Here is a 136,129-nt window from a genome sequence, read left to right as displayed (position 1 = left end):
CTCGTTCTGTGTTTTTCAAACAAGGTGTTCACCATTCTGTCTTGGAGACTTGGAGACCATTCAGTCTTGGAGACTTGGAGACCATTCAGTCTTGGAGACTTGGAGACCATTCAGTCTTGGAGACTTGGAGACCATTCAGTCTTGGAGACTTGGAGACCATTCAGTCTTGGAGACTTGGAGACCATTCAGTCTTGGAGACTTGGAGACCATTCAGTCTTGGAGACTTGGAGACCATTCTGTCTTGTACCATGCAAACTACTTTGACACTTCAGGATGTTTCTCAATGATGTTACAGTACCTTTCTGAATAAAAGTTAGATGAATACATAACTCCCCTAATACCCACTCCCCTCTTCTCAAACAACCTTCACTGAGTGTACAAAACATTAAGAACACCTGCTCTTTCCATGACATAGACTGACCAGGTGAATCCAGGTGAAAGCTATATTCTCTTATTGATGTCACTTGTTAAATCCACTTCAGTCAGTGCAGATGAAAGGGAGGAGACAGGTTAAAGAAGGATTTTTAAGCCTTGAGACAATTGAGACATGGATTGTGTATGTGTGCCATTCAGAGGATGAATGGACAAGACAAAATATTTAAGTGCCTTTGAACGGGGTATGGTAGTAGGTGCCAGGCGCACCGGTTTGAGTGTGTCAAGAACTGCATAGCTGCTGGGTTTTTCACGCTCAACAGTTTCCTGTGTGTATCAAGAATGATCCACCACCCAAAGGACATCCAGTCAACTTGACAAAACTGTGGTAAGCATTGGATCTCTGTGGAACGCTTCGACACCTTGTAGAGATTATGCCCCGACGAATTGAGGCTGTTCTGAGGGCAAAAGGGGATGTGCAACTCAATATTAGGAAGGTGTTCTTAATGTTTTGTTCACTCAGTGTATACAGTGCATTCGGAAAGTATTCAGACACCTTGACTTTTTCACCATTCTATTACGTTACAGCTTTATTCAAAAATGGATCAAATTGTTTTTTTCCCTGATCAATCTACGCACAATACACCATAATGACAAAGCATAAACTGGTTTTTCGTAATTTTTGCAAATGTATTAAAATTAAAAACAGAAATATTACATTTACACAAGTATTTAGATCCTTAACTCAGTACTTTGTTGAAGCACCTTTGGCAGAGATTACAGCCTTGAGTCTTCTTGGGTATGACGCTACAAGCTTGGCACACCTGTATTTGGGGAGTTTCTCCCATTTGTCTCTGCAGATCCTCTCAAGCTCTGTCCGGTTGGACGGGGAGCGTCGCTGCATAGCTATTTTCAGGTCTCTCCAGAGATGTTCGATCGGGTTCAAGTCCGGGCTCTGGCTGGGCCACTCAAGGACATTCAGAGACTTGTCCTGAAGCCACTCCTGCGTTGCCTTGGCTGTGTGCTTAGGGTTGTAGTCCTGTTGGAAGGTGAACCTTAGCTCCAGTCTGAGGTCCTGAGCGCTCTGGAGCAGGTTTTCATCAAAGATCTCTCTGTACTTTGCTCCGTTCATCTTTCCCTGAATCCTGACTAGTCTCCCAGTCCCTGCCGCTGAAAAACATCGCCACAGCATGATGCTGCCACCACCATGCTTCACCATAGGGATGGTGCCAGGTTTCCTCCAGACATGACACTTGGCATTCAGGCCAAAGAGTTCAATCTTGGATTCATCAGAACAGAAAATCTTGTTTCTCATGGTCTGAGAATCCTTTAGGTGCCTTTTGGCAAACTCCAAGCGGGCTGTCGTGCCTTTCACTGAGGAGTGGCTTCCGTCTGGCCACTCTACCATAAAGGCCTGATTGGTGGAGTGCTACAGAGATGGTTGTCCTTCTGGAAGGTTCTCCCATCTCCACAGACGAACTCTGGAGCTCTGTCAGAGTGACCATCGGGTTCTTGGTCACCTCCCTGACCAAGGCCCTTCTCCCCTGATTGCTCAGTTTGCCGGGCGGCCAGCTCAAGGAAGCGTCTTGGTGGTTCCAACCTTCTTCTATTTAAGAATGATGGAAGCCACTATGTTCTTAGGGACCTTCAATGCTGCAGACATTTTTTGGTAACCCCTTCGCCAGATCTGTGCCTCGACACAATCCTGTCTCGGGGATCTACGGACAATCCCTTTGATCTCATGGCTTGGTTTTTGCTCTAACGTGCACTGTCAACTGTGGGACCTTATATAGAAAGGTGTGTGCCTTTCCAAATCATGTCCAATCAATTAAATGTATCAAGTTGTAGAAACATCTCAAGGATGATCAATGGAAACAGGATGCACCAGAGCTCAATTTCGAGTCTCATAGCAAAGGGTCTGAATACTTATGTAAATAAGGTATTTTGTATTTTTATTTTTTATAAATTTGCAAAAAATGTTAAAAACGTGTTTTTGCTTTGTCATTATGGGGTATTGTGTGTAGATTGTTGAGGGAAAAATGTAGTTTAATCAATTTTAGAATATGAATATGAAATATTAATTAATATGAATAGAATAAGGTTGTAAGTTAACAAAGTGTGGAGAAAGTCAAGGGGTCTGAATACTTTCCAATGTTATTATTATGCACTGTATACAGTGAGGTGTTATTATTATGCACTGTATACAGAGAGGTGTTATTATTATGCACTGTATACAGTGAGGTGTTATTATTATGCACTGTATAAAGTGAGGTGTTATTATTATGCACTGTATACAGTGAGGTGTTATTATTATGCACTGTATACAGTGAGGTGTTATTATTATGCACTGTATACAGTGAGGTGTTATTATTATGCACTGTATACAGTGAGGTGTACACCATTATGCACTGTATACAGTGAGGTGTACACCATTATTTCAAGGAGACTTGCAAATTAAAGCACAGTCCAAATTTCTACCTTTTCAACCCTATAAAACAGCTTATTGTTTATCAATGACATACAGCACCTGGCTGAATAAAGGTTAGATGATTAAATTCACATCACTCTCCTCATCTCAATCCCCTCTGTTGTTCCTCTTGACATTGTAGTCTTTTACCTAATGCTGCTTCACAACTGCTGTGTGTGTGTGTGTGTGTGTGTGTGTGTGTGTGTGTGTGTGTGTGTGTGTGTGTGTGTGTGTGTGTGTGTGTGTGTGTGTGTGTGTGTGTGTGTGTGTGTGTGTGTGTGTGTGTGTGTGTGTGTGTGTGTGTGTGTGTGTGTGTGTGTGTGTTGTCTGTCGGCGGGCAACCGCAGGGTGCATGTGATGGGTGTAGTGCAGTAGTGCCTAGGTAGAGGTAAGTTACATGCCCGGTTACCGAGAGCTTGCAAACTCTCGCTTACAGCTCACTGTCGCCGGCAAGCCCTTGTGGTGAATTGTGGAGCAGCTTCATGCACAAGTCTCCCCTTGCCGGTACAAAGCCTCTACATGACCAAGACTCCTGTCAGGCCTCCTCGTGGTGGCACACGTTAACTGGTTGTCTTGAAACTCCAGGCTAACCGGCATTGGATTTCGGAGCAGCAGTGGGCCCCAGAGATGCGTCTGTACAGGTCCACCTCTGTGTGGACACGACCTGGCGGCAATCAACCACTTCCCCGCTGCCTTGTGGGTTAGTCTGGTACGGCAAAGGCTAGGGGAGCTCACCCTCAGAGAAAAGCAGCGTGCTGGCGGCACGCGGTAGGCGGATGCCGACAGACTGGGGACCCGGTAGCCTCCTGCAGCTGTGGAAGATACTGGTCATCCTGGGTTTCCCCCCTTGCCACTGGAATCTACCTTCCTACAGTGAAGCAGTGTTGTTGGGGATTGTGCACCCTCAGCGGCACTTTAAATAACTTCCATTGCGCAGGTATCCACTTCTGACCTCGGTGAAGCCATCAACCGGAAACCGGACTAAAGTCTGACGGTGTTGTAGTGTCTGGTGACAGGGGCAGGAATGAATGGCACCGGGAGCCCTTAATCAGACCGCTGCACGCCAGCGGCACAGGACTATTATGGTCGCCAGCAGTTGGGACTTGAGTGGCAGCTGCTCTCGGCAGACCCCTGTGTGACTCAGCAGCCCTATTTAGGAGCCAAACTGCTCACCCCAGCTGGGGAGAGGCCTAGAAAAGGTGACCTAAAAATTGCACACTCACCCCTTCCTGGATAGGTTACCACACATATTGTGAGTTCCACTCAGCGGTCAAAAAAATGGCAAAGAAAATAATTCCCCTGAAACTGGCGACATGGAACATCAGAACTGTGACGATAATAGCTTTGATTGCAGCAGAACTATGGCGCTACACCATTGACATTGCTGCCCTGAGTGAGACCAGGTTCCTGGATGAAAGCTCCCTGAAAGAGGAGGGAGAAGGTTACACCTTCTTCTGAAAAGGTTACCCTCCAGGTGGACAACATCAGCACGGTGTGGGACTGGCAATTAAGAACAGCATTTTTACCCAGCCTCACCGAAACACCTGTCGGCATAAGTGAAAGAATCATGTCTCTCCGTATCCCCCTAGCCAACATCACAGAGGAACTGCTGCCAGAGTCACAATGCGGCTTCAGAAAGAACAGGAGTACGGTCAACATGATATTCATGGCACAACAACTCCAGGAAAACTGCTGTGAACAACATCACGTTTCATGGCCTTTGTCGACCTCTCCAAGGCCTTCGACACTGTGAGCAGGGAACTACTATGGAGCTTTCTACTAAAATGTGTCTGTCCAGACACATTTGTCAACATCCTTTGCCAGTTCCATGATGGGATGATGGCTCAGATGGCCATAGGTGGGCAGGAGTCAGCATTTGTAGTAAGCATCAGTGTGAGACAGGGGTGTGTGCTGGCACCTGTACTCTTTAATATCTTCCTCCTATGTGTCACCCAGCTTCCCCACAAGGAACTTGAGGACAGCAGCGGGGTTGCGGTGGACTTCAGGCTGGATGGAAACCTATTCAACATCAGGAGGCTCCAAGCAACCACCGAGGTTTCGACGGAGCGTGTTCTTGAGCTGCAGTATTCTGATGACTGTGCTCTTGTGGCCCACACTCCGGAAGACATTCAGTCCGTCCTTGTAATGGCTGTGAGGGTCTATAGCAGAACGGGACTGTCTATCAACACCACCAAGACAGAGGTGGTCTGACAAAGGAGATCCAGCCCTCCACATACCATGCCTATCTTCACCATTGAACACAAATCACTGGCAATAGTCCCGTCATTCAAATACCTGGGCAGTATCCTCTTGGAGGACTGCAGCATCGACCTCGAAAATGCAAAACAGGACCAAGCAAGCATCAGCTGCTTTCGGGAAACTCAGACGCAGGGTCTTCCAAAACAGGGATCTCCACCTCCACACCAAAGAAAGAAGATCCTGTATGGCCAGCTGCACCTTGGCCAGTGGTCTGCTGGGGGACGCTACAAGGACGTTGCTGAAGAATTGCAACATCAAACCCAAAGACCTGGAGGACGCTGCAGCCGACAGTTCTACCTGGCGGCAGCTCTGCCAGAGCGGTGTACAGAGGTGGGATGTGGAGAGGAGCACAAAGAATTACCTCGGAGACATGCAACCATGCCTGCCCCCGCCAACACAGACTGCACATGCCCCATCTGCAATAAAGTTTGTGGATCTCGGATTGGACTCTACAGTCACCAAAGAATTCACCGTTAACTCAGAAGTGGAAGTATATTAAATAATTGTCAATTCACCTCAATACAGCTCTATATTTATAAACGTTTAGTGCAGGGCTCATTATATAATAGTATTTTACTCCAAATCGGCATGTTTTCATAACACACATTAAACAATGATTCAACAGCTACCTTGAAGAATGTTAAAGTACAGAAAAAGGAGCCGAAGGAGTCCTGAGAACAGCCTGGCTTGACCCCCCCCCCCCCCCCCCCCCACACACACACACACACACACACACACACACACACACACACACACACACACACACACACACACACACACACACAGACACACGGTGTAACCAGTCAGAGTTATCAGGCGTCGTTATTGTTGTGCTCTACACGGGTCACCATGTTGGTCACCAGTCTCTCTAGCTGCTCTCCCCTCAGCTGGCCTGTCTATAGGACCTCCTCATGGTTGGCCTTCTCCAGGCTGTCGTAGTCCATCACAGCCTGGTTGGTGATCAGGGACAGGGCGAACACACGCATCCCACAGTGACGCGCTACAATCACCTCGTGCACCGTGCTCATACCTAGAACAAGGAGGAAGGGGAGGACAAAAGCACTAACCAACAATGCACTAACCGACAATGTGATTCAAATGTTGCATTGTCAATAATTCTGCATGAAATGCTGCAAGAGTAAACTATAAGAACAATGGAGAGCTTGCAAAAGTATTGTTATGGCAGTGGGAGAAGTTTAGAAGTTCAGATTGTTGCTAGAGTAGAAAACGATTGTAGTAGTGCTAAGGTGTTGTGATAACTCTGTGTAGCTGCTCCAGGACTCACCCACAGCGTCAGCCCCCAGTCTGTTCATCATACGACACTCAGCGATGGTTTCGAACGAGGGCCCTCCCAGGACGCAGTACACTCCCTCTCTCAGGAAGTCACCAAAGCCAAGCTCCGCCCCCACACATTGTGCCAGCTGCAGAAGTTCCCTATCATAAGCATCAGACATGGAGGGGAACCGAACCCCGAATCTAGGAGGAGGAGAAGGTAGTAACTCAACCAAACCCGTTTTGAGTCCCTGAGAAAGCACTTGTGGAAAAAGGGTGCACGCCCAAAAATACATTGCCTAATAATTACATCTGTATAATTCAAGTAAAACTTGTATTTTTGGCAGTCCGCACCCTTTTTAATATGCATTCTGTAATCACTATATTGTACGCCCCTAACCGTTGCCTATATCATTTACATAACCACACACCTCTCATCATTGGGTCCTGCCAGTGGGTTGTTCCCAGCGAACCCAGGCATGTTGATGTGGTCTTTGATGATCATGACGTCCCCAACCTTGTAGTCCTGATTGAGACCTCCAGCTGCATGATGACCGTCTCCACACCTTGAAAATCCACATGGGCATTGTGACCTGCAATATTTGTCAATTTCAATTGTAAATAAAGTATTTTACATATGAAGATTAGCTGACGCCGTGGCATCAGCTAATGGGGATCCTAATAACATTCAAATGCACAGCCAGACATACTGTGAAATCATTTACGTCATTTAGCAGACGCTCTTATCCAGAGCAACTTACAGTTAGTGAGTGCATACATTATTATTATTATTTTATTTGGTTTTATATTTTTTCTTTTTCTTGTTTATTTATAGTTTTTTATTTTATTATATTTTTACATACTGGCCCCCCCGTGGGAATTGAACCCACAACCCTGGCATTGCAAACACCATGCTCTACCAACTGAGCTACATCCCTGCCTGCCATTCCCTACCCTGGACGACGCTGGGCCAATTGTGCGCCATCCCATGGGTCTCCCGGTCACAGCCGGCTACAGAGACAGAGCCTGGATACGAACCAGGATCTCTAGTGGCACAGCTAGCACTGTGATGCAGTGCCTTAGACCACTGCGCCACTCGGGAGAATAATACAATGCGAAGAGTTCAGGTAGGCCTCTGCACTTCAGCAAACAAAAGAAAATCCTAGGTAGGACAACAACGATGTTGCATTTTACTTTATGGGTTAGTTATGTGGGCTTCTTCTAACCCATTGCTTTCTACTACAGATAATAATAATATTAGGGTATATCTACATTAAAAACAAGTCTGTCAGATTTCCAGTCATTCCAATTAATTGAATACCCTTGTTCGTCAAGAAAAGGACTTGGAACTATGAAAATATAGATTAGCCAAATTGTTCTACCTGAGTATAACCCAAAAACGAAGGATTAGTATCCTACTCTGTTGTTTATGATTCGGTTGTCATGCGAGGACTGATTGGGCTCATTGCTTCGAGTTGAATAAAACAATGCAGCTCTCATGGAATAGTATGCTTTGAGCACAACCGAAAAGTGCTATTTGCATGTGGAAAATGAAGGCCATGTTCTGGACTTGTTATAGGCCTATTGTTTTATGTTTTTGTTGGTGACACTTTGATAGAGAATTTGGGACTAAAGGTTCCATCTGTAAAAACAAATTTACAGCAATTTTTTGATTGTATTCTTTTGAATATAACAACATGAATTGGTAGAGAACATTGAACAGAACAAGTCTGTCAATAACTAAATTTTGACAAAAATGCAGATAGAACCTTATAGTCCCAAGCTCTCGATCATTTGCAGCTGGTTTAGTCTATCAAAAGTGCGCGAATTTGACCATGTGTCCGTTAGGGCTTTGGATTTTTGGGAGGGGAATCAGCACAAATTAGATTGAGCAATAAAAGCCCCACTTGTGGTCTTCTTAAATTAAACTGTTTTTTGACAATATGGAGCACAATACCATGGAGAAGTTTAGAAGGTAGGAACTCCCTCAAACTTTCATTCCATAGGCTGGATCCAAAGATCCGCACTATGCTTTTAGCCGTACCCTTATCCTACTCCTCCTCTGTTCCTCTGGTGATGTAGAGGTGAATCCAGGCCCTGCAGTACCTAGCTCCACTCCTATTCCCCAGGCGCTCTCTTTTGATGACTTCTGTAACCGTAATAGCCTTGGCTTCATGCATGTTAACATTAGAAGCCTCCTCCCTAAGTTTGTTTTGTTCACTGCTTTAGCACACTCTGCCAACCCGGATGTTTTAGCCGTGTCTGAATCCTGGCTTAGAAAGACCACCAAAAATTCTGACATTTTCATCCCCAACTACAAGATTTTCAGACAAGATAGAACGGCCAAAGGGGGCGGTGTTGCAATCTATTGCAAAGATTGCCTGCAGAGTTCTGTTTTACTATCCAGGTCTGTTCCCAAACAATTTGAACTTCTACTTTTAAAAATCCACCTCTCTAAAAACAAGTCTCTCACCGTTGCCGCCTGCTATAGACCACCCTCTGCCCCCAGCTGTGCTCTGGACACTATATGTGAACTGATTGCCCCCCATCTATCTTCAGAGCTCGTGCTGCTAGGCGACCTAAATTTTAACATGCTTAACACCCCAGCCACCCTACAATCTAAGCTTGATGCCCTCAATCTCACACAAATTATCAATGAACCTACCAGGTACCACCCCAATTCCGTAAACACGGGTACCCTCATAGATATCATCCTAACAAACTTGCCCTCCAAATACACCTCTGCTGTTTTCAACCAAGATCTCAGCGATCACTGCCTCATTGCCTCATCCGTAATGGGTCAGCGGTCAAACGACCTCCACTCATCACTGTCAAACGCTCCCTGAAACACTTCAGCGAGCAGGCCTTTCTTTTTTTTGAATATTTTATTTTTGCATTTTCCAATTAACAACATTCAAGACAAACGTGAAAAGATATTAGACAACAATAGGACAAAGTGACAGTAACAGATGAGCGTAACAAAAAGTAAAAATCAAACAAATTATAATTATATATACAAACAAACATACAATAAAAAAAGATTATAATGAGACATTGGATCATATGGTCACCTGCCGTAGGTTACATATTATACATTACATGTGAAACATTATATAAGGATAATATAGAGATTCATTCAATGTGATGTGGGGGGAGATTCTCCATATAGCCAATAAAAGGTTGCCAAATTCTGTAAAATGTATTTAACTTATTCCTCAAGCGGTAAGTGATTTTCTCCAGTGGGATACAACTATTAACTTCTGATAGCCACATTGCAACTGGCAGGGGGGAATCCAATTTCCATTTCAAGGCAATACATTTCTTGGCAATCGCTAGCAATATTTCTGTTAGCTTTATAGTATGGCTTTGCCTAAGATTGGTGTTAGTAAAGTTGCCCAGTAGACAGACCTCCGGGTCTAAAGGGAATGCAACCCCATGAATTGAGGATATGGTATCGCATACCCCCTGCCAGAAACCGTGTAGTTTTGAACACTGCCAAGTGGAATGGAGGAATGTTCCTTCATCTGAGCCACATCTAAAACATAGGGAGGAGATATCAGTGTTGAACTTGTGCAGTCTAGATGGCGTGATATAGAGCTGATGGAGGAAATTAAACTGGATCAGTCTGTATCTGGAGTTCAGTGTGGATGTGACACCATTCCTGCATAGGTCACTCCATAGACCCTCATCAAGATCAATACCCAGATCTTTTTCCCATCTAAGTCGGGGTTTATCTAGCCCGGTCAGTGTTAGTCCTGACATAAGAGCATCGTAAACACGGGAAATGGTCTTGAACAGTGGTTGGTCTGCGTGGCAGAGTTGTTCAATAGGTGACATCTTAGGTAGGTTCCATTGTCCCTTGAGAGACACCCTAATAAAGTTTCGTAGTTGTAGGTAGCTAAAGAAGTCCCTGTTAGGCAAGTGGTATTTCTGTTTCAGCTGATCAAAAGACATAAGAACTCCCTCCTCGTAACAATGTTCCAGAAGAGTGATCCCCTTATCAGACCATGGTCTAAAGTTACTATTCTGGAAAAACATAGGAATCAATCTATTGTTCCATAAAGGGGTTTTAGGGGAAAGGAATCCCCCTCGTCCGAACAGCTCTTGCAGTTTGCACCATGCCAGGACAGAATGTATGATTAAAGGGTTGTCTGTGATGGTTTTAATAGATTTTCTGTCCCATTTGTAAAACAATTCTGCCCCAGTGTCATCGTTTACCTCAAGCTTTTCAATGTTCAACCATGAGGGAGAGGGACCCTTATCAAACCTCTGAGCCAGAAACCTCGACTGTGCTGCCCAGTAGTACATTCTAAAATTGGGGAGGTTTAAGCCTCCTTGACTGTAATCCAGGGTCAGTTTATCCAGGCCAACCCTAGGGGTTTTGCCGTGCCAGATAAACCGTCTGGTCATCTTGTCGAGAGAGGAAAAGAATGCTGCGGGGACAGGGATAGGGAGAGATTGAAACAGATATAGAAATCTGGGCAGGACATTCATTTTAATTACATTGATTCTACCCAGTAGAGTGAGAGGTAAGTCCATCCATTTACAAAGGTCACCCTCCACCTTTTGTAACAAACTGGCCAGATTGAGTTTATAGAGGTTGTTCAGGTTACCATCCACCATTATGCCCAAATATGTGAAGCCCATAGGCGACCATCTAAAAGGAAACTTGTGCTTGATGGTATGATGGTCAAAGACAGACAACGGTAAGATTTCGCTTTTATCTAAATTGACCTTATATCCAGAGAAAGAACTATAACACTGTAGCAGGATCTGCAAGTGAGAGAGGGAGTGTTCTGGGTTTGTTAGAAATAAGATAAGGTCGTCCGCAAAGAGTGATAATTTATGGGTATGGGGGCCCACCTCAAAGCCATGTATGTCAGGGCACGTTCTAATAGCCTCAGCCAACGGTTCGATGGCGAGGGCAAAGAGGTGGGGGCTAATTGGGCAACCTTGTCTGTTCCCCCTATAGAGAGGGAAAGAGGAGGAAGTAATCCCGTTGGTAGCAATCCTAGCTTTAGGAGATTTGTAGAGTGATTTTATCAAATTTACAAACACGGTGCCTAAACCAAACTTTTCCAAGACGCGAAAGAGGTATGGCCATTCAACCCTATCAAAGGCCTTTTCAGCATCGAGGGAGACTGCGACACTAGGTATTTTGTTTTTGTTAGCAAGGTGAATTATATCAAAGAACCTTCTGAGATTATTGGAGGACAATCTATTAATTATGAAGCCAGTCTGATCTGGGTTGACCAACAGGGGAAGACATGACTCCTGTCTCTTAGATAGCATCTTGGTGACCAGCTTACAATCTGTGTTAAGGAGAGAGATTGGTCTATATGAGGCGCACTTTAGTGGATTTTTCCCTTTCTTGTGGATTACAGTAATCACTGCTTGAGAGAAAGACTCTGGAAAGTAGTTGTCTTCCCTGGCTTTTTTAAGTACCTCCATAAGGTAGGGGACCAACAGCTCCCTAAATTCTTTATAGAACTCTGGAGGGAAGCCATCCTCCCCAGGAGATTTATTAGAAGGTAAGGATTTAATGGCCTCCAACAATTCAGGAACTGAGAAGTGTTCACTCAGGCGCTCGCTGTCTTCCCCTGACAGGCATGGGAGGTTGAGAGAGGAGAGAAAGGAGTCGATCTCTGATAGATCATCGCTTGATTGGGAAGTGTAGAGGTCTTCATAGTATTTCTTAAAAGTATTATTAATTTCAGTAGGGTCGAAAGATATCTCATTAGTAAGAGTTTCTATAGCATTAATTGTCCTCTTACTTTCCTCTGCTTTCAGTTGCCATGCCAATACTTTGTGAGCTTTCTCTCCAAGCTCGTAATAACGCTGTTTTGATTTAGTGATGGCCCTCTCAGCTTGATATGTGTTCAGAATATTATATTTCAGTTTTTTATTTACCAAAAGCCTGTATAGATCTTTAGTCGGGCCTCTTTGGTAGGTTTTCTCTAGCTCTGAGATTTCAGATTCAAGGGCACTCAGTTCCGCACCGTGTTTTCTCTTCAGCCCTTTAGTATAGGAAATGATCTGTCCCCTCAGATAGGCCTTCAATGTGTCCCAAAGAATGAAACTGTCAGGAGCGGAGGGTTTGTTTGTCAAAGTGAAAATATTGATCTGCTCTTTGATGAATGCACAAAATTCAGGTTGCTTTAGGAGTGTAGAATTTAGTCTCCATCTATATGCTCCATTTACCTTGGTAGGAATGGAGATTGATAATACCAGGGGAGAATGGTCACTAAGCAATCTGGGGAGATACTCAACATCTAACACTCTATGAAACAGTTGTGTCGATATTAAAAAGTTATCTATGCGTGTGTGTGTCTTATGTGGGTGTGAATAAAAAGAGTAGTCCCTATCCTGTGGGTGCAACTGTCTCCAGATGTCTAGTAAATTGAGATCTTTCATGAATGACATGGTGAGTTTGCCGGCTTTGGTAAGAAGTGAGGGTTTATCAGAGGACCTATCAAGAACTGTATCTAAACAAAAATTAAAATCTCCTCCAACCAGTAACCATCCTGGTGGTGCTTGAGCAACCTGAAGGAAGACATTCTGAATAAACATATGGTCATCGAAGTTAGGAGCATAGATATTCAATAGGGTCCAAGACTCTGAAAACATATGCCCCTGCACCAAAACAAACCTGCCAGAGGGATCAGAGATGGTGTTGTTGACGCAGAAGGGGATGTGTCTACTTATCAAAATTGCAGTTCCTCTTGCTTTGGAGTTAAAAGAGGACGCAAAAACTTGTCCTACCCATTCCCTCTTCAATTTCTTGTGTTCACTGGCTGTGAGATGTGTTTCTTGTAAAAACACAATGTCAGCCTTTAATTTCTTAAGGTATGTATAGACTCTCTTCCTTTTAATCGGGCTGTTAAGACCTTTTACGTTGAATGTGACATAAAAAGAAAGACCTTTGTTACCGTCCTGAATTTCCCGGAGGAGAGTAGCCAGCATGTCTGGAACTGTCGTTTGAGTTATGAGGGCTAATGCTAATCTTGCTAGCGTTATCGTTATCTTGGGAATCAACGACGTTTTGGTCGTTCTTCTTGCCTCTCGGTCGGCGGTCCATGGCTCTTTGGGAAGTTAAGTACTTGACAATTTATCAGCCGATGTTAGAATATTGTTTCAACGTTGTTATTTAGGTAATAATAGAATAACTTTGAAGAGCTCGGTTTGTCAACGTCTGCTCAGCTCCGCGGCATCACGTCCACCCCGCGAGCAGGCCTTTCTAATCGACCTGGCCGAGGTATCCTGGAAGGATATTGATCGCATCCCGTCAGTAGAGGATGCCTGGACATTTTTTAAAAATGCCTTCCTCACCATCTTGAATAAGCATGCCCCATTCAAGAAATTTAGAACCAGGAACAGATATAGCCCTTGGTTCTCTCCTGACCTGACTGCCCTTAACCAACAGAAAAACATCCTATGGCGTTCTGCATTAGCATCGAACAGCCCCCGTGATATGCAACTTTTCAGGGAAGCTAGAAACCAGTATACACAGGCAGTTAGAAAAGCCAAGGCTAGCTTTTTCAAGCAGAAATTTGCTTCCTGCAACACAAATTCAAAAAAGTTCTGGGACACTGTAAAGTCCATGGAGAATAAGAACACCTCCTCCCAGCTTCCAACTGCTCTGAAGATAGGAAACACTGTCACCACCGACAAATCCACTATAATTGAGAATTTCAATAAGCATTTTTCTACGGCTGGCCATGCTTTCCACCTGGCTACCCCTACCCCGGACAACAGCACTGCCCTCCCCTCTGCTACTCGCCCAAGCCTTCCCCATTTCTCTTTCTCCCAAATACAGTCAGCTGATGTTCTAAAAGAGCTGCAAAATCTGGACCCTTACAAATCAGCCGGGCTAGATAATCTGGACCCTTTCTTTCTAAAACTATCTGCTGAAATTGTTGCCACCCCTATTACTAGCCTTTTCAACCTCTCTTTCGTGTCGTCTGAGATTCCCAAAGATTGGAAAGCAGCTGCGGTTATCCCCCTCTTCAAAGGGGGGGACACTCTTGACCCTAACAGCTACAGACCTATATCTATCCTACCCTGCCTTTCTAAGGTCTTCGAAAGCCAAGTCAACAAACAGATTACCGACCATTTCGAATCCCACCATACCTTCTCCGCTATGCAATCTGGTTTCAGAGCTGGTCATGGGTGCACCTCAGCCACGCTCAAGGTCATAAACGATATCTTAACCGCCATCGATAGGAAACAATACTGTGCAGCCGTATTCATTGACCTGGCCAAGGCTTTTGACTCTGTCAATCACCACATCCTCATCGGCAGACTCGACAGCCTTGGTTTCTCTAATGATTGCCTCGCCTGGTTCACCAACTACTTCTCTGATCGAGTTCAGTGTGTCAAATCGGAGGGTCTGTTGTCCGGGCCTCTGGCAGTCTCCATGGGGGTGCCACAGGGTTCAATTCTTGGACCGACTCTCTTCTCTGTATACATCAATGATGTCGCTCTTGCTGCTGGTGATTCTCTGATCCACCTCTACGCAGACGACACTATTCTGTATACTTCTGGCCCTTCTTTTGACACTGTGTTAACAACCCTCCAGGCGAGCTTCAATGCCATACAACTCTCCTTCCGTGGCCTCCAAAATGACAGACCTCTACATGCTTTGTAAGTAGGAAAACCTGCAAAATCGGCAGTGTATCAAATACTTGTTCTCCCCACTGTATATATACATACATTTTTACAACTTTTTGCACCTTTTATTTCAATTTTATTTTTATATATTTTATATATTCTCCTCCCTGGTAACCTCTGAGAATACATAATGTTGAAGAGGCGCCTGAGATTGAAGAATGAGTTTCTGTTCGGGATAAAGCCGGTCTGGTCCGAATGGACCAATTTGCCAATTAAAGTGCTAAGCCTGTTAGCCAGGGTTTTTGCTAAAATCTTTTGGTCTGTATTAAGGAGGGATATTTGGTCTGTATGACCCTACCTCTTCCGGATCTTTACCCTTCTTATGTATAACTGTAATGAATACCTCATCCAAAGTAGATGGGAGAGCTCCATCCTCCTTGGCCTGAACCAACATTTTGTGCAGGTAGGGAGAGAGCATGTTGCTGAATGTTTTATAGAATTCACCAGGGTATCCATCTGGGCCCGGGGTCTTGCCACTCTTTAGAGTTTTAATTGTTTCTCGAATTTCTCCAAGAGATATTTCCTTATTCAGGAAGTTAGAATCTTCCTGGTTCAGGGCAGGAAGATTACAGTCCTCCAAAAAGTTTTGCATAATTAAGGGGTTAGGATCTGCTTTAGATGTATATAGAGTCTCATAAAACTGACGGAATCTGTCATTGATGTCTTTGGGGGAAGAGAGTAATTCCCCAGATGCAGATTTAACTTTGTGAATCATTCGGTCACTCACATTTTTTCGAAGTTGTCTGGCGAGTAATTTGTGTGGTTTGTCACCAAACTCAAAATATTTTTGCTTGGCGTAGAGAAAAGATTTAGCAATTTTAGCTGAGAGAATCTGATTATATTCAAATTTTAAAGAGGTAATTTTTTTTATGTTTCTCCATAGATGGATGTCTAGCATTCTCCCTATCCAGTAAGTGAATTTGTCCCTCCAGTTCTACCAATTTTCCCCTGTTTTGCCTACTCCTGGCAGTCTGATAGGAGATGATACAGCCTCTCAAATAAGCCTTAAGTGTTTCCCACAGTAATGCTGGGGAAGTCTCTGTGTTGTCGTTGGTATCAAAGAAAAATGTAATTTGGTCTTTAAGATGTTCACAGAATGTTGGTTCTGTGAGGAGCTGAGGATTTAACCTCCAGACCCTCTCGTTTGGTACGATGTCACCCAATCTCAGGGAGAAGGTGAGTGGACTGTGGTCCGAGATTATAATATCATGATACTTCATTACAGGTATAGGGGAGTAATTTAGCATCAACCAAAAAGTAGTCAATTCGAGTATAAACATTGTGAACATGAGAGTAAAAGGAGTATTCCCTACCCGTAGGGTTAGTGATCCTCCATATATCAAATAAGTTAGAATTCTTTATGTAGGTATTCAAGAATTCACTTGAATAGGAGGTGGGGGTTCGCCGGGTAGAGGATCTGTCCAAGTATTGGTCTAGCACACAGTTAAGGTCCCCTCCAATGACCAGGTTAGTGTGGGAGACATCTGGGATCAGGGCAAGGACTCTTTTGAAAAAAGAGGGGTTATCAATGTTTGGCCCATAGATATTTAGTAGAGTTACAGAAGTAGAGTGGATCTCTCCTATTACGATCACATGACGACCCTCTTTATCCGCAATAGTGGTTTTATGTAGAAAGGGAATTCCTTTCCGTACCAGAATCGCTGTGCCTCTCGTTTTGGCAGAGAAGTTAGAGTGATACACTTGCCCCACCCACCTACATTTAAGTCTGCTATGAGAATAATTTTTCAGATGGGTTTCTTGCAAAAATATAATATCAGACGAGAGTGCTTTCAAGTGGGCTAGGACCTTGCCTCTCTTAATTGGTTCGTTTAAACCCTTGACATTCCAGGAAGTGAATGTGAGCCCCGCCCCCCTCTCATTTGTAGTATAACATGTAACTCAATAAAAAGGTAAGAAAGCGCACCGAACCATCACGATCAGCATATGTAGCAGCTACACCCGAGCAGTATCCAGCCAGCCCCTCCCCCCCTGCAAGCACCTTTACTTCCCACCTTGTTCCCCTACTTTCCCCACTATTTACCCCCCTGATCAACCCACCTTTAACAGGCATACACAAATAGGAGAGAAAAAATTTGAACAATTAAAATAATAAACACATTGTCTGGCCGATGCCAAAAAAGCACGGCGCGACCTCGAACAAGAGGTAAAACAAAAATAAAATCCCAACTATACGTTCACCTCTCACTATCCTAGAACTTCTACTAACATATGAACTGAGGAGGCTCCCGCGAATAAAGTGTTCAATTAGCATCTAATAAACCTAAAGAGAATAAGTTGCAACTTAAACATATTGCGCACTTAAGCGTCATCTTGGGTCAATCCCTGAGATAAGCCAGATATAGCAGCACAAGATTATATTGCTAAGCACTGCCGGTCTAAACATGAACCATCAGCAACCGACATAGACAGCAGTACATTTACATATTGTGGGTTAGATCGGAAACAAGAATTTTTCTAAATTAAACGTACCCCCCAGTCAGAAAATAAATAAATAAAAAGGTTATATGTATATATATATATATATACACATACACACACATATACACATACACACATACATACATACACACGTACATACACACACACCCATCCCCAAAAAATACATATTAAAAAAATTATATACATATACACACACACACACACACCCATACATATATACATATGCATATATACACATACATACACATACATACACAAACATTCATGCCCCAGAGTAATAATCTACACTAATTTAAAATATACACATACATAATAGTAAAATGCTAAGAGAAAATAATTATAAAGTATAAATAATAATTATATGCACGCACACCTACACAGACACTACAGAGGGCTGGTGGGGATCTAATCGGGAGAGCAGCCCTCGGCTAAAACAAAGGCAGAACGGCACAAAACATCAACTTGCTATCCAGGTGTCTGTGTCTGCCCCTTCCCAACCATCACCCCCAGTCCCCTGCAAAACAATAAATAAATGGTATTGTAATAACAATAAATGTAAGAATTGAAAAATAAATAACGAAACAAAACAAAAAATGGGGGAATATAAGTATATTCATCCGAAAGTGTCAATGATCAAACCTGGAAGGCATCCCAAATAGGCATCGCTCTGAACACAGCCAGAATGAAAGTGACTTTAACTGAGAGCTCAGACCGCCCTCCACAGCATCTTACATGTTCGGTAGCCCTTGTTGAGACCGTTCAATACGGTTTCACCCGTTATGGTATAGTATGGATTCGATTCCAAGAGCAGACCCTAACACACAATGACAAGGCACTCTAACCTGTACGGGGGATTGGCGTATGTTCCCGGATAAACTTCTCTGCGTCCAAAACCGAGGAGAGCCAAATCTTCTCACCGGAAGGCGGGGTAATTCTTAGTCTTGCAGGGAAGAGCAAGGCTGGGCGAAGATGGAGTTTGTAGAGTTTGGTCATGACATCTCTGTAGCCGCCGCGGTGCTTTGCCACATCGGGCGCATAATCATCATATACACGGAAGGGGTGCCCTTTATGTAACAGGTTGCTCCTCATTCGGGCCTCGCGCAGGATAAGATCCTTGGTCTTGAAACTGTGACAACAGATGATTACTGGGCGAGGACGTTGGCCCGGTCCAGGCACTGGGACAAGGGCGCGATGTACACGGTCCAGCTGGGGGTCCGAAGCCAAAACATCCGATCCCATTGCATCCTTCAATAGCTTGGCGAAGAAGTCGGTGGGGCGAGAGCCCGCCTCAACCCCCTCTGAAGAAGTCGTTGGGGCGAGAGCCCGCCTCAACCCCCTCTGAAGAAGTCGGTGGGGCGAGAGCCCGCCTCAACCCCCTCTGAAGAAGTCGTTGGGGCGAGAGCCCGCCTCCACCCCCTCTGAAGAAGTCGTTGGGGCGAGAGCCCGCCTCAACCCCCTCTGAAGAAGTCGGTGGGGCGAGAGCCCGCCTCAACCCCCTCTGCCAGACCAACAACGCGAAGGTTATTACGTCTGGAACGGCCCTCCAGGTCGACCACTTTCACAGAAAGCCTCTGCACCCTATCCTGCAGTGACGAGCATAGCTTCTCTAACTCGTCGATCCTACCAGCGTTGAATTCAGAAGCCCTCTCAAGGTCCACACCAACACAACCCTTTCTTTTTCCTCTCTCCCCCTAACTCTCTCAGGCAGGGACATTAACATGGATGTGAATCGTATCCTTGGTTACCGTCACTTCTGTAACAAGCTGTGGAATGCTGTGAAGTTTGCCATGAGGACGCTGGGAGACAACTTTGTTCCTTCAGAGAAAGCCCAGGTGACATCTCTACCTAGGCCTATTCATTGTGTGTGTATACTGCAGTGTCATGCCCATGTAAATTAAGGAAAATAAAGTTGCTTTGAGAAAATGCTCTTAATTTGTTAGAGTGAAAACAGGTCTTTGTATGATATGGTATTTAGGTTTATATCTCTGTAAAATGTCCAATTCTCCTCCTGTGTGGGGAGGAGAGTGTGTCAGACCGGTGGATTCTGTCCCGTCTGTGTACTGCTGTGGGTCTGTGTAATGCAGGGTTCCAGGCCTACGACTTCCCAGCTATCACCACAGCCATTTACAACTTCTGGCTCTATGAGCTCCATGTATCAGCCTGTATCTAATGTCTCTCCAGTAGTGTCTGTGGTAACGTGACAGTGACACCACAGCTCCATGTATCAGCCTGTATCTAATGTCTCTCCAGTAGTGTCTGTGGTAACGTGACAGTGTCACCACAGCTCCATGTATCAGCCTGTATCTAATGTCTCTCCAGTAGTGTCTGTGGTAACGTGACAGTGTCACCACAGCTCCATGTATCAGCCTGTATCTAATGTCTCTCCAGTAGTGCCTGTGGTAACGTGACAGCCTGTATCTAATGTCTCTCCAGTAGTGTCTGTGGTAACGTGACAGCCTGTATCTAATGTCTCTCCAGTAGTGTCTGTGGTAACGTGACAGTGACACCACAGCTCCATGTATCAGCCTGTATCTAATGTCTCTCCAGTAGTGTCTGTGGTAACGTGACAGTGACACCACAGCTCCATGTATCAGCCTGTATCTAATGTCTCTCCAGTAGTGTCTGTGGTAACGTGACAGTGACACCACAGCTCCATGTATCAGCCTGTATCTAATGTCTCTCTCCAGTAGTGTCTGTGGTAACGTGACAGTGTCACCACAGCTCCATGTATCAGCCTGTATCTAATGTCTCTCCAGTAGTGTCTGTGGTAACGTGACAGTGACACCACAGCTCCATGTATCAGCCTGTATCTAATGTCTCTCCAGTAGTGTCTGTGGTAACGTGACAGTGTCACCACAGCTCCATGTATCAGCCTGTATCTAATGTCTCTCCAGTAGTGCCTGTGGTAACGTGACAGTGACACCACAGCTCCATGTATCAGCCTGTATCTAATGTCTCTCCAGTAGTGTCTGTGGTAACGTGACAGTGTCACCACAGCTCCATGTATCAGCCTGTATCTAATGTCTCTCCAGTAGTGTCTGTGGTAACGTGACAGTGACACCACAGCTCCATGTATCAGCCTGTATCTAATGTCTCTCCAGTAGTGTCTGTGGTAACGTGACAGTGACACCACAGCTCCATGTATCAGCCTGTATCTAATGTCTCTCTCCAGTAGTGTCTGTGGTAACGTGACAGTGACACCACAGCTCCATGTATCAGCCTGTATCTAATGTCTCTCCAGTAGTGTCTGTGGTAACGTGACAGTGACACCACAGGGTGCTTATGACAGTCTGCCCTGCAGACTTGAGTTGTGGGTTGTTGTAGGTGATAGTTCAGAGGAGCTTGTGTGCAATCCATGTCACTGAGGCATTCACTACAGTGCTCTCGGAGTTACGTAACGTTGTGTGCCATGAGAACCCGAGCTACTCAAACTAAACAGTCCTAGAAGGTCAATACAACATCTGGAGCATGGGGTAGGTGGGTTGGGGTTATAATAATCAATGTGATTGTATGGACACAATTTTGGTTGTTGGTTTTCTTTCTGACAGTATTGGGATGGTAACGGTCAAAGTGAAGAACTGTGGTCATATGAATCCCAGGCAGGTGGGTGTATTCATGCGAGAAAGGTCAAGTGTCTTTCCATCTTTGCACACTGTACTCTGCTTGTGTTATCAGACACACCCTATCTTGAGATAATCCCCTTCATCTTTTTGACAAGACTTTGAAAATAGTTTATGGTGCCATTCCAAATCAGGTACTGCACAATCTTCAAACTGTCAATCATCCACTCACTCACCTTGACCCACATACCATAGAACACTTATACATGTACCGCACACCGATTGTGCGATAGCGGTCTTCTTGGATGCAACTCACTTGCATCCTGTGAGGTAAACATGTTGTACCGGTGTATTTCACATTCTGTATAATAACTCCAGTAAACATTGACTTTTGTCCAATCTTTATTGCATTATAAAAAACAAAGCGCTGCTGATAAACAGAACTTTAACTTGCAAATGAACCCCCCCCACCCCCCCAAAAATACTAAAATAATTTATGATACAATAAAACCAAAATATATACAACTAAATCTATATATAGTTGCTTCCAAGAGAGCAAACAAATTATCAGGTTTCAGACCTGTTTGAGGTAGAGTACAGTAAGTATAACAGTAAGTCATGCTTTTAACAAAACATAACAGAATGAGTTAAGGCATGAGGTTCCACAATAACAGTAAGTCATGCTTTTAACAAAACATAACAGAATGAGTTAAGGCATGAGGTTCCACAATAACAGTAAGTCATGCTTTTAACAAAACATAACAGAATGAGTTAAGGCATGAGGTTCCACAATAACAGTAAGTCATGCTTTTAACAAAACATAACAGAATGAGTTAAGGCATGAGGTTCCACAATAACAGTAAGTCACGCTGTTAACAAAACATAACAGAATGAGTTAAGGCATGAGGTTCCACAATAACAGTAAGTCATGCTTTTAACAAAACATAACAGAATGAGTTAAGGCATGAGGTTCCACAATAACAGTAAGTCATGCTTTTAACAAAACATAACAGAATGAGTTAAGGCATGAGGTTCCACAATAACAGTAAGTCATGCTTTTAACAAAACATAACAGAATGAGTTAAGGCATGAGGTTTTTCAACAAATCACCAACAAAGATAAAACATGATTGAAGCTAAAACCATTCGAATGAATTATCCTTTTATGTATGCCGTCATGTCCTTTCAAATAAATATATAAAAGTCAGGTAACTAATAGCTAGCTAGACAACGTAAACTACAACAAAAAAAATCAACTTCCGGCAAAAACCACGTGAAAAAAAAGCCATGTGAAATAATCTGTGACGCCGTTAAATGTCAACTCTTATTTTATTTCAGGGGTATGAGAAAGGGAAGAACACGTTTTCGTGACTTGATAAATTCCAACGAAATGAAACCGAGATAAACTAACGTTCAAATGTTAATGGTCACATGGTTAGCAGATGTTATTGGTCACATGGTTAGCAGATGTTATTGGTCACATGGTTAGCAGATGTTATTGGTCACATGGTTAGCAGATGTTATTGATCACATGGTTAGCAGATGTTATTGGTCACATGGTTAGCAGATATTAATGGTCACATGGTTAACAGATGTTATTGGTCACATGGTTAGCAGATGTTAATGGTCACATGGTTAGCAGATGTTATTGGTCACATGGTTAGCATATGTTATTGGTCACATGGTTAGCAGATGTTAATGGTCACATGGTTAGCAGATGTTATTGGTCACATGGTTAGCAGATAAGGTTAATCCTTCGAGCCGGATTTGAACCAGCGACCTAAGGATTTCAGCATTTTGCATTCTACAGTCCTCCGCTCTACCAACTGAGCTATCGAAGGGACATGATGAAATTATTGGAGCAAAAGGTACATGTTTGAACCGTAGCATTGAGTTAAATCTTTTTTACCAGATGTTGATCAACGTTGACCATTCAGCCATGGGAATGATGGGAAATAATCTGTCTGTAAACAATTTTGGGGAAAATTACTTCAGGGTGCTAGGTGTTCTGAATTCTTCTTTACTATTTGGTGAGTTAACTTGGATTCTTTCTTAATTAGGAAACTGGAAATGCACGTTTTATTCTCTATTGGGGAATGTGCGAACAACAGGCAAATGTATATCTTTTAGGCGCATTTATGAGGTAGGAAAAGGGTCCTCCTCAAGCCGGATTTCAGCATTTAGTGTTCTACGGTCCTTTGCTCTACCAACTGAGCTATCGAATGTGGAGAATTGTGGATAAACTTGAATTGTTTTTAATTCTTCTGTATGATTGGATTCGTACACCTAGACTATTCTTTAAGGAAACTGGAAATGCACATTTTATTCTCTATAGGGGGAACAACAGGCAAAAATATTTTTGGGGGCGCATTGATGAGGCAGAAAAAGGGTCCTCCTTCGAGCCGGATTTGAACCAGCGACCTAAGGATATTAGCATTCAGTATTCTACAGTCCTCCGCTCTACCAACTGAGCTATCGAAGGGACATGATGAAATTATTGGAGCAAAAGGTACATGTTTGAACCGTAGCATTGAGTTAAATCTTTTTTACCAGATGTTGATCAACGTTGACCATTCAGCCATGGGAATGATGGGAAATAATCTGTCTGTAAACAATTTTGGGGCAAAATTACGTCAGGGAACTAGGTGTTCTGAATTCTTCTTTACTATTTGGTGAGTTAACTTGGATTCTTTCTTAATTAGGAAACTGGAAATGCACGTTTTATTCTCTATTGGGGAATGTGCGAACAACAGGCAAATGTATATCTTTTAGGCGCATTTATGAGGTAGGAAAAGGGTCCTCCTCAAGCCGGATTTCAGCATTTAGTGTTCTACGGTCCTTTGCTCTACCAACTGAGCTATCGAATGTGGAGAATTGTGGATAAACTTGAATTGTTTTTAATTCTTCTGTATGATTGGATTCGTACACCTAGACTATTCTTTAACCTTTCTAACCCCGGCATTCCGCTAGCGGAACTCCTCCCACATTCCACTGAAAAGGCAGAGCGCAAAATTCAAAAGATATTTTTTTAGAAATATTTAACTTTCACACATTAACAAGTCCAATACAGCTAATGAAAGATACACATCTTGTGAATCCAGCCAACATGTCCGATTTTTTTAATGTTTTACAGGGAAAACACAATATATATTTATGTTAGCTCACCAACAAATAGAAAAAAGCACAGACATTTTTCACAGCACAGGTAGCAAAATCAAAATCAACCAAACTAACCTAGAACAAACCAAAGAAACCAAGAAACAACTTAATCAGATGACAGTCTTATAACATGTTATACAATAAATCTATGTTTTGTTCGAAAAATGTGCATATTTCAGGTATAAATCATAGTTTACATTGCGGCTACAATCAGAAATTGCACCGAAAGCAGCCAGAATAATTACAGACACCAACGTGACATACCGAAATACTCATCATAAAACATTTCTGAAAAATACATGGTGTATAGCAAATTAAAGACAAAGATCTTGTGAATACAGCCAATATTTCAGATTTTCTAAGTGTTTTACAGCGAAAACACAATATAGCATTATATTAGCTTACTACAATAGCCTACCACACTACCGCATTCATTCATCAAGGCACGTTAGCGATAGCAATAGGCACGTTAGCGTTAGCGAATAAACCAGCAAAAGATATTACATTTCACTAACCTTCATAAACCTTCCTCAGATGACAGTCCTGTAACATCAGGTTATACATACACTTATGTTTTGTTCGAAAATGTGCATATTTAGAGCTGAAATCCGTGGTTATACAACGTAGCATAACGTAGCATAACGTGCTAACGTAGCATCTTTTTCCCAGAATGTGCAGATATTTCTATTAGACTCTCACCTATTCTGACCAAATAGCTATTCATAAACATTACAAAAAAAGACATGTTGTATAGGAAACGATAGATCCATTAGTTCTTAATGCAATCGCAGTGTTAGAATTCTAAAAATATCTTCATTACGACATAAGACTTAGTTATGGTAAGGGAATAACCAAAACCTGAGCGCAAAGCTACTAGTACACAGTTCGACAGATATATGAAATAGCATCACAAAATGGTTCCTACTTTTGCTGATCTTCTATCAGAATGTTGTACAAGGGGTCCTTTGTCCAGAACGTCGTTGTTTTGGATTCAGAACGTCCTCTTTCCCTCTTGAATTAGCAAGCACACTGGTCATGCAGCGCTAAGCTCTCCAACGTCAACAAAGTCGAACAACGCAACACGCCGAACGTCCCGAATAAAGTTAAATAATCTAATGAAACTATATTGAAAAAACATACTTTAGGATGATATTGTAACATGTATCAAATAAATTCAAAGTCGGAGCTCATATTCGACCATAACGACAGGTTTCCAGTAGGCAAAATAACAGGTCCCCCCACGCGCCTTGCAGACAACAGAAAATGGGGGACACGTTGTTCCAAGATGGTTAATTCAACGTCAGACAGAGATAATCAACTAATTTTTCCTCTCACTTCCTCTTGACATCCGGGTGAAGGCGTATGACGTGCACGTATAGTCATACGTATCATGCCCATTTATAGGCAGTCACTTGAATAGAAGATAGATTTCAGACTTTCCACTTCCTGGTCACAAAGTGTGCTGCCAAAAGAGTTCTGTTTTACCCACAGACAAAATTCAAACGGTTTTAGAAACTAGAGAGTGTTTTCTATCCAATAGTAATAATAATATGCATATTGTACGAGCAAGAATTGAGTACGAGGCCGTTTAAATTGGATACGATTTTCCCCAAAAGTGAAAACAGCACCCCCTGTCCTCATCAGGTTAACCTTTCTAACCCCGGCGTTCCGCTAGCGGAACTCCTCCCACATTCCACTGAAAAGGCAGAGCGCGAAATTCAAAATATATTGTTTTAGAAATATTTAACTTTCACACATTAACAAGTCCAATACAGCTAATGAAAGATACACATCTTGTGAATCCAGCCAACATGTCCGATTTTTTAAATGTTTTACAGGGAAAACACAATATATATTTATGTTAGCTCACCAACAAATAGAAAAAAGCACAGACATTTTTCACAGCACAGGTAGCAAAATCAAAATCAACCAAACTAACCTAGAACAAACCAAAGAAACCAAGAAACAACTTAATCAGATGACAGTCTTATAACATGTTATACAATAAATCTATGTTTTGTTCGAAAAATGTGCATATTTCAGGTATAAATCATAGTTTACATTGCGGCTACAATCAGAAATTGCACCGAAAGCAGCCAGAATAATTACAGACACCAACGTGACATACCGAAATACTCATCATAAAACATTTCTGAAAAATACATGGTGTATAGCAAATTAAAGACAAAGATCTTGTGAATACAGCCAATATTTCAGATTTTCTAAGTGTTTTACAGCGAAAACACAATATAGCATTATATTAGCTTACTACAATAGCCTACCACACTACCGCATTCATTCATCAAGGCACGTTAGCGATAGCGAATAAACCAGCAAAAGATATTAAATTTCACTAACCTTCATAAACCTTCCTCAGATGACAGTCCTGTAACATCAGGTTATACATACACTTATGTTTTGTTCGAAAATGTGCATATTTAGAGCTGAAATCCGTGGTTATACAACGTAGCATAACGTAGCATAACGTGCTAACGTAGCATCTTTTTCCCAGAATGTGCAGATATTTCTATTAGACTCTCACCTATTCTGACCAAATAGCTATTCATAAACATTACAAAAAAATACATGTTGTATAGGAAACGATAGATCCATTAGTTCTTAATGCAATCGCAGTGTTAGAATTCTAAAAATATCTTCATTACGACATAAGACTTAGTTATGGTAAGGGAATAACCAAAACCTGAGCGCAAAGCTACTAGTACACAGTTCGACAGATATATGAAATAGCATCACAAAATGGTTCCTACTTTTGCTGATCTTCTATCAGAATGTTGTACAAGGGGTCCTTTGTCCAGAACGTCGTTGTTTTGGATTCAGAACGTCCTCTTTCCCTCTTGAATTAGCAAGCACACTGGCCATGCAGCGCTAAGCTCTCCAACGTCAACAAAGTCGAACAACGCAACAAGCCGAACGTCCCGAATAAAGTTAAATAATCTAATGAAACTATATTGAAAAAACATACTTTAGGATGATATTGTAACATGTATCAAATAAATTCAAAGCCGGAGCTCATATTCGACCATAACGACAGGTTTCCAGTAGGCAATAACAGGTCCCCCCACGCGCCTTGCAGACAACAGAAAATGGGGGACACGTTGTTCCAAGATGGTTAATTCAACGTCAGACAGAGATAATCAACTCATTTTTCCTCTCACTTCCTCTTGACATCCGGGTGAAGGCGTATGACGTGCACGTATAGTCATACGTATCATGCCCATTTATAGGCAGTCACTTGAATAGAAGATAGATTTCAGACTGCTGCCAAAAGAGTTCTGTTTTACCCACAGACAAAATTCAAACGGTTTTAGAAACTAGAGAGTGTTTTCTATCCAATAGTAATAATAATATGCATATTGTACGAGCAAGAATTGAGTACGAGGCCGTTTAAATTGGATACGATTTTCCCCAAAAGTGAAAACAGCACCCCCTGTCCTCATCAGGTTAAGGAAACTGGAAATGCACATTTTATTCTCTATAGGGGGAACAACCGGCAAAAATATTTTTGAGGGCGCATTGATGAGGCAGAAAAAGGTTAATCCTTCGAGACGGATTTGAACCAGAGACCTAAGGATTTCAGCATTTAGTATTCTACAGTCCTCCGCTCTACCAACTGAGCTATCGAAAGGATATGATTAAATTGTTGGAGCAAAAGGTACATGTTTGAACCGTAGCATTGAGTTAAATCTTTTCTACCAGATGTTGATCAACGTTGACCATTCAGCCATGGGAATGATGGGAAATAATCTGTCTGTAAACAATTTTGGGGAAAATTACTTCAGGGAACTAGGTGTTCTGAATTCTTCTTTACTATTTGGTGAGTTAACTTGGATTCTTTCTTAACCTTTTACTGCCTCAGAAACCCGGATCCGGGAGCACCCCCCACCCCCCACACACTGATTAGCATAGATAGCATAGCTTCAGAAGTAGATAGTAGCATCTAAATATCATTAAATCACAAGTCCAAGACACCAGATGAAAGATACAGATCTTGTGAATAAAGCCACCATTTCAGATTTTTAAAATGTTTTACAGGGAAGACAAAATATGTAAATCTATTAGCTAAACACGTTAGCAAAATACACCACTATTCTAACTCCATCAGTTTCTTACTCCTTCAGGTGCTATCACCAATTCGGCTCAACTAAGATATTGATAGCCAATAACCTATAAAAAAAACCATCAGATGACAGTCTGATAACATATTCATGGTATAGGATAGTTTTTGTTAGAAAAAAGTGCATATTTCAGGTAGAAATCACAGTTTACAATTGCACCGACCATCACAAATCCACTAGAATTACTAGATAGAGCAACGTGTATGACCAATTTACTCATCATAAAACATTTCATAAGAATAGACAAAGCATAGCAATGGAAAGACCCAGATCTTGTGATTCCAGACAATATTTCAGATTTTCTAAGCGTTTTACAGCGAAAACACAATAAATCGATAAGTTAGCATACCACATGTGAAAACGTTACCAGAGCATCGATTCCAGGCAAAGAGCGCTATAACGTAATCACCGCCAAAAGATATTAATTTTTTCACTAACCTTCTCAGAATTCTTCCGATGACACTCCTGTAACATCATTTTACAACATACATATACAGTTTGTTCGAAAAGGTGCATATTTAGCCATACAAAACCGTGGTTACACAATGAAAATACTAGGAAATCAAGCCTCAATATGTCTGACGTCATCTATCAGAGTGATCTAGTTTAATTAAAAGCTAATCATATACTTGACTAAAAAATACAGGGTTGACAGGAATCGAAAGACAAATTAGTTCTTAATGCAACCGCTGATTTACATTTTTAAAATTATCCTTACTTTTCAATACAGGGTTGGCCAAGTGAAGCTATACCAAACAAAATGGCGATGTATGCGTTTAAAATATTTCGACAGAAACACGGTTTATCATATTAAATATTGCTTACTTTGAGCTGATCTTCCATCATATTCTTGGGCAATGTATCCTTTCTATGTTATAAACGTCTTTTGGTCGATAGATGTCCTCTGTCCTTCGAAATGTCCACTAACAACGACCGAGACCGCGAAACGTTCCCAAAGCTAGAAAGTGCACGACAAATAAATTCCTCAGAATCGCACTAAACGGATATAAATTGCTATAAAACGGTTAAAATTCACTACCTTATGATGTTTTTAACAACTATAACGACTGAAAACATGACCGGAGAAATACTGCTGGTTAGAAAACGATTTGGAACGATGCAGGTCCGATGGCCTTCACGCTTGAGGCGCACGTTGAGAAAGAGGGGTCTCTGTACATTTTTGTCATTTATAATGGCTGTGAACGTCCCATAGAGTTCATTGAAAACGTGATGACGTACAGACACCCAGAGGAAGACGTAGGTAGTGTCGGTTTCTTCATAGCATTCACTGTGGCCTTATAAACAGACCCCAGATCAGAGGTAAAAATTTCTGAAATCTGAACCCTGTCATGAAAAGTGCTGTAGAAATTGTTCTGTACCACTCAGAGACAAAATTTCAACTCCTATAGAAACTATAGACTGTTTTCTATCCAATAATAACAATAATATGCATATTGTACGATCAAGAATTGAGTACGAGGCAGTTTAATTTGGAAATGTAAAAAAAAAAATAATGCTAACAGCTCCCCCTATTGACAAAAGGTTAATTAGGAACCTGGAAATGCACGTTTTATTCTCTATTGGGGAATGTGCGAACAACAGGCAAATGTATATCTTTTAGGCGCATTTATGAGTTAGGAAAAGGGTCCTCCTCAAGCCGGATTTCAGCATTTAGTGTTCTACGGTCCTTTGCTCTACCAACTGAGCTATCGAATGTGGAGAATTGTGGATAAACTTGAATTGTTTTTAATTCTTCTGTATGATTGGATTCGTACACCTAGACTATTCTTTAAGGAAACTGGAAATGCACATTTTATTCTCTATAGGGGGAACAACCGGCAAAAGTATTTTTGAGGGGGCATTGATGAGGCAGAAAAAGGTTAATCCTTCGAGCCGGATTTGAACCAGCGACCTAAGGATTTCAGCATTTAGCATTCTACAGTCCTCCGCTCTACCAACTGAGCTATCGAAGGGACATGATGAAATTTTGGAGCAAAAGGTACATGTTTGAACCGTAGCATTGAGTTAAATCTTTTTTACCAGATGTTGGTCAACGTTGACCATTCAGCCATGGGAATGATGGGAAATAATCTGTCTGTAAACAATTTTGGGGGAAATTACTTCAGGGAACTAGGTGTTCTGAATTCTTCTTTACTATTTGGTGAGTTAACTTGGATTCTTTCTTAATTAGGAAACTGGAAATGCACGTTTTATTCTCTATTGGGGAATGTGCGAACAACAGGCAAATGTATATCTTTTAGGCGCATTTATGAGGTAGGAAAAGGGTCGTCCTCAAGCCGGATTTCAGCATTTAGTGTTCTACGGTCCTTTGCTCTACCAACTGAGCTATCGAATGTGGAGAATTTTGGATAAACTTGAATTGTTTTTAATTCTTCTGTATGATTGGATTCGTACACCTAGACTATTCTTTAAGGAAACTGGAAATGCACATTTTATTCTCTATAGGGGGAACAACCGGCAAAAGTATTTTTGAGGGGGCATTGATGAGGCAGAAAAAGGTTAAACCTTCGAGCCGGATTTGAACCAGCGACCTAAGGATTTCAGCATTTAGCATTCTACAGTCCTCCGCTCTACCAACTGAGCTATCGAAGGGACATGATGAAATTTTGGAGCAAAAGGTACATGTTTGAACCGTAGCATTGAGTTAAATCTTTTTTACCAGATGTTGGTCAACGTTGACCATTCAGCCATGGGAATGATGGGAAATAATCTGTCTGTAAACAATTTTGGGGAAAATACTTCAGGGAACTAGGTGTTCTGAATTCTTCTTTACTATTTGGTGAGTTAACTTGGATTCTTTCTTAATTAGGAAACTGGAAATGCACGTTTTATTCTCTATTGGGGAATGTGCGAACAACAGGCAAATGTATATCTTTTAGGCGCATTTATGAGGTAGGAAAAGGGTCGTCCTCAAGCCGGATTTCAGCATTTAGTGTTCTACGGTCCTTTGCTCTACCAACTGAGCTATCGAATGTGGAGAATTGTGGATAAACTTGAATTGTTTTTAATTCTTCTGTATGATTGGATTCATACACCTAGACTATTGTTTAAGGAAACTGGAAATGCACATTTTATTCTCTATAGGGGAACAACCGGCAAAAACATTTTTGAGGGCGCATTGATGAGGCAGAAAAAGGTTAATCCTTCGAGCCGGATTTGAACCAGCAACCTAAGGATTTCAGCATTTAGCATTCTACAGTCCTCCGCTCTAGCAACTGAGCTATCGAAGGGACATGATGAAATTATTGGAGCAAAAGGTACATGTTTGAACCGTAGCATTGAGTTAAATCTTTTTTACCAGATGTTGATCAACGTTGACCATTCAGCCATGGGAATGATGGGAAATAATCTGTCTGTAAACAATTTTGGGGAAAATTACTTCAGGGAACTAGGTGTTCTGAATTCTTCTTTACTATTTGGTGAGTTAACTTGGATTCTTTCTTAATTAGGAAACTGGAAATGCACGTTTTATTCTCTATTGGGGAATGTGCGAACAACAGGCAAATGTATATCTTTTAGGCGCATTTATGAGGTAGGAAAAGGGTCCTCCTCAAGCCGGATTTCAGCATTTAGTGTTCTACGGTCCTTTGCTCTACCAACTGAGCTATCGAATGTGGAGAATTGTGGATAAACTTGAATTGTTTTTAATTCTTCTGTATGATTGGATTCGTACACCTAGACTATTCTTTAAGGAAACTGGAAATGCACATTTTATTCTCTATAGGGGAACAACCGGCAAAAACATTTTTGAGGGGGCATTGATGAGGCAGAAAAAGGTTAATCCTTCGAGCCGGATTTGAACCAGCGACCTAAGGATTTCAGCATTTAGCATTCTACAGTCCTCCGCTCTACCAACTGAGCTATCGAAGGGACATGATGAAATTATTGGAGCAAAAGGTACATGTTTGAACCGTAGCATTGAGTTAAATCTATTTTACCAGATGTTGGTCAACGTTGACCATTCAGCCATGGGAATGATGGGAAATAATCTGTCTGTAAACAATTTTGGGGGAAATTACTTCAGGGAACTAGGTGTTCTGAATTCTTCTTTACTATTTGGTGAGTTAACTTGGATTCTTTCTTAATTAGGAACCTGGAAATGCACGTTTTATTCTCTATTGGGGAATGTGCGAACAACAGGCAAATGTATATCTTTTAGGCGCATTTATGAGGTAGGAAAAGGGTCCTCCTCAAGCCGGATTTCAGCATTTAGTGTTCTACGGTCCTTTGCTCTACCAACTGAGCTATCGAATGTGGAGAATTTTGGATAAACTTGAATTGTTTTTAATTCTTCTGTATGATTGGATTCGTACACCTAGACTATTCTTTAAGGAAACTGGAAATGCACATTTTATTCTCTATAGGGGGAACAACCGGCAAAAGTATTTTTGAGGGGGCATTGATGAGGCAGAAAAAGGTTAAACCTTCGAGCCGGATTTGAACCAGCGACCTAAGGATTTCAGCATTTAGCATTCTACAGTCCTCCGCTCTACCAACTGAGCTATCGAATGGACATGATGAAATTTTGGAGCAAAAGGTACATGTTTGAACCGTAGCATTGAGTTAAATCTTTTTTACCAGATGTTGGTCAACGTTGACCATTCAGCCATGGGAATGATGGGAAATAATCTGTCTGTAAACAATTTTGGGGAAAATACTTCAGGGAACTAGGTGTTCTGAATTCTTCTTTACTATTTGGTGAGTTAACTTGGATTCTTTCTTAATTAGGAAACTGGAAATGCACGTTTTATTCTCTATTGGGGAATGTGCGAACAACAGGCAAATGTATATCTTTTAGGCGCATTTATGAGGTAGGAAAAGGGTCCTCCTCAAGCCGGATTTCAGCATTTAGTGTTCTACGGTCCTTTGCTCTACCAACTGAGCTATCGAATGTGGAGAATTGTGGATAAACTTGAATTGTTTTTAATTCTTCTGTATGATTGGATTCATACACCTAGACTATTCTTTAAGGAAACTGGAAATGCACATTTTATTCTCTATAGGGGAACAACCGGCAAAAACATTTTTGAGGGCGCATTGATGAGGCAGAAAAAGGTAAATCCTTCGAGCCGGATTTGAACCAGCAACCTAAGGATTTCAGCATTTAGCATTCTACAGTCCTCCGCTCTACCAACTGAGCTATCGAATGGACATGATGAAATTTTGGAGCAAAAGGTACATGTTTGAACCGTAGCATTGAGTTAAATCTTTTTTACCAGATGTTGGTCAACGTTGACCATTCAGCCATGGGAATGATGGGAAATAATCTGTCTGTAAACAATTTTGGGGAAAATACTTCAGGGAACTAGGTGTTCTGAATTCTTCTTTACTATTTGGTGAGTTAACTTGGATTCTTTCTTAATTAGGAACCTGGAAATGCACGTTTTATTCTCTATTGGGGAATGTGCGAACAACAGGCAAATGTATATCTTTTAGGCGCATTTATGAGGTAGGAAAAGGGTCCTCCTCAAGCCGGATTTCAGCATTTAGTGTTCTACGGTCCTTTGCTCTACCAACTGAGCTATCGAATGTGGAGAATTGTGGATAAACTTGAATTGTTTTTAATTCTTCTGTATGATTGGATTCGTACACCTAGACTATTCTTTAACCTGTTATGGCTGCAAGGGAAATTATTGAGTAGCCAGAAAAAAGGTGCCCATTTCAAACGGCCTCGTACTCAATTCTTGCTCGTACAATATGCATATTATTTATTACCTTTGGATATAAAACACCTTCTAGTTTCTAAAACAGGTTTAATTATTTCTCTAAGTGAAACATAACTCTTTTTACAGCCCATTTTCTGGAAAAAGAGAAATTTCCAAGAAGCTATGTCTCTCTTCAAGATACTCTCTATAAAAGGCCTTGGCACTTGGGACTGTACAAACACGTCACACATCTTCCCCTGGTTGTCATGCGGAAGTGAGAGAAAAAAGGACTTGATTATCTCTGTCAGGGACTGAAAGGAACCTCTTTGAGTGATAAGTGCGCACTTTATATTTTTTTCTGGGCGCGAAGTAGGAACTGGACTGCGCTCCTGGAAAACACTCGTTATAGGTGAATATGACCTCCAGCTTCGATTTTCTTTGATACATGTCACAAAATCATCCTAAAGTATGTTTTTTCAATATACTTTAATTATATTATTGAAATTTATTCTGGACTTTAGACGTGATGCGACGCAAGAATTTTGTCAAGACGGAGAGGTTAGCACGGCATGGCCAGTGTGTCATGCTAATTCAACAGGGACATCGTTCGTTCTAGGTCCAAATGAACACGGTTCTGAACAAAGGACCCTTTGGAGAACATTCTGATGGAAAATCAACAAAGATAAGGACCCAATTTGGGATGCTTTTTCATATATCTGTCGAACTGTGCTATCGCTAGCGTTTGACTAGAATCAATGCTGCTGTGTGTTAGCTATTGTAGTAAGCTAATATAACGATATATTGTGTTTTCGCTGTAAAACACTTCAGAAATCGGAAATATTGTCTGTATTCACAAGATCTTTCTCTTTCATTAGCTATCCACCATATATTTTTCTGAAATCTTTTCTGATGTGAAATTAGAAGTTGACGTTGGTGTCTGTTTTCTCTGGCTACTGCCGTGCGATATCTGACTGTAGCTATGATGGTGGCTAAGATGGTAGCAGTAATGTAAAACTGATTTATAGCTAAAATATTCAACTTTTTCGAACAAAACATAGATTTATTGTGTAACATGTTATAGGACTGTCATCTGAGGGAGTTTTTTCTAGGTTATTTAGGTTAGTTCTAGGTTAGTTAGGTTGGCTTTGCATGCTAGCTGCATGCTAGCTGCATGCTACCGGTGCTGTGAAAAATATCTGTCTCTCTTTTTGTATTTGGTGGTGAGCTAACATGAATATATGTGGTGTTTTAGCTGTAAAACATTTAAAGAATCTGAAATATTGTCTGTATTCACAAGATCTTTGTCTTTCATTAGCTATCCACCATATATTTCTCTGAAATGTTTTCTGATGTGTAATAAGGTAGTTGAAGTTGGTGTCTGTATTTTCTCTGGCTACTCCCGTGCGATTTCTTACTGTAGCTATGATGGTAGCAGTAATGTAAAACTGATTTATAGCTAAAATATGCATTTTTTTTGAACAAAACATAGATTTATTGTGTAACATGTTATAGGACTGTCATCTGAGGTAGTTTTTTCTAGGTTATTTAGGTTGGTTTTAGGTTAGTTAGGTTGGCTTGTGCATGCTACTTCATCCTACTTGTGCTGTGAAAAATGTCTGTCTTTTTTATTTGGTGGTGAGCTAACATAAATATATGTGGTGTTTTCTCTGTAAAACATTTAAAAAATCGGACATGTTGGCTGGATTGACAAGATGTTTATCTTTCAAATGCTGTATTGGACTTGTTAATGTGTGAAAGTTAAATATTTTACAAAAATAGATTTTGAATTTCGCGCCCTGCACTTGCAGTGGCTGTTGTCATATTGATCCCGATGTCGGGCTTGCAGCCTGAAGAAGTTAAGGAAACTGGAAATGCACATTTTATTCTCTATAGGGGAACAACCGGCAAAAACATTTTTGAGGGCGCATTGATGAGGCAGAAAAAGGTAAATCCTTCGAGCCGGATTTGAACCAGCAACCTAAGGATTTCAGCATTTAGCATTCTACAGTCCTCCGCTCTAGCAACTGAGCTATCGAAGGGACATGATGAAATTTTGGAGCAAAAGGTACATGTTTGAACCGTAGCATTGAGTTAAATCTTTTTTACCAGATGTTGATCAACGTTGACCATTCAGCCATGGGAATGATGGGAAATAATCTGTCTGTAAACAATTTTGGGGAAAATTACTTCAGGGAACTAGGTGTTCTGAATTCTTCTTTACTATTTGGTGAGTTAACTTGGATTCTTTCTTAATTAGGAACCTGGAAATGCACGTTTTATTCTCTATTGGGGAATGTGCGAACAACAGGCAAATGTATATCTTTTAGGCGCATTTATGAGGTAGGAAAAGGGTCCTCCTCAAGCCGGATTTCAGCATTTAGTGTTCTACGGTCCTTTGCTCTACCAACTGAGCTATCGAATGTGGAGAATTTTGGATAAACTTGAATTGTTTTTAATTCTTCTGTATGATTGGATTCGTACACCTAGACTATTCTTTAAGGAAACTGGAAATGCACATTTTATTCTCTATAGGGGGAACAACCGGCAAAAGTATTTTTGAGGGCGCATTGATGAGGCAGAAAAAGGTAAATCCTTCGAGCCTGATTTGAACCAGCGACCTAAGGATTTCAGCATTTAGCATTCTACAGTCCTCCGCTCTACCAACTGAGCTATCGAATGGACATGATGAAATTTTGGAGCAAAAGGTACATGTTTGAACCGTAGCATTGAGTTAAATCTTTTTTACCAGATGTTGGTCAACGTTGACCATTCAGCCATGGGAATGATGGGAAATAATCTGTCTGTAAACAATTTTGGGGAAAATACTTCAGGGAACTAGGTGTTCTGAATTCTTCTTTACTATTTGGTGAGTTAACTTGGATTCTTTCTTAATTAGGAAACTGGAAATGCACGTTTTATTCTCTATTGGGGAATGTGCGAACAACAGGCAAATGTATATCTTTTAGGCGCATTTATGAGGTAGGAAAAGGGTCCTCCTCAAGCCGGATTTCAGCATTTAGTGTTCTACGGTCCTTTGCTCTACCAACTGAGCTATCGAATGTGGAGAATTGTGGATAAACTTGAATTGTTTTTAATTCTTCTGTATGATTGGATTCATACACCTAGACTATTCTTTAAGGAAACTGGAAATGCACATTTTATTCTCTATAGGGGAACAACCGGCAAAAACATTTTTGAGGGGGCATTGATGAGGCAGAAAAAGGTTAAACCTTCGAGCCGGATTTGAACCAGCAACCTAAGGATTTCAGCATTTAGCATTCTACAGTCCTCCGCTCTACCAACTGAGCTATCGAAGGGACATGATGAAATTATTGGAGCAAAAGGTACATGTTTGAACCGTAGCATTGAGTTAAATCTTTTTTACCAGATGTTGATCAACGTTGACCATTCAGCCATGGGAATGATGGGAAATAATCTGTCTGTAAACAATTTTGGGGAAAATTACTTCAGGGAACTAGGTGTTCTGAATTCTTCTTTACTATTTGGTGAGTTAACTTGGATTCTTTCTTAATTAGGAAACTGGAAATGCACGTTTTATTCTCTATTGGGGAATGTGCGAACAACAGGCAAATGTATATCTTTTAGGCGCATTTATTAGGTAGGAAAAGGGTCCTCCTCAAGCCGGATTTCAGCATTTAGTGTTCTACGGTCCTTTGCTCTACCAACTGAGCTATCGAATGTGGAGAATTGTGGATAAACTTGAATTGTTTTTAATTCTTCTGTATGATTGGATTCGTACACCTAGACTATTCTTTAAGGAAACTGGAAATGCACATTTTATTCTCTATAGGGGGAACAACCGGCAAAAGTATTTTTGAGGGGGCATTGATGAGGCAGAAAAAGGTTAAACCTTCGAGCCGGATTTGAACCAGCGACCTAAGGATTTCAGCATTTAGCATTCTACAGTCCTCCGCTCTACCAACTGAGCTATCGAAGGGACATGATGAAATTATTGGAGCAAAAGGTACATGTTTGAACCGTAGCATTGAGTTAAATCTTTTTTACCAGATGTTGATCAACGTTGACCATTCAGCCATGGGAATGATGGGAAATAATCTGTCTGTAAACAATTTTGGGGAAAATTACTTCAGGGAACTAGGTGTTCTGAATTCTTCTTTACTATTTGGTGAGTTAACTTGGATTCTTTCTTAATTAGGAAACTGGAAATGCACGTTTTATTCTCTATTGGGGAATGTGCGAACAACAGGCAAATGTATATCTTTTAGGCGCATTTATGAGGTAGGAAAAGGGTCCTCCTCAAGCCGGATTTCAGCATTTAGTGTTCTACGGTCCTTTGCTCTACCAACTGAGCTATCGAATGTGGAGAATTGTGGATAAACTTGAATTGTTTTTAATTCTTCTGTATGATTGGATTCGTACACCTAGACTATTCTTTAAGGAAACTGGAAATGCACATTTTATTCTCTATAGGGGGAACAACCGGCAAAAATATTTTTGAGGGCGCATTGATGAGGCAGAAAAAGGTTAATCCTTCGAGCTGGATTTGAACCAGCGAGCAAAGGATTCAGGATTTAGCAAACTACAGTCACCCACTCTATCAACTGACCTATCGAAGGGACATGATGAAATTATTTGAGCAAAAGGTACATGTTTGAACCGTAGCATTGAGTTAAATATTTTTTACCAGATGTTGATCAACGTTGACCATTCAGCCATGGGAATGATGGGAAATAATCTGTCTGTAAACAATTTTGGGGAAAATTACTTCAGGGAACTAGGTGTTCTGAATTCTTCTTTACTATTTGGTGAGTTAACTTGGATTCTTTCTTAATTAGGAAACTGGAAATGCACGTTTTATTCTCTATTGGGGGATGTGCGAACAACAGGCAAAAATATTTTGGGGGGCGCATTGATGAGGCAGAAAGAGAGGTCCTCCTTCGAGCCGGATTAGAACAAGCGACCTAAGGATATCAGCATTCAGCATTCTACAGTCCTCCGCTCTACCAACTTAGCTATCGAAGGGGTTGGATCCATTGCTTCTTCCTTGCTGAGCGGCCTTTCAGGTTATGTTGATATAGGACTCGTTTGACTGTGGATATAGATACTTTTGTACCTGTTTCCTCCAGCATCTTCACAAGGTCCTTTGCTGTTGATCTGGGATTGATTTGTACGTTTCGCACCAAAGTACGTTCATCTCTAGGAGAAAGAACGCGTCTCCTTCCTGAGCTGTATGACGGCTGCGTGGTCCCATGGTGTTTATACTTGCGTACTATTGTTTGTACAGATGAACGTGGTACCTTCCGGCGTTTGGAAATTGCTCCCAAGGATGAACCAGACTTGTGGAGGTCTACAATTTTTTTCTGAGGTCTTGGCTGAATTCTTTTGATTTTCCCATGATGTCAGGCAAAGAGGCACTGAGTTTGAAAGTAGGCCATGAAATAAATCTACAGGTACACCTCCAATTGACTCAAATGATGTCAATTAGCCTATCAGAAGCTTCTAAAGCCATGACATCATTTTCGGGATATTTCCAAGCTGTTTAAAGGCACAGCCAACTTAGTGTATGTCAACTTCTGACCCACTAGATTTGTGATACAGTGAATTATAAGTGAAATAATCTGTCTGTAAACAATTTTTGGAAAAATGACTTCAGGGAACTAGGTGTTCTGAATTCTTTTTTACTATTTTGTGAGTTAACTTGGATTCTTTCTTAATTAGGAAACTGGAAATGCACGTTTTATTCTCTATTGGGGAATGTGCGAACAACAGGCAAATGTATATCTTTTAGGCGCATTTATGAGGTAGGAAAAGAGTCCTCCTCAAGCCGGATTTCAGCATTTAGTGTCCTACGGTCCTTTGCTCTACCAACTGAGCTATCGAATGTGGAGAATTTGGGATAAACTTGAATTGTTTTTAATTCTTCTGTATGATTGGATTCGTACACCTAGACTATTCTTTAAGGAAACTGGAAATGCACATTTTATTCTCTATAGGGGTATGTGCGAACAAACGGCAAAAATATTTTTGTGGGCGCATTGATGAGGCAGAAAAAGGGTCCTTCTTCGAGCCGGATTTGAATCAGCGACCTAAGGATTTCAGCATTTAGCATTCTACAGTCCTCCGCTCTACCAACTGAGCTATCGAAGGGACATGATGAAATTATTGGAGCAAAAGGTACATGTTTGAACCGTAGCATTGAGTTAAATCTTTTTTACCAGATGTTGATCAACGTTGACCATTCAGCCATGGGAATGATGGGAAATAATCTGTCTGTAAACAATTTTGGGGAAAATTACTTCAGGGAACTAGGTGTTCTGAATTCTTCTTTACTATTTGGTGAGTTAACTTGGATTCTTTCTTAATTAGGAAACTGGAAATGCACGTTTTATTCTCTATAGGGGGAACAACCGGCAAAAATATTTTTGGGGGCGCATTGATGAGGCAGAAAAAGGGTCCTCCTTCGAGCCGGATTTGAACCAGCGACCTAAGTATATCAGCATTCAGCATTCTACAGTCCTCCGCTCTACCAACTGAGCTATCGAAGGGGTTGGATCCGTAGCTTCTTCCTTGCTGAGCGGCCTTTCAGGTTATGTTGATATAGGACTCGTTTGACTGTGGATATAGATACTTTTGTACCTGTTTCCTCCAGCATCTTCACAAGGTCCTTTGCTGTTGTTCTGGGATTGATTTGCACTTTTCGCACCAAAGTACGTTCATCTCTAGGAGACCGAACGCATCTCCTTCCTGAGCGGTATGACGGCTGCGTGGTCCCATGGTGTTTATACTTGCGTACTATTGTTTGTACAGATGAACGTGGTACCTTCCGGCGTTTGGAAATTGCTCCCAAGGATGAACCAGACTTGTGGAAGTCTACAATTTATTTCTGAGGTCTTGGCTGAATTCTTTTGATTTTCCCATGATGTCAAGCAAAGAGGCACTGAGTTTAAAAGTATGCCATGAAATAAATCTACAGGTACACCTCCAATTGACTCAAATGATGTCAATTAGCCTATCAGAAGCTTCTAAAGCCATGACATCATTTTCGGGATATTTCCAAGCTGTTTAAAGGCACAGCCAACTTAGTGTATGTCAACTTCTGACCCACTAGATTTGTGATACAGTGAATTATAAGTGAAATAATCTGTCTGTAAACAATTTTTGGAAAAATGACTTCAGGGAACTAGGTGTTCTGAATTCTTCTTTACTATTTTGTGAGTTAACTAATAACTACTTAACTAACTAACTAATTAATTAACACCATGGGACCACGCAGCCGTTATACAGCTCAGGAAGGAGACGCATTCTGTCTCCTAGAGATGAACGTACTTTGGTGCGAAAAGTGCAAATCAATCCCAGAACAACAGCAAAGGACCTTGTGAAGATGCTGGAGGAAACAGGTACAAAAGCACAAAAGCATCTTAGTTGTTTAGCCTGTTATGGCTGCAAGCCCAACGCCGGTACACCTATGACAACATCCAGCTCAAGTGCAGGGCGCGAAATTCAAAATCTATTTTTTTTTAATATTTAACTTTCACACATTAACAAGTCCAATACAGCATTTGAAAGATAAACATCTTGTGAATCCAGCCAACATGTCCGATTTTATAAAATGTTTTACAGAGAAAACACCACATATATTTATGTTAGTTCACCACCAAATAAAAAAGAGGACAGACATTTTTCACAGCACAAGTAGGATGCAGGTAGCATGCACAAAGCCAACCTAACTAACCTAGAACCAACCTAAATAACCTAGAAAAAACTCCCTCAGATGACAGTCCTATAACATGTTACACAATAAATCTATGTTTTGTTCAAAAAATTTGCATATTTTAGCTATAAATCAGTTTTACATTACTGCTACCATCATAGCTACAGTCAGAAATCGCACGGGAGTAGCCAGAGTAAATACAGACACCAACGTCAACTAACTAATTACACATCAGAAAACATTTCAGAAAAATATATGGTGGATAGCAAATGAAAGACAAAGATCTTGTGAATACAGCCAATATTTCCGATTTTTAAAATGTTTTACAGCGAAAACACCACGTATATTTATGTTAGCTCACCACCAAATACAAAAGACAGACAGACATTTTTCACAGCAACGGTAGCATGCAGGTAGCATGCACAAAGCCAACCTAACTAACCTAGAACCAACCTAAATAACCTAGAAAAAACTCCCTCAGATGACAGTCCTATAACATGTTACACAATAAATCTATGTTTTGTTCGAAAAATGTGCATATTTGAGCTATAAATCAGTTTTACATTACTGCTACCATCATAGCTACAATCATAGCTACAGTCAGAAATCGCACGGGAGTAGCCAGAGTAAATACAGACACCAACGTCAACTACCTAATTACTCATCATAAAACATTTCAGAAAAATATATGGTGGATAGCTAATGAAAGACAAAGATCTTGTGAATACAGCCAATATTTCCGATTTTTGAAGTGTTTTACAGCGAAAACACAATATATCGTTATATTAGCTTACTACAATAGCTAACACACAGCAGCATTGATTCAGGTCAAACGGTAGCGATAGCACAGTTCGACAGATATATGAAATAGCATCCCAAATTGGGTCCTTATCTTTGTTGATCTTCCATCAGAATGTTCTCCAAGGGGTCCTTTGTTCAGAACCGTCTTTGTTTGGATCCAGAACGAACTATTTCCCTCTTGAATTAGCAAGCACACTGGCCGTGCGGCGCTAACCTCTCCTTCTTGAACAAATTCTTGCAACGCATCACGTCAAAAGTCCAGAATAAATTTCAATAATATAATTAAACTATATTGAAAAAACATACTTTAGGATGATATTGTGACATGTATCAAATAAAATCGAAGCCGGAGATCATATTCACCTATAACGACGGTTTTCCAGGAGGCGATTCCAGGTCCAACTTCGCGCCCTCGAAAAAAAATAAATGGCGGACCTCTCACTCCAAGAGGTTGTATTCAATCCCAGAACGAGATAATCAAGTCATTTCTGCTCTCACTTCCGCATGACACCCAGGGGAAGGTGTATGACGTGTTTTTACAGTCCCAAGTGACATGCCCTTTTATAGACAAGCTCTTGAAGAGAGACCTCGCTTTTGGAAATCTCACTTCCGGATAGGAAAAGGGCTGTAAAAAGAGTTCTGTTTCAATTAGAGAAATAATTCAAACGGTTTTAGAAACTAGAGAGTGTTTTCTATCCAATAGTAATAATAATATGCATATTGTACGAGCAAGAATTGAGTACGAGGCCGTTTGAAAATGGGCACCTCTTTCCAGTTACTCAATACGCCCCCTGCAGCCATAACAAGTTAAATTAGCTTTAGCACAACTCCCACTTTCCAGAATGTTGACATTCTAAGAAGGAAATAGAAAAGTCATCTGTTTTTGTAACCTGAAGAACATGGGTTCAATCCTTGTTTGACGTTTATGGAAGATAGATGATATTATGGAAATGTACTTTCATTAGAAAAGGTCAATTGTAATTGATATGGCCACTGCGACCTGTATGCTCTAGTCGGCTGGCCCTCGCTACATATTCGTCAGGCCATTTGCACACACTGTATATAGACTTTCTTTTTTTTCTTCTATTGTGTTATTGACTGTACGATTGTTTATTCCATGTGTAACTCTGTGTTGTTGTTTGTGTTGCGCTGCTTTGCTTTATCTTGGCCAGGTCGCAGATGTAAATGAGAACTTGTTCTCCACTAGCTTACCTGGTTAAATTAAGGTGAAGTTTAAAAAAATACATTTTCCAGAAAGGGGATGTAGCTCAGTGGTAGAGCGCATGCTTCGCATGTATGAGGTCCTGGGTTCAATCCCCAGCTTCTCCATTTTAAATTGTTGCATTGACCCAACTCCTACAGAATGTTGAAGTTCTAAGCAGGAAACAGAGATGTGCTAAATAATTTGTTTTTGTAATCTGAAGAATATGCGTTCTATCCCTGTTTGTACATTTATAGAACAGAAGTGGCATGTTTGCCAACTTTTATGGCATCATTTTCAAAAACTGAAGTTCATGTGTTCGATCCCTGTCCGTGCCTGTATTAAGAATTGCTGCTATCATTTCATTGTAGTTTCAATGGAGTGGTGTATATAAAAAGTACATTGTATTAATATTGCTTTTTATCTGCAAATGAAATGGGATGAAAGCTCAGAGGGGGAGTGCATGCTATTTATGTATGAGGTCCTCGGTTCAATCCCAAGATTCTCCACTGAGATTATTTGTGTGCCAAATTCACATTTACACAACTACTACTTTCCAGAATGTTGATAAATATCTTGCTGCATAGAGTGGCATGGTGGCCAAGTGGTAAGGCGTCGGTCTCGTCAACAGGAGATCAAGGTGTCAATCCCTATCTGTGCTTTTATGAAAGACATGTGATACCATGGAAATGTACGCTTCACTTGGTGAAGTTTTTATAAAAAGCATGTGTGTCACTAATGCAAGACAGCCGCTATTGAATAGAAGCAAATGAATTACTTAAAAATCATACAATGGGATTTTCTGGAATTTTGTTTTAGATTACGTCTCTCACAGTTGAAGTGTACCTATGATAAAAAATTAAAGACCTCTACATGCTTTGTAAGTAGGAAAACATGTAAAATCAGCAGTGTATCAAATACTTGTTCTCCCCACTGTATATGTGCCCTCTGTTCCCTCAGTTTTTGTCAGTTATTGTTCCCATGTCCGTTGGTGGTGTGAGTACCTATGCGTTGGTGCAGCTGTTATATACTGTATATATATATTGTGTATTACGTGTATCGTCCGTGGCATTAAACAAGGTTTACCCTCACTCTATTGTTTGGGTACAGCCCAGTTTTTTTTGTATACGTGTTTGTTTTGAGTGTTTTAAAAAACCCTATTGTGTATTCCCGCGCTTGTCTCCAAAATCCTTTATACCAGCGTGACAGTATTCTAATGAGGAACATAAAGACTGTGTTCTACTGTAGAATATAAAGACTATGTTCTACTGTAGAATATAAAGACTGTTCTACTGTAGAATATAAAGACTGTGTTCTACTGTAGAATATAAAGACTGTTCTACTGTAGAATATAAAGACTGTTCTACTGTAGAATATAAAGACTGTTCTACTGTAGAATATAAAGACTGTTCTACTGTAGAATATAAAGACTGTGTTCTACTGTAGAATATAAAGACTGTTCTACTGTAGAATATAAAGACTGTTCTACTGTAGAATATAAAGACTGTTCTACTGTAGAATATAAAGACTGTGTTCTACTGTAGAATATAAAGAATGTGTTCTACTGTAGAATATAAAGACTGTTCTACTGTAGAATATAAAGACTATGTTCTACTGTAGAATATAAAGACTGTGTTCTACTGTAGAATATAAAGACTGTGTTCTACTGTAGAATGTAAAGACTGTGTTCTACGCTAGAATATAAGACTGTGTTCTACTGTATAATATAAAGACTGTGCTCTGCAGTAGAATATAAAGAGGGGACCATAAAGTGCATTACAATGACATTGTGCTCGTGCATGGACTCGTGCTGCTAACATGGGGCTTGAGCTACTGCGCATGTTAGAGCGCAGATGCACAAACACGCAACTCTGACATACACAGTCTCCCTCCCTGCTTCTCTCACACACACTCTCCCTCTCCCTGACTCTCTCCCTGACTCTCTCTCACTCTCTCTCCCTGACTCTCTCACTCTCTCTCCCTGCCTCTCTCTCACACTCTCTCACACTCTCTATCTCTGCCTCTCTCACACACTCTCTCTCTGCCTCTCTCACACACACTCTCTCTCCCTGCCTCTCTCTCACACACACTCTCTATCCCTCATTTTCACAAACTCCCTCACTTTCTCTCACTCACGTACGCTCCCTCCTACCCACCCTCTTTCCTCCCTACCTCCCTCTCTACCACCCTCTCTCCCTCCCTCCATCTCTCTTCTGACAGATATATCGTCATTGTGCGGGCAGGCGGAAGGAGCTGGGTTGAACTTGAGAACGGCACACGAGAGGAGACGGAGGAAAGGACATGATGCTGCTGCATTAACCGACATCGTTGTTAAAACATCGCAGCAACCAGCGTAGCAACCAGCGTGTCAAGGTAAGATAAACAGCTCTCTCTTCATTCTGCAGTAACTCTCATTATGACATGCTATCTCTTCCTCTTTCCCTCTCTCTTTCAATCTCTCCTCTCTACCTCCATCTTTCCCTCTCTCCCTCCATCTCTCCCTCTTTCTCTCTCTCCATCTCTCCTCTCTGTCTACCTCTCCATCTCTGTCTCTTTCTCTCTATCTGTCAGTCTCTCTCCCTTGGTGTCTCTCTCGGTCTGTCTGTCTGTCTGTCAGCTGTTGTATTGTGATGAGTCAGGACAATATGACTGAGAAAGGTTGGTAGACATAATCAGTATTTGTGTAATGCCAGAATAATGTGTGTGTGTGTGTGTGTGTGTGTGTGTGTGTGTGTGTGTGTGTGTGTGTGTGTGTGTGTGTGTGTGTGTGTGTGTGTTAGATGTTAGACTATTCTGTTTATATATAATGTGTATAATGTTGGACTATTCTGTTTATATATAATGTGTATAATGTTGGACTATTCTGTTTATATATAATGTGTATAATGTTGGACTATTCTGTTTATATATAATGTGTATAATGTTAGACTATTCTGTTTATATATAATGTGTGTTAGATGTTGGACTATTCTGTTTATATATAATGTGTATAATGTTGGACTATTCTGTTTATATATAATGTGTGTTAGATGTTGGACTATTCTGTTTATATATAATGTGTATAATGTTGGACTATTCTGTTTATATATAATGTGTATAATGTTGGACTATTCTGTTTATATATAATGTGTATAATGTTGGACTATTCTGTTTATATATAATGTGTATAATGTTGGACTATTCTGTTTATATATAATATGTACCCGCAAAACACCAGTCTCAACGTCAACAGTAAAGAGGCGACTCCGGGATGCTGGCCTTCTAGGCAGAGTTGCGAAGGAAAATCCATATCTCAGACTGGCCAATAAAAAGAAAAGATTAAGATGGACAAAAAATCTCTCCTCTCTCTCTCCCTCTTTCTCTACCTCCATCTCTCCTCTCTCTCTGCCTCCATCTCTCCCTCTTTCTCTACCTCCATCTCTCCTCTCTCTCTGAATCTCCATCTCTGTCCCTTTCTCCCTGAGTCGCCTCTTCACTGTTGACATTGAGACTGGTGTTTTGCGGGGTACTATTTAATGAAGCTGCCAAACATTTCTAAGTGACCCCAAACTTTTTGAGCGGTAGTGTATACTAATACAATTGGTCAGAGAAAGATATTTTGTTTAACAAATATTACATTTTCTGAAAAGCTTTGTGGCCGTTATCCTCACCTTGCGAGGATAACGGCGCATAGTATTTTTCTAAAATGTTGTATAAGATCGGATAACACATTGAGAGGGATCTTAGACTATTCCTCCATACACTCTTAAGGTGCTAACTACAACCTAAAAGGGTTCTTCGGCAGCCTCCATAGGAGAACCCTTTGAAGAACCCTTTTTGGTTCCAGGTAGAACCCTTCACACAAAACATGTGGTTTTATTTGAAGAGGGCATAAGCACAGACAAAGGATCTGGAAAGATTTTGTATGGAGGAATGGTATAAGATCCCCCCCAATGTGTTCTCCAATCAGATTCTGTATGGAGGAATGGTATAAGATCCCCCCCAATGTGTTCGCCAGTCAGATTCTGTATGGAGGAATGGTATAAGATCCCACCCAATGTGTTCGCCAGTCAGATTCTGTATGGAGGAATGGTATAAGATCCCTCCCAATGTGTTCTCCAGATCAGATTCTGTATGGAGGAATGGTATAAGATCCCACCCAATGTGTTCTCCAGATCAGATTCTGTATGGAGGAATGGTATAAGATCCCAACCAATGTGTTCTCCAGATCAGATTCTGTATGGAGGAATGGTATAAGATCCCAACCAATGTGTTCGCCAATCAGATTCAGAACAGGGCTGATAATGTTGGATTCCACTGTATATCTAAATGTTTATCAACGATGAACAGGGCTGATAATGTTGGATCCCACTCTATATCTAAATGTTTATCAACGATGAACAGGGCTGATAATGTTGGATCCCACTGTATATCTAAATGTTTATCAACGATGAACAGGGCTGATAATGTTGGATCCCACTGTATATCTAAATGTTTATCATGGATGAACAGGGCTGATAATGTTGGATCCCACTGTATATCTAAATGTTTATCAACGATGAACAGGGCTGATAATGTTGGATCCCACTGTATATCTAAATGTTTATCAACGATGAACAGGGCTGATAATGTTGGATCCCACTGTATATCTAAATGTTTATCAACGATGAACAGGGCTGATAATCATTTTGACCCTTATCTTCTTGAGAGAAAAAAATTATGATTACTTATTAAACAAAATCTCTGTCTGAACATTTGTATTAGAATAAAATAATTGTAAAAACAATATAGCTCAGTATTTGTTTTATTTATTTTATACAGTCTTTTTGCTCATATTTATCAAGGATGTCAATAATGTTGGACCCCACTGTATATCTAAATGTTTATCTTTCCAACAGAATGGAGCTGATGATAATTATCCTCCTGCTAACTCTAGCCCAGTCTGCAGAGAGTGGAGGAAAACCTGCTAAGAAAGTCAAAAAGGGAAAGCAAGTCATATGTCCTTCGTAAGTCCTTCTCAGCGTTTATTTTTCACCTGCGCCGAATACAACAGGTGTAGACCTTACAGTGAAATGCTTACTTACAGGCTCTATCCAATAGTGCGAAATAAAAGGTGTGTGTGGTGTGTGTGTGTGTGTAAGTAAAGAAATAAAACAACAGTAAAAATACATTTGAAAATAACAGTAGCAAGGCTATATACAGACACCGGTTAGTCAAGCTTATTGAGGTAGTATGTACATGTAGGTATGGTTAAAGTGACTATGCATATATGATGAACAGAAAGTAGCAGCAGCGTAAAAGAGGGGTTGGGGGGGCACCATTTGGTTACCTGTTCAGGAGTCTTATGGCTTGGGGGTAAAAACTGTTGAGAAGCCTTTTTGTCCTAGACTGGCACTCCGGTACCGCTTGCCATGCGGTAGTAGAGAGAACAGTCTATGACTGGAGTGGCTGGGGTCTTTGACAATTTTTAGGGCCTTCCTCTGACACCGCCTGGTGTAGAGGTTCTAGATGGCAGGCAGCTTTGCCCAAGTGATGTACTGGGCCGAGCAATTGCCGTACCAGGCAGTGATGCAACCGGTCAGGATGCTCTCGATGTTGCAGCTGTAGAACCTTTTGAGGATCTCAGGACCCATGCCAAATCCTTTTAGTTTCCTGAGGGGGAATAGGCTTTGTCGGGCCCTCTTCACGACTGTCTTGGTGTGTTTGGAACATTCTAGTTTGTTGGTGATGTGGACACCAAGGAACTTGAAGCTCTCAACCTGCTCCACTACAGCCCCGTCGATGAGAATGGGGGCGTGCTCGGTGCTCCAATTCCTGTAGTCCACAATCATCTCCTTAGTCTTGGTTACGTTGAGGGAGAGGTTGTTATTCTGGCACCACACGGCCATGTCTCTGACCTCCTCCCTATAGGCTGTCTCGTTGTTGTCAGGTCTCTGACCTCCTCCCTATACGCTGTCTCGTCGTTGTCAGGTCTCTGACCTCCTCCCTATACGCTGTCTCGTCGTTGTCTGTGATCAGGCCTACCACTGTTGTGTCGTCAGCAAACTTAATGATGGTGTTGGAGTCGTGCCTGGCCATGCTGTCGTGGGTGAACAGGGAGTACAGGAGGGGACTGAGCACGCACCCCTGGGGAGCTCCAGTGTTGAGGATCAGTGTGGCAGATGTGTTGTTACCTACCCTCACCACCTGGGGGCGGCCCGTCAGGAAGTCCAGGATCCAGTTTGAGGGAGGTGTTTAGTCCCAGGTTCCTTAGCTTAGTGATGAGCTTTGAGGGTACTATGGTGTTGAACGCTGAGCTGTAGTCAACGAATAGCATTCTCACATAGGTGTTCCTTTTGTCCAGGTGGGAAAGGGCAGTGTGGAGTGCAATAGCGATTGCATCATCTGTGGATCTGTTTGGGCGGTATGCAAATTAGAGTGGGTCTAGGGTTTCTGGGATAATGGTGTTGATGTGAGCCAATACCAGCCTTTCAAAGTACTTCATGGCTACTGACGTGAGTGCTACGGGTCTGTAGTCATTTAGGCAGGTTGCCTTTGTGTTCTTGGGCACAGGGACTATGGTGGTCTGCTTGAAGTATGGTATTACAGACTCAATCAGGGACATGTTGAAAATGTCAGTGAAGACACCTGGCAGTTGGTCAGCACATGCCCGGAGCACACGTCCTGATAATCCGTCTGGCCCCGCAGCCCTGTGTATGTTGACCTGTTTAAAGGTCTTACTCACGTCGGCTACGGAGAGCGTGATCACACAGTCGTCCGGAACAGCTGATGCTCTCATGCATGCCTCAGTGTTGCTTGCCTCGAAGCGAGCATAGAAGTGATTTAACTCGTCATTCCGTGAAACATAGGATATTACAGTTTTTGATGTCCCGTTGGTAGGATATTCGTGATCGTACCTCGTCTAGTTTATTATCCAATGATTGCACGTTGTGAGTAATATTGACGGTAACGGCAGCTTTCCTACTCGCCTTCTGTGGGTCCTGACGAGGCATCCGGCTCTTCGTCCTCTGTACCTGCGTCGCTTCCTGTTGCGAATAACTGGGATGTTGACCCTGCTGGGTGTTTGGAGAATATCATGTGAGTCTTGCTTGTTGTTGAAAAAATCTTTGTCTAATCCGAGGTGAGTGATCGCTGTCCTGATATCCAGAAGCTCTTTTCTGCCGTAAGATACAGTTGCAGAAACATTATGTACAAAATAAGTTACAAATAACGCGAATAAAACCACATAATGGCACAATTGGTTGGGCACCCGTAAAACTGCTGCCATTTCTTCTGGCGCCATTTTAGTAGTAGTAGCAGTAGTTTAATTAGTAGTAGTAGTGGTAGTGGTAGTAGCAGTAGTTTAATTAGTAGTAGTAGTAGTGGTAGTGGTAGTAGTAGTAGTAATAGGATTAGTATTAGTAGTAGCAGTAGTTTAATTAGTAGTAGTAGTAGTAAAAATAGTGGTGGTGGTAGAAGTAGTAGTAGTAGCGGTAGTAGTGGTAGTGGTAGTAGTAGTAGTAGTAGTATTAGTATTAGTATTAGTAGTAGCGGTTGTAGTGGTAGTGGTAGTAGTATTAGTATTAGTATTAGTAGTAGCAGTAGTTTAATTAGTAGTAGTAGTAAAAATGGTGGTGGTGGTAGAAGTAGTAGTAGTAGCGGTGATAGTGGTAGTGGTAGTAGTAGTAGTAGTAGTAGTTGTAATAGTATTAGTAGTAGCAGTAGTATTAAAAATAGTGGCGGTGTTGATGGTGGTGGTAGTAGTAGTAGTAGTAGTAGTAGTAGTAGTAGTAGTGATAGTAGCAGTAGTATTAAAAATAGTGGCGGTGTTGATGGTGGTAGTAGTAGTAGTAGTAGTAGTAGTAGTAGTAGTAGTGATAGTAGCAGTAGTATTAAAAATAGTGGCGGTGTTGATGGTGGTGGTAGTAGTAATAGTAGTAGTAGTAGTAGTAGTAGTAGTAGTAGTAGTAGTAGTAGTAGTAGTAAAAATACTGACAGTGTTTAGTAGTAGTCGTAGCGGTTGTAGTAGTAATAGTAGTAGTATTAGTAGTAGTAGTAAAATAGTGTCAGTAGTAGTGTTCTACACCTGCATTGCTTGCTGTTTGGGGTTTTAGGCTGGGTGTCTGTACAGCACTTCGAGATATTAGCTGATGTACGAAGGGCTATATAAAATAAACTTGATTTGATTAGTAGTAGTAGTAGTAGTAGTAGTAAAATAGTGGCGGCAGTAGTAGCAGTAGTAGTATTAAAAATAAATAGTGGCGGTATTGGTAGTAGCAGTAGTAGTAGTAGCAGTAGTAGTAGTAGCAGTAGTAGTAGTAACGGTAGTAGCAGTAGCAGTAGTAGTAGCAGTAGCAGTAGTAGCAGTAGTAGTAGCAGGAGTGGTAGTAGTAGTAGTAGTAGTAGAGGTAGTAAAAATAGTGGTGGTATTGGTAGTAGTAGTAGTAGTAGCAGTAGTGGTATCAGTAGTTGTAGTAGCAGTAGAGGTAGTAAAAATAGTGGTGGTATTGGTAGTAGCAGAAGTAGTAGCAGTAGCAGTAGTAGTAGTAGCAGTAGTAGTAGTACTAGAGGTAGTAGTAGTATCAGTAGCAGGAGTAGTAGCAGTAGTAGTAGTAGCAGCAGTAGTAGTAGTAGTAACAGTAGTAGTAGCAGCAGTAGTAGTCATAGTTCTAGTAGTAGTAGTAGTAGTAGAATTAGTAGAAGTAGTAGTAGTAGCAGTAGTAGTAGTAGCAGCAGTAGTAGTAGTAGTAGTAGTAGAATTAGTAGAAGCAGCAGTAGTAGTAGCAGCAGTAGTAGTAGTAGTAGTAACAGTAGTAGTAGCAGTAGCAGTAGTAGCAGTAGTAGTAGCACTAGAGGTAGTAGTAGTAGTAGCAGCAGTAGTAGTAGTAGTAGTAACAGTAGTAGTAGCAGTAGTAGTAGTAGCAGCAGTAGTAGTCATAGTTCTAGTAGTAGTAGTAGTAGTAGAATTAGTAGAAGTAGTAGTAGTAGCAGTAGTAGTAGTAGTAGTCATAGTTCTAGTTCTAGTAGTAGTAGTAGAATTAGTAGAAGTAGTAGTAGTAGCAGTAGTAGTAGTAGCAGCAGTAGTAGTAGTAGTAGTAACAGTAGTAGTAGTAGTAACAGTAGTAGTAGCAGCAGTAGTAGTAGTAGTAGTAACAGTAGTAGTAGAAGCAGCAGTAGTAGTAGTAGTAGTAACAGTAGTAGTAGTAGTAACAGTAGTAGTAGCAGCAGTAGTAGTAGTAGTAGTAACAGTAGTAGTGGCAGCAGTAGTAGTCATAGTTCGAGTAGTAGTAGTAGTAGTAGAATTAGTAGTAGTAGTAGTAGCAGTAGTAGTAGTAGCAGCAGTAGTAGTAGTAGTAGTAACAGTAGTAGTAGCAGCAGTAGTAGTCATAGTTCTAGTAGTAGTAGTAGTAGTAGAATTAGTAGAAGTAGTAGTAGTAGCAGTAAGTGTATTATGTGTTTGTGTTACAGACAGCTGTCTCCAGAGGAGATTGCTCAGGTACCAGCCAACTCCACCAGCAACATCCTCAACAGGCTGATGGTGACATATGACTCTCGGATACGACCCAACTTTAAAGGTTAGTTACATATATGCAACCAACTCAATGGCCTTGTGGTGGAGTGTCCGCCCTGGGATTGAACACCGAACAAACAAGCCTAACACCACACACAACCCTAACCCAACTTTAAACACACAGCCCTAACCAACGTTAATGGTTAGTAGCAACTATACAAACACACACAACACTAACCCCATGACTCTATTGAACTGTTATACAGTAACAACCCATGACTCTATTGAACTGTTATACAGTAACAACTCTAACCCCATGACTCTATTGAACTGTTATACAGTAACAACTCTAACCCATGACTCTATTGAACTGTTATACAGTAACAACTCTAACCCATGACTCTATTGAACTGTTATACAGTAACAACTCTAACCCCATGACTCTATTGAACTGTTATACAGTAACAACTCTAACCCATGACTCTATTGAACTGTTATACAGTAACAACTCTAACCCATGACTCTATTGAACTGTTATACAGTAACAACTCTAACCCCATGACTCTATTGAACTGTTATACAGTAACAACTCTAACCCCATGACTCTATTGAACTGTTATACAGTAACAACCCATGACTCTATTGAACTGTTATACAGTAACAACTCTAACCCCATGACTCTATTGAACTGTTATACAGTAACAACTCTAACCCCATGACTCTATTGAACTGTTATACAGTAACAACTCTAACCCATGACTCTATTGAACTGTTATACAGTAACAACTCTAACCCCATGACTCTATTGAACTGTTATACAGTAACAACTCTAACCCCATGACTCTATTGAACTGTTATACAGTAACAACCTATGACTCTATTGAACTGTTATACAGTAACAACCCATGACTCTATTGAACTGTTATACAGTAACAACTCTAACCCCATGACTCTATTGAACTGTTATACAGTAACAACTCTAACACATGACTCTATTGAACTGTTATACAGTAACAACTCTAACACATGACTCTATTGAACTGTTATACAGTAACAACTCTAACCCCATGACTCTATTGAACTGTTATACAGTAACAACTCTAACCCCATGACTCTATTGAACTGTTATACAGTAACAACTCTAACCCCATGACTCTATTGAACTGTTATACAGTAACAACTCTAACCCCATGACTCTATTGAACTGTTATACAGTAACAACTCTAACCCCATGACTCTATTGAACTCTTATACAGTAACAACTCTAACCCCATGACTCTATTGAACTGTTATACAGTAACAACTCTAACCCATGACTCTATTGAACTGTTATACAGTAACAACTCTAACCCCATGACTCTATTGAACTGTTATACAGTAACAACTCTAACACATGACTCTATTGAACTGTTATACAGTAACAACTCTAACCCCATGACTCTATTGAACTGTTATACAGTAACAACTCTAACCCCATGACTCTATTGAACTGTTATACAGTAACAACTCTAACCCATGACTCTATTGAACTGTTATACAGTAACAACTCTAACCCCATGACTCTATTGAACTGTTATACAGTAACAACTCTAACCCATGACTCTATTGAACTGTTATACAGTAACAACTCTAACCCCATGACTCTATTGAACTGTTATACAGGAACAACTCTAACCCATGACTCTATTGAACTGTTATACAGTAACAACTCTAACCCCATGACTCTATTGAACTGTTATACAGTAACAACTCTAACCCATGACTCTATTGAACTGTTATACAGTAACAACTCTAACCCCATGACTCTATTGAACTGTTATACAGTAACAACTCTAACCCATGACTCTATTGAACTGTTATACAGTAACAACTCTAACCCCATGACTCTATTGAACTGTTATACAGTAACAACTCTAACCCATGACTCTATTGAACTGTTATACAGTAACACCTCTAACCCCATGACTCTATTGAACTGTTATACAGTAACAACTCTAACCCATGACTCTATTGAACTGTTATACAGTAACAACTCTAACCCATGACTCTATTGAACTGTTATACAGTAACAACTCTAACCCATGACTCTATTGAACTGTTATACAGTAACAACTCTAACCCTGTGACTCTATTGAACTGTTATACAGTAACACCTCTAACCCCGTGACTCTATTGAACTGTTATACAGTAACAACTCTAACCCCATGACTCTATTGAACTGTTATACAGTAACAACTCTAACCCATGACTCTATTGAACTCTTATACAGTAACAACTCTAACCCCATGACTCTATTGAACTCTTATACAGTAACAACTCTAACCCCATGACTCTATTGAACTGTTATACAGTAACAACTCTAACCCCATGACTCTATTGAACTGTTATACAGTAACAACTCTAACCCCATGACTCTATTGAACTGTTATACAGTAACAACTCTAACCCCATGACTCTATTGAACTGTTATACAGTAACAACTCTAACCCCATGACTCTATTGAACTGTTATACAGTAACAACTCTAACCCATGACTCTGTTATACAGTAACACCTCTAACCCCATGACTCTATTGAACTGTTATACAGTAACAACTCTAACCCATGACTCTATTGAACTGTTATACAGTAACAACTCTAACCCCATGACTCTATTGAACTGTTATACAGTAACACCTCTAACCCCATGACTCTATTGAACTGTTATACAGTAACAACTCTAACCCATGACTCTATTGAACTGTTATACAGTAACAACTCTAACCCATGACTCTATTGAACTGTTATACAGTAACAACTCTAACCCCATGACTCTATTGAACTGTTATACAGTAACACCTCTAACCCCATGACTCTATTGAACTGTTATACAGTAACACCTCTAACCCCATGACTCTATTGAACTGTTATACAGTAACACCTCTAACCCCATGACTCTATTGAACTGTTATACAGTAACACCTCTAACCCCATGACTCTATTGAACTGTTATACAGTAACAACTCTAACCCATGACTCTATTGAACTGTTATACAGTAACAACTCTAACCCCATGACTCTATTGAACTGTTATACAGTAACACCTCTAACCCCATGACTCTATTGAACTGTTATACAGTAACAACTCTAACCCCATGACTCTATTGAACTGTTATACAGTAACAACTCTAACCCATGACTCTATTGAACTGTTATACAGTAACAACTCTAACCCCATGACTCTATTGAACTGTTATACAGTAACAACTCTAACCCATGACTCTATTGAACTGTTATACAGTAACAACTCTAACCCATGACTCTATTGAACTGTTATACAGTAACAACTCTAACCCCATGACTCTATTGAACTGTTATACAGTAACAACTCTAACCCATGACTCTATTGAACTGTTATACAGTAACAACTCTAACCCATGACTCTATTGAACTGTTATACAGTAACACCTCTAACCCCATGACTCTATTGAACTGTTATACAGTAACAACTCTAACCCATGACTCTATTGAACTGTTATACAGTAACAACTCTAACCCATGACTCTATTGAACTGTTATACAGTAACACCTCTAACCCCGTGACTCTATTGAACTGTTATACAGTAACAACTCTAACCCATGACTCTATTGAACTGTTATACAGTAACAACTCTAACCCATGACTCTATTGAACTCTTATACAGTAACAACTCTAACCCCATGACTCTATTGAACTCTTATACAGTAACAACTCTAACCCCATGACTCTATTGAACTGTTATACAGTAACAACTCTAACCCCATGACTCTATTGAACTGTTATACAGTAACAACTCTAACCCCATGACTCTATTGAACTGGTATACAGTAACAACTCTAACCCATGACTCTATTGAACTGTTATACAGTAACAACTCTAACACATGACTCTATTGAACTGTTATACAGTAACAACTCTAACCCCATGACTCTATTGAACTGTTATACAGTAACAACTCTAACCCCATGACTCTATTGAACTGTTATACAGTAACACCTCTAACCCCATGACTCTATTGAACTGTTATACAGTAACAACTCTAACCCCATGACTCTATTGAACTGTTATACAGTAACAACTCTAACCCCATGACTCTATTGAACTGTTATACAGTAACAACTCTAACCCCATGACTCTATTGAACTGTTATACAGTAACAACTCTAACCCCATGACTCTATTGAACTGTTATACAGTAACAACTCTAACCCCATGACTCTATTGAACTGTTATACAGTAACAACTCTAACCCCATGACTCTATTGAACTGTTATACAGTAACAACTCTAACCCATGACTCTATTGAACTGTTATACAGTAACAACTCTAACCCCATGACTCTATTGAACTGTTATACAGTAACAACTCTAACCCATGACTCTATTGAACTGTTATACAGTAACAACTCTAACCCCATGACTCTATTGAACTGTTATACAGTAACAACTCTAACCCCATGACGCTATTGAACTGTTATACAGTAACAACTCTAACCCCATGACTCTATTGAACTGTTATACAGTAACAACTCTAACCCATGACTCTATTGAACTGTTATACAGTAACAACTCTAACCCATGACTCTATTGAACTGTTATACAGTAACAACTCTAACCCCATGACTCTATTGAACTGGTATACAGTAACAGTTCAATAGAGGAGAAGAGGGAAGAGGAGAAGATGAGAGAGTAGTAGGAGAGGGGGAGGAGAAGAGAGAAGCGGAGGAAAAGATAGAAGAGGATGAGAAGAGAGGAGAGGAGGAGAAGAGAGAATAGGTAGAGAGGAGGAGGAGAGTGGAGATGAGAGAAAAGGAGGAGGATAAGAGAGAAGAGGAGAGAAGAGAGAGGTGGAGGAGGATAGGGGGAGGAGAAGAGGGAGGAGAAGAGATAAGAGGAGGAGAAGAGATAAGAGGAGAAGAGGGAGAAGAGGAGGAGAAGAGAGAAGCAGAGGAGAAGAGAGAAGCAGAGGAGAAGAGAGAAGCAGAGGAGAAGATTGAAGCAGAGGAGAAGAGAGAAGAGGAGGTGGAGAGAAGGGGACAGAAGAGAGAAGAGGAAGAGAGGAGGAGACGAAGAAGAGAAGAGAGGAGAAGAGAGAAGAGGAGGATAGGGGGAGGAGAAGGGAGAAGCGGAGGAGAGGAGGTGGAGGAGAAGGTGATAGAATATGAGGAGAGGAGGGGACAGAAGAGGAGGAGAGGAGACAAAGAGAGGAGGAGAAGAGAGAAGATGTGGAGAGGAGGAGGAGAAGAGGAGGAGAGACGAGGAGAAGAGAGGAGGAGGAGAATAGAGGAGAGGAGAGATGAGGAGGAGAGGAGCAGAAGAAGTGGAGGAGAGGGGGAGGAGAAGAGGAAAGAGAGGAGGAGAAGAGGTGGAGAAGAGAGAGGGGGAGTAGAAGAGGAGAAGAGGAGGGACAAGGAGAAGAGGAGGAGAGGGGGAGGAGAAGAGGGAAGAGAGGAGGAGAAGAGAGAGGGGGAGGAGGAGAGGAGAGACGAGGATAAGAGGAGATGGGGAGGAGAAGAGGGAAGAGAGAGGAGGAGGAGAGAGGGAGCAAGAAGAGAGAAGAGGAGGAGAAGAGAGGAGAGAAGGAGAAGAGAGAAGAGGAGTAGAAGAGAGGAGAGAAGGAGAAGAGGTGGAGAGGAGGAGAAGAGGGAAGAGAGGAGGGGAGGAGAAGAGGAGGAGAAGAGAGAAGAGGGGAGAAGAGGAGGAGAATGGAGTGGAGGAGGAGAGAAGAGGAGGAGAGAAGGAGGAGAAAGGAGAAGAGAGGAGGAGAAGAGGAGAGGGGGAGAGGAGGATGACAGAAGGAGTCCGTTTGGTTAATAAGCTGAAAGTGCTGCAAGCCTGTGTGTGTGAGAGAGGCACGGCCATATGCTGCTAATCAGGTTGAGCGTAGCGGAATGATCACATGACTGTCAAGACCACAGAAATGCCAAACACACACGCACACACGCACACACGAATTAAACTGGCATGGGGGTGTTTATGTTGACTCTGTGTGTGTGTGTGTGTGTGTGTGTGTGTGTGTGTGTGTGTGTGTGTGTGTGGTGTGTGTGTGTGTGTGTGTTCCAGGTGTTCCGGTGGAAGACAAGATTAATATGTTCATCAACAGTTTTGGCTCCATCCAGGAAACCAACATGGTGAGTTACTAATGCTAAAACCTCTGCATGCTAACAATGCTAACAACATTCCAACGTTATCAGCATTAGCCTGTATGCTATAAACAGTAGCCTGTATGCTATTAACATTAGTCTGTAAACCATCAACATTAGCCTGTATGCTACCACCATTAGCCTGTATGCTATAAACATTAGCCTGTATGCTATTAAAATTAGTCTGTAAACCATCAACATTAGCCTGTATGCTACCACCATTAGCCTGTATGCTACCACCATTAGCCTGTATGCTATAAACAGTAGCCTGTATGCTATTAACATTAGTCTGTAAACCATCAACATTAGCCTGTATGCTACCACCATTAGCCTGTATGCTACCACCATTAGCCTGTATGCTACCACCATTAGCCTGTATGCTACCACCATTAGCCTGTATGCTATAAACAGTAGCCTGTATGCAATTAACATTAGTCTGTAAACCATCAACATTAGCCTGTATGCTACCACCATTAGCCTGTATGCTATAAACAGTAGCCTGTATGCTATTTACATTAGTCTGTAAACCATCAACATTAGATTGTATGCTATCAGCATTAGCCTGTATGCTACCACCATTAGACTGTATGCTATCAGCATTAGCCTGTATGCTGCCCTAAGCTCTCTCCTGGCCCCTTACACTAAGTCTGAATGTGTCCTGCTAGGTGACCTAAACTGGGACATTAAACCACCTGACCAAGTCCTAAAGCAATGGGACTCCCTAAATCCTTCTCAGATTATTACCAATCCCACAAGGTACGACTCCAAACAGCCAGAAAAGGCTTCTCTCCTCGATCCTCAGAAATAATCCGGATAGGTATCAGCCTGTGTAACGGTTTTCCTCCTCCTCTTCATCCGAAGAGGAGGAGCAGGGATTGAACCAAGGCGCAGCGTTTTGAAATGACATGATATTTTATTAAACAAAAACAGACGAAGACGAAAACGAACTATACTTGATAACTAACAAAACAACAAACGATGTAGACAGACCTGAACGACGAACTTACATAATACACGAAGAACTCACGAACAGGAACAGACTACAAAAACCGAGACAGTCCCGTATGGTGCGACAAACACTGACACAGAAGACAACCACCCACAAACAAACAGTGTGAAAACACCTACCTTAATATGGCTCTCAATCAGAGGAAATGAAAACCACCTGCCTCTAATTGAGAGCCATATCAGGTCACCCTTAAACCAACATAGAAACAGAAAACATAGACTGCCCACCCAAACTCACGTCCTGACCAGCTAACACATACACAAACTAACAGAAAACAGGTCAGGAACGTGACAGCCTGGTGTTTTCTGTCAAGTCCTTAGTGATCATCGCCAAGCATATCTCTGACCTTTTTGACCTGTCTCTCCTCTCTGGGGAGGTTCCCATTGCTTGGAAGGCAGCCATGTTGCCTCCTTTATTTAAAGGGGGAGATCAAGCTGATCCTAACTGTTATAGGCCTATTTCTATTTTTGCCCTGTTTATCTAAAGTGTTGTAAAAACTTATCAATAATCAACTGACTGGCTGTCTTGACGTCTATAGTATTCTCTCTGGTATGTATCTGGTTTCCACTCAGGTTAATATATAATAATCAACTGACTGGCTGTCTTGACGTCTATAGTATTCTCTCTGGTATGTATCTGGTTTCCACTCAGGTTAATATATAATAATCAACTGACTGGCTGTCTTGACGTCTATAGTATTCTCTCTGGTATGTATCTGGTTTCCGCTCAGGTTAATATATAATAATCAACTGACTGGCTGTCTTGACGTCTATAGTATTCTCTCTGGTATGTATCTGGTTTCCGCTCAGGTTAATATATAATAATCAACTGACTGGCTGTCTTGACGTCTATAGTATTCTCTCTGGTATGTATCTGGTTTCCGCTCAGGTTAATATATAATAATCAACTGACTGGCTGTCTTGACGTCTATAGTATTCTCTCTGGTATGTATCTGGTTTCCGCTCAGGTTAATATATAATAATCAACTGACTGGCTGTCTTGACGTCTATAGTATTCTCTCTGGTATGTATCTGGTTTCCGCTCAGGTTAATATATAATAATCAACTGACTGGCTGTCTTGACGTCTATAGTATTCTCTCTGGTATGTATCTGGTTTCTGCTCAGGTTAATATATAATAATCAACTGACTGGCTGTCTTGACGTCTATAGTATTCTCTCTGGTATGTATCTGGTTTCTGCTCAGGTTAATATATAATAATCAACTGACTGGCTGTCTTGACGTCTATAGTATTCTCTCTGGTATGTATCTGGTTTCTGCTCAGGTTAATATATAATAATCAACTGACTGGCTGTCTTGACGTCTATAGTATTCTCTCTTGTATGTATCTGGTTTCTGCTCAGGTTAATATATAATAATCAACTGACTGGCTGTCTTGACGTCTATAGTATTCTCTCTGGTATGTATCTGGTTTCCGCTCAGGTTAATATATAATAATCAACTGACTGGCTGTCTTGACGTCTATAGTATTCTCTCTGGTATGTATCTGGTTTCCGCTCAGGTTAATATATAATAATCAACTGACTGGCTGTCTTGACGTCTATAGTATTCTCTCTGGTATGTATCTGGTTTCCACTCAGGTTAATATATAATAATCAACTGACTGGCTGTCTTGACGTCTATAGTATTCTCTCTGGTATGTATCTGGTTTCCACTCAGGTTAATATATAATAATCAACTGACTGGCTGTCTTGACGTCTATAGTATTCTCTCTGGTATGTATCTGGTTTCCACTCAGGTTAATATATAATAATCAACTGACTGGCTGTCTTGACGTCTATAGTATTCTCTCTGGTATGTATCTGGTTTCCACTCAGGTTAATATATAATAATCAACTGACTGGCTGTCTTGACGTCTATAGTATTCTCTCTGGTATGTATCTGGTTTCCGCTCAGGTTAATATATAATAATCAACTGACTGGCTGTCTTGACGTCTATAGTATTCTCTCTGGTATGTATCTGGTTTCCGCTCAGGTTAATATATAATAATCAACTGACTGGCTGTCTTGACGTCTATAGTATTCTCTCTGGTATGTATCTGGTTTCCGCTCAGGTTAATATATAATAATCAACTGACTGGCTGTCTTGACGTCTATAGTATTCTCTCTGGTATGTATCTGGTTTCCGCTCAGGTTAATATATAATAATCAACTGACTGGCTGTCTTGACGTCTATAGTATTCTCTCTGGTATGTATCTGGTTTCCGCTCAGGTTAATATATAATAATCAACTGACTGGCTGTCTTGACGTCTATAGTATTCTCTCTGGTATGTATCTGGTTTCCGCTCAGGTTAATATATAATAATCAACTGACTGGCTGTCTTGACGTCTATAGTATTCTCTCTGGTATGTATCTGGTTTCCGCTCAGGTTAATATATAATAATCAACTGACTGGCTGTCTTGACGTCTATAGTATTCTCTCTGGTATGTATCTGGTTTCTGCTCAGGTTAATATATAATAATCAACTGACTGGCTGTCTTGACGTCTATAGTATTCTCTCTGGTATGTATCTGGTTTCTGCTCAGGTTAATATATAATAATCAACTGACTGGCTGTCTTGACGTCTATAGTATTCTCTCTGGCATGTATCTGGTTTCTGCTCAGGTTAATATATAATAATCAACTGACTGGCTGTCTTGACGTCTATAGTATTCTCTCTGGTATGTATCTGGTTTCCGCTCAGGTTAATATATAATAATCAACTGACTGGCTGTCTTGACGTCTATAGTATTCTCTCTGGTATGTATCTGGTTTCCGCTCAGGTTAATATATAATAATCAACTGACTGGCTGTCTTGACGTCTATAGTATTCTCTCTGGTATGTATCTGGTTTCCACTCAGGTTAATATATAATAATCAACTGACTGGCTGTCTTGACGTCTATAGTATTCTCTCTGGTATGTATCTGGTTTCCACTCAGGTTAATATATAATAATCAACTGACTGGCTGTCTTGACGTCTATAGTATTCTCTCTGGTATGTATCTGGTTTCCACTCAGGTTAATATATAATAATCAACTGACTGGCTGTCTTGACGTCTATAGTATTCTCTCTGGTATGTATCTGGTTTCTGCTCAGGTTAATATATAATAATCAACTGACTGGCTGTCTTGACGTCTATAGTATTCTCTCTGGTATGTATCTGGTTTCCACTCAGGTTAATATATAATAATCAACTGACTGGCTGTCTTGACGTCTATAGTATTCTCTCTGGTATGTATCTGGTTTCTGCTCAGGTTATTATATAATAATCAACTGACTGGCTGTCTTGACGTCTATAGTATTCTCTCTGGTATGTATCTGGTTTCCACTCAGGTTAATATATAATAATCAACTGACTGGCTGTCTTGACGTCTATAGTATTCTCTCTGGTATGTATCTGGTTTCTGCTCAGGTTAATATATAATAATCAACTGACTGGCTGTCTTGACGTCTATAGTATTCTCTCTGGTATGTATCTGGTTTCCGCTCAGGTTAATATATAATAATCAACTGACTGGCTGTCTTGACGTCTATAGTATTCTCTCTGGTATGTATCTGGTTTCCATTTAGGTTATGGACGTGTCACTGCAACCTAAAAGGTCCTCTATGATGTCACACTTGCCCTTGATTCTAAGCAATGTTGTGGTGTTTTATTGACATGGCCAAAGCTATTGATACGGTAGACCATTCTATTCTTGTGGGCCGGCTAAGGAGTATTGGTGTCTCTGAGTGCTGCAGAGATGGTTGTCCTTCTGGAAGATTCTCCCATCTCCACAGAGGAACTCAGGAGCTCTGTCAGAGTGACCATCGGGTTCTTGGTCACCTCCCTGTACAAGGCCCTTCTACCCTGATTGCTCAGTTTAGCCCTGCGTCCAGCTCTAGGAAGAACCTTGGTGGTTCCAAACTTCTTCCATTTAAACAATGATGGAGGCCACTGTGTTCTTAAGGACCTTTAATGTTGCAGAAATGTTTTGGTACCCTTCCCCAGATCTGTGCATCGACACAGTCCTGTCTTGCAGCTCTATAGACATTTCCTTCGACCTCATGGCTTGGTTTTTGCTCTGACATGTACTGTCAACTGTGGGACCTTATATAGACAGGTGTGTGCCTTTCCAAATCATGTCCAATCAATTGAATTGACCACAGGTGGACTCCAATCAAGTTGTAGAAACATCTCAAGGATGATTAATGGAAACAGAATGCACCTGAACTCAATTTCTAGTCTCATAGCAAAATGGTCTGAATATTTCCTATATGTAAATAAGGTGTTTTTTTCCATATTTACTTTGTCATTACGGGGTATCACTCTGACAGAGCTCCTGAGTTCCTCTGTCCCTCACGACGCCAGGTCAGCGGAGTCAATCACCACCTTCCGGAGACACCTGAAACCCCACCTCTTTAAGGAATACCTAGGATAGGATAAAGTAATCCTTCTAACCCCCCCCCCCCTCCCCCTTAAAAGAGTTAGATGCACTATTGTAAAGTGGTTGTTCCACTGGATATCATAAGGTGAATGCACCAATTTGTAAGTCGCTCTGGATAAGAGCGTCTGCTAAATGACTTAAATGTAAATGTAAATGTATCATGTGTAGATTGATCTTTGTCATTACGGGGTATCATGTGTAGATTGATCTTTGTCATTACGGGGTATCATGTGTAGATTGATCTTTGTCATTATGGGGTAGGGTGTGTAGATTGATGATTTTATTATTTAATTCTACTCGTGCGTTGCTTTACCATGCAGTGATACAAATGGAATTACGCACACAGACCCCAACTAGCTTTTAGCTTTTAGCTAGTTGAAAAGCAAAGCACATGTGCGTCGAATAGGAAAACATGCAGGCTAGACATCCGTCAAAGCGTACATCAGATGGACATAGGGCATGGAGTTGGTGGATTGAGACAGATATCTCTAGCTTAAACAGAAAGATTTGGGTGGGGGGGATTTCATTATTATGCTAATTAGATTTCCATGGGGGAACGAATGTTGACTCTAGGGGTTTAATTGACTTTGTACTCACAAACGATTGATTGTTGCTAGGACTACCGTGTGAACATCTTCCTGCGTCAGCGGTGGAACGACCCGAGGCTGAAGCTCCCGGCCGACTTCAAAGGAGAAGCGCTGACGGTGGACCCCAAGATATTCCAGTGTCTGTGGAAACCAGACCTGTTCTTCGCCAACGAGAAACATGCCAACTTCCATGACGTCACGCAAGACAACATCCTGTTATTTATCTTCAGGAATGGAGACATTCTCATCAGCATGAGGTCTGTCTGTCTGTCTGTCTGTCTGTCTGTCTGTCTGTCTGTCTGTCTGTCTGTCTGTCTGTCTGTCTGTCTGTCTGTCTGTCTGTCTGTCTGTCTGTCTGTCTGTCTGTCTGTCTGTCTGTCTGTCTGTCTGTCTGTCTGTCTGTGTCCGTCTGCCCGTCTGCCCGTCTGTCTGTCTGTCTGTCTGTCTGCTAGTGATGGGCAGTTTGACTCTTTTAACTGACTGAGATCTTATCAACTCGTCCAGTCAAAATTTAGACTGATTTAGTTAATTTGATTCAGTAATGCCCAGAGCAGAACCCCCTACCGGCAAACGATGAACTAAAAACTCTTAGTCTTATGAGGGCTTATGTCATTTGTGACTGAGACTTGTGTGCTTCCAACATTATACATTTGTGATTGCTAGGCATACAAATACAATTATTTATTTATAGCTTTGAAACGAGGTCTAGATGCGGCCAGACTTGTTTATGAACGACTCTTGGTGGAATACTTGATTGTCACGAGGAAGATAAGCACAATATTGTTCGAACTGCAGTAGTCCCCCAAACGTTTCGAGTGTTGAGAAGAGACATACTTGATTGCTGCGAGGAAGATGAGCACAATATCATTCGAACTGCAGTAGTCCCCCAAACGTTTTGAGTTTGAGTGTTGAGCAGAGGCATGTGTTGGTTCTACAAAGCTGTGTCCATTGATAACATTCAATAATCAATGAATTGCACTAACTCTTACATTAGGTTATCAATTCAAAACATGTATTTTTCTTCTCCATGCAATTATCTATTTTTCTGCACGCACATGATAGACAGCTAGTGGTTCGAGCAATGAAGGACTAAAATGACTGAGTGACTTGGAAAAACGAATCATGACTCTCAAGTCAGTAAAAATAGTAATTTAAAAAGAATGAATAGTTCGCAAACTGCACATCACTACCGCCTGCCTGTCTGACTGTCTGCCTGCCTGCCTTTCTGCCTGTCTGTCTGACTGTCTGCCTGCCTGCCTGCCTGCCTGCCTGCCTGTCTGACTGTCTGCCTGCCTGCCTGCCTTTCTGTCTGTCTGTCAGGGTAGGTGCCTATGTGTGCCCAGTGATTGTCTGTTGTGTGTTCAGGTTGTCAGTGACTGTCTGTTGTGTGTTCAGGTTGTCAGTGACTGTCTGTTGTGTGTTCAGGTTGTCAGTGACTGTCTGTTGTGTGTTCAGGTTGTCAGTGACTGTCTGTTGTGTGTTCAGGTTGTCAGTGACTGTCTGTTGTGTGTTCAGGTTGTCAGTGACCCTGTCCTGCCCTCTGGACCTCACTCTGTTCCCCATGGACACACAGCTCTGCAAGATGCAACTGGAGAGCTGTACGTAGAACCTCTCTCTAACACACAGAGACACAATATTCATATACACTGAGTGTACAAAACATTAAGAACACCTGCTGTTTCCATGACATAGACTGACCAGGTGCATCCAGGTGAAAGCTATCATCCCTTATTGATGTCACTTGTTAAATCCACTTCTATCAGTGTAGATGAAGGGGAGGAGACAGGTTAATGAAGGATTTTTAAGCCTTGGGACAATTGAGACATGGATTGTGTATGTGTGCCATTCAGAGGGTGAATGGCCAAAACCAAATATTTAAGTGCCTTTGAACGGGGTGTGGTAGTAGGTACCAGACGCACCGGTTTGTGTCAAGAACTGCAAAGCTGCTGGGTTTTTCACGCTCAACAGTTTCCTGTGTGTATCAAGAATGGTCCACCACCCAAAGGACATTCTGCCAACTTGACACAACTGTGGGAAGCGTTGGAGTCAACATGGGCCACCATCCCTCGTGGAACACTTTCGACACTATGTAGAGTCCATGCCCTGACGAATTGAGGCTGTTCTGAGGGCAAAAGGGTGAAGGTGCAACTCAATATTAGGTAAGGCTTTCTTAATGTCTTGTACACTCAGTGTATACAGAGATCCACACTCTATATATATCACAGGAGGTTGGAGTCACCTTAATTGGGGAGAACGGGCTCTTGGTAATGACTGGAGCGGAATCAGTGGAATGGTATCAAATACATCAAACACATTGGTTTCCAGGGTTTCCAGGTGTTTTTATATAGTGTTGTTATTGTAGTTGGCTACACCACCAGTGATATATATTTATATAGTGTTGTTATTGTAGTTGGCTGCATCACCAGGGATATATATTTATATAGTGTTGTTATTGTAGTTGGCTGCACCACCAGGGATATATATTTATATAGTGTTGTTATTGTAGTTGGCTGCACCACCAGGGATATATATTTATATAGTGTTGTTATTGTAGTTGGCTGCACCACCAGGGATATATATTTATATAGTGTTGTTATTGTAGTTGGCTGCACCACCAGTGATATATATTTATATAGTGTTGTTATTGTAGTTGGCTGCACCACCAGGGATATATATTTATATAGTGTTGTTATTGTAGTTGGCTGCACCACCAGGGATATATATTTATATAGTGTTGTTATTGTAGTTGGCTGCACCACCAGGGATATATATTTATATAGTGTTGTTATTGTAGTTGGCTGCACCACCAGGGATATATATTTATATAGTGTTGTTATTGTAGTTGGCTGCACCACCAGGGATATATATTTATATAGTGTTGTTATTGTAGTTGTCTACACCACCAGTGATATATATTTATATAGTGTTGTTATTGTAGTTGGCTGCACCACCAGGGATATATATTTATATAGTGTTGTTATTGTAGTTGGCTGCACCACCAGGGATATATATTTATATAGTGTTGTTATTGTAGTTGTCTACACCACCAGTGATATATATTTATATAGTGTTGTTATTGTAGTTGGCTGCACCACCAGGGATATATATTTATATAGTGTTGTTATTGTAGTTGGCTGCACCACCAGTGATATATATTTATATAGTGTTGTTATTGTAGTTGGCTGCACCACCAGTGATATATATTTATATAGTGTTGTTATTGTAGTTGGCTGCACCACCAGGGATATATATTTATATAGTGTTGTTATTGTAGTTGGCTGCACCACCAGTGATATATATTTATATAGTGTTGTTATTGTAGTTGGCTGCACCACCAGGGATATATATTTATATAGTGTTGTTATTGTAGTTGGCTGCACCACCAGTGATATATATTTATATAGTGTTGTTATTGTAGTTGGCTGCACCACCAGTGATATATATTTATATAGTGTTGTTATTGTAGTTGGCTGCACCACCAGGGATATATATTTATATAGTGTTGTTATTGTAGTTGTCTACACCACCAGGGATATATATTTATATAGTGTTGTTATTGTAGTTGGCTGCACCACCAGTGATATATATTTATATAGTGTTGTTATTGTAGTTGGCTGCACCACCAGGGATATATATTTATATAGTGTTATTATTGTAGTTGGTTGCACCACCAGTGATATATATTTATATAGTGTTGTTATTGTAGTTGGCTGCACCACCAGGGATATATATTTATATAGTGTTGTTATTGTAGTTGGCTGCACCACCAGGGATATATATTTATATAGTGTTGTTATTGTAGTTGGCTGCACCACCAGGGATATATATTTATATAGTGTTGTTATTGTTGTTGGCTGCACCACCAGTGATATATATTTATATAGTGTTGTTATTGTAGTTGGCTGCACCACCAGTGATATATATTTATATAGTGTTGTTATTGTAGTTGGCTGCACCACCAGTGATATATATTTATATAGTGTTGTTATTGTAGTTGGCTGCACCACCAGTGATATATATTTATATAGTGTTGTTATTGTAGTTGGCTGCACCACCAGTGATATATATTTATATAGTGTTGTTATTGTAGTTGGCTGCACCACCAGGGATATATATTTATATAGTGTTGTTATTGTAGTTGGCTGCACCACCAGTGATATATATTTATATAGTGTTGTTATTGTAGTTGGCTGCACCACCAGTGATATATATTTATATAGTGTTGTTATTGTAGTTGGCTGCACCACCAGTGATATATATTTATATAGTGTTGTTATTGTAGTTGGCTGCACCACCAGGGATATATATTTATATAGTGTTGTTATTGTAGTTGTCTACACCACCAGGGATATATATTTATATAGTGTTGTTATTGTAGTTGGCTGCACCACCAGTGATATATATTTATATAGTGTTGTTATTGTAGTTGGCTGCACCACCAGGGATATATATTTATATAGTGTTGTTATTGTAGTTGTCTACACCACCAGTGATATATATTTATATAGTGTTGTTATTGTAGTTGGCTGCACCACCAGGGATATATATTTATATAGTGTTGTTATTGTAGTTGGCTGCACCACCAGGGATATATATTTATATAGTGTTGTTATTGTAGTTGGCTGCACCACCAGTGATATATATTTATATAGTGTTGTTATTGTAGTTGGCTGCACCACCAGGGATATATATTTATATAGTGTTGTTATTGTAGTTGGCTGCACCACCAGGGATATATATTTATATAGTGTTGTTATTGTAGTTGGCTGCACCACCAGGGATATATATTTATATAGTGTTGTTATTGTAGTTGGCTGCACCACCAGTGATATATATTTATATAGTGTTGTTATTGTAGTTGGCTGCACCACCAGTGATATATATTTATATAGTGTTGTTATTGTAGTTGGCTGCACCACCAGTGATATATATTTATATAGTGTTGTTATTGTAGTTGGCTGCACCACCAGTGATATATATTTATATAGTGTTGTTATTGTAGTTGTCTACACCACCAGTGATATATATTTATATAGTGTTGTTATTGTAGTTGGCTGCACCACCAGTGATATATATTTATATAGTGTTGTTATTGTAGTTGGCTGCACCACCAGGGATATATATTTATATAGTGTTGTTATTGTAGTTGGCTGCACCACCAGGGATATATATTTATATAGTGTTGTTATTGTAGTTGGCTGCACCACCAGGGATATATATTTATATAGTGTTGTTATTGTAGTTGTCTGCACCACCAGGGATATATATTTATATAGTGTTGTTATTGTAGTTGGCTGCACCACCAGTGATATATATTTATATAGTGTTGTTATTGTAGTTGTCTACACCACCAGTGATATATATTTATATAGTGTTGTTATTGTAGTTGGCTGCACCACCAGGGATATATATTTATATAGTGTTGTTATTGTAGTTGGCTGCACCACCAGTGATATATATTTATATAGTGTTGTTATTGTAGTTGGCTGCACCACCAGGGATATATATTTATATAGTGTTGTTATTGTAGTTGGCTGCACCACCAGTGATATATATTTATATAGTGTTGTTATTGTAGTTGGCTGCATCACCAGTGATATATATTTATATAGTGTTGTTATTGTAGTTGGCTGCACCACCAGGGATATATATTTATATAGTGTTGTTATTGTAGTTGGCTGCACCACCAGTGATATATATTTATATAGTGTGTTATTGTAGTTGGCTGCACCACCAGGGATATATATTTATATAGTGTTGTTATTGTAGTTGGCTGCACCACCAGTGATATATATTTATATAGTGTTGTTATTGTAGTTGTCTACACCACCAGGGATATATATTTATATAGTGTTGTTATTGTAGTTGGCTGCACCACCAGGGATATATATTTATATAGTGTTGTTATTGTAGTTGGCTGCACCACCAGGGATATATATTTATATAGTGTTGTTATTGTAGTTGGCTGCACCACCAGGGATATATATTTATATAGTGTTGTTATTGTAGTTGGCTGCACCACCAGTGATATATATTTATATAGTGTTGTTATTGTAGTTGGCTGCACCACCAGGGATATATATTTATATAGTGTTGTTATTGTAGTTGGCTGCACCACCAGGGATATATATTTATATAGTGTTGTTATTGTAGTTGGCTGCACCACCAGTGATATATATTTATATAGTGTTGTTATTGTAGTTGGCTGCACCACCAGTGATATATATTTATATAGTGTTGTTATTGTAGTTGGCTGCACCACCAGTGATATATATTTATATAGTGTTGTTATTGTAGTTGGCTGCACCACCAGTGATATATATTTATATAGTGTTGTTATTGTAGTTGGCTGCACCACCAGTGATATATATTTATATAGTGTTGTTATTGTAGTTGGCTGCACCACCAGTGATATATATTTATATAGTGTTGTTATTGTAGTTGGCTGCACCACCAGTGATATATATTTATATAGTGTTGTTATTGTAGTTGGCTGCACCACCAGGGATATATATTTATATAGTGTTGTTATTGTAGTTGGCTGCACCACCAGTGATATATATTTATATAGTGTTGTTATTGTAGTTGGCTGCACCACCAGTGATATATATTTATATAGTGTTGTTATTGTAGTTGGCTGCACCACCAGTGATATATATTTATATAGTGTTGTTATTGTAGTTGGCTGCACCACCAGTGATATATATTTATATAGTGTTGTTATTGTAGTTGGCTGCACCACCAGTGATATATATTTATATAGTGTTGTTATTGTAGTTGGCTGCACCACCAGGGATATATATTTATATAGTGTTGTTATTGTAGTTGGCTGCACCACCAGGGATATATATTTATATAGTGTTGTTATTGTTGTTGGCTGCACCACCAGGGATATATATTTATATAGTGTTGTTATTGTAGTTGGCTGCACCACCAGGGATATATATTTATATAGTGTTGTTATTGTAGTTGGCTGCACCACCAGGGATATATATTTATATAGTGTTGTTATTGTAGTTGGCTGCACCACCAGTGATATATATTTATATAGTGTTGTTATTGTAGTTGGCTGCACCACCAGTGATATATATTTATATAGTGTTGTTATTGTAGTTGGCTGCACCACCAGTGATATATATTTATATAGTGTTGTTATTGTAGTTGGCTGCACCACCAGGGATATATATTTATATAGTGTTGTTATTGTAGTTGGCTGCACCACCAGTGATATATATTTATATAGTGTTGTTATTGTTGTTGGCTGCACCACCAGGGATATATATTTATATAGTGTTGTTATTGTAGTTGGCTGCACCACCAGGGATATATATTTATATAGTGTTGTTATTGTAGTTGGCTGCACCACCAGGGATATATATTTATATAGTGTTGTTATTGTAGTTGGTTGCACCACCAGGGATATATATTTATATAGTGTTGTTATTGTAGTTGGCTGCACCACCAGGGATATATATTTATATAGTGTTGTTATTGTAGTTGGCTGCACCACCAGGGATATATATTTATATAGTGTTGTTATTGTAGTTGGCTGCACCACCAGTGATATATATTTATATAGTGTTGTTATTGTAGTTGGCTGCACCACCAGTGATATATATTTATATAGTGTTGTTATTGTAGTTGGCTACACCACCAGGGATATATATTTATATAGTGTTGTTATTGTAGTTGGCTGCACCACCAGGGATATATATTTATATAGTGTTGTTATTGTAGTTGGCTGCACCACCAGGGATATATATTTATATAGTGTTGTTATTGTAGTTGGCTGCACCACCAGGGATATATATATTTATATAGTGTTGTTATTGTAGTTGGCTACACCACCAGTGATATATATTTATATAGTGTTGTTATTGTAGTTGGCTGCACCACCAGTGATATATATTTATATAGTGTTGTTATTGTAGTTGGCTGCACCACCAGGGATATATATTTATATAGTGTTGTTATTGTAGTTGGCTGCACCACCAGGGATATATATTTATATAGTGTTGTTATTGTAGTTGGCTGCACCACCAGGGATATATATTTATATAGTGTTGTTATTGTAGTTGGCTGCACCACCAGGGATATATATTTATATAGTGTTGTTATTGTAGTTGGCTGCACCACCAGGGATATATATTTATATAGTGTTGTTATTGTAGTTGGCTGCACCACCAGGGATATATATTTATATAGTGTTGTTATTGTAGTTGGCTGCACCACCAGGGATATATATTTATATAGTGTTGTTATTGTTGTTGGCTGCACCACCAGTGATATATATTTATATAGTGTTGTTATTGTAGTTGGCTACACCACCAGTGATATATATTTATATAGTGTTGTTATTGTAGTTGGCTGCACCACCAGGGATATATATTTATATAGTGTTGTTATTGTAGTTGGCTGCACCACCAGTGATATATATTTATATAGTGTTGTTATTGTAGTTGGCTACACCACCAGTGATATATATTTATATAGTGTTGTTATTGTAGTTGGCTGCACCACCAGGGATATATATTTATATAGTGTTGTTATTGTAGTTGGCTGCACCACCAGGGATATATATTTATATAGTGTTGTTATTGTAGTTGGCTGCACCACCAGGGATATATATTTATATAGTGTTGTTATTGTAGTTGGCTGCACCACCAGGGATATATATTTATATAGTGTTGTTATTGTAGTTGGCTGCACCACCAGGGATATATATTTATATAGTGTTGTTATTGTAGTTGGCTGCACCACCAGGGATATATATTTATATAGTGTTGTTATTGTAGTTGGCTGCACCACCAGGGATATATATTTATATAGTGTTGTTATTGTAGTTGGCTGCACCACCAGTGATATATATTTATATAGTGTTGTTATTGTAGTTGTCTGCACCACCAGGGATATATATTTATATAGTGTTGTTATTGTAGTTGGCTGCACCACCAGGGATATATATTTATATAGTGTTGTTATTGTAGTTGGCTGCACCACCAGTGATATATATTTATATAGTGTTGTTATTGTAGTTGGCTGCACCACCAGTGATATATATATTTATATAGTGTTGTTATTGTAGTTGGCTACACCACCAGTGATATATATATTTATATAGTGTTGTTATTGTAGTTGGCTGCACCACCAGTGATATATATATTTATATAGTGTTGTTATTGTAGTTGGCTACACCACCAGTGATATATATATTTATATAGTGTTGTTATTGTAGTTGGCTGCACCACCAGGGATATATATTTATATAGTGTTGTTATTGTAGTTGGCTGCACCACCAGTGATATATATTTATATAGTGTTGTTATTGTAGTTGGCTGCACCACCAGTGATATATATTTATATAGTGTTGTTATTGTAGTTGGCTGCACCACCAGGGATATATATTTATATAGTGTTGTTATTGTAGTTGGCTGCACCACCAGGGATATATATTTATATAGTGTTGTTATTGTAGTTGGCTGCACCACCAGTGATATATATTTTTGGTTGGGAATCATTAATGGACAGCAATGTTCAAACCTTGTCTCTGATTTAAGTATTCAACCCCTTTGTTATTGCAAGCCTAAATCATTTTGGGAGTGGTGAGAGTAACCGATGTGAAATGGCTAGCTAGTTAGCAGTGGTGCGCGCTAATAGCGTTTCAATCGGTGACGTCACTCGCTCTGAGACCTTGAATAAGTTGTTCCCCTTGCTCTGCAAGGGCCGTGGCTTTTGTGGAGCGATGGGTAACGATGCTTCGTGGGTGTCAGTTGTCGATGTGTGCAGAGGGTCCCTGGTTCGAGCCCGGAGAGGGACGGAAGCTAAACTGTTACACTGAGTCTCCCTGCCTGATTGGCTGAAACATTCCATGGTCTCTCTTAGCAGGAGGTCACGCAGCACCAGGAGGAGAGACTCTTTCCTTAGGGAATTGAATATTGTTCCGTTATTGATGGATACATCGTTTGTCCAACCGGGAAAGGTGGGTCATTGTTCAGGGCATAATGTTCCCTACACAATGATACAAAACATGACATGTTCTCCTTGAAATACAGAGAAGTTATTCAGAGAATGCACAATATCATTTCAAATGTCTACAGCACACAATGATCACAGCATGCATCAGTGCACTTCTTGCCTCACAGCCTTATGTAATGATTTCTCCCAAACAGCAGGGTTTTTGGTGTCCTTTTAGAGCAGGGCGAGCCATTTGGCGGGCCCCTGCTGTTACGGTGCCATCCTGTCCTGGACAGAATGTTTGAAGTGGATGTTCTGCCGTTTAATGGCCCTCTGGAGCGTTATGTTGTGATCTGGAGTAGGTTGGGAAAGGGGGAGTGGCTGGGTTGTGTCATGTCTTTTCATCTCTACTGTTGTCATGCCGATGGGCGAGTAGATCTGTATTGGTATGGTCTTCCAACTGCAAGGCCTTTGGAATTGGCCTGGTCTTTCGTCAGCACCACATCCATACATTGGCATAAACATTTGTGTAATTGTCCCACTGAAAAATATGACTTTATCCCAGTAAGCGGTTTTCAGACGACTACGGTGGTTTGTCCTCTAACTTCTTACCTCGGCTCCTTTCATATTTCTGAAAACTCCCCTGATGACAAGCATACCCACAACTCCCCAGTCCCTGATGACAAGCATACCCATAACTCCCCAGTCCCTGATGACAAGCATACCCATAACTCCCCAGTCCCTGATGACAAGCATACCCATAACTCCCCAGTCCCTGATGACAAGCATACCCACAACTCCCCAGTCCCTGATGACAAGCATACCCATAACTCCCCAGTCCCTGATGACAAGCATACCCACAACTCCCCAGTCCCCGATGACAAGCATACCCATAACTCCCCAGTCCCTGATGACAAGCATACCCATAACTCCCCAGTCCCTGATGACAAGCATACCCATAACTCCCCAGTCCCTGATGACAAGCATACCCATAACTCCCCAGTCCCTGATGACAAGCATACCCATAACTCCCCAGTCCCTGATGACAAGCATACCCATAACTCCCCAGTCCCTGATGACAAGCATACCCATAACTCCCCAGTCCCTGATGACAAGCATACCCATAACTCCCCAGTCCCTGATGACAAGCATACCCATAACTCCCCAGTCCCTGATGACAAGCATACCCACAACTCCCCAGTCCCTGATGACAAGCATACCCACAACTCCCCAGTTCCTGATGACAAGCATACCCATAACTCCCCAGTCCCTGATGACAAGCATACCCATAACTCCCCAGTCCCTGATGACAAGCATACCCACAACTCGCCAGTCCCTGATGACAAGCATACCCATAACTCCCCAGTCCCTGATGACAAGCATACCCATAACTCCCCTGATGACAAGCATACCCACAACTCCCCAGTCTACGATGACAAGCATACCCATAACTCCCCAGTCTACGATGACAAGCATACCCATAACTCCCCAGTCTATGATGACAAGCATACCCATAACTCACCAGTCCCTGATGACAAGCATACCCATAACTCCCCAGTCCCCGATGACAAGCATACCCACAACTCCCCAGTCCCTGATGAGAAGCATACCCATAACTCCCCAGTCCCTGATGACAAGCATACCCATAACTCCCCAGTCCCTGATGACAAGCATACCCATAACTCCCCAGTCCCTGATGACAAGCATACCCATAACTCCCCAGTCTACGATGACAAGCATACCCATAACTCCCCAGTCTATGATGACAAGCATACCCATAACTCACCAGTCCCTGATGACAAGCATACCCATAACTCCCCAGTCCCCGATGACAAGCATACCCACAACTCCCCAGTCCCCGATGAGAAGCATACCCATAACTCCCCAGTCCCTGATGACAAGCATACCCATAACTCCCCAGTCCCTGATGACAAGCATACCCACAACTCCCCAGATTCTGATGACAAGCATACCCACAACTCCCCAGTCCCTGATGACAAGCATACCCATAACTCCCCAGTCCCTGATGACAAGCATACCCATAACTCCCCAGTCCCTGATGACAAGCATACCCATAACTCCCCAGTCCCTGATGACAAGCATACCCACAACTCCCCAGTCCCTGATGACAAGCATAGCCACATCTCCCCAGTCCCTGATGACAAGCATACCCATAACTCCCCAGTCCCCGATGACAAGTATACCAATAACTCCCCAGTCCCTGATGACAAGCATACCCATAACTCCCCAGTCCCTGATGACAAGCATACCCATAACTCCCCAGTCCCTGATGACAAGCATACCCACAACTCCCCAGTCCCTGATGACAAGCATACCCATAACTCCCCAGTCCCTGATGACAAGCATACCCATAACTCCCCAGTCCCTGATGACAAGCATACCCACAACTCCCCAGTCCCTGATGACAAGCATACCCACAACTCCCCAGTCCCTGATGACAAGCATACCCACAACTCCCCAGTCCCCGATGACAAGCATACCCATAACTCCCCAGTCCCTGATGACAAGCATACCCATAACTCCCCAGTCCCTGATGACAAGCATACCCATATCTCCCCAGTCCCTGATGACAAGCATACCCATAACTCCCCTGATGACAAGCATACCCATAACTCCCCAGTCCCTGATGACAAGCGTACCCACAACTCCCCAGTCCCTGATGACAAGCATACCCATAACTCCCCAGTCCCTGATGACAAGCATACCCATAACTCCCCAGTCCCTGATGACAAGCATACCCATAACTCCCCAGTCCCTGATGACAAGCATACCCATAACTCCCCAGTCCCTGATGACAAGCATACCCATAACTCCCCAGTCCCTGATGACAAGCATACCCATAACTCCCCAGTCCCTGATGACAAGCATACCCATAACTCCCCAGTCCCTGATGACAAGCATACCCATAACTCCCCAGTCCCTGATGACAAGCAAACCCACAACTCCCCAGTCCCTGATGACAAGCATACCCATAACTCCCCAGTCCCTGATGACAAGCATACCCATAACTCCCCAGTCCCTGATGACAAGCATACCCATAACTCCCCTGATGACAAGCATACCCATAACTCCCCAGTCCCTGATGACAAGCATACCCACAAATCCCCAGTCCCTGATGACAAGCATACCCACAACTCCCCAGTCCCTGATGACAAGCATACCCACAACTCCCCAGTCCCTGATGACAAGCATACCCATAACTCCCCTGATGACAAGCATACCCATAACTCCCCAGTCCCTGATGACAAGCATACCCATAACTCCCCAGTCCCTGATGACAAGCATACCCATAACTCCCCAGTCCCTGATGACAAGCATACCCACAACTCCCCAGTCCCTGATGACAAGCATACCCATAACTCCCCAGTCCCTGATGACAAGCATACCCATAACTCCCCAGTCCCTGATGACAAGCATACCCATAACTCCCCTGATGACAAGCATACCCGTAACTCCCCAGTCCCTGATGACAAGCATACCCACAACTCCCCAGTCCCTGATGACAAGCATACCCATAACTCCCCAGTCCCTGATGACAAGCATACCCACAACTCCCCAGTCCCTGATGACAAGCATACCCATAACTCCCCAGTCCCTGATGACAAGCATACCCATAACTCCCCAGTCCCTGATGACAAGCATACCCACAACTCCCCAGTCCCTGATGACAAGCATACCCATAACTCCCCAGTCCCTGATGACAAGCATACCCACAACTCCCCAGTCCCTGATGACAAGCATACCCATAACTCCCCAGTCCCTGATGACAAGCATACCCATAACTCCCCAGTCCCTGATGACAAGCATACCCATAACTCCCCTGATGACAAGCATACCCATAACTCCCCAGTCCCTGATGACAAGCATACCCACAACTCCCCAGTCCCTGATGACAAGCATACCCATAACTCCCCAGTCCCTGATGACAAGCATACCCATAACTCCCCAGTCCCTGATGACAAGCATACCCATAACTCCCCAGTCCCTGATGACAAGCATACCCATAACTCCCCAGTCTATGATGACAAGCATACCCATAACTCCCCAGTCCCTGATGACAAGCATACCCATAACTCCCCAGTCCCTGATGACAAGCATACCCATAACTCCCCAGTCCCTGATGACAAGCATACCCATAACTCCCCAGTCTACGATGACAAGCATACCCATAACTCCCCAGTCTATGATGACAAGCATACCCATAACTCCCCAGTCCCTGATGACAAGCATACCCATAACTCCCCAGTCCCCGATGACAAGCATACCCACAACTCCCCAGTCCCTGATGAGAAGCATACCCATAACTCCCCAGTCCCTGATGACAAGCATACCCATAACTCCCCAGTCCCTGATGACAAGCACACCCACAACTCCCCAGTCCCTGATGACAAGCATACCCACAACTCCCCAGTCCCTGATGACAAGCATACCCATAACTCCCCAGTCCCTGATGACAAGCATACCCATAACTCCCCAGTCCCTGATGACAAGCATACCCATAACTCCCCAGTCCCTGATGACAAGCATACCCACAACTCCCCAGTCCCTGATGACAAGCATAGCCACATCTCCCCAGTCCCTGATGACAAGCATACCCATAACTCCCCAGTCCCTGATGACAAGTATACCAATAACTCCCCAGTCCCTGATGACAAGCATACCCATAACTCCCCAGTCCCTGATGACAAGCATACCCATAACTCCCCAGTCCCTGATGACAAGCATACCCACAACTCCCCAGTCCCTGATGACAAGCATACCCATAACTCCCCAGTCCCTGATGACAAGCATACCCATAACTCCCCAGTCCCTGATGACAAGCATACCCACAACTCCCCAGTCCCTGATGACAAGCATACCCACAACTCCCCAGTCCCCGATGACAAGCATACCCATAACTCCCCAGTCCCTGATGACAAGCATACCCATAACTCCCCAGTCCCTGATGACAAGCATACCCATAACTCCCCAGTCCCTGATGACAAGCATACCCATAACTCCCCTGATGACAAGCATACCCATAACTCCCCAGTCCCTGATGACAAGCATACCCACAACTCCCCAGTCCCTGATGACAAGCATACCCATAACTCCCCAGTCCCTGATGACAAGCATACCCATAACTCCCCAGTCCCTGATGACAAGCATACCCATAACTCCCCAGTCCCTGATGACAAGCATACCCATAACTCCCCAGTCCCTGATGACAAGCATACCCATAACTCCCCAGTCCCTGATGACAAGCATACCCATAACTCCCCAGTCCCTGATGACAAGCATACCCATAACTCCCCAGTCCCTGATGACAAGCATACCCACAACTCCCCAGTCCCTGATGACAAGCATACCCATAACTCCCCAGTCCCTGATGACAAGCATACCCATAACTCCCCAGTCCCTGATGACAAGCATACCCATAACTCCCCTGATGACAAGCATACCCATAACTCCCCAGTCCCTGATGACAAGCATACCCACAACTCCCCAGTCCCTGATGACAAGCATACCCACAACTCCCCAGTCCCTGATGACAAGCATACCCACAACTCCCCAGTCCCTGATGACAAGCATACCCATAACTCCCCTGATGACAAGCATACCCATAACTCCCCAGTCCCTGATGACAAGCATACCCATAACTCCCCAGTCCCTGATGACAAGCATACCCATAACTCCCCAGTCCCTGATGACAAGCATACCCACAACTCCCCAGTCCCTGATGACAAGCATACCCATAACTCCCCAGTCCCTGATGACAAGCATACCCATAACTCCCCAGTCCCTGATGACAAGCATACCCATAACTCCCCTGATGACAAGCATACCCATAACTCCCCAGTCCCTGATGACAAGCATACCCACAACTCCCCAGTCCCTGATGACAAGCATACCCATAACTCCCCAGTCCCTGATGACAAGCATACCCACAACTCCCCAGTCCCTGATGACAAGCATACCCATACCTCCCCAGTCCCTGATGACAAGCATACCCATAACTCCCCAGTCCCTGATGACAAGCATACCCATAACTCCCCAGTCCCTGATGACAAGCATACCCATAACTCCCCTGATGACAAGCATACCCATAACTCCCCAGTCCCTGATGACAAGCATACCCACAACTCCCCAGTCCCTGATGACAAGCATACCCACAACTCCCCAGTCCCTGATGACAAGCATACCCACAACTCCCCAGTCCCTGATGACAAGCATACCCATAACTCCCCAGTCCCTGATGACAAGCATACCCATAACTCCCCAGTCCCTGATGACAAGCATACCCATAACTCCCCAGTCCCTGATGACAAGCATACCCATAACTCCCCTGATGACAAGCATACCCATAACTCCCCAGTCCCTGATGACAAGCATACCCACAACTCCCCAGTCCCTGATGACAAGCATACCCACAACTCCCCAGTCCCTGATGACAAGCATACCCACAACTCCCCAGTCCCTGATGACAAGCATACCCATAACTCCCCTGATGACAAGCATACCCATAACTCCCCAGTCCCTGATGACAAGCATACCCATAACTCCCCAGTCCCTGATGACAAGCATACCCATAACTCCCCAGTCCCTGATGACAAGCATACCCATAACTCCCCAGTCCCTGATGACAAGCATACCCATAACTCCCCAGTCCCTGATGACAAGCATACCCATAACTCCCCAGTCCCTGATGACAAGCATACCCATAACTCCCCAGTCCCTGATGACAAGCATACCCGTAACTCCCCAGTCCCTGATGACAAGCATACCCATAACTCCCCAGTCCCTGATGACAAGCATACCCATAACTCCCCTGATGACAAGCATACCCATAACTCACCAGTCCCTGATGACAAGCATACCCACAACTCCCCAGTCCCTGATGACAAGCATACCCATAACTCCCCAGTCCCTGATGACAAGCATACCCATAACTCCCCAGTCCCTGATGACAAGCATACCCATAACTCCCCAGTCCCTGATGACAAGCATAACCATAACTCCCCAGTCCCTGATGACAAGCATACCCATAACTCCCCAGTCCCTGATGACAAGCATACCCATAACTCCCCAGTCCCTGATGACAAGCATAGCCATAATATAATGCCACAATACTAATATACATCTTTATGCCAAAGACACACCAGAATGGCTTTCCAATAGGTGTTGAGTGTTCCTGGGTGGTCCAGTCTCAGTCCTGACTTAAATTTGCTTGAAAATCAGAGACAAGGTTTGAATAATGTATCCAATCCATGTCTCAAGGTTTATAAACCCTTCTTTAACCTGTCTCCTCTACTTCATCTACACTGATTGAAGTGGATTTAAGAGGTAACATCAATAATGGATCATAGCTTTCACCTGGATTCTTCTTGTCAGTCTATGTTGTTGAAAGAGCAGGTGTTCCTAATGTTTTGTACACTCAGTGTGTGTGTGTGTATCTACTGTACCGGTCAAAAGTTTGGACACGCCTACTCATTCCAGGGTTTTTCTTTATTTTTACTATTTTATACATTGTAGAATAATAGGGAAGACATCAACACTATGAAATAACACATATGGAATCATGTAGTAACCAAAACAATGCTAAACAAATCTAAATATATTTTATATTTGAGATTCTTCAAAGTAGCCACCCTTTGCCCTTTGCCAGGGGTGAACAGGCAGTGACTCGAGTGGTTGTTGTCCTTGATGATCTTTTTGACCTTCCTGTGACATTGGGTGCTGTAGGTGTCCTGGAGGGCAGGTAGTTTGACCTCGGTGATGCGTTGTGCAGACCGCACCACCCTCTGGAGAGTTCTGCTGTTGTGGGCGGTGCAGTTGCCGTACCAGGCAGTGATGCAGCCTGACAGGATGCTCTCGATTGTGCATCTGTAAAAATTTGAGGGTTTTAGGTGACAAGACACATTTCTTCAGCCTCCTGAGGTTGAAGAGGCACTGTTGCGCTTTCTTTGCCACACTGTCTGTGTGGGTGGACCATTTCAGATAGTCCATGATGTGTACGCCAAGGAACTTAAAACTTTGACATGCTGACTGCAGAAATGTCCACCAGAACAGTTGACAGGGTATCGAATGCTAATTTCTCTACCATAACCCGCTTACAATGTCGTTTTGGAGGAATTGGCAGTACACTATATATTCAAAAGTACACCCCTTCAAATTAGTGGATTAGTCTATTTCAGCCACACCCGTTGCTGACAGGTTTATAAAATCAAGCACACAGCCATGCAATCTCCATAGAAAAACATTGACAGTAAAATGGCCTTACTGAAGAGCTCAGTGACTTTCAACGTGGCACCGTCATAGGATGCCACCTTTCCAACAAGTCAGTTTTTTTATTTTTTATTTCACCTTTATTTAACCAGGTAGGCTAGTTGAGAACAAGTTCTCATTTGCAACTGCGACCTGGCCAAGATAAAGCATAGCAGTGTGAACAGACAACACAGAGTTACACATGGAGTAAACAATAAACAAGTCAATAACATGGTAGAAAAAAAGAGAATCTATATACAATGTGTGCAAAAGGCATGAGGTAGGCAATAAATCGAATAATTACAATTTAGCAGATTAACACTGGAGTGATAAATCATCAGATGATCATGTGCAAGAAGAGATATTGGTACTGGTGTGCAAAAGAGCAGAAAAGTAAATAAATAAAAGCAGTATGGGGGGTGAGGTAGGTAAATTGGGTGGGTAGTTTACAGATGGACTATGTACAGCTGCAGCGATCGGTTAGCTGCTCGGATAGCAGATTTTTAAAGTTGTTGAGGGAGATAAAAGTCTCCAACTTCAGAGATTTTTGCAATTCGTTCCAGTCGCAGGCAGCAGAGAACTGGAAGGAAAGGCGTCCAAATGAGGTTTTAGCTTTAGGGATGATCAGTGAGATACACCTGCTGGAGCGCGTGCTGCGGGTGGGTGTAGCCATCGTGACCAGTGAACTGAGATAAGGCGGCACTTTACCTAGCATAGCCTTGTAGATGACCTGGAGCCAGTGGGTCTGACGACGAACATGTAGCGAGGGCCAGCCGACTAGGGCATACAGGTCGCAGTGGTGGGTCGTATAAGGTGCTTTAGTAACAAAACGAATGGCACTGTGATAAACTGCATCCAGTTTGCTGAGTAGAGTGTTGGAAGCTATTTTGTAGATGACATCGCCGAAGTCGAGGATCGGCAGGATAGTCAGTTTTACTAGGGTAAGTTTGGCGGCGTGAGTGAAGGAGGCTTTGTTGCGGAATAGAAAGCCGATTCTTGATTTGATTTTGGATTGGAGATGTTTGATATGAGTCTGGAAGGAGAGTTTGCAGTCTAGCCAGACACCTAGGTACTTATAGATGTCCACATATTCTAGGTCGGAACCGTCCAGGGTGGTGATGCTAGTCGGGCGGGCAGCGAACAGTTGAAAAGCATGCATTAGGTTTTACTAGCCACAGAAGGAGTGTTGTATGGCATTGAATCTCGTTTGGAGGTTAGTTAACCTCTCTGGGATATGTGGAACGCCCAAGGGGGCGCAAGACCGGACAGAAAGATCACATCAGTGACTCAACCCACTCAAATCGAGCACATCAAAGCCTGACACAATGTGACGCACCCCTCCTAGGGACGGCATGGAAGAGCACTAGTAAGCCAGTGACTCAGCCCCTGTAATAGGGTTAGAGGCAGAGAATCCCAGTGGAGAGAGGGGAGCCGACCAGGCAGAGACAGCAAGGGCGGTTCGTCCTTCCAGTGCATTGCTGTTCACCTTCGCACCCCTGGCCCAGACTGCACTCATAGGACCTACTGAAGAGATGATTGTTCAGTAAAGACTTTAAGGTCAAGACCAAGTCTGCGTCTCTCACATGGATAGGCAGACCATTCCATAAAAATGTAGCTCTATAGTAGAAAGCCCTGCCTCCAGCTGTTTGCTTAGAAATTCTAGGGACAATAAGGAGTCCTGCATCTTGTGACCGTAGCATACGTGTAGGTATGTACAGCAGGACCAAATCGGAGAGATAGGTAGGAACAAGTCCATGTAATGCTTTGTAGGTTAGAAGTAAAACCTTGAAATCAGCCCTATCCTTAACAGGAAATCAGTGTAGAGGCTAGCACTGGAGTAATATGATCTAGTCAAGATTCAAGCAGCCGTATTTAGCACTAACTGAAGTTTATTTAGTGCTTTATCTGGGTAGCCAGAGAGTAGAGCATGGCAGTAGTCTAATCTAGAAGTGACAAAAGCATGGATTAGCTTTTCTGCATCATTATTGGACAAAAAGTCTCAGACTTTTGCAATGTTACGAAGATGGAAAAACTGCCCTTGAAACAGTCTTGATATGTTCGTCAAAGGAGATATCAGGGTCCAGAGTAACACCGCGGTCCTTCAGTTTTATTTGAGATGACTGTACCACCATCAAGATTAATTGTCAGATCCAACAGCAGATCTCTTTGTTTCTTGGGACCTAGAACTAGCATCTCTGGTTTGTCTGATTTCAAAAGTAGAACATTTGTTGCAATCCACTTCCTTATGTCTGAAACACTTCCAGGGACGGCAATTTTGGCGCTTCACCATGTTCATTGAAATGTACAGCTGTGTGTCGTCCACATAGCAGTAAAAGTTAACATTGTGTTTCTAAAATGACATCACCAAGAGGCAGAATATATATAGTGAAAACAGTAGTAGTCCTAAAACAGAACCTTGAGGAACACCGAACCGTACAGTTGATTTGTCAGATGACTGTAATCTTTCCAACGGATACAATCTAAACCAGAACTTGTTTGTTTACCAATTAGGATTTGTTGATCAATGGTGTCAAAAGCAGCACTAAGGTCAGATGCAAAGCCTTGGTCTGACGCAATTAAAAGGTAATTTACCACCTTCACGAGTGCAGTCTAGACTGAAACATTTCGTTATTATTTGTCTTCAGGAAGGCAGTAAGTTGCTGCACAATAGCTTTTTCAAAAAAATATTGAGAGGAATGGAAGAATCGATATAGGCCGATAATTTTTAACATTTTTCAGGTCAAGGTTTGGCTTTTTCGAGAGAAGCTTTATTACTGCCACTTTTAGTGAGTTTGGTCCGGAGGATAGGGAGCCGTTTATTATGTTCAACATAGGAGGGCCAAGCACAGGAAGCAGCTCTTTCAGTAGTTTAGTTGGAATCGGGTCCAGTATGCAGCTGGAAGGTTTAAAGACCATTACTATTTTTGTAAATATGTGAAGAGATGCAGGATTTAAAAACTTGAGTGTCTCCATTGATCCTAGGTCCTGGCAGTTCTGTGCAGACTCAGGACAGCTGAGATTTGGAGAAATAAGCAGATTGAAAGAGGAGTCCGTAATTTTCTTTCTAAGGATAGTCTTTTTTTTATTTTTGTCGAAGAAGTTCATGAATTTATCACAACTGAAGTGAAATTATTTGATTTTTTTGTTGATACTTTTCAGTATCCAAAATAAATGTTGGATTGTTATGATTCTCCTAAATTATGTTGGAAAAATAGGCTGATCGAGCCACAATGAGGGCTCTTTGATACTGCACGGTACTGTCTTCCCAAGCTAGTCGGACGACTTCCAGTTTGGTGGAGTGCTATTTCCTTTCCGATTTCCTGGAAGCTTCAGGGCTCGGGTATTTTCTGTATAGCAGGAAGCTCATTTCTGGTGACAAATGTTTTACATTTTTATGGGTGTGACTGCATCTAGGGTATTATGCAAGGTTACATTTAGATACTCAGGTGGTTAACAGATTTTTGTACTCCGACATCCTTGGGTAGGTGGAGGGAGTCTGGAAGGACATCTAGGAATCTGTGAGTTGTCTGATAATTTATAGCACGGCTTTTGATAATCCTTGGTTGGGGTCTGAGTAGATTATTTGTTGCGATTGCAAAAGTAATAAAATGGTGGTCCGATAGTCCAGGATTATGAGGAAAAACATTTACTCTAGATCCACAATATTTATTCCACTGGACAAAACTAGATCAAGGGGATGACTGTGGCAATGCATAGGTCCGGAGACATGTTGGACAAAACCCACTGAATCGATGATGGCTCCGAAAAGCCTTGTGGACATTTCAATGTTAATATTGAAGTCACCAAAAATGTGAATATTATCTGCCATGACTACAAATTCCAATAGGAATTCAGGGAACTCAGAGGCCTGTTGTAACGAAGACGCAGGGTGTCAGGAAGCAGGTGCAGTTGGTGAGTTTAATATGAACATGTAGAGAATACAAAATAAGAGACGCGTCTGGACATGATAACAAAGCCAATACTGCCTGATGAGTAATGCTGAAGAGTGCTAGATAAATCAAATCAAATGTATTTATATAGCCCTTCTTACATCAGCTGATGTCACAAAGTGCTGTACAGAAACCCAGCCTAAAACCCCAAACAGCAAGCAATGCAGGTGTAGAAGCAAACGGGAAGTAATCAGGGTAGTGATGAAGTCCAGGTGAAATGATGGGGCGCAGCTGTGTGTAATGAGGGTTGCCAGGTGTGTGTAATGAGGGTTGCCAGGTGTGCGTAATGATGGGTTGCCAGGACTGGTGGTTAATAAGCCAGCAATATTGAGCGACAGAGTGGGAGTAGACGTGACACCTGTAAACAATAGCTTTAAAAAGTGATTTAGATTTCATGAATAGAACCTAAAAAGATGAAAACTCAAGTCTTTTTTTATTGTAAATTGACATTTGTTGTCGTAAATGTTAGCAACACCTCCACCTTTGCATGATGCACAACGGATATGGTCGCTAGTGTAACCAGGAAATTAATCAGGCTGGAGTCATGTTTCAGTCAGGCCAATCACATCAAGGTTATGATCAGTTATTCAAATCAAATCGAATGTTATTTGTCACGTGCGCCGAATACAACAGGTGTAGTAGACCTCACAGTGAAATGCTGAATACAACAGGTGTAGTAGACCTTACAGTGAAATGCTAAATACAACAGGTGTAGTAGACCTCACAGTGAAATGCTGAATACAACAGGTGTAGTAGACCTTACAGTGAAATGCTGAATACAACAGGTGTAGTAGACCTCACAGTGAAATGCTGAATACAACAGGTGTAGTAGACCTCACAGTGAAATGCTGAATACAACAGGTGTAGTAGACCTTACAGTGAAATGCTGAATACAACAGGTGTAGTAGACCTCACAGTGAAATGCTGAATACAACAGGTGTAGTAGACCTCACAGTGAAATGCTGAATACAACAGGTGTAGTAGACCTCACAGTGAAATGCTGAATACAACAGGTGTAGGAGACCTTACAGTGAAATGCTGAATACAACAGGTGTAGTAGACCTCACAGTGAAATGCTGAATACAACAGGTGTAGGAGACCTCACAGTGAAATGCTGAATACAACAGGTGTAGTAGACCTCACAGTGAAATGCTGAATACAACAGGTGTAGGAGACCTCACAGTGAAATGCTGAATACAACAGGTGTAGTAGACCTTACAGTGAAATGCTGAATACAACAGGTGTAGTAGACCTAACAGTGAAATGCTGAATACAACAGGTGTAGTAGACCTTACAGTGAAATGCTGAATACAACAGGTGTAGTAGACCTAACAGTGAAATGCTGAATACAACAGGTGTAGGAGACCTCACAGTGAAATGCTGAATACAACAGGTGTAGATAGACCTTACAGTGAAATGCTGAATACATTGTATGGTGTTATTGTGTATATATATATATATATTATTGTATGGTGTTATAGTGTATATATATATATTATTGTATGTTATTGTGTATATATATTATTGTATAGTGTTATTGTGTGTATATATATATATTATTATTGTATGTTATAGTTGGCTACACCACCAGTGATCTGGTCTTCATGTGGATGACAGACCCAGTTCAGATGGATGAAATCGCTCTGCCTCAGTTTGACATTAAACAGCAGGAGATACAGTACGGAAACTGCACCAAATTCTACCAAGGAACAGGTACCACACACACACACACACACACACACACACACACACACACACACACACACACACACACACACACACACACACACACACACACACACACACACACACACACACACACACACACACACACTACTGCAAATACTGAAATACTTGAATAGGGCACTGAACATTGCTATCTTCTTTTAAAACTGTAGACTTCTTATGAAGAACCCTAACCGTGTGTGTGTGTGTGTGTGTGTGTGTGTGTGTGTGTGTGTGTGTGTGTGTGTGTGTGTGTGTGTGTGTGTGTGTGTGTGTGTGTGTGTGTGTGTGTGTGTGTGTGTGTGTGTGTGTGTAGGTTACTACACCTGTGTGGAGGTGATCTTCACATTAAGGAGACAGGTGGGCTTCTATATGATGGGAGTCTACGCCCCCACCCTTCTCATCGTGGTTCTCTCCTGGCTGTCCTTCTGGATAAACCCTGATGCCAGCGCTGCCAGGGTTCCTCTGGGTACGACCTGTAACCTTTAACCTTTAACCCTTCTGGATCAACCCTGATGCCAGGGTTCGTCTGGGTACGATCTGTAACCTTTAACCTTTAACCCTTCTGGATCAACCCTGATGCCAGGGTTCCTCTGGGTACGATCTGTAACCTTTAACCTTTAACCCTTCTGGATCAACCCTGATGCCAGGGTTCCTCTGGGTACGATCTGTAACCTTTAACCTTTAACCCTTCTGGATCAACCCTGATGCCAGGGTTCGTCTGGGTACGATCTGTAACCTTTAACCTTTAACCCTTCTGGATCAACCCTGATGCCAGGGTTCCTCTGGGTACGATCTGTAACCTTTAACCTTTAACCCTTCTGGATCAACCCTGATGCCAGGGTTCCTCTGGGTACGATCTGTAACCTTTAACCTTTAACCCTTCTGGATCAACCCTGATGCCAGGGTTCGTCTGGGTACGATCTGTAACCTTTAACCTTTAACCCTTCTGGATCAACCCTGATGCCAGGGTTCCTCTGGGTACGATCTGTAACCTTTAACCTTTAACCCTTCTGGATCAACCCTGATGCCAGGGTTCCTCTGGGTACGATCTGTAACCTTTAACCTTTAACCCTTCTGGATCAACCCTGATGCCAGGGTTCCTCTGGGTACGATCTGTAACCTTTAACCTTTAACCCTTCTGGATCAACCCTGATGCCAGGGTTCCTCTGGGTACGATCTGTAACCTTTAACCTTTAACCCTTCTGGATCAACCCTGATGCCAGGGTTCGTCTGGGTACGATCTGTAACCTTTAACCTTTAACCCTTCTGGATCAACCCTGATGCCAGGGTTCCTCTGGGTACGATCTGTAACCTTTAACCTTTAACCCTTCTGGATCAACCCTGATGCCAGGGTTCCTCTGGGTACGATCTGTAACCTTTAACCTTTAACCCTTCTGGATCAACCCTGATGCCAGGGTTCGTCTGGGTACGATCTGTAACCTTTAACCTTTAACCCTTCTGGATCAACCCTGATGCCAGGGTTCCTCTGGGTACGATCTGTAACCTTTAACCTTTAACCCTTCTGGATCAACCCTGATGCCAGGGTTCCTCTGGGTACGATCTGTAACCTTTAACCTTTAACCCTTCTGGATCAACCCTGATGCCAGGGTTCGTCTGGGTACGATCTGTAACCTTTAACCTTTAACCCTTCTGGATCAACCCTGATGCCAGGGTTCCTCTGGGTACGATCTGTAACCTTTAACCTTTAACCCTTCTGGATCAACCCTGATGCCAGCGCTGCCAGGGTTCCTCTGGGTACGACCTGTAACCTTTAACCTTTAACCCTTCTGGATCAACCCTGATGCCAGGGTTCCTCTGGGTACGATCTGTAACCTTTAACCTTTAACCCTTCTGGATCAACCCTGATGCCAGCGCTGCCAGGGTTCGTCTGGGTATGATCTGTAACCTTTAACCCTACCGTGGAAGAGGTTTTTTCTGGACCAGGTAATCATCTCATCTGGTTGTCCCTCCCCCTGTTTGTAGGCCTAGTCTATCCATCCGTCCCTGTTCATCCGTCCATCAGTCCATCCGTCCATCTGTCCATTCATCCAGAGGGCTGTCAGCAGGTCAGTCTGGAGACACCAGGAGACGATCATGACATCATCACAATATGATGTCATGATATCATCATACCATGACATCAATAGATCTGTCTGTCTGTCTCTGTCTCTAATGTCGCTGTCTGTATGTCTTTCTGTCTCTAATGTCTTTGTCTGTCCGTCTTTAATGTCTCTGTCTGTCTGTCTCTAATGTGTCTGTCTAATGTCTCTGTCTGTAATATGTCTGTCTCTCTAGGTATCCTGTCTGTCCTGTCCCTGTCCAGTGAGTCCATGTCTCTGTCTGTCTGTCTCTAATGTCTCTGTCTGTAATATGTCTGTCTCTCTAGGTATCCTGTCTGTCCTGTCCCTGTCCAGTGAGTCCATGTCTCTGGCGTCAGCGCTTCCTAAAGTCTCCTATGTGAAGGCGATAGACATCTGGCTCATCGCATGTCTGCTGTTCGGCTTCGCTTCACTGGTCGAGTATGCAGTGGTACAGGTCAGAGACACAGACACCTGTGTGTTTACATGTTGTGTGGAAGTCTCTTTTTGGAAACACAATTCAATTCAATGAAATAACAAAAACTCCCTATTTCTCTCCGTCTGTCTGTCTGTCTGTCTGTCTGTCTGTCTGTCTGTCTGTCTGTCTGTCTGTCTGTCTGTCTGTCTGTCTGTCTGTCTGTCTGTCTGTCTGTCTGTCTGTCTGTCTGTCTGTCTGTCTGTCTGTCTGTCTGTCTGTCTGTCTGTCTGTCTGTCTGTGTCTGTCCGTCTCTCTCTCTCGGTCACTCGGTTGCTCTTGACCCCCTCCCTCCCTCTCCCCCCTTCCCCTACCCCTCCCCCATATCCCCCCCCTCCCCCATCTCCTCCCTCCCCCAGGTCATGTTAAACAGTCCTAGGCGTATAGAGGAGGAGAAGTCTAAGATGGCGTCTAAAGAGAAGGCTCTGAGAGAGAAAGAGGGGAAGAAGACTCCTTCTAAAACTAACACTGTCAACGGGACCGGAGGAACGCCCATTCATCACGTTAGCACTCTGCAGGCAAGACTACTCTACCGTGTGTGTGTGGATCTAGAGATGAGATGGGTATACTGTAATTGCAGTAGAGTATCGTTAGGCAGCTCAGAGCCCTGACTTCATAACACTACCGTGTGTGTGTTGACAAAGCAACTGAAATGGATAAACAAACATGAAATAAACAATAAAAAGTGAACAGTAAATATTACACTCAAAAGTTCCAAAATAATAGAGAGATTTCAAATGTTATATTATGTCTATATACAGTGTTGTAACGATGTACACAAAGTTAAAATACAAAACGGAAAATAAATAAACATTTATTTAACTAGGCAAGTAAGTCAGTTAAGATCAAATCCGTATTTACATCGACAGCCTACCCCAGCCAACTGTTCACCACCCTATAGTACCACCCTATAGGACTACCAATCATGGTCAGATGTGATGCAGCCTGGATTCGAACCAGGTATTGCAGTGACCACTGCGCCACTCGGGTAATATTTACACATTTTTGTTCTTCACTGGTTGCCCTTTTCTTTTGGCAACAGGTCACAACGCTTGCTGCTGGGATGGCACACTGTGGTATTTCATCCAATAGATATTGTGGTTTAATAAATTACATTTGTTTTCTAATTCTTTGTGGATCTGTGTATTCTAAGGGAAATACAGTGCCTTCGGAAATTATTCAGACCTCGACTTTTTCCACATTTTGTTATTCTAAAATGGATTAAATAACAAAAAATACACTTGAGAGACCACCTGTGGTCAATTCAATTGATTGGCCATGTCGTGTCTTTGGCATCATTAAACTGAAGACTTATTTAGTTTATTAAGTCAATTCTCTGTAATTATTATTACGTGATTAAAACTTCTTCTGGCTGCAAGCCCGACGTCGGTACACTTATGACAACAGCCAGCTCAAGTGCAGGGCGCGAAATTCAAAATATATTTTTTAGAAATATTTAACTTTCACACATTAACAAGTCCAATACAGCATTTGAAAGATAAACATCTTGTGAATCCAGCCAACATGTCCGATTTTTAAAATGTTTTACAGCGAAAACACCACGTATATTTATGTTAGCTCACCACCAAATACAAAAAAGGACAGATATTTTTCACAGCACAGGTAGCATGCACAAAACCAACCTAACTAACCAAGAACCAACCAAACTAACCAAGAAACAACTTCATCAGATGACAGTCTTATAACAAGTTATTCAATAAATCTATGTTTTGTTCGAAAATGTTATGTTTTGTTCAGAAATAGCACCGAAGCAGCCAGAGTAATTACAGACACCAACGTCAAATACCTAAATACTCATCATAAAACATTTCTGAAAAATACATGGTGTACAGCAAATGAAAGACAGGCATCTTGTGATTCCAGACAATATTTCCGATTTCTTAAGTGTTTTACAGCGAAAACACAATATAGCATTATATTAGCTTCCCACAATAGCCAGAAACACAAGCCATTTCCCAGCAGCAAAAGTTAGCGATCGTAACAAACCAGCAAAAGATATATAATTTTTGACTAACCTTGATAAGCTTCATCAGATGACAGTCCTATAACATCAGGTTATACATACACTTATGTTTTGTTCGAAAATGTGCATATTTAGAGCTGAAATCAGTGGTTATACATTGTGCTAACGTAGCATCTTTTTCCCACAACGTCCGGATATTTTTCTGACACTCACATATTCTGACCAAATAACTATTCATAAACATTACTAAAAAATACATGTTGTATAGGAAATGATAGATACACTAGTTCTTAACTAATCAGGTAGATGTAATTAACTAGGAAGTCGGGGCACCAAGGAAAATATTCAGATTACAAAGTTATAATTTTCCTAATATAACTTTGAGATATTTTAATATCTGATCAATTAGTCTTCTAATTAATGAATTATTATTTACCTCACATTAGTCTCATTCCAATCGTCGTAAATTGTTGGTTATCTGCACGAACCCAGTCTTCACTATGAGTCATCCTGTCACGACTTCCGCCGAAGTCGGTCCTTCTCCTTGTTCGGGTGGTGTTCGGCGGTCGACGTCACCGGCTTTCTAGTCACCATCGATCCATTTTTCAGTTTCGTTTTGTTTTGTCTGTATTAATCGCACCTGGTTCCAATTCCCCTATCATGTTCCCTATTTAATCCTCTGGCTTTCATTTCTGTTTTGTCCGTGATTGTTTGTGCGTTAGTGGTTGTGGTTTATACATTGTGTTTGTGATTATTTCCATTTGTGGAATTTTTGCCATTAATTAAAACACTGTGGTTTCGCTCAACACCTGTGTCCTGCGCTTGACTCCGATAATTCTCCGCACACAACCCTGACACATCCATACATCAATTGTCTTAAATCATTTATTTACTAACTAAATAATCACAGAAATGCATAAACAGACAGTAGATAGTTACAAAGAAATGATAGCGGAGTTTCCCTAGTGGGATAAACCGGTATCGCGGCTAGGTGGACAAAAGGGAAGTGGGGGTCGACTGAGATAAAAGACACTACAAAGTTGATAATTATAACAATTGAAATGCTAATCCTTTGCACATGAACGCTCACTCATTCGGGAATAATTGCAATCAATATATATATTTACGCTCAGTGTGTCGTCGGGATCTCTGATGGAAAGTTTGTCTCTGTTGGAGAGTTTGTCTGCCCTCTCTCTGTCGTGGTTAGAATGGATAGTTCAGAGTAACATTCAGCAATGTTGTTATAGAATAGATGTTTTGGCGGTTGTCGGTCTTCGCGTTCAATGGTACCGAACTCCTAGCTGTAGACTAGTAATTAGTATCAAAGATTTGTTCTTATTCTGTCGGTTCGATAGTATCAGAGTTTAACCACATGGTATGGTTAGGAATTCAGCAATCATCTGAAACCTTAGCCCTCTCGTGGTTATCGAGGTAAGCTGGTCGCTACTCAAACCGTAGCCCTCTGTGATGAGAGAAGCATGGTCTGAAGATAAATTCTCAAGGTAGGTGTTATATTCGGAAGAGCAGAAAGGGGCTGTCTCACGACGCCAGATCAATGTCTGTGCTCATGGGGCGGGCCTATGATTTAGTTAAACTCCAAAGGGAATTGGAGTTTCCTTCATTAAACAGTTTAAAATCACATTACATGATTTCACAAATAGTTTCATCTTTACTCATTCATTTTAGACAACAATTAGATGCAAGCCTCACAACGGAGACTCTTGTATAAACAAGGTTATGGTAATGTGGCTGTATTGTCTCTCATGAGTTTCACAAAATTGTACCAAACGGACCAGTTCGTAGCTGGCTACTTCACCGACCGTTTATACATTCTCCAGAACATGAATATTGTTCAGTTCTCCAGTTCTGTGAGGTGGAAGAAATGTGTTTGTTCTCTCTATGAAAACTCACTCTCTCTCTATACTGTATACTGGGATCTTGTTTTTGTGTAGCCTGCAGAACGTTACGTTCGTTTATCTTTTGTTGTTTTTTGGTGTTCATCTAAATAAAGAAAGATGCTTACCACGCTGCGCCTTGGTCTCATTCTGACGACGGACGTAACACCTGGGTTGGGAACAGAAGCACCAGATCATCGACAGTAGACATTTGACTTCAGATACTGGTAGGGTGAGGCCGGGTGCTGCAGACTGTTCTAGTGCCCTCGCCAAATCGTTGATATATATGTTGAAGAGGGTGGGGCTTAAGCTGCATCCCTGTCTCACCCCACGGCCCTGTGGAAAGAAATGTGTGTTTCTTGCCAATTTTAACCGCACACTTGTTTATGTACATGGATTTTATAATATCGTATGTTTTTCCCCCCATCACCACTTTCCATCAATTTGTATAGCAGACCTTCATGACAAATTGAGTCAAAAGCTTTTTTTAAATCAACAAAGCATGAAAAGACTTTGCCTTTGTTTTGGTTTGTTTGTTTGTCATTTAGGGTGTGCAGGGTGAATACGTGGTCTGTCGTTTACAGTAATTTGGTGAAAAGCCAATTTGATATTTGCTCAGAACATTGTTTTCACTGAGGAAATGTACAATACAATTTAAAGAATGTTCCGAACATTGCTCTCTCTGTAACTCTCTCTCTCTCCTGATTATTTTCTTCCTACACATCTCTACTTTACTGCTGTCCTAACATTACTAACTGGTGTCTGTCTGTGTCTGTAGGTGGTGGAGACCCGTTGTAAGAAGGTGTGTACATCTAAGTCAGACCTCCGCTCTAATGACTTCAGCATCGTGGGATCTCTCCCCAGAGACTTTGAGCTTTCTAACTTTGACTGCTATGGCAAGCCCATTGAGGTTAGCGGGGCAACCGGCAAATCACAGGCCAAGAACAACAAGAAGGCCCCGCCCCCTAAACCTGTCATCCCCGCTGCAGCCAAACGCATCGATCTGTACGCACGTGCTCTGTTCCCCTTCAGTTTCCTCTTCTTCAACGTCATATACTGGTCTGTCTACTTGTAGGAAGGTGTGTGTGTTAATATCTGAGAATGTCAGTGGGTATTCTCATCTTTTATAGTAACATAATTTACTACTTTATCTTGACCTGTAATCCCTGACCTCTAAACAGTGACCCCTGACCCCTTGCCCATGAACCCCAATCCTACATTTAAGAGGCTGGTTTCCCAGACTCAGATAAGACCCAGTCCTGGACTACTCTCCCTCAATAGATAAAGTCAAACTACTTTTGGACTTAATCCAAGAAAAGGCTTCATCTGTGTCCAGGGAACTACCCCAACATGTAGAAGTGATCTTAGATTAGGACTCATCCTCTATGGCTTGGCTTTCTCAATGTAGTAACGGGCCAGAGACAGGCAGACAGGCAGACAGGCAGAGACAGGCAGACAGGCAGAGACAGGCAGAGACAGGCAGACAGGCAGAGACAGGCAGACAGGCAGAGGCAGGCAGGCAGACAGGCATACAGGCGGACACGCAGACAGACAGATAGAAAGACAGACAGACAGACAGATAGAAAGGCAGACTGACAGACAGAGACACACAAACAGGCCTCTAGAGTGGCGCAGTGGTCTAAGGCCCTGCAGTGCTAGCCGTGCCACTAGAGATTCTGGGTTCAAGTCCAGGCTCTGTTGCAGCTGGCTGCGATCAGGTGACCCATGGGGGCGGAGCACAATTGGCCCAGCGTCGTCCGGGTTGGGGGAGGGTTTGGGCTACAGGGATGTCCTTGTTCCATAGCGCACTAGCGACTCCTGGGCGCACCAGGTGTACAGTGTTTCCTCCGACACATTGGTGCGGCTGGCTTCCGGGTTAAGTGGGCATTGTGTCAAGAAGCATTGCGGCTTGGTTGGGTTGTGTTTCGGAGGACGCACGGCTCTCAAACTTTGTCTCTCCCGAGTCCGTAGGTGAGTTGCAGCGATGAGACAAGACTGTAACTACCAATTGGATACCACGAAAAAGGGGTATAAAATATATATATTTTAAAAGAGAGGCAGGCGGGCAGGCAGGCAGGCGGGGGGGCAGGCAGGTAGATAGACATTCATCATATATGGCTTGGCTTCCTCTATGTATTAACCGCATGTTTCTATAGCAGACCACAGACAGACGGACGGACAGGCAGATGGATATACAGATAGACGGACAGGCAAGCAGACAGACGGACGGACGGGCAGGCAGATAGACGGACGGGCAGGCAGAAAGACGGACAGGCAGGCAGATATGCAGACAGACAGACATGTAGAAATGTAGGCAGACAGACAGATTCTCCTTGGACCTCTCTCATCAACGAGCTGTTTTCTGAGATACTGAATTTTGCGTGCTTGGCACATAGTTTTGCCCATTCTATCATTCAGTTGAACAGTAACTGAATGCCTCGATGCCTGCTTTATTTAGCAAGACACAGCCACACAACTCACTGTCTGTAATCCCTTTTTGTGAAATGGGGGGTGGACCTAATAAACTGGCCGGAGAGGGTATATCATCGATACATGAATATAGCAGTATATATAGCATGTTAACATGGGGATATATACAGTATCATCTATACATGAATATAGCAGTATATATGGGTCGACTGTTGGTTTCTTGAGGAGGGGAGCGACTTGAAGAAATCTTGAAGTCAGTGGTCAGGGATGAGTTGATGAGGGAAGAGAGGAATGGGAGAAGATCTCCAGAGGGTGTGGAAGGGTTGAGTGGGCAGGTTGTCGGGCGGACGGACATCACTAGTCGCAGGATTTTATCTGGAGAGAGAGGGGAGAAAGAGGTCAAGGTGTTTGGTAGTTCTGTGTGAGTGGGACCAGTGGACTCAATAGGCTGAGTGAATGAGTGGGACCAGTGGACTCAATAGGCTGAGTGAATGAGGAGCAGATGTCGTCAACCTATCCCCTCTAGTGACCACTATTCCAACACTATAGTCAATTACATTGGGCCAAAGTAATTGGGAACAGGGCTCTGGTCTAAAGTAGTGCACTATGAAGGGAACAGGGCTCTGGTCTAAAGTAGTGCACTATGAAGGGAACAGTGCCCTGTAGAGGAATTTGGTGTCATTTTAGATTGGCCCTGTGTGTATGCAACATGATATATCTAATGATGTTAGATTATATATATATTAGTGTAAATTATGTTATTTGATCTATATTAATGTAAATGATACTGTATGATGTAAATGTCTCAGAAAATAAACTGCCTGATCCTGAAAGAACCAATAAAAACCCAGATGACAAAGCTCTCTTTCTCTCTAAAGCTCTCTGCCGAGTACCAGACCCAACCATAACCCTCTAGACTAGGAGGACACAACCCTGTAGAGTACCAGACCCAACCATAACCCTCTAGACCAGGAGACAACCCTGTAGAGTACCAGACCTAACCATAACCCTCTAGACCAGGAGGAGACAACCCTGTAGAGTACCAGACCCAACCATAACCCTCTAGACCAGGAGGAGACAACCCTGTAGAGTACCAGACCTAACCATAACCCTCTAGACCAGGAGGAGACAACCCTGTAGAGTACCAGACCTAACCATAACCCTCTAGACCAGGAGGAGACAACCCTGTAGAGTACCAGACCTAACCATAACCCTCTAGACCAGGAGGAGACAACCCTGTAGAGTACCAGACCTAACCATAACCCTCTAGACCAGGAGGAGACAACCCTGTAGAGTACCAGACCTAACCATAACCCTCTAGACCAGGAGACAACCCTGTAGAGTACCAGACCTAACCATAACCCTCTAGACCAGGAGACAACCCTGTAGAGTACCAGACCTAACCATAACCCTCTAGACCAGGAGACAACCCTGTAGAGTACCAGACCCAACCATAACCCTCTAGACCAGGAGGAGACAACCCTGTAGAGTACCAGACCCAACCATAACCCTCTAGACCAGGAGGAGACAACCCTGTAGAGTACCAGACCCAACCATAACCCTCTAGACCAGGAGGAGACAACCCTGTAGAGTACCAGACCTAACCATAACCCTCTAGACCAGGAGACAACCCTGTAGAGTACCAGACCTAACCATAACCCTCTAGACCAGGAGGAGACAACCCTGTAGAGTACCAGACCTAACCATAACCCTCTAGACCAGGAGGAGACAACCCTGTAGAGTACCAGACCTAACCATAACCCTCTAGACCAGGAGGAGACAACCCTGTAGAGTACCAGACCTAACCATAACCCTCTAGACCAGGAGGAGACAACCCTGTAGAGTACCAGACCTAACCATAACCCTCCAGACCAGGAGGAGACAACCCTGTAGAGTACCAGACCTAACCATAACCCTCTAGACCAGGAGGAGACAACCCTGTAGAGTACCAGACCCAACCATAACCCTCTAGACCAGGAGGAGACAACCCTGTAGAGTACCAGACCTAACCATAACCCTCTAGACCAGGAGACAACCCTGTAGAGTACCAGACCTAACCATAACCCTCTAGACCAGGAGGAGACAACCCTGTAGAGTACCAGACCCAACCATAACCCTCTAGACCAGGAGGAGACAACCCTGTAGAGTACCAGACCTAACCATAACCCTCTAGACCAGGAGGAGATAACCCTGTAGAGTACCAGACCTTACCATAACCCTCTAGACCAGGAGACAACCCTGTAGAGTACCAGACCCAACCATAACCCTCCTGACCAGGAGGAAACAACCCAGTAGAGTACCAGACCTAACCATAACCCTCTAGACCAGGAGGAGACAACCCTGTAGCGTACCAGACCTAACCATAACCCTTTAGACCAGGAGGAGACAACCCTGTAGAGTACCAGACCTAACCATAACCCTCTAGACCAGGAGGAGACAACCCTGTAGAGTACCAGACCTAACCATAACCCTCTAGACCAGGAGGAGACAACCCTGTAGAGTACCAGACCCAACCATAACCCTCTAGACCAGGAGGAGACAACCCTGTAGAGTACCAGACCTAACCATAACCCTCTAGACCAGGAGACAACCCTGTAGAGTACCAGACCTAACCATAACCCTCTAGACCAGGAGGAGACAACCCTGTAGAGTACCAGACCTAACCATAACCCTCTAGACCAGGAGGAGACAACCCTGTAGAGTACCAGACCTAACCATAACCCTCTAGACCAGGAGGAGACAACCCTGTAGAGTACCAGACCTAACCATAACCCTCTAGACCAGGAGGAGACAACCCTGTAGAGTACCAGACCTAACCATAACCCTCCAGACCAGGAGGAGACAACCCTGTAGAGTACCAGACCTAACCATAACCCTCTAGACCAGGAGGAGACAACCCTGTAGAGTACCAGACCCAACCATAACCCTCTAGACCAGGAGGAGACAACCCTGTAGAGTACCAGACCTAACCAACTAACCTAACCTGAGACCTAGACAACCAGGTGAGGGGAGTTCCTTACTGAGACCTACACAACCAGGTGAGGGGAATTCCTTACTAAGACCTGGACAACCAGGTGAGGGGAGTTCCTTACTAAGACCTAGACAACCAGGTGAGGGGAGTTCCTTACTGAGCCCTGGACAACCAGGTGAGGGGAGTTCCTTACTGAGACCTAGACAACCAGGTGAGGGGGGTTCCTTACTAAGACCTAGACAACCAGGTGAGGGGAGTTCCTTACTAAGACCTGGACAACCAGGTGAGGGGAGTTCCTTACTGAGACCTAGACAACCAGGTGAGGGGAGTTCCTTACTGAGACCTAGACAACCAGGTGAGGGGAGTTCCTTACTAAGACCTGGACAACCAGGTGAGGGGAGTTCCTTACTGAGACCTAGACAACCAGGTGAGGGGAGTTCCTTACTGAGACCTAGACAACCAGCTGAGGGGAATTCCTTACTAAGACCTGGACAACCAGGTGAGGGGAGTTCCTTACTGAGACCTGGACAACCAGGTGAGGGGAGTTCCTTACTGAGACCTGGACAACCAGGTGAGGGGAGTTCCTTACTGAGACCTGGACAACCAGGTGAGAGAGTTCCTTACTAAGACCTGGACAACCAGGTGAGGGGAGTTCCTTCCAAATTAGTGACCTTAATTCATCAATCAAGTACAAGGGAGGAGCGAAAACCCACAGACACTCGTCCCTCCGTGGAATCAGGTGACTGTTCAACTGTACATACATCAGCCTACAGGAGGAATCAGGTGACTGTTCAACTGTACATACATCAGCCTACAGGATGAATCAGGTAACTGTTCAACTGTACATACATCAGCCTACAGGATGAATCAGGTGACTGTTCAACTGTACATACATCAGCCTACAGGAGGAATCAGGTGACTGTTCAACTGTACATACATCAGCCTACAGGAGGAATCAGGTGACTGTTCAACTGTACATACATCAGCCTACAGGAGGAATCAGGTGACTGTTCAACTGTACATACATCAGCCTACAGGATGAATCAGGTAACTGTTCAACTGTACATACATCAGCCTACAGGAGGAATCAGGTGACTGTTCAACTGTACATACATCAGCCTACAGGAGGAATCAGGTGACTGTTCAACTGTACATACATCAGCCTACAGGAGGAATCAGGTGACTGTTCAACTGTACATACATCAGCCTGCAGGAGGAATCAGGTGACTGTTCAACTGTACATACATCAGCCTACAGGAGGAATCAGGTGACTGTTCAACTGTACATACATCAGCCTGCAGGAGGAATCAGGTGACTGTTCAACTGTACATACATCAGCCTACAGGAGGAATCAGGTGACTGTTCAACTGTACATACATCAGCCTACAGGAGGAATCAGGTGACTGTTCAACTGTACATACATCAGCCTACAGGACAGTCAAGTTTAGTCCAAATACATTGTTTCAAATGTTCGATACTTAGCTAATATTAGCCCAACACAACAACACGAAAGGCCACTGGGTGGGGCTACAGATGATCCGTTTCGGTTCATATGTGAAGCCGACACTGAAGGTGCGTTCAAGAAAACAGGGGAAAATACGTGCTCCGACTGGAAAAAATCGTTTTGAACGGTCATTGAACTCGGAATTACATGTCAAAAACTCATCATCCTACAGCTTCGACTTCTCCAATGTGAAGATCCCGACTTCTCCGATGTGAAGATCCCGACTTCTCCAATGTGAAGATCCCGACTTCTCCGATGTGAAGATCCCGACTTCTCCGATGTGAAGATCCCGACTTCTCCGATGTGAAGATCCCGACTTCTCCGATGTGAAGATCCCGACTTCTCCGATGTGAAGATCCCGACTTCTCCAATGTGAAGATCACGACTTCGATATTTTCCCAGTTGTTATGAACGCACCAAGAGCAACACATTTCTGCCTTGGCATATATAGCAGACATTTACACTAAATAGTCCGTTCTAAATAGTATGTATTATGATTAGTACACAGAATTAAGTTTTAGTAAGTAGTAGACAAGCCAGATTTGGGACCAGTCTTATGGTGCCTGGTGAAGGGTTACCTTTTAATGAGCACTTGTTTCACATATCTACTAGATATCTCATGTATCATCACACACACACACACACTCACACACACACACACACACACACACACACACACACACACACACACACACACACACACACACACACACACACACACACACACACACACACACACACACACACACACACACACACACACACACACACACACACACACACACACACACGGTAAAAGGGTTTTCACCCTGAGGGAATCTGGGCTTGTTTTCATCATGTCTGAGGCATTTCTAGGTCAGTTAGATGTGTTTCACAGATAATTGCCCAGGATGAAGGCAGGTCTGGGCTTCGCGCTGAATGATACACCCTGTGACTGCTTCCGGTGTATTGTAGTCCTGCTTTGTGGCACGGAGGATCACACTATAAGGCTGTATGTGAGACTGATCACACTATAAGGTTGTATGTGAGACTGATCACATTATAAGGCTCTATGTTCTACTGATCACACTATAAGGCTCTATGTTATGCTGATCACACTATAAGGCTCTATGTTATACTGATCACACTATAAGGCTCTATGTGATACTGATCACACTATAAGGCTCTATGTTCTACTGATCACACTATAAGGCTCTATGTGATACTGATCACACTATAAGGCTCTATGTTCTACTTATCACACTATAAGGCTCTATGTGATACTGATCACACTATAAGGCTCTATGTTATACTGATCACACTATAAGGCTCTATGTTATACTGATCACACTATAAGGCTCTATGTTATACTGATCACACTTTAAGGCTCTATGTTATACTGATCACACTATAAGGCTCTATGTTCTACTGATCACACTATTAGGCTCTATGTTATACTGATCACACTATAAGGCTCTACTGATCACACTATAAGACTCTACGTTACACTGATCACACTATAAGGCTCTATGTTATACTGATCACACTATAAGGCTCTACGTTATACTGATCACACTATAAGGCTCTATGTTATACTGATCACACTATAAGGCTCTACTGATCACACTATAAGGCTCTATGTTATACTGATCACACTATAAGGCTCTATGTTATACTGATCACACTATAAGGCTCTATGTTATACTGATCACACTATAAGGCTCTATTTTATACTGATCACACTATAAGGCTCTACGTTACACTGATCACACTATAAGGCTCTATGTGATACTGATCACACTATAAGGCTCTATGTTATACTGATCACACTTTAAGGCTCTATGTTATACTGATCACACTATAAGGCTCTATGTTATACTGATCACACTATAAGGCTCTATGTTATACTGATCACACTATAAGGCTCTATGTTAAACTGATCACACTATAAGGCTCTATGTTATACTGATCACACTTTAAGGCTCTATGTTATACTGATCACACTATAAGGCTCTATGTTATACTGATCACACTATAAGGCTCTATGTTATACTGATCACACTATAAGGCTCTATGTTAAACTGATCACACTATAAGGCTCTATGTTATACTGATCACACTTTAAGGCTCTATGTTATACTGATCACACTATAAGGCTCTATGTTATACTGATCACACTATAAGGCTCTATGTTATACTGATCACACTATAAGGCTCTATGTTATACTGATCACACTATAAGGCTCTATGTTAAACTGATCACACTATAAGGCTCTATGTTATACTGATCACACTTTAAGGCTCTATGTTATACTGATCACACTATAAGGCTCTATGTTATACTGATCACACTATAAGGCTCTATGTGAGACTGATCACACTATAAGGCTCTATGTTAAACTGATCACACTATAAGGCTCTATGTTATACTGATCACACTATAAGGCTCTATGTTATACTGATCACACTATAAGGCTCTATGTGAGACTGATCACACTATAAGGCTCTACTGATCACACTATAAGGCTCTATGTTATACTGATCACACTATAAGGCTGTATGTGATACTGATCACACTACTGTAGATGTGGTTGTCCTTGTTTGATAGAGCCATTGGACGTCTTTCAGCGATGTTCACATCGGCAGATTCATTGGTGAATATACAAGCTGACCCTGTCCCTCCCCCAAGCTGACACGTGTTCCGGTCTCTGAAAGACTACAACTCGGGGGGCGGTGCTTCCTGCTCTGACCCTGTCCCTCCCCCAAGCTGACACGTGTTCCGGTGTCTGAAAGACTACAACTCGTGGGGTGGTGCTTCGTGCTCTGATCCCTCCCCCAAGACAGGCTTTTTTTGAAACGTAGGTGGACACTAACAACACAATCCTTTGGGCAAAACTGAAAGAACTGACCAGACCTCAATAGCTTCTAGTGATTCCTTTCATCAACACAAATTCAACAATGGAGCGTTTTTTTATGTTCTATTATCTCCATGGTGACATTCAACCAAACATGTTTCAACCAGAATATAGCGGAGAGGATTCCAAACAAACAGTTGGATTTAGCTATAACATTAGACGCTCAGCTACAGCTGATGTCCAGCTAGGCTAGCACGCTAGCTAACATTAGAAGCTCAGCTACAGCTGATGTCCAGCTAGGCTAGCACGCTAGCTAACATTAGAAGCTCAGCTACAGCTGATGTCCAGCTAGGCTAGCACGCTAGCTAACATTAGAAGCTCAGCTACAGCTGATGTCCAGTTAGGCTAGCACGCTAGCTAACATTAGAAGCTCAGCTACAGCTGATGTCCAGCTAGGCTAGCACGCTAGCTAACATTAGAAGCTCAGCTACAGCTGATGCTAGCACCAAGAGGGCAGACGAAAAAATATGGGAGCTAGCTAAGTTATTTTTCCTGCAAGCCACCTAGCTAGCTAACTTGAGTTTATCTCGTGAAAACCATATTGTGTATTGCTGGCTAACATACAGTACTACTGTGTTACAGTGCGGGGAAATCAACAACAAAAAATCTGTTTGCTATCATAGGTAGCTAGCTAGTCTAGCTAGCTAAGTTGGCTAAACAACTACAGGTAGCCATATCTATGACAAAAACGCAGAGGTTTTACAATCAGATGTATTGCATCTCAATTGTAAAACCTCCTCCCTTTTAAGTTGTGGATATGACTACTAAACAGCAAGCTACAATGTTACAACTAGCCACCTAAAGCTAGGTTTACTAGCATCGATAGCACATGACTGTAGTTGGCTAGCTAGTTAGCTTGGCGCCTGTTAACATGTTAAGGCGTCTGCATGCTTCCCTGCCGAAACAGTTTGGAAGAGTTCATGCACATATTATGACGTAATTTTGTGATGTTTTTGCTAGTTTTTAACTTGGGTGAGGGGTTTTTCGGCTGTTCAGGCAAATATTTTTTCTGGAGGCAAACCGAAGTCAATAGCCGAAGTCTACGCCCCTTTGTCGGTGATTGGTCAACAGTAGGGATTCTTCAATAAAGTTTTTGTTGTCATTCAATGAGAGAGAACTCGTTTTCCTGCACATTCTTTCATTGAGAAATACTGTACCAAACATCTTAGTTAGATGGAAAAGTGCAAGACTGAGATATCCTCAGCAAAAGTGTCAAAATGAATCCCAGATTTCCTGAGTCATCTCAGATTAATTTGGACTATTTGGAAGACATCTATATTGGCTATGGCGTCTCAAGATGGACAAATAGTACAATTTTCAAGCGAATATCTTTTATGCAGCACTCTCGTTGGGTTGGCCTAGCCGAGCATGCTGATGCCATTATGCACCACACCTCGCATTTGTAACTTGTTAGCAAACGTGTAACATCAGTAACTGTAAATCATTTTACTAACTACTAACTGCGTTGTTTGTAACTTATTTTTGTACTTATTTTGCCGCTACCATCTCTTATGACCAGAAATAACTTCTAGACATCAGGACTGCGATAACTCACCATGGACTAGCAAAATCATTTTTTTCCTTTCATGTCTCCGACGAGCCCGACGAGAAGGATATACTGCTTCCTCGGGAACATCTACTGCTTCCCCGTGAACATCTACTGCTTCCCCGGGAACATCTACTGCTTCCTCGGGAACATCTACTGCTTCCTCGGGAACATCTACTGCTTCCCCGGGAACATCTACTGCTTCCTCGGGAACATCTACTGCTTCCTCGGGAACATCTACTGCTTCCTCGGGAACATCTACTGCTTCCTCGGGAACATCTACTGCTTCCTCGGGAACATCTACTGCTTCCTCGGGAACATCTACTGCTTCCCCGGGAACATCTACTGCTTCCCCGGGAACATCTACTGCTTCCTCGGGAACATCTACTGCTTCCCCGTGAACATCTACTGCTTCCTCGGGAACATCTACTGCTTCCTCGGGAACATCTACTGCTTCCCCGGGAACATCTACTGCTTCCTCGGGAACATCTACTGCTTCCCCGGGAACATCTACTGCTTCCTCGGGAACATCTACTGCTTCCTCGGGAACATCTACTGCTTCCCCGTGATCTGTGTGAAGATGAGGCGGAGAAAGAGGGGCTGAAGGTCGGGCTGCCTTCTGAGAATTCGTAGGCGATCGAATAAACCCCCACTTCCCTCCATTCTGTGAGCAAACGTGCAATCTTTGGAGAATAAAATCGACGAGTTACGCAGAAGATTAAACTACCAACGGAACATTAAAAACTGTAACATCTTATGCTTCACAGAGTCGTGGCTGAACGACGACAATATCAACATATGGTTATGCGCTGTACCGGCAATATAGAACAGCGGTGTCTGGTAAGACAAAGGGTGGCGGTCTATGTATTTTTGTAAACAACAGCTGGTGCACGATATCTAAGGAAGTCTCGAGCTATTGCTCGCCTGAGGTAGAGGATCTCATGATCAGCTGTAGACCACACTGCCTACCGAGAGAGTTTTCATCTGTATTGTTTGTAGCTGTTTAAATACCACCACAGTCAAGAGGCTGGCACTAAGACAGCATTGAATGAGCGGTATTCATAAGCAAACAAGAAAACACAGAGGTGGCGCTCCTAGTAGCCGAGGACTTTAATGCAGGGAAACTTAAATCCATTTTACCAAATTTCTATCAGAATGTTAAATGTCCAACCAGAGAAAAACCACTCTAGACCACCTTTACTCCACACACAGAGACACATACAAAGCTTTCCCTCGCCCTTCATTTGGCAAATCTGACCATAATTCTATCCTCCTGATTCGTGCTTACAAGTAAAAATTAAAGCAGGATGCACCAGTGACTCGGTCAATAAAAAGTGGTCAGATGAAGCAGATGCTAAGCTGCAGGACTGCTTTACTAGAACAGACTGGGATATGTTCCTGGATTCTTCCGATGGCATTGAGGAGTACACCACATCAGTCATTGGCTTCATCAATAACTGCATCCCCACAGTGACCGTACGTACATACCCCAACCAGAAGCCATGGATTACAGGCAGCATCCGCACTGAGCTAAAGGCTAGACTCTAACCCGGAAGCTTATAAGAAATCCCGCTATGCCCTCCGACGAACCATCAAACAGGAAAAGCGTAAATACTGGACTAAGATCCAATCATACTACACCAGCTCCTAAACTCGTCAGATGTGGCAGGACTTGCAAACCATTACAGACTACAAAGAGAAGCACAGCTGAGAGCTGCCCAGTGACACAAGCCTACCAGACGAGCTAAACTACTTCTATGCTTCTTCGAGGCAAATAACACAAATAACACAAATAACACAAATAACACAAATAACACAAATAAATAACATACATGAGAGCACCAACTGTTCCGGAAGACTGTGTGATCACACTATATGCAGCAGATGTGAGTAAGACCTTTAATATAGTAATGACTTTATGCCGTGGCAAAGCCAAGGTGAAATTCCCCTTTAAAGAAGTCTGCTCCTACACACACCTGCATGAGGGGGCGAGAGATTGATAAAAATAGAGAGAGAGAGAGCGACAGAGAGAGAGAGAGAGAGAGGGGAAAGAGAGAGAGGAGAGAGACCCAATTGAAACCTAGGAGAGGAAAGAGGAAAGGAACAGGGAGAGGAGAGGAGAGGAGAGGAGAGGAGAGGAGAGGAGAGGAGAGGAGAGGAGAGGAGAGGAGAGGAGAGGAGAGGAGAGGAGAGGAGAGGAGAGGAGAGGAGAGGAGAGGAGAGGAACAGGGAGAGGAGAGGAGAGGAGAGGAGAGGAGAGGAGAGGAGAGGAGAGGAGAGGAGAGGAGAGGAGAGGAGAGGAGAGGAGAGGAGACAGATGCATCCAGCAGCAGATTATATTATCATGTTGTTCTGATCCTCCAGTCTGTTGGTAAATCTGTTGTTGATCTGATCTTCCAGTCTGTAGGTAAATCTGTTGTTGATCTGATCATCCAGTCTGTAGGTAAATCTGTTGTTGATCTGATCATCCAGTCTGTAGGTAAATCTGTTGTTGATCTGATCCTCCAGTCTGTAGGTAAATCTGTTCCAGTGTTGCATAACTGAAGACTCCTCTACACAAATGAATCCCCTTTCCGATTGTTTGGGGCATCCGGAAAAAAGCTTGTCCGGAGAAGACAAGGTGAGCGCTACCATCAGTCCTGTGTCATGCCAACAGTAAAGCATCCTGAGACCATTCATGTGTGGGGTTGCTTCTCAGCCAAGGGAGTGGGCTCACTCACAATTTTGCCTAAGAACACAGCCATGAATAAAGAGTAGTACCAACACATCCTCCGAGAGCAACTTCTCCCAACATCCAGGAACAGTTTGGTGACGAACAATGCCTTTTCCAGCATGATGGAGCACCTTGCCATAAGGCAAAAGTGATAACTAAGTGGCTCGGGGAACAATACATCTATATTTTGGGTCCATGGCCAGGGAACTCCCAAGACCTTAATCCCATTGAGAACTTGTGGTCAATCCTCAAGAGGCGGGTGGACAAACAAAACCCCACAAATTCTGACAAACTCCAAGCATTGATTATTCAAGAATGGGCTGCCATCAGTCAGGATGTGGCCCAGAAGTTAATTGACAGCATGCCAGGGCGGATTGCAGAGGTCTTGAAAAAGAAGGGTCAACACTGCAAATATTGACTCTTTGCATCAACTTAATGTAATTGTCAATAAAAGCCTTTGACACTTATGAAATGCTTGTAATTATACTTCAGTATTCCATAGTAACATCTGACAAAAATAGCTAAAGACACTGAAGCAGCAGACTTTGTGAAAATTAATATTTGTGTTATTCTGAAAACTTTTGGCTACGACTGTAGTTTCAGTAGACAAAACATGAACCTGAACGAATAAGTTACTGTTCTCTCTTGTCAGCGATGTGACAGCCTCAAAAATGATACTCCTGTGTAAGGGTCTGCAGAGAATCACAGCCAGCCGCCAGAGAGAAAGCAGATGTAACCACAGGACATGTGACAGAGTTGACGGACACCCTGTGTTCATCAATGGACAGACAGTTCGACAGAATGGAATATAATCACGTGCTATCAGAAACCGCTGCACTTGACCCCAGGTTTAAGAAGTCAGCCTTCAGTGATGCCAGAGCGATTGATGAGGCTCTTCAAAGAATAACCTCAGCAGCAGGGAGGGACAGCCCCAGTAGTCAGCTGGCTCAGTCACCAGGGCAACCGGAAAAAGAGGGAGGGACAGCCCCAACAGTCAGCTGGCTCAGGCACCAGGGCAACAGGAAGAAGAGGGAGGGACAGCCCCAGCAGTCAGCTGGCTCAGGCACCAGGGCAACAGGAAGAAGAGGGAGGGACAGTCCCAACAGTCAGCTGGCTCAGGCACCAGGGCAACAGGAAGAAGAGGGAGGGACAGCCCCAGCAGTCAGCTGGCTCAGGCACCAGGGCAACAGGAAGAAGAGGGAGGGACAGCCCCAACAGTCAGCTGGCTCAGTCACCAGGGCAACCGGAAGAAGAGGGAGGGACAGCCCCAACAGTCAGCTGGCTCAGGCACCAGGGCAACAGGAAGAAGAGGGAGGGACAGCCCCAGCAGTCAGCTGGCTCAGGCACCAGGGCAACAGGAAGAAGAGGGAGGGACAGCCCCAACAGTCAGCTGGCTCAGGCACCAGGGCAACAGGAAGAAGAGGGAGGGACAGCCCCAGCAGTCAGCTGGCTCAGGCACCAGGGCAACAGGAAGAAGAGGGAGGGACAGCCTCAACAGTCAGCTGGCTCAGGCACCAGGGCAACAGGAAGAAGAGGGAGGGACAGCCCCAGCAGTCAGCTGGCTCAGGCACCAGGGCAACAGGAAGAAGAGGGAGGGACAGCCCCAGCAGTCAGCTGGCTCAGGCACCAGGGCAACAGGAAGAAGAGGGAGGGACAGCCCCAGCAGTCAGCTGGCTCAGGCACCAGGGCAACAGGAAGAAGAGGGATCAGATGGAGCAGAAGCACCAGCAGTAGTGCCACAATCGTCTGATGTTTGGATGCTGTTTGACGAGAGAACAACTGGGGATGCAGCATGAAGGAATCCCTCAGCAGATGCCATAATGGAGGTCCGATCCAAAAAGTCCCTCCTCCAAAGATCTGCAGATCCTCTGAGCTGGTGGAAGAACAAGACCTCTGTCTACCCACGGCTTACTAAAGTCATGACAGGGAGACTCTGCATAGCGGGCCACATCCTTTCCCTCTGAGAGGGTCTTCTCGAAAACGGGACAAAATAATTACTGAGAGAAGAAACCACATCAGCCCCTCGACAGTGAGGCAGCTTGCATTTCTGAATGCAAATCTCTCATAAAAGCAGGATATGGTCAGCATTGCCGTGTGCTGCTGGTTATAACATGGCAATAAAGGAGAGAGAGAAAACAGGGACCAGTTTAATGTTTTAAGTGGCTGCAGTTTTGCACATTGGTATTTATTTTTCTTTGATATGGTGCAATATTATATTATGCTGTTCAGATTGTATTCGTTTTGAATGGTCAGATTGATATGCACTTTGTTTATATTCATTAAAAAGTTTTACTTTAAATGTAAATGTTTAATAGCATTCTTTTTCATAACAAACTAATGCATTTTTAAATACATTATGGTTAAGGTAGAGTATGATTTCATTTAATAATTTAATTAGAATTGTTTTAACACCAATCATAGTCAAAGTAAGTGAAAAAATACAAAACATATATTTCTTAAAGAGCCGTTTGGGAACCAAAAGAGAGCTGAGCCGAACCAGCCGGCTCACTGAAAAGAGCCAGAATGCCCATCAGTAATGTGGACTGTTTCCCCAACAACCTGACTCGGCTGCTCTCGGCTGCTCTCGGCTCTTTCCGTTCTCATCGGTATTCCTAACCTGTACGCGCGCTATCGATGATGAAAAGGCTCCAGCAGTGTTCGCGCGCCTCATAAAGAGAGAGAGAGAGACACAGAGAGAGAGAGACAGAGAGAGAGAGAGAGAGAGAGAGAGAGAGAGTGAGAGAGACAGAGATCCGCAGAGCTGGAGCGATCTTCCCACGACCGAACCGCTACAGGACCTGAGAACAGTGAATTAAACACACAACCCCCTGCCGTGGGTTCCCTCTGCTGTCCGGTAACCAGGTCGCCATGCTGACCGTCTGATTAGCCGTCTGTGTGTCTGTCTGGAGGAACGGACCGTTATTCGGTGTACTGGGCCGTTATTCAGTGGATGTATGTCGACGCCTCTCGGTATGAAATGTCTGAACTAACAACGATGAGGAATCTGCTGCTCGTGTTTCTTCTAACTGTCATCTGCTTGAGACGCGAGGCGCTCTGCGGTTCTCCCAGTGTTCAGATCGGTAGGTACATTCATATATATTACATCTGGGGAAAAATAGTAATATAACATATATTGCATTAGACAGTGGTCTATGTTGTCTCCGTGTACTGACACGTAGTGTGTATATTAGCCTGCCTAACACTGGAGCAGTGGTTTCATCTGCATTACACTGCATCTGAGATGGCGGGAGGGAGAAACGGGGGAGGAGGAAGAGAGGGAGAGGAGGGAGAGACAAGGGGGAGAAGGAGAGGGAGATAATGAGGAAGGAAAGACAGAAGGGGAATTAAGGAGAGAGTTGAGTGATGGGGTATATGTAAGCTATTGAGAAGGCAGAAGGGGACCCAGGCCTGGTCTTTAAAACAATTAAAGATGCTATTATTAATGATCAGTCTGCTCCCTGCTGCATTATCATGGACGACAGAACTGGGTCTCATACCAGTCCTTGATTAGGATTATCATGATTAATATTATCATTATTATTATACAGTAACAGCAGCCAGTGATTCAAGGCCTGTTCCAGACAACCTCACAGTGATTTCTCATAGACGGATAGTTAAATATGTCTGTTTCAGTTCAATATGTCGGTTTTAGTTCAATATGTCTATTTCAATTACATTTGTCTGTTCAGTTAAATGTGGATGGCCGTTTTAGTTCAATATGGATGGCTGTTTTAGTTCAATATGGCTGTTTGAGTTAGATATGGATGGCTGTTTCAGCTGTTTCAGTTCAATATGGCTGTTTGAGTTAGATATGGATGGCTGTTTCAGTTCAATATGGCTGTTTGAGTTAGATATGGCTGGCTGTTTCAGTTCAATATGGCTGTTTGAGTTAGATATGGATGGCTGTTTCAGTTCAATATGGCTGTTTGAGTTAGATATGGATGGCTGTTTTAGTTCAATATGGCTGTTTGAGTTAGATATGGATGGCAGTTTCAGCTGTTTCAGTTCAATATGGCTGTTTGAGTTAGATATGGATGGCTGTTTCAGCTGTTTCAGTTCAATATGGCTGTTTGAGTTAGATATGGATGGCTGTTTCAGCTGTTTCAGTTCAATATGGCTGTTTGAGTTAGATATGGATTGCTGTTTCAGCTGTTTCAGTTCAATATGGCTGTTTGAGCTAGATATGGATGGCTGTTTCAGCTGTTTCAGTTCAATATGGCTGTTTGAGTTAGATATGGATGGCTGTTTCAGTTCAATATGGCTGTTTGAGTTAGATATGGAAGGCTGTTTCAGTTCAATATGGCTGCTTGAGTTAGATATGGATGGCAGTTTCAGCTGTTTCAGTTCAGTATGGCTGTTTGAGTTAGATATGGATGGCTGTTTCAGTTCAATATGGCTGTTTGAGTTAGATATGGATGGCTGTTTCAGCTGTTTCAGTTCAATATGGCTGTTTGAGTTAGATATGGATGGCTGTTTCAGCTGTTTCAGTTCAATATGGCTGTTTGAGTTAGATATGGATGGCTGTTTCAGTTCAATATGGCTGTTTGAGTTAGATATGGATGGCTGTTTCAGCTGTTTCAGTTCAATATGGCTGTTTGAGTTAGATATGGATGGCTGTTTCAGTTCAATATGTATAGCTGTTTCAGTTCAATATGGCTGTTTGAGTTAGATATGGATGGCTGTTTCAGTTCAATATGGCTGTTTGAGTTAGATATGGATGGCTGTTTCAGCTGTTTCAGTTCAATATGGCTGTTTGAGTTAGATATGGATGGCTGTTTCAGTTCAATATGGCTGTTTGAGTTAGATATGGATGGCTGTTTCAGTTCAATATGGCTGTTTGAGTTAGATATGGATGGCTGTTTCAGCTGTTTCAGTTCAATATGGATGGCTGTTTTAGTTCAATATGGCTGTTTGAGTTAGATATGGATGGCTGTTTCAGCTGTTTCAGTTCAATATGGCTGTTTGAGTTAGATATGGATGGCTGTTTCAGCTGTTTCAGTTCAATATGGCTGTTTGAGTTAGATATGGATGGCTGTTTTAGTTCAATATGGCTGTTTGAGTTAGATATGGATGGCTGTTTCAGTTCAATATGGGTGTTTGAGTTAGATATGGATGGCTGTTTCAGCTGTTTCAGTTCAATATGGCTGTTTGAGTTAGATATGGATGGCTGTTTTAGTTCAATATGGCTGTTTGAGTTAGATATGGATGGCTGTTTCAGTTCAATATGGCTGTTTCAGTTCAATATGGCTGTTTCAGTTCAATATGGATATCTGTTTCAGTTCAATTGTCACAAGTGTAGAGAGAAGTAGGCAGGAAGCAGTCGCAGGTTTAGAACTACTGAATTATTAAAGCACCATATTTAAAAGCAGGACAAAACCCAACGTGCAAAATAATAAAGTACTCAGGAAATAGTAGGATAGATTCCTCTCAGGAAAACAAGCAACATTTACAATGACCGACAAAGACAAATGACAGAGGGAGTATATATATATACAGTGATTGAGTGGGGATTGGATCCATGTGTGTGTAATGATGACGAGACAAGTCCGGGGGTGATGAGTGAAGGGCGTTTGCCATCAGCAGGTTCGGCAGCTGCTGGAAGGCCGGCGACGCCGAACGCCTGAGCTGAACAGGAGGGGGAGCCAAAGCGAAGGCTGGTGTGACGTCAATATGGATGGCTGTTTCAGTTGGATATGGATGGCTGTTTCAGTTCAATATGGCTGTTTCAGTTAGATATGGAAGGCTGTTTCAGTTCAATATGGCAGTTTCAGTTCAATATGGCAGTTTCAGTTCAATATGGCTGTTTCAGTTCAATATGAATGGCACTTTCACTTCTATATGGCTGTTTCAGTTCAATATGGCTGTTTGGGCTAGATATGGCTGTTTCAGTTCAATATGGCTGTTTCAGTTCAATATGGCTGTTTGAATTAGATATGGAAGGCTGTTTCAGTTCAATATGGCTGTTTGGGCTAGATATGGATGGCTGTTTTAGTTTAATATGGCTGTTTCAGTTAGATATGGCTGTTTCAGTTCAATATGGCTGTTTCAGTTCAATATGGATGGCTGTTTTAGTTCAATATGGCTGTTTCAGTTAGATATGGATGGCTGTTTCAGTTCAATATGGCTGTTTGAGTTAGATATGGAAGGCTGTTTCAGTTCAATATGGCTGTTTGAGTTAGATATGGATGACTGTTTCAGTTCAATATGGCTGTTTGAGTTAGATATGGATGGCTGTTTCAGTTCAATATGGATGTTTCAGTTCAATATGGCTGTTTGAATTAGATATGGATGGCTGTTTCAGTTCAATGTGGCTGTTTGAATTAGATATGGATGGCTGTTTCAGTTCAATATGGATGTTTCAGTTCAATATGGCTGTTTGAATTAGATATGGATGGCTGTTTGAGTTCAATATGGCTGTTTGAATTAGATATGGATGGCTGTTTCAGTTCAATATGGCTGTTTGAGTTAGATATGGATGGCTGTTTCAGCTGTTTCAGTTCAATATGGCTGTTTGAGTTAGATATGGATGGCTTTTTCAGTTCAATATGGCTGTTTGAGTTAGATATGGATGGCTCTTTCAGTTCAATATGGCTGTTTGAGTTAGATATGGATGGCTGTTTCAGTTCAATATGGCTGTTTGAGTTAGATATGGATGGCTGTTTCAGCTGTTTCAGTTCAATATGGCTGTTTGAGTTAGATATGGATGGCTGTTTTAGTTCAATATGGCTGTTTGAGTTAGATATGGATGGCTGTTTCAGTTCAATATGGCTGTTTCAGTTCAATATGGCTGTTTCAGTTCAATATGGATATCTGTTTCAGTTCAATTGTCACAAGTGTAGAGAGAAGTAGGCAGGAAGCAGTCGCAAGTTTAGAACTACTGAATTATTAAAGCACCATATTTAAAAGCAGGACAAAACCCAACGTGCAAAATAATAAAGTACTCAGGAAATAGTAGGATAGATTCCTCTCAGGAAAACAAGCAACATTTACAATGACCGAAAAAGACAAATGACAGAGGGAGTATATATATATACAGTGATTGAGTGGGGATTGGATCCATGTGTGTGTGATGATGACGAGACAAGTCCGGGGGTGATGAGTGAAGGGCGTTTGCCATCAGCAGGTTCGGCAGCTGCTGGAAGGCCGGCGACGCCGAACGCCTGAGCTGAACAGGAGGGGGAGCCAAAGCGAAGGCTGGTGTGACGTCAATATGGATGGCTGTTTCAGTTAGATATGGATGGCTGTTTGAGTTAGATATGGATGGCTGTTTCAGTTCAATATGGCTGTTTGGGCTAGATATGGATGGCTGTTTCAGTTCAATATGGCAGTTTCAGTTCAATATGGCTGTTTGAGTTAGATATGGCTGTTTCAGTTAGATATGGAAGGCTGTTTCAGTTCAATATGGCTGTTTGGGCTAGATATGGATGGCTGTTTCAGTTCAATATGGCAGTTTCAGTTCAATATGGCTGTTTGAGTTAGATATGGCTGTTTCAGTTCAATATGGCTGTTTCAGTTCAATATGGATGGCTGTTTTAGTTCAATATGGCTGTTTCAGTTCAATATGGATGTTTGAGTTAGATATGGATGGCTGTTTCAGCTGTTTCAGTTCAATATGGCTGTTTGAATTAGATATGGATGGCTGTTTCACTTCAATATGGCTGTTTGAGTTAGATATGGATGACTGTTTCAGTTCAATATGGCTGTTTGAATGAGATATGGATGGCTGTTTCAGTTCAATATGGCTGTTTAAATTAGATATGGATGGCTGTTTCAGTTCAATATGGATGTTTCAGTTCAATATGGCTGTTTGAATTAGATATGGATGGCTGTTTCAGTTCAATATGGCTGTTTGAATTAGATATGGATGGCTGTTTCAGTTCAAAACTGTCACGCCCTTGCCTTAGTATTCTTTGTTTTCGTTATTATTTTAGTTAGGTCAGGGTGTGACATGGGGTATGTTTGTGTTTTGGGTGTTTATATGGTAAAGGGGGTGTTGGGTTTAGTGTATGGGTTTGTGTTGAGTGTATGTGTCTAGGTATGTCTATGGTTGAGTGTAGGTGTTTAGAAAAGTCTATGGTTGCCTGATTTGGTTCTCAATCAGAGACAGCTGGTTATTGTTGTCTCTGATTGGGAGCCATATTTAAGGTAGCCATAGGCTTTAGGTATTTGTGGGTAATTGTCTATGTTGAACGTTTGTAGCCTGTGTGTGTGTGTGTGTGTGCACAACGTTTATAGCTTCACGGTCGTTTGTTTAGTTTGTGTATAGTGTTCGTTTCATGTTTTCTCTCTTTTGAATAAAAGAAGATGTTCTTTTCACGCGCTGCGCCTTGGTCCTCACTCTCTTCAGTAGACGATCGTGACAAAAATGGCTGTTTGAGTTAGATATGGATGGCTGTTTCAGTTCAATATGACTGTTTGAGTTCAATATGAATGGCATTTTCACTTCAATATGGCTGTTTGAGTTAGATATGGCTGGCTGTTTCATTTCAATATGGCTGTTTGAGTTCAATATGGATGGCTGTTTCAGTTCAATATGGCTTTTTGAGTTAGATATGGATGGCTGTTTCAGTTCAATATGGCTGTTTGAGTTAGATATGGCTGGCTGTTTCATTTCAATATGGCTGTTTGAGTTAGATATGGATGGCTGTTTCAGTTCAATATGGCTGTTTGAGTTCAATATGGATGGCACTTTCACTTCAATATGGCTGTTTGAGTTAGATATGGCTGGCTGTTTCAGTTCAATATGGCTGTTTGAGTTAGATATGGATGGCTGTTTCAGTTCAATATGGCTGTTTGAGTTAGATATGGTTGGCTGTTTCAGTTCAATATGGCTGTTTGAGTTAGATATGGATGGCTGTTTGAGTTCAATATGGCTGTTTGAGTTAAATATGAATATGAGAGTCCTGCCAGACCAGCTAGATAACCAGCTAAACATTCTCCCAGAGTCCTGCCAGGCCAGCTAGATAACCAGCTAAACATTCTCCTGGTGTGTGTGTGTCTGTGTGTGTGTGTGTGTGTGTGTGTGTGTGTGTGTGTGTGTGTGTGTGTGTGTGTGTGTGTGTGTGTGTGTGTGTGTGTGTGTGTGTGTGTGTAGGAGGGCTGTTCCCACGTGGTGCGGACCAGGAGTACAGTGCGTTCCGGATTGGAATGGTCCAGTATGGAACCCAGGACTTCCGCCTCACTCCTCACATAGACAACCTGGAGGTTGCCAACAGCTTCGCTGTCACCAACTGCTGTGAGTAACACACACCACACACACACCACACACACACACACACACACACACACACACACACACACACACACACACACACACACACACACACACACACACACACACACACACACACACACACACACACACACACACAATACAAAACCTAGGAGGCTCTTGGTTCTCAGAGAGAGAGAGTTTAGTATATACAGTTGAAGTCGGAAGTTTACATTTACAGATACTACTGTACAAGCATTTAGTTAGGTGTTACTATACTGTTGGAGCTGGAAACACAAGCATTTACAGATACTACTGCACTGTTGGAGCTGGAAACACAAGCATTTACAGATACTACTGCACTGTTGGAGCTAGGAACACAAGCATTTAGTTAGATACTACTGCACTGTTGGAGCTAGGAACACAAGCATTTAGTTAGATACTACTGCACTGTTGGAGCTAGGAACACAAGCATTTAGTTAGATACTACTGCACTGTTGGAGCTAGGAACACAAGCATTTAGTTAGATACTACTGCACTGTTGGAGCTAGGAACACAAGCATTTAGTTAGATATTACTGCACTGTTGGAGCTAGGAACACAAGCATTTAGTTAGATACTACTGCACTGTTGGAGCTAGGAACACAAGCATTTAGTTAGATACTACTGCACTGTTGGAGCTAGAAACACAAGCATTTAGTTAGATACTACTGCACTGTTGGAGCTAGGAACACAAGCATTTACAGATACTACTGCACTGTTGGACCTAGGAACACAAGCATTTAGTTAGATACTACTGCACTGTTGGAGCTAGGAACACAAGCATTTACAGATACTACTGCACTGTTGGACCTAGGAACACAAGCATTTAGTTAGATACTACTGCACTGTTGGAGCTAGGAACACAAGCATTTAGTTAGATACTACTGCACTGTTGGAGCTAGGAACACAAGCATTTAGTTAGATACTACTGCACTGTTGGAGCTAGGAACACAAGCATTTAGTTAGATACTACTGCACTGTTGGAGCTAGAAACACAAGCATTTAGTTAGATACTACTGCACTGTTGGAGCTAGGAACACAAGCATTTAGTTAGATACTACTGCACTGTTGGAGCTAGGAACACAAGCATTTAGTTAGATACTACTGCACTGTTGGAGCTAGGAACACAAGCATTTAGTTAGATACTACTGCACTGTTGGAGCTAGGAACACAAGCATTTAGTTAGATACTACTGCACTGTTGGAGCTAGGAACACAAGCATTTAGTTAGATACTACTGCACTGTTGGAGCTAGGAACACAAGCATTTAGTTAGATACTACTGCACTGTTGGAGCTAGGAACACAAGCATTTAGTTAGATACTACGGCACTGTTGGAGCTAGGAACACAAGCATTTAGTTAGATACTACTGCACTGTTGGAGCTAGGAACACAAGCATTTAGTTAGATACTACTGCACTGTTGGAGCTAGGAACACAAGCATTTAGTTAGATACTACTGCACTGTTGGAGCTAGGAACACAAGCATTTAGTTAGATACTACTGCACTGTTGGAGCTAGGAACACAAGCATTTAGTTAGATACTACTGCACTGTTGGAGCTGGGAACACAAGCATTTACAGATACTACTGCACTGTTGGACCTAGGAACACAAGCATTTAGTTAGATACTACTGCACTGTTGGAGCTAGGAACACAAGCATTTACAGATACTACTGCACTGTTGGACCTAGGAACACAAGCATTTAGTTAGATACTACTGCACTGTTGGAGCTAGGAACACAAGCATTTAGTTAGATACTACTGCACTTTTGGAGCTAGGAACACAAGCATTTAGTTAGATACTACTGCACTGTTGGAGCTAGGAACACAAGCATTTACAGATACTACTGCACTGTTGGACCTAGGAACACAAGCATTTAGTTAGATACTACTGCACTGCTGGAGCTAGGAACACAAGCATTTAGTTAGATACTACTGCACTGTTGGAGCTAGGAACACAAGCATTTAGTTAGATACTACTGCACTGTTGGAGCTAGGAACACAAGCATTTAGTTAGATATTACTGCACTGTTGGAGCTGGGAACACAAGCATTTAGTTAGATACTACTGCACTGTTGGAGCTAGGAACACCAGCATTTAGTTAGATATTACTGCACTGTTGGACCTAGGAACACCAGCATTTAGTTAGATACTACTGTACTGTTGGACCTAGGAGCACAAGCATTTAGTTAGATACTACTGCACTGTTGGAGCTAGGAACACAAGCATTTAGTTAGATACTACTGCACTGTTGGAGCTAGGAACACAAGCATTTAGTTAGATATTACTGCACTGTTGGAGCTAGGAACACAAGCATTTAGTTAGATACTACTGCACTGTTGGAGCTAGGAACACAAGCATTTAGTTAGATATTGCTGTACTGTTGGAGCTAGAAACACAAGCATTTAGTTAGATACTACTGCACTGTTGGAGCTAGGAACACAAGCATTTAGTTAGATACTACTGCACTGTTGGAGCTAGGAACACAAGCATTTAGTTAGATACTACTGCACTGTTGGAGCTAGGAACACAAGCATTTAGTTAGATACTACTGCACTGTTGGAGCGAGGAACACAAGTATTTAGTTAGATACTACTGCACTGTTGGAGCTAGGAACACAAGCATTTAGTTAGATACTACTGCACTGTTGGAGCTAGGAACACAAGCATTTAGTTAGATACTACTGCACTGTTGGAGCTAGAAACACAAGCATTTAGTTTGATACTACTGCACTGTTGGACCTAGAAACACAAGCATTTAGTTAGATATTACTGCACTGTTGGAGCTAGGAACACAAGCATTTAGTTAGATACTACTGCACTGTTGGAGCTAGGAACACAAGCATTTAGTTAGATACTACTGCACTGTTGGAGCTAGGAACACAAGCATTTAGTTAGATATTACTGCACTGTTGGAGCTAGGAACACAAGCATTTAGTTAGATACTACTGCACTGTTGGAGCTAGGAACACAAGCATTTAGTTAGATATTACTGTACTGTTGGAGCTAGAAACACAAGCATTTAGTTAGATACTACTGCACTGTTGGAGCTAGGAACACAAGCATTTAGTTAGATACTACTGCACTGTTGGAGGTAGGAACACAAGCATTTAGTTAGATACTACTGCACTGTTGGAGCTAGGAACACAAGCATTTAGTTAGATACTACTGCACTGTTGGAGCTAGGAACACAAGCATTTAGTTAGATACTACTGCACTGTTGGAGCTAGAAACACAAGCATTTAGTTAGATACTACTGCACTGTTGGACCTAGAAACACAAGCATTTAGTTAGATATTACTGCACTGTTGGAGCTAGGAACACAAGCATTTAGTTAGATACTACTGCACTGTTGGAGCTAGGAACACAAGCATTTAGTTAGATACTACTGCACTGTTGGAGCTAGGAACACAAGCATTTAGTTAGATACTACTGCACTGTTGGACCTAGGAACACAAGCATTTAGTTAGATACTACTGCACTGTTGGAGCTAGGAGCACAAGCATTTCGCTACACCCGCAATAACATCTGCTAAATATGTGTATGTGACCAATACCATTTGAATTTATTTGATTTGTCAGTCACCTTGATTACTTTAATTTCTCTCCACCTGGCACCTACTTTGTAAAATGTTTAGGCTAGCTTGTAGCAACCTCTTGATGGGTACAGGGGAAATTCTAGTATCATGTAGAAGCCTAAACCTACCCATGTTACATTGAGCTGAATGGAATTTGAATGACAGTCATCTAATATGATGTAATAGAAATAAGGCCATAAAAAATAACTATCATCCTCCCTCATGTTCAACGGCACCAACCTCCACTGGTGTCCATTACTCTGGATCAGAAGGCTGCGTGTTCGATCCCAGTCGTAACCCTCTACTCTGCTACAGTGTTGTAGTAGAGACCAGGCCATGTCTGACTGATGCAGTACTACAGTGTAATGAGACCAGGCCATGTCTGTCTGATGCAGTACTACAGTGTAATGAGACCAGGCCATGTCTGTCTGATGCAGTACTACAGTGTAATGAGACCAGGCCATGTCTGTCTGATGCAGTACTACAGTGTAATGAGACCAGGCCATGTCTGACTGATGCAGTACTACAGTGTTGTAGTAGAGACCAGGCCATGTCTGTCTGATGCAGTACTACAGTGTAATGAGACCAGGCCATGTCTGACTGATGCAGTACTACAGTGTAATGAGACCAGGCCATGTCTGTCTGATGCAGTACTACAGTGTAATGAGACCAGGCCATGTCTGACTGATGCAGTACTACAGTGTAATGAGACCAGGCCATGTCTGTCTGATGCAGTACTACAGTGTAATGAGACCAGGCCATGTCTGGCTGATGCAGTACTACAGTGTAATGAGACCAGGCCATGTCTGTCTGATGCAGTACTACAGTGTAATGAGACCAGGCCATGTCTGACTGAAGCAGTACTGCAGTGTAATGAGACCAGGCAATGTCTGACTGATGCAGTACTACAGTGTAATGAGACCAGGCCATGTCTGTCTGATGCAGTACTACAGTGTAATGAGACCAGGCCATGTCTGTCTGATGCAGTACTACAGTGTAATGAGACCAGGCCATGTCTGGCTGATGCAGTACTACAGTGTAATGAGACCAGGCCATGTCTGACTGATGCAGTACTACAGTGTAATGAGACCAGGCCATGTCTGACTGATGCAGTACTACAGTGTAATGAGACCAGGCCATGTCTGACTGATGCAGTACTACAGTGTAATGAGACCAGGCCATGTCTGACTGATGCAGTACTACAGTGTAATGAGACCAGGCCATGTCTGACTGATGCAGTACTACAGTGTAATGAGACCAGGCCATGTCTGACTGATGCAGTACTACAGTGTAAAGAGACCAGGCCATGTCTGTCTGATGCAGTACTGCAGTGTTGTAGTAGAGACCAGGCCATGTCTGACTGATGCAGTACTACAGTGTAATGAGACCAGGCCATGTCTGTCTGATGCAGTACTACAGTGTAATGAGACCAGGCCATGTCTGACTGATGTAGTACTACAGTGTAATGAGACCAGGCCATGTCTGACTGATGCAGTACTACAGTGTTGTAGTAGAGACCAGGCCATGTCTGTCTGATGCAGTACTACAGTGTAATGAGACCAGGCCATGTCTGACTGATGCAGTACTACAGTGTAATGAGACCAGGCTATGTCTGACTGATGTAGTACTACAGTGTAATGAGACCAGGCCATGTCTGTCTGATGCAGTACTACAGTGTAATGAGACCAGGCCATGTCTGTCTGATGCAGTACTACAGTGTAATGAGACCAGGCCATGTCTGACTGATGCAGTACTACAGTGTAAAGAGACCAGGCCATGTCTGACTGATGCAGTACTACAGTGTAAAGAGACCAGGCCAAGTCTGACTGATGCAGTACTACAGTGTAATGAGACCAGGCCATGTCTGACTGATGCAGTACTACAGTGTAATGAGACAAAGGCCATGTCTGACTGATGCAGTACTACAGTGTAATGAGACCAGGCCATGTCTGACTGATGCAGTACTACAGTGTAATGAGACCAGGCCATGTCTGACTGATGCAGTACTACAGTGTAATGAGACCAGGCCATGTCTGACTGATGCAGTACTACAGTGTAATGAGACCAGGCCATGTCTGTCTGATGCAGTACTACAGTGTAATGAGACCAGGCCATGTCTGACTGATGCAGTACTACAGTGTTGTAGTAGAGACCAGGCCATGTCTGACTGATGCAGTACTACAGTGTAATGAGACCAGGCCATGTCTGACTGATGCAGTACTACAGTGTAATGAGACCAGGCCATGTCTGACTGATGCAGTACTACAGTGGTGTAATGAGACCAGGCCATGTCTGACTGATGCAGTACTACAGTGTAATGAGACCAGGCCATGTCTGACTGATGCAGTACTACAGTGTTGTAGTAGAGACCAGGCCATGTCTGTCTGATGCAGTACTACAGTGTAATGAGACCAGGCCATGTCTGACTGATGCAGTACTACAGTGTAATGAGACCAGGCCATGTCTGACTGATGCAGTAGTACAGTGTAATGAGACCAGGCCATGTCTGTCTGATGCAGTACTACAGTGTAATGAGACCAGGCCATGTCTGACTGATGCAGTACTACAGTGTAATGAGACCAGGCCATGTCTGACTGATGCAGTACTACAGTGTAATGAGACCAGGCCATGTCTGTCTGATGCAGTACTACAGTGTAATGAGACCAGGCCATGTCTGACTGATGCAGTACTACAGTGTAATGAGACCAGGCCATGTCTGACTGATGCAGTACTACAGTGTAATGAGACCAGGCCATGTCTGTCTGATGCAGTACTACAGTGTTGTAGTAGAGACCAGGCCATGTCTGACTGATGCAGTACTACAGTGTAATGAGACCAGGCCATGTCTGACTGATGCAGTAGTACAGTGTAATGAGACCAGGCCATGTCTGTCTGATGCAGTACTACAGTGTAATGAGACCAGGCCATGTCTGACTGATGCAGTACTACAGTGTAATGAGACCAGGCCATGTCTGTCTGATGCAGTACTACAGTGTAATGAGACCAGGCCATGTCTGACTGATGCAGTACTACAGTGTAATGAGACCAGGCCATGTCTGTCTGATGCAGTACTACAGTGTAATGAGACCAGGCCATGTCTGACTGATGCAGTACTACAGTGTAATGAGACCAGGCCATGTCTGACTGATGCAGTACTACAGTGTAATGAGACCAGGCCATGCCTGTCTGATGCAGTACTACAGTATAATGAGACCAGGCCATGTCTGACTGATGCAGTACTACAGTGTAATGAGACCAGGCCATGTCTGACGCAGTACTACAGTGTAATGAGACCAGGCCATGTCTGACGCAGTACTACAGTGTAATGAGACCAGGCCATGTCTGACTGATGCAGTACTACAGTGTAATGAGACCAGGCCATGTCTGACTGATGCAGTACTACAGTGTAATGAGACCAGGCCATGTCTGACTGATGCAGTACTACAGTGTAATGAGACCAGGCCATGTCTGTCTGATGCAGTACTACAGTGTAATGAGACCAGGCCATGTCTGTCTGATGCAGTACTACAGTGTTGTAGTAGAGAAAAGGAGAAGGCCGATGGCTCATCGGTTAGAACGGCTGACTGAGCGCCCCCCCCCCCAATTACACACACACCAACCAAAGCAGAGCCCTGTTTTCAGCCAATTCCTGCCTCTATCTCTCTCCGCTGTTCTCAGTGCCAAGGAGCCTCAGTTAAAACTGGGACACAGTGAGACACACACAGCCAACCCCTCCCCCCGTAACGTGTCCCTCAGTAATTCAACCATGTCGTCTCTCTCTCTCTATGGTGGAAGAGCGGTGTGTCTCATGACAAAGCAGGAATGTATCACAGGGATTGTTTTTCCTTTAGAGAGTAAAGGAATCAGGGCGTTAAAGTAGGACAGCTAAATATACTCACAGAGACGTTCTAACAGACACACAGGGTTAGGACAGCTAAATATACTCACAGAGACGTTCTAACAGACACACAGGGTTAGGACAGCTAAATATACTCACAGAGACATTCTAACAGACACACAGGGTTAGGACAGCTAAATATACTCACAGAGACACGTTCTAACAGACACACAGGGTTAGGACAGCTAAATATACTCACAGAGACATGTTCTAACAGACAGACAGGGTTAGGACAGCTAAATATACTCACAGAGACATTCTAACAAACACACAGGGTTAGGACAGCTAAATATACTCACAGAGACATTCTAACAGACACACAGGGTTAGGACAGCTAAATATACTCACAGAGACATTCTAACAGACACACAGGGTTAGGACAGCTAAATATACTCACAGAGACGTTCTAACAGACACACAGGGTTAGGACAGCTAAATATACTCACAGAGATGCTCTAACAGACACACAAGGTTAACAGACACACAACCTCTAACAAACACGCACAGGTACACATATACACTCAATATAAACTGTTATTCATGATACCAAAGGAAATGTAGCAGGGTTAGCATGGTGCTAGTGGTAAGGTTAGCATGGTGCTAGTGATACGGTTAGCATGGTGCTAGTGATAAGGTTAGCATGGTGCTAGTGATAAGGCTAGCATGGTGCTAGTGATAAGGTTAGCATGGTGCTAGTGGTGGGGTTAGCATGGTGCTATTGGTAGGGTTAGCATGGTGCTAGTGGTAGGGTTAGCATGGTGCTAGTGATAGGGTTAGCATGGTGCTAGTGGTAGGGTTAGCATGGTGCTAGTGATAGGGTTAGCATGGTGCTAGTGGTAGGGTTAGCATGGTGCTAGTGGTAGGGTTAGCATGGTGCTAATGGTAGGGTTAGCATGGTGCTAGTGGTAGGGTTAGCATGGTGAGAGGAAGGCCCAAAAAATGGACAAAGACTCCATCCACCCAAGTGTAACAGTTTACTACTTCAAGGTCTCAGAGCAAGTGGCGTCACCGATTGAAAGGCTATTAGCGCGCACCACCGCTAACTAGATAGCCATTTCACATCGGTTACACAAGCCATAGGCTGTTCACTCTGCTACTGTCTGGAAACCAGTCTGCAATAGACTGCATATAGACACCATATACACACTCACTCACACACACTACTATGAAACCCACAGACATTCACATACACTACACACACACACCGACAACACAAACACACACATACACATTACACGCACAGACACATTTTTGGGGGCTGAAATTAGTACCCTCCTGCTATGCACAATTGAACAACAGCAAATTCGAACGGGACTTAAATTACGGAGGTGGTGATTTGTGCTCTTACACATAACTACATAACCCTATCTCCTCAGTAAAACGTTCTCCCTCCCTCTCCTCCTCTCCCCTCCCTCCCCCTCTCTCCCTCCATCCCCCTCTCTCTCTCCCTCCCTCCCCCTCTCTCTCTCCCTCCACCCCCTCTCTCTCTCTCTCCCTCCCTCCCTCCCCTTCTCTCCCTCTCCCTCTCTCCCTCCCTCCCCCTCTCTCTCTTCCTCACCCTCTCCCTCCCTCCCCTCCCTCCCCCTCTCTTCCTCCTCTCCCTCCCCCTCTCTCTCTTCCTCCTCTCCCTCCCTCCCTCTCTCCCTCCCTCCCTCCCTCTCCCTCCCCCTCTCTCTCTCCCTCCCCTTCTCCCTCCCTCCCCCTCTCCCTCTCTCTGCAGTTTGTTCCCAGTTCTCCAGGGGTGTATATGCCATCTTTGGTTTCTATGACAAGAAGAGTGTGAACACCATCACGTCTTTCTGTGAGACCCTCCACGTGTCCTTCATCACACCGTCCTTCCCTGCTGATGGACTCAATCAGTTTGTCCTTCAGATGAGACCCGACATCAAGGGACCTCTGGTCAGCTTAGTGGAGTATTACAAGTGGGACAAGTTCGCCTACCTCTATGACAGTGACAGGGGTGAGTCTACTACCTACTACCTATACATCTATTCATACAGCACATTTAGAAAGTATTCAGACCCCTTGACTTGTTACACAATTTATGTTACAGCCTTAATATAAAATGTATTAAATTGTTTTCCCCCCATCAAACTACACACAATATCCCCTAATGAAAAAGCAAAAACAGGTTTTTAGAAATGTTTGCAAATGTATTACAAATACAACCTGACATACCACATTCCCATAAGTATTCAGACCCTTTACTAAGTTCTTTGTTGAAGCACCTTTGGCAACAATTACAGCCTCGAGTCTTCTTGGGTATGACTCTACAAGCTTGGCAAACCTGTATTTGGGGAGTTTCTCCCATTCTTCTCTGCAGATCCTCTCAAGCTCTATCAGGTTGGATGGGGAGCGTCGCTGCACAGCTATTTTCAGGTCTCTCCAGAGATGTTCAATCGTGTTCAAGTCTTGGCTCTGGCTGGGCCACTCAAGGACATTCAGAGACTTGAGCCACTTCTGCGTTGTCTTTGCTGTGTGCTTAGGGTCATTGTCCTGTTGGAAGGTGAACCTTCACCCCAATCTGAGGTCCTTGAGCGCTCTGGAGCAGGTTTTCATCAAGAATCTCTCTGTACTTGGCTCCGTTCATCTTTCCCTCGATCCTGTTAAAACCTACAGGAGGGTTGGAGTTAAAACCTACAGGAGGGTTGGAGTTAAAACCTACAGGAGGGTAGCTCTCCAGGAACAGGGTTGGAGTTAAAACCTACAGGAGGGTTGGAGTTAAAACCTACAGGAGGGTTGGAGTTAAAACCTACAGGAGGGTAGCTCTCCAGGAACAGGGTTGGAGTTAAAACCTACAGGAGGGTTTCTCTCCAGGAACAGGGTTGGAGTTAAAACCTACAGGAGGGTTGGAGTTAAAACCTACAGGAGGGTATCTCTCCTGGAACAGGGTTGGAGTTAAAACCTACAGGAGGGTTTCTCTCCAGGAACAGGGTTGGAGTTAAAACCTACAGGAGGGTTGGAGTTAAAACCTACAGGAGGGTATCTCTCCAGGAACAGGGTTGGAGATAAAACCTACAGGAGGGTAGCTCTCTAGGAACATGGTTGGAGTTAAAACCTACAGGAGGGTCTCTCTCCAGGAACAGGGTTGGAGTTAAAACCTACAGGAGGGTTGGAGTTAAAACCTACAGGAGGGTATCTCTCTAGGAACATGGTTGGAGTTAAAACCTACAGGAGGGTATCTCTCGAGTAACAGGGTTGGAGTTAAAACCTACAGGAGGGTCTCTCTCCAGGAACAGGGTTGGAGTTAAAACCTAAAGGAGGGTTGGAGTTAAAACCTACAGGAGGGTAGCTCTCCATGAACAGGGTTGGAGTTAAAACCTACAGGAGGGTTTCTCTCCTGGAACAGGGTTGGAGTTAAAACCTACAGGAGGATATCTCTCCTGGAACAGGGTTGGAGTTAAAACCTACAGGAGGGTTTCTCTCCAGGAACAGGGTTGGCGTTAAAACCTACAGGAGGGTTGGAGTTAAAACCTACAGGAGGGTATCTCTCTAGGAACATGGTTGGAGTTAAAACCTACAGGAGGGTGTCTCTCTAGGAACAGGGTTGGAGTTAAAACCTACAGGAGGGTTTCTCTCCAGGAACAGGGTTGGCGTTAAAACCTACAGGAGGGTTGGAGTTAAAACCTACAGGAGGGTTTCTCTCCAGGAACAGGGTTGGCGTTAAAACCTACAGGAGGGTTGGAGTTAAAACCTACAGGAGGGTATCTCTCCAGGAACAGGGTTGGGGTTAAAACATACAGGAGGGTATCTCTCCAGGAACAGGGTTGGAGTTAAAACTTACAGGAGGGTTTCTCTCCAGGAACAGGGTTGGAGTTAAAACCTACAGGAGGGTTTCTCTCCAGGAACAGGGTTGGCGTTAAAACCTACAAGAGGGTTTCTCTCCAGGAACAGGGTTGGCGTTAAAACCTACAGGAGGGTTTCTCTCCAGGAACAGGGTTGGCGTTAAAACCTACAGGAGGGTTGGAGTTAAAACCTACAGGAAGGTTTCTCTCTAGGAACAGGGTTGGAGTTAAAACCTACAGGAGGGTATCTCTCCAGGAACAGGGTTGGAGTTAAAACCTACAGGAGGGTAGCTCTCCAGGAACAGGGTTGGCGTTAAAACCTACAGGAGGGTTGGAGTTAAAACCTACAGGAGGGTATCTCTCCAGGAACAGGGTTGGGGTTAAAACATACAGGAGGATATCTCTCCAGGAACAGGGTTGGAGTTAAGACCTACAGGAGGGTAGATCTCCAGGAACAGGGTTGGCGTTAAAACCTACAGGAGGGTGTCTCTCTAGGAACATGGTTGGAGTTAAAACCTACAGGAGGGTTAGAGTTAAAACCTACAGGAGGGTTTCTCTCCAGGAACAGGGTTGGAGTTAAAACCTACAGGAGGGTATCTCTCCAGGAACAGGGTTGGAGTTAAAACCTACAGGAGGGTATCTCTCCAGGAACAGGGTTGGAGTTAAAACCTACAGGAGGGTATCTCTCCAGGAACAGGGTTGGAGTTAAAACCTACAGGAGGGTATCTCTCCAGGAACAGGGTTGGAGTTAAAACCTACAGGAGGGTAGCTCTCCAGGAACAGGGTTGGAGTTAAAACCTACAGGAGGGTATCTCTCCGGGAACAGGGTTGGAGTTAAAACCTACAGGGTAGCTCTCCAGGAACAGGGTTGGAGTTAAAACCTACAGGAGGGTAGCTCTCCAGGAACAGGGTTGGCCAGGCCTGGTGTAGATGAAGAGGAATATAAGGATTTTTAAGCCTAGAGACAATTGAGACATGGATTGTGTATGTGTGCCATTCAGAGGGTGAATGGCCAAGACAAAATATTTAAGTGCCTTTGAACAGGGTATTGCAGTAGGTGCCTTTGAACAGGGTATGGCAGTAGGTGCCTTTGAACAGGGTATGGCAGTAGGTGCCTTTGAACAGGGTATGGAAGTAGGTGCCTTTGAACAGGGTATGGCAGTAGGTGCCTTTGAACAGGGTATGGCAGTAGGTGCCTTTGAACAGGGTATGGCAGTAGGTGCCTTTGAACAGGGTATGGCAGTAGGTGCCTTTGAACAGGGTATGGCAGTAGGTGCCTTTGAACAGGGTATGGCAGTAGGTGCCTTTGAACAGGGTATGGCAGTAGGTGCCTTTGAACAGGGTATGGCAGTAGGTGCCTTTGAACAGGGTATGGCAGTAGGTGCCTTTGAACAGGGTATGGCAGTAGGTGCCTTTGAACAGGGTATGGCAGTAGGTGCCTTTGATCAGGGTATGGCAGTAGGTGCCTTTGAACAGGGTATGGCAGTAGGTGCCTTTGAACAGGGTATGGCAGTAGGTGCCTTTGAACAGGGTATGGCAGTAGGTGCCTTTGATCAGGGTATGGCAGTAGGTGCCTTTGAACAGGGTATGGCAGTAGGTGCCTTTGAACGGGGTATGGCAGTAGGTGCCTTTGAACAGGGTATGGCAGTAGGCGCCTTTGAACAGGGTATGGCAGTAGGTGCCTTTGAACAGGGTATGGCAGTAGGTGCCTATGAACAGGGTATGGCAGTAGGTGCCTTTGAACAGGGTATGGCAGTAGGTGCCTTTGAACAGGGTATGGCAGTAGGTGCCAGGCTGGGTTTTCCACACTCAGCAGTTTCCTGTGTGTATCCAGAATGGTCCACCACCCAAAGGACATTCTGCCAACTTACATTTACATTTAAGTCATTTAGCAGACTTGACACAACTGTGGGAAGCATTGGAGTCAACATGGGCCATCATCCCTGTGGAATGCTTTCGACACCTGGTAGAGTCCATGCCCCGAAGAAATGAGGTTGTTCTGAGGGCAAAATGGGGAGGGGTGCAACTCAATATATAAATACATACCAACTCAGTGGCCTTGTGGTTAGAGTGTCTGCCCTGATATTGGAAGGTTGGGTGTTTGGTATGAATAGACTCTAAAAGTGACCTGATGCCTCTCTGCTTGGCACTCAGCATTAAGGAGATAGTTTTGGTAGTAAGGCCCTGTGGTAAACTAGCCTCCTGGGGATGTACTGAGGAGATAGATAGGTGGTAAGGCCCTGAGGTAAACTAGCCTCCTGGGGATGTACTGAGGAGATAGATAGGTGGTAAGGCCCTGAGGTAAACTAGCCTCCTGGGGATGTACTGAGGAGATAGATAGGTGGTAAGGCCCTGAGGTAAACTAGCCTCCTGGGGATGTACTGAGGAGATAGATAGGTGGTAAGGCCCTGAGGTAAACTAGCCTCCTGTCTAGGGTATTTACTGAGGAGATAGATAGGTGGTAAGGCCCTGAGGTAAACTAGCCTCCTGGGGATCTACTGAGGTCATAGATAGGTGGTAAGGCCCTGAGGTAAACTAGCCTCCTGGGGATGTACTGAGGAGATAGATAGGTGGTAAGGCCCTGAGGTAAACTAGCCTCCCTGGGGATGTACTGAGGAGATAGATAGGTGGTAAGGCCCTGAGGTAAACTAGCCTCCTGGGGATGTACTGAGGAGATAGATAGGTGGTAAGGCCCTGAGGTAAACTAGCCTCCTGTCTAGGGTATTTACTGAGGAGATAGATAGGTGGTAAGGCCCTGAGGTAAACTAGCCTCCTGGGGATCTACTGAGGTCATAGATAGGTGGTAAGGCCCTGAGGTAAACTAGCCTCCTGTCTAGGGGATGTACTGAGAAGGTAGATAGGTGGTAAGGCCCTGAGGAAAACTAGCCTCCAGGGGATGTACTGAGGAGATAGATAGGTGGTAAGGCCCTGAGTTAAACTAGCCTCCTGGGGATGTATCGCAATTATTAGAAAAAGGAAGAAGTTCAAGATGACGGTCAATCACCCTCGGTCTGGGGCTCCATGCAAGATTTCACCTCGTGGGGCATCAATGATCATGAGGAAGGTGAGGGATCAGCCCAGAACTACACGGCAGGACCTGGTCAATGACCTGAAGAGAGCTGGGACCACAGTCTCAAAGAAAACCATTAGTAACACACTACGCCGTCATGGATTAAAATCCTGCAGCGCACGCAAGGTCCCCCTGCTTAAGCCAGTGCATGTCCAGGCCTGTCTGAGGTTTGCCAATGACCATCTGGATGATCCAGAGGAGGAATGGGAGAAGGTCATGTGGTCTGATGAGACAAAAATAGAGCTTTTTGGTCTAACTCCACTCGCCATGTTTGGAGGAAGAAGAAGTATGAGTACAACCCCAAGAACACCATCCCAACCGTGAAGCATGGAGGTGGAAACATCATTCTTTGGGGATGCTTTTCTGCAAAGGGGACAGGACGACTGCACCGTATTGAGGGGAGGATGGATGGGGCCATGTATCGCGAGATCTTGGCCAACAACCTCCTTCCCTCAGTAAGAGCATTGAAGATGGGTCGTGGCTGGGTCTTCCAGCATGACAACGACACGAAGCACACAGCCATGGCAACTAAGGAGTGGCTCCGTAAGAAGCATCTCAAGGTCCTGGAGTGGCCTAGCCAGTCTCCAGACCTGAACCCAATAGAAAATCTTTGGAGGGAGCTGAAAGTCCGTATTGCCCAGCGACAGCCCCGAAACCTGAAGGATCTGGAGAAGATCTGTAGGGAGGAGTGGGCCAAAATCCCTGCTGCAGTGTGTGCAAACCTAGTCAAGAACTACAGGAAACGTATGATCTCTGTAATTGCAAACAAAGGTTTCTGTCACAAATATTAAGTTCTGCTTTTCTGATGTATCAAATACTTATGTCATGCAATAAAATGCAAATTAATTACTTAAAAATCATACAATGTGATTTTCTGGATTTTTGTTTTAGATTCCGTCTCTCATAGTTGAAGTGTACCTATGATAAAAATTACAGACCTCTACATGCTTTGTAAGTAGGAAAACCTGCAAAATCGGCAGTGTATCAAATACTTGTTCTCCCCACTGTAGGTGGTAAGGCCCTGAGGTAAACTAGCCTCCTGTCTAGGGGATGTACTGAGGAGGTAGATAGGTAGTAAGGCCCTGAGGTAAACTAGCCTCCTGTCTAGGGGATGTACTGAGGAGATAGATAGGTGGTAAGGCCCTGAGGTAAACTAGCCTCCTGGGGATGTACTGAGGAGGTAGATAGGTGGTAAGGCCATGAGGTAAACTAGCCTCTTGTCTAGGGGATGTACTGAGGAGATAGATAGGTGGTAAGGCCCTGAGGTAAACTAGCCTCCTGGGGATGTACTGAGGAGATAGATAGGTGGTAAGGTCCTGAGGTAAACTAGCCTGTCTAGGGGATGTACTGAGAAGATAGATAGGTGGTAAGGCCCTGAGGTAAACTAGCCTCCTGGGGATGTACTGAGGAGATAGATAGGTGGTAAGGCCCTGAGGTAAACTATCCTCCTGGGGATGTACTGAGGAGATAGATAGGTGGTAAGGCCCTGAGGTAAACTAGCCTCTTGTCTAGGGGATGTACTGAGGGGATAGATAGGTGGTAAGGTCCTGAGGTAAACTAGCCTCCTGGGGATGTACTGAGGAGATAGATAGGTGGTAAGGCCCTGAGGTAAACTAGCCTCCTGTCTAGGGAATGTACTGAGGAGGTAGATAGGTGGTAAAGCCCTGAGGTAAACTAGCCTCCTGTCTAGGGGATGTACTGAGGAGATAGATAGGTGGTAAGGCCCTGAGGTAAACTAGCCTCCTGGGGGTGTACTGAGGAGGTAGATAGGTAGTAAGGCCCTGAGGTAAACTAGCGTCCTGTCCAGGGGATGTACTGAGGAGATAGATAGGTGGTAATGCCCTGTGGTAAACTAGCCTCCTGGGGGTGTACTGAGGAGGTAGATAGGTAGTAAGGCCCTGAGGTAAACTAGCTTCCTGTCCAGGGGATGTACTGAGGAGATAGATAGGTAGTAAGGCCCTGAGGTAAACTAGCCTCCTGTCTAGTGTCCTGTCCAGGGGGTGTACTGTACATCAAGTTGTCTCACTACAGTAACAGGAGATAGACTAGTGTCCTGTCCAGGGGGTGTACTGTACATCAAGTTGTCTCACTACAGTAACAGGAGATAGACTAGTGTCCTGTCCAGGGGGTGTCCTGTACATCAAGTTGTCTCACTACAGTAACAGGAGATAGACTAGTGTCCTGTCCAGGGGGTGTCCTGTACATCAAGTTGTCTCACTACAGTAACAGGAGATAGACTAGTGTCCTGTCCAGGGGGTGTACTGTACATCAAGTTGTCTCACTACAGTAACAGGAGATAGACTAGTGTCCTGTCCAGGGGGTGTACTGTACATCAAGTTGTCTCACTACAGTAACAGGAGATAGACTAGTGTCCTGTCCAGGGGGTGTCCTGTACATCAAGTTGTCTCACTACAGTAACAGGAGATAGACTAGTGTCCTGTCCAGGGGGTGTCCTGTACATCAAGTTGTCTCACTACAGTAACAGGAGATAGACTAGTGTCCTGTCCAGGGGGTGTACTGTACATCAAGTTGTCTCACTACAGTAACAGGAGATAGACTAGTGTCCTGTCCAGGGGGTGTACTGTACATCAAGTTGTCTCACTACAGTAACAGGAGATAGACTAGTGTCCTGTCCAGGGGGTGTCCTGTACATCAAGTTGTCTCACTACAGTAACAGGAGATAGACTAGTGTCCTGTCCAGGGGGTGTACTGTACATCAAGTTGTCTCACTACAGTAACAGGAGATAGACTAGTGTCCTGTCCAGGGGGTGTACTGTACATCAAGTTGTCTCACT

The 136,129-nt window shown here is 42.8% G+C and overlaps 3 protein-coding genes, 1 long non-coding RNA gene and 15 other non-coding genes across 29 annotated transcripts in view; 4 read left to right on the top strand and 15 right to left on the bottom strand.

Annotated features, from left to right (window-relative positions):
* Nucleotides 1-5,843: 5,843 nt before the first annotated feature.
* Nucleotides 5,844-6,959, bottom strand: LOC139577891 (purine nucleoside phosphorylase-like). The gene is made up of 3 exons (XM_071405023.1): nt 6,802-6,959; nt 6,384-6,574; nt 5,844-6,128 (listed from the first exon to the last, which is right to left on the bottom strand). The coding sequence occupies exons 1-3, from the start codon at nt 6,873-6,875 to the stop codon at nt 5,995-5,997; spliced, it is 399 nt and encodes a 132-aa protein (XP_071261124.1). The 5' UTR covers nt 6,876-6,959; the 3' UTR covers nt 5,844-5,994.
* A 15,852-nt stretch (nt 6,960-22,811) lies between these two features.
* Nucleotides 22,812-22,900, bottom strand: trnay-gua (transfer RNA tyrosine (anticodon GUA)). The gene is given in 2 exon segments: nt 22,812-22,847; nt 22,864-22,900. It is a non-coding gene; the product is annotated as a tRNA-Tyr (tRNA).
* A 552-nt stretch (nt 22,901-23,452) lies between these two features.
* trnay-gua (transfer RNA tyrosine (anticodon GUA)) lies at nt 23,453-23,541 on the bottom strand. Its single transcript is given in 2 exon segments — nt 23,453-23,488; nt 23,505-23,541. It is a non-coding gene; the product is annotated as a tRNA-Tyr (tRNA).
* A 6,697-nt stretch (nt 23,542-30,238) lies between these two features.
* On the bottom strand, nt 30,239-30,327 carry trnay-gua (transfer RNA tyrosine (anticodon GUA)). Its single transcript is given in 2 exon segments — nt 30,239-30,274; nt 30,291-30,327. It is a non-coding gene; the product is annotated as a tRNA-Tyr (tRNA).
* Nucleotides 30,328-30,878: 551 nt separating this feature from the next.
* On the bottom strand, nt 30,879-30,967 carry trnay-gua (transfer RNA tyrosine (anticodon GUA)). Its single transcript is given in 2 exon segments — nt 30,879-30,914; nt 30,931-30,967. It is a non-coding gene; the product is annotated as a tRNA-Tyr (tRNA).
* Nucleotides 30,968-31,516: 549 nt separating this feature from the next.
* Nucleotides 31,517-31,605, bottom strand: trnay-gua (transfer RNA tyrosine (anticodon GUA)). Its single transcript is given in 2 exon segments — nt 31,517-31,552; nt 31,569-31,605. It is a non-coding gene; the product is annotated as a tRNA-Tyr (tRNA).
* A 551-nt stretch (nt 31,606-32,156) lies between these two features.
* trnay-gua (transfer RNA tyrosine (anticodon GUA)) lies at nt 32,157-32,245 on the bottom strand. Its single transcript is given in 2 exon segments — nt 32,157-32,192; nt 32,209-32,245. It is a non-coding gene; the product is annotated as a tRNA-Tyr (tRNA).
* Nucleotides 32,246-32,797: 552 nt separating this feature from the next.
* Nucleotides 32,798-32,887, bottom strand: trnay-gua (transfer RNA tyrosine (anticodon GUA)). The gene is given in 2 exon segments: nt 32,798-32,833; nt 32,850-32,887. It is a non-coding gene; the product is annotated as a tRNA-Tyr (tRNA).
* Nucleotides 32,888-33,435: 548 nt separating this feature from the next.
* On the bottom strand, nt 33,436-33,525 carry trnay-gua (transfer RNA tyrosine (anticodon GUA)). Its single transcript is given in 2 exon segments — nt 33,436-33,471; nt 33,488-33,525. It is a non-coding gene; the product is annotated as a tRNA-Tyr (tRNA).
* A 796-nt stretch (nt 33,526-34,321) lies between these two features.
* On the top strand, nt 34,322-34,693 carry LOC139579483 (uncharacterized). Its single transcript, XR_011675766.1, has 2 exons — nt 34,322-34,429; nt 34,542-34,693. It is a non-coding gene; the product is annotated as an uncharacterized lncRNA (long non-coding RNA).
* A 1,277-nt stretch (nt 34,694-35,970) lies between these two features.
* Nucleotides 35,971-36,059, bottom strand: trnay-gua (transfer RNA tyrosine (anticodon GUA)). Its single transcript is given in 2 exon segments — nt 35,971-36,006; nt 36,023-36,059. It is a non-coding gene; the product is annotated as a tRNA-Tyr (tRNA).
* A 551-nt stretch (nt 36,060-36,610) lies between these two features.
* trnay-gua (transfer RNA tyrosine (anticodon GUA)) lies at nt 36,611-36,700 on the bottom strand. Its single transcript is given in 2 exon segments — nt 36,611-36,646; nt 36,663-36,700. It is a non-coding gene; the product is annotated as a tRNA-Tyr (tRNA).
* A 548-nt stretch (nt 36,701-37,248) lies between these two features.
* trnay-gua (transfer RNA tyrosine (anticodon GUA)) lies at nt 37,249-37,337 on the bottom strand. The gene is given in 2 exon segments: nt 37,249-37,284; nt 37,301-37,337. It is a non-coding gene; the product is annotated as a tRNA-Tyr (tRNA).
* Nucleotides 37,338-37,889: 552 nt separating this feature from the next.
* Nucleotides 37,890-37,978, bottom strand: trnay-gua (transfer RNA tyrosine (anticodon GUA)). Its single transcript is given in 2 exon segments — nt 37,890-37,925; nt 37,942-37,978. It is a non-coding gene; the product is annotated as a tRNA-Tyr (tRNA).
* Nucleotides 37,979-40,060: 2,082 nt separating this feature from the next.
* trnay-gua (transfer RNA tyrosine (anticodon GUA)) lies at nt 40,061-40,149 on the bottom strand. The gene is given in 2 exon segments: nt 40,061-40,096; nt 40,113-40,149. It is a non-coding gene; the product is annotated as a tRNA-Tyr (tRNA).
* A 309-nt stretch (nt 40,150-40,458) lies between these two features.
* Nucleotides 40,459-40,547, bottom strand: trnay-gua (transfer RNA tyrosine (anticodon GUA)). Its single transcript is given in 2 exon segments — nt 40,459-40,494; nt 40,511-40,547. It is a non-coding gene; the product is annotated as a tRNA-Tyr (tRNA).
* Nucleotides 40,548-43,771: 3,224 nt separating this feature from the next.
* trnaa-cgc (transfer RNA alanine (anticodon CGC)) lies at nt 43,772-43,843 on the top strand. Its single transcript has one exon. It is a non-coding gene; the product is annotated as a tRNA-Ala (tRNA).
* Nucleotides 43,844-45,612: 1,769 nt separating this feature from the next.
* On the top strand, nt 45,613-98,985 carry LOC139579482 (glycine receptor subunit beta-like). 5 transcript variants are annotated; one of them, XR_011675764.1, is made up of 13 exons: nt 45,614-46,088; nt 48,593-48,700; nt 53,142-53,248; nt 59,264-59,331; nt 65,398-65,624; nt 66,883-66,965; nt 89,112-89,249; nt 89,578-89,730; nt 91,248-91,330; nt 91,560-91,799; nt 92,177-92,335; nt 96,475-97,129; nt 97,166-98,985. XR_011675764.1 is itself a non-coding variant. In XM_071408176.1 (12 exons), exons 2-12 carry the CDS (start codon nt 48,594-48,596, stop codon nt 96,769-96,771), a joined length of 1,662 nt encoding a protein of 553 aa, XP_071264277.1. In that variant the 5' UTR covers nt 45,614-46,088; nt 48,593; the 3' UTR covers nt 96,772-98,985. The 5 variants fall into 5 exon arrangements, 3 of the variants coding, with proteins under 3 accessions (XP_071264279.1, XP_071264277.1, XP_071264278.1); XM_071408176.1 differs by having other exon boundaries at nt 96,475-98,985; XR_011675765.1 differs by lacking the exons at nt 96,475-97,129; nt 97,166-98,985 and having other exon boundaries at nt 45,613-46,088; nt 91,651-91,799; nt 92,177-92,312.
* A 13,467-nt stretch (nt 98,986-112,452) lies between these two features.
* LOC139579448 (glutamate receptor 2-like) overlaps nt 112,453-136,129 on the top strand; it is an 88,127-nt gene continuing 64,450 nt past the window's right edge. For 4 of the 7 annotated variants that reach the window (XR_011675749.1, XM_071408125.1, XM_071408129.1 and 1 more), the window contains exons 1-3: nt 112,453-112,834; nt 118,849-118,989; nt 128,200-128,439. Coding sequence is in view for 5 of the 7 variants with exons in the window: in XM_071408125.1 (XP_071264226.1) it covers nt 112,705-112,834; nt 118,849-118,989; nt 128,200-128,439 (511 nt within the window). In the remaining 2 variants the exon portion in view is untranslated. The remainder of the gene's footprint in view (nt 112,835-118,848; nt 118,990-128,199; nt 128,440-136,129) is intronic. The other 3 variants (XR_011675748.1, XM_071408124.1, XM_071408126.1) reach the window with 1 other exon arrangement.

Source organism: Salvelinus alpinus, chromosome 6 (assembly GCF_045679555.1).
Source record: "Salvelinus alpinus chromosome 6, SLU_Salpinus.1, whole genome shotgun sequence".
NCBI lineage: Eukaryota > Metazoa > Chordata > Actinopteri > Salmoniformes > Salmonidae > Salvelinus > Salvelinus alpinus.
This window is presented reverse-complemented; position numbering and strand designations above follow the sequence as displayed.

Coding starts and splice junctions, on each gene's coding strand:
- LOC139579482 (XM_071408176.1), top strand. CDS start 48,594: ATGGAGCTGATGATAATTATCCTCCTGCTAACTCTAGCCCAGTCTGCA. Junction 65,625..66,882: donor GACATTCTCATCAGCATGAG/GTCTGTCTGTCT, acceptor TTGTGTGTTCAG/GTTGTCAGTGACCCTGTCCT. Junction 66,966..89,111: donor CAAGATGCAACTGGAGAGCT/GTACGTAGAACC, acceptor TGTATGTTATAG/TTGGCTACACCACCAGTGAT.
- LOC139577891 (XM_071405023.1), bottom strand. CDS start 6,875: ATGATCATCAAAGACCACATCAACATGCCTGGGTTCGCTGGGAACAAC. Junction 6,575..6,801: donor GCAGGACCCAATGATGAGAG/GTGTGTGGTTAT, acceptor TCCTCCTCCTAG/ATTCGGGGTTCGGTTCCCCT. Junction 6,129..6,383: donor ACTGGGGGCTGACGCTGTGG/GTGAGTCCTGGA, acceptor TCCTTGTTCTAG/GTATGAGCACGGTGCACGAG.